Source organism: Varanus komodoensis, unplaced genomic scaffold (assembly GCF_004798865.1).
Source record: "Varanus komodoensis strain SLA01 unplaced genomic scaffold, ASM479886v1 scaffold2, whole genome shotgun sequence".
In the NCBI taxonomy this organism is placed as follows: domain Eukaryota; kingdom Metazoa; phylum Chordata; class Lepidosauria; order Squamata; family Varanidae; genus Varanus; species Varanus komodoensis.
In genome coordinates this window covers 10,491,714-10,606,122 of record NW_025335568.1, presented here as the reverse complement: position 1 = coordinate 10,606,122, position 114,409 = coordinate 10,491,714, and the positions used below count along the sequence as shown (strand labels likewise).

The 114,409-nt window shown below is 44.7% G+C and overlaps 2 protein-coding genes across 2 annotated transcripts; one reads left to right on the top strand and one right to left on the bottom strand.

Moving 5' to 3' along the window:
• The first annotated feature begins 4,835 nt into the window (after positions 1-4,835).
• On the top strand, positions 4,836-62,200 carry PRKG2 (protein kinase cGMP-dependent 2). Its single transcript, XM_044428933.1, has 18 exons — positions 4,836-5,353; positions 17,211-17,377; positions 20,778-20,891; positions 24,194-24,299; positions 25,979-26,042; positions 32,421-32,498; positions 36,973-37,067; positions 39,525-39,593; positions 44,043-44,141; positions 47,456-47,606; positions 48,240-48,376; positions 50,034-50,123; positions 51,793-51,934; positions 53,540-53,703; positions 55,932-56,054; positions 59,306-59,368; positions 60,222-60,288; positions 62,078-62,200. Exons 1-18 carry the CDS (start codon positions 4,836-4,838, stop codon positions 62,171-62,173), a joined length of 2,343 nt encoding a protein of 780 aa, XP_044284868.1. The 3' UTR covers positions 62,174-62,200.
• A 16,643-nt stretch (positions 62,201-78,843) lies between these two features.
• BMP3 (bone morphogenetic protein 3) lies at positions 78,844-92,582 on the bottom strand. The gene is made up of 3 exons (XM_044428486.1): positions 92,537-92,582; positions 86,797-87,761; positions 78,844-79,047 (listed from the first exon to the last, which is right to left on the bottom strand). Exons 1-3 carry the CDS (start codon positions 92,580-92,582, stop codon positions 78,856-78,858), a joined length of 1,203 nt encoding a protein of 400 aa, XP_044284421.1. The 3' UTR covers positions 78,844-78,855.
• Positions 92,583-114,409: the final 21,827 nt, after the last annotated feature.

The window sequence follows — 114,409 nt, the reverse complement described above, 5'->3', positions numbered from 1 at the left end:
GCAGCAGCAGCCGGGCGGCGACGGCAGCGCCCGTCTTGCGCGCATCGTCTGCCGGGCTTCTCTGGGCCCCGCCGCTGCTCCGGGCGAGGGGCCGGCTCCGTCCCTGGCAGGGCGGCGGAAGTGACCGGGGAGGAGGGCTGCAGCCGGCCGCCTGAGCGGGCAGGTGAGTGCAGCGGAGCGGCCGGCGAAGGCTGCCGTGGGAAGGTGGCGATGGAGCGGAGGAGCCGGAGCGGGCGGGAGAGAGCGGTGTGTGCGTGTGTGAGCGGGAGGGAGGGAGAAGGGAGGGAGGGGGATTCAGGACACAGGAGCGTGTCGGCACTTCACGTGTATGAATGTTGGTTGTGTGTGCGCTGCCATCCCCCCCCCCCCACGCTCCACTTGTGGAATTTGCTGGTAGCGAGGGAGGGAGAAATGTCCACCTATTTTGAAGGGCGCATCTGGTGGTCGTGCAATGGAACTCACGTGTAACCACACGCACTTTGAGTTCTGCATTAATTGCTCCGGAATAACTTGGGCTGTTAGCGGGTACTACATTTTACCTGAACCTGGGTTGCTTGGACTGGTGGGGCAGCTGGATGGGGGAGGCGAGAACCCCAGCTTCTAAACAATTTGACCTGATGGAGAGCAGGTCCGCTTCTCCCTTCTTATTATTGCATTGCCGACCCCATTAATGGCTCGAGCAGCAAGGGTGGGGTAACTGTTTAGGGGTAAGTAATCCAGATTACCAGAGTGGCCGAGGTATACTTCTGTATGTGGTGGACTTCAAAGTTGGGCATATGATTATTTGTTGGGAGAGAGATTTCCTTCAGTGAGAGACTTGGAGGTCTGTGAGCTTTTCCAAAGTGCAGGACCTTGAAATCCAAAGTACAGATGGATTTTTGTCAACAATGCAATGGCCTGGCATTTCAGCCATGTTCCACTGAGCTGTAGAAAATCTTTACTATTTTGCCCATTTTTGGAGACATTTGTTCAAGCACCAATGTGAACAGCCATTGCACTGTTATTGTGCACGATTTTGCATGCTTAGATTTCACCCATAAAATGTGAAATTTCCAAGGATGCTCTTTGCAGGAACCTGCATCGCTTTCTCCCTGTCAGTTTACCATGGCATGCAATGAGAAAATCAAGTTTATATAATATGGGAACATTTTGTCTGCGTGCATGTGTGTATACTGTCATATGTGTGTTGCTCCCAAGATGGGCTGTGGAATGGAGCTGTTTGATTGGACTCTGTTCCTTCTGGGATTGGGATGAGAAGGAGAAAGAAAAGATGAGGCTCTGATGTGGCCTGATTGCATACTGGCCCTTGTGCTGCTTAATTAAATAGCATAGCAACAAAGGAAATGGATGGAAGTATTTTCAGAGCAACTGAAGCCCTCTGTGAGCATTATCATTTCTTATTGGAGGGATGTGAGGTACAGATCCTTCTGGAAAACTTCAGGCAGTCAGACACACACAAAAAGTCACATTGCACCATGCCTCTTTTCTTTTTTTTTCATGCCCCTGTTAAAACATGCACACTTCTATTCACACACATCTGCCCCCCTCCCACCCGCCATAGCTGCCTCCTTCCTCAACCCTGGCTCCTACTTTATAAATAGCTTTGACTGTGAGACAGTGTACTGGGTTAAAATCTTAATTCAAACATGCAGCTTGCTGGATTGGTTTGGGACACTCGTTTGCTGTCAGCCTCACCTATGTCACAGGACCCTTGTGAAGGTGAAATGAGGACCTTCATGAATTTCACCCTGAATTTTTTAGTTTTGGCTTTGTGGCAAGTGATGGGTGTGATTGATGTGTGCGCTTCTTGCTGTTTTTTAAGTCTGGAAGCAGCAAGAAGGATCTGATACCAGAAGGTAGAAACCACTTTTTTTATAATATGTTTTAATAAATGTTAAAATGTTTTAATATAATATAAACAAATATAAAATGTTTTAATAAATAAATAAATAAATAAGAACAGCACCCTGAGAAGCCCAGCTTGAAATGATTTTTCACATCCAAGGAAGCCCAGTATTCAAAAAGAACAGAGCAACATGGAGTGTGAACGTAGATAAGGCCATGAGTCAGAGGGCAGGGTGGGAAAGTAAAAGAAAACGGGAGATGTGGAAATGAGAGAGACACAGGATGTGTAAAAAAACCCCAAAAACAATGAAAACATTGCAGGATTTAAAAAGTTTGTTTGGTTATTTATTTATATATGTGTTTGGTAATGGTAAAATGAGAAGCGGGATAAAACAGAATTGAAAAAATTAAATGGAATGCAACAGGAGGACTGCCAACAGGAGGGACCCCTTCTTATGATAAAAGGACATACATAAAAGACGCAGAAAGGTGCTAGTTGGTAAACCCAGTTTTTAAGCTCCGGATTGTTTCCAGGAGATTTGCACTCCAGGTTGGCAGAGAGTGATGGCTCAGCTCCTCTCCCCATTATACTGAAGCAGCGATGTAACTGGCTCACAAAGGACGGAGACAATTGTTTTCTTCCCCTAGCCCAGACATCTGGCCCAGAATAGTTGAAATCTAGAAATAATGGCCTGTATATGATGGCCCTTGAATAACTGACTAACACTGCAGTTACCGACAAAATGGAGCAGGGATCTCATGCTGTGCGTAGGCTTTTGTGGGGTTTTGTACCAGTGCGATGTAAGCAGAACCCTAACTCCATAAAAGCAGAGTAGCAGTACAGCCATCAAGAGAACTCCTACTGCTAGCAACTCCATCGCTACGCTTCTGTCAGGTTCACCCATGGCCATCCCCATGTATACACATGAGGCATGCATGGAAAGCACCAGTCAGTGTTCAGCTATGGCAGAACTGTTTATGCCCCCCCCCCCACACACACACAGCACAAGTGGACTGCAAGGAAGAATCCAGCACTCTTACCATTCCACCTGCAGGCTTCTATTGCTCAGTGGTTTGAAGGACCCTTGCAGTCAAGATTTAAGGGCTACTGTAGATGGTGTGGTTCCTGCACAAGTTTTCCTAGAACTGTGCCCAACAGGTTGGATCCAGGATCAGCCTTCTGAGAGTGGAAGAGACTTTGTGTGAGAGGACAGCTCCACTCACAAAAGGTCCGTCCAATTCTGATTTCCCCTATGTCATTGCTCCCCACCATTCTGCAGGATTGCCTGACTCTGGGTAGCATTTTGAGGCAGCTGGAGGGCTTCCCACAATCCACTTCCATTGGTGAAGTGATCTAGCATAAAGGAAGGAAAAGATGTCCCAGTAACAGTGGAACATTTGGTGGCTGGCTGTGCTGTGGGAAAGCAGGATCCAGCCCTCCTTGAACATTGAGGGCAGCCACATATGGTAAAGCCTACCTTTTGGGGGACCTCTAAACGCTACAGTAATTTAAGTGGGAAAAGGGGAAATGGTGAACTAGAGTCATGCAGCTGCAGGTTTAGAAAGAAGAGCGACTCCAGCCATAATGCAGGTACTTTAGTCCCCCCCAAATCTGACCTCTGCTCCATGCAACCTGGGGTTCTTGGCTATGTAGCCCAGTACCGAGAGCATCAGTTGGCCATGGCCACTCAGTAGTGCCCTTGAGCAAGGCACAGGCGGACGAAGGAGTCCCACTGTCTTTGGAAGGTGTTGCTTGGCCAGCTGGACCTGCATGCTGCACCTGAAGAGTGGCTGGTACCAGCCTTTAAGGGCCAGCGATGGCGGCTTCAGCATCCTCATTTGTCTAACGCCTCGAATCACGAGAGCTGAAGAGCCAGAAGGACAATATTCCACCATGTGCTAAGACAAGACTGTTCCACTCTCGCAGCTGACCTAGCAATGCAGGCTACACTGTGCAACAAGCAGAGAGCACATGAGCCAAGCCACAGGTGAAGTTCATGCATTTTTTTTTACAGTACCCCTTAGAGTGAGGTAGAGGAGCCATCCAGAATATGGAAGGCCCCTGAAATCAGAAGGCAACCTCAATTAATTCCTGGCCTTTCCAAGAGGCAGTTCAGAAAGTCACTCTTTTCTACTGCAGTTGACACAAACTGCCTTCTAGCCAATTTGTGCTGTAAACCAGTACTTATCCAGACTTCACCATCTGCTCACTCATGAAAAATTCGCTGTTGAAAAGTCCTTTAAAATTTGCATTATGCCAAGATGTGTTGACTTTGTAAAAGAATTAGACGATAAACCAGGCTGAAACAGCGAGTTGAAACATCACTTGGGGAACGGAGGGGAATCAGAAGGAAGCGCTGAGAAAAGTTTGATTTTCTGGCCTCTACAAAATTTATTTGTAGTCCCTAGGACTCTCAAATGTTTATTCTGTCCAGGGTAGGTTCATTGGCTCATTCTTTCTTGTTTGCAAGTTGTGTCAAAGAATCTGAAATGATTTTTCAGTTCTGCTAATGTGAATTCAAAGAAAGAGAGAATGAGAGAAAAGAGAGAGTTGTGTAATTTGGAGCCTCAAAAGAAAATACAATTGATTCTTTTCCCCAAACACATCAGCAGCTTCCTTGCAGTAGAAACGAAAAGCTTGATCTCACTTTCACTGTTGCTGTCTTGCTTTATTTTCTGTCAGCCTGGCACCCGAATTTCAGTTCCAATGTGTGAAACACTTAATAAGATTGTCCAACAAGAGCAGCAACTTGGATGAGCTGTTGGCTGGAGCAGTGTAGTGTCACAGGAGCAGACATCCTGCTAGGTGGATTTATAAAGGCGTTTTCAGAAAGGAGAAAAAGAATTGAAGTTCTGTTTCTATCTTTTATAATCGTGTGGGAAGGACACCAGTTGGTCTTCTCGTTCCACATTCACGCAAACCCTCCGCTGGTTTGTTCCCAATATCAGCAAATTTTGATCTGCTTTCTTTGTGTAGGCCACCAGCTCCAATGGGAAATGGTTCAGTGAAACCCAAGTACCTGAAGAGGCCAGATAGCCATGTGGGAAACTGCCCCTTTAGCTGCTCTGGCAGCAGTAAGTTCTTGAAGGACCCGGGCTTGAACATCAGCACAATCACTGGGGCTGCAGATATTCTGAGAAGCAAGATCTGGGAGCTCGAAAGGGAACTGAAGAGGCAGGAGGAAGAGTTGCATGAGAGGAATTACCACATCCTCGAACTCCAGGAACAGCTGGCTAAACAAACCAGGACCATCGCAGACCTCACTGAAGAGCTCAAGTGTAAATGCATCCAGCTGAACAAGCTGCAGGATGTTGTGGACACCCAGGGAGCAAATCCGTTCGTGTTTTCTCCGCTTAAAGAAGTGCCCAAGGCCAGCCAGGCCGCATTCAGCAACCGGAGGAGAGGGGCAAAGGAAGGTGTGTCTGCAGAGCCAACGACCCGGACGTACGACCTGACTGAGCAGCCGAGGTTTTCATTTGAGAAAGCAAGAGTCCGAAAGGCCTCGAGGTGAGCAGATCTCATGTGCGGGGGATGCAGCTGTGTAGCAGTTGGGCGGTCTGTGCACAAGCACACAGCAATGTGCGTTGCTGGCTGCATCTGCCTCCCACTGGCCCTTCATGGTAGAGCGAGGGCCCAGTGCTGTGCCTTGGGATGGCTTCCACCAATCTGAATGGTTGCTGAGTTGGTGTCCTGCAACCACAGGGGATTGGACTCAGTGGCCTTCAGGGCCCCTTCCAACTCAACTATTCCATGATTCTAAAGAAGATGAGGGCAGTAAGCAGAGCCTGTCTCGGGCTTCTGGTCCTGGCGGCCACTTGCTTTCTCTAGCATCAGCTCATGTGCATCTGTTGCTGCAAACCTTGGGTGGGAGGGTGCTGTCCTCTTGTGGGTTTCCTGAGAGTAGCCATGGTGTAAACGGGCTAGGTGGAATTTGGCCTGGGCTAGGTGGATTTTGTCTGCCCCCACTTGGCTCTTCTTGTGTTCTTCTGCATGCTTGCCATGGCTCATGCATTTGGTGCTATTTCAGCGGTGTGTAAGATCACACTGCAGCCTCCCACACTCCCTTTTGGGCTTCCATAGCTGGTGCTTGCACAGTTTTAGGAGTGGCCTTGGAGTAGTTCCCTCTTTGAGGAACCTGCCCTCCGAAGCTGGAAAAGAGGAAAGCCAATTGGGCCAGGCTCATGCTGTCACATGCATGCGGTTGCATTGCTACTTAAGAGTAGACCTCATGAATAGTGGCACTACGTGGAGAAGTGTTGCTCACTGCTGTCCGTTCCCAGCTGCCAATTTAAGCATTTCCAGTGAGGGTTGGTGGCTTGTATTTACATGCATGCTTTAATTTTATTTTGTGCTTTAATTTTGTGCTTTAAAATTTTGTGCTTTAATTTTACTCTCAGGGGAGAGTGTGTCTTTTGCTCTTTGCTGGCGAGAGGTGAAATTGAATTTATGTATATGTTTATAATGTATAATAATAGCATTGCATGTATACAGTAAGAAGTGTTTTTCCAGCTGATGCATACCTCTGAGCAGAAAAATAAAGTATTACCCTAGGCTTATTAATATTTATTGCTCTGTTGCCCATAGCAAGCACGGGTTGCTTTCAAAAAGTGAAGCCATGGATCTTCTGTAATCAGGAATAGTTTATTTTTCACTTCTTTCAGACCCTCATCGTATGACAGGAGACCAGCTTAGGCCAGTTTGAGCAGATAGGGTAGAGAGAATCCCTATGAACTAGCAACTTGCAGACTTACTTTTGAGGTTGAAATTATCATGTACCTCAACATTAAGTTACTTTCTTCTTGCTCTCTTTCCCCTCCTATTATGGTCCTCCCTCCTACTCTTCTGGAAACTTTGCTCTTTCAGGATGTCTTTCCTAGATCAGTGGCAATACCTAGGTTGCAATAATGATAGCTTTTGCAGTCTTTCCTTTCTCTGAATCTTATTAATTTATTTATTTTCAACATGCCTATCTCACCTTTCTTCTGAAGAGCCCAAGGCAGCCAGCATGATCCTAACACCTTTCATTTATTGTCACAACAACCCTATGAGGTAGGCTAGGCTGAAAGACACTTGCTAGCCCAAAGATACTCAGTGAGGGTTGTGGATGACTTGGGATCCGAAGCCTGGCCTCCCAAATCCCAGACCAGCACTCTAACCACTACCCCACATGGCCTGTTTTTGAATCTCCAGAGCTTCTCTCTAAATACAGTGTTGATTCTCTTCCATAGAAGCTGAACAGGGACTCTGTAAGAAGTAACTTTTTAGCAGGAGAGGCAGGGATCAAAGAAGTGCCATTTCACCTTAAACCTTTTTATTTTACTCATGTGCCCAGATAGCTTTGGCTATGGGGTGGTTTAGAAATGAAACAACAACAACAACTTCAAATAGATCACACACTAGTAGAATTGCAAATAGAAGGTCACGATTGCTTTCTAGCTCTGCACCACCCTTTATTTGGCCTGTTGGGTCCATAAAAGGCTGGGATTGTCTGAACGAAGTGTCCCAATTTTGTGATCCTGTCTGTTCAGCATTGCTGGGGAATAACTGCAGGGCTGCTGGTCTTCTGGGTCGCATCAGGGGCATAAGCCCACCATGCTGTGCTGGCTGGGGCATGCTGGGGCATGCTGGAAGTTGTAGGCCTTTTTCCTGTCTAAGCTTGTAGAGGCTTGCGGCTGTACTGATGGGGAGCACTTACAATGGAAACAGGCTATGGCACTTAATGGTCAGTGTGCAATATAATCAGCTCCCCTGGGAGGATGGGATTTCCCAGGGGCCCCATCAGTGAAACCTGCAGCTGGTAGATAGAAAGTCAGATGGTCACAGTAAAGCAAGGAAGGTTTGACAACAGCAGAGGCTGGGGTAGTTTTTCTCCTATTGGGGCTTCCCTCAAGAGCTGCAGAATATACGATAAGACAAAGACAGTATTGTACTCCATCTACACAGTTTTAAATTGCAAAGGGCTATCAGTCAGGTGAGAAATCCGGAGTCAAGCAAGCATTTTTCCAGTCTCCTGACATTGCATCCATGGCATTCCCTTGGTAGGTAAAATATGCAAATTTAAAATATACAAATTTAAGATATACTTTTAAAAAAGGAGTTCAACATGTGAAGAGCCCATTTGGGGCATGTGAAATACCTTAATTCTCATATAAACCCCGAAGTACCTGTTTACCTGTAGTATGTGGCAAGACAGAGAACTGAAATGCATGTGTGGCAAAAAGCTATGATATCAGCAGGTGAATGCAATTTACGAAGATTTAATACATCATTAGGAACTGGTATGATTTGGAATCTAAACTGTGTAACTAAAATACGTTTTTAGACAGTTTTTGTTCCATCCCACCCTGAGGTTAAGGCATATGGCTCCAGGATTATAAGATTCTAGTATCCATTTTCCAAAGCCAGGTTCCTTGAAACCTGAATGCATGAAGAGGCATAGGATTTTATCCCTATCATAGCCAGCCTGAAATCCTTTGACATTGGAGACTTAATGTTTAATAAGGAAACACCTATCCAGGAGAAGGGCAAGGGTCACCCACCCATCTGGGGATGTGGTTACGTATTTCACAATGCTGCAAGAGGCAAGATGGACAAACCGCCCATTCAGATTGAGCAAGTCACAAAAGACATCTCCCATCTGAGCTAGGGCACCTGCCTTCTCCCAGGTAAAGAGACATTAAGGTGACATAGGAGGGCTGGCAGACAGACAGTATACAAAGCAATTCCTGAAAAAGTATGACCAGGGCACACTCAGTGACTTGATTTGCACATGATAGTAACCCATGGTTTATTTCACACATAACACTGATCTGTGATTTATATAACTCATAGTTTACTGTTCTACCCGGGGTTTGTCTGGCAGATGATGGAACAAACAGTGGCTTGCTTTCTCAATTCCTGGGTTGTTTATATATTTAATTTCTATACTGCCTGACAGCTGAAGCTCTCTGGACAGTTTACTTGTTTGCTTGGGTTGTTTGTGCTTCTCCAGTTCCTTCCCTGGATCCCAAATGTCTTTGTGGCACCATAGAGCTGGTACATAGAGTGGCTTTTTCACCATTCTTGCCCAATAGAAATGGGGTTCATCATGAGCAATGGTGTTCTTTGGATGCCACTGAGGGTCTAGTCTATCTCTGTGTCATTCTGGTGAATACCTGTATGCCAGAAATGCCCATGAGTGTCCTTTTTAAAAAATAAAGATGGAAAGTGGATGGATAGGCATGGAGAGAATGTTGAAAACCATCAAATGTCACATGAGAGATTAAGCCATCACTAAAACCAGCAAAATTCCCCAAGGCATTTCTTCCTTTTTCCACTGAAATTGAGATTGATTGACCTCCACATTTAGCATGTTGTGACCTCTCCTGGATAGCATAGCAGGTCCCAATATAAACTTGAGTAATGAATGCTGCTCATAATTTACTCCTGTGTTTAGTTCTGCCTTTGCTTCTCTTCCTGCCTCATTTCAATTCCTTTTCTAGTTCTCTTTCAATGCACAAAGAGGAGTAAGATTTTGAACTTTGTAATTCGTTTTTCCACTTTAATATCATATAATGGAGGTGAATTCTTACTGCGAATGATTCTATGTTTACTAATTATTACCCCGAGAACATATTACGGGGAGGCACAGCAAAATTTGTGATTTTTGTTCTATTAGTTAACATGTATAGGGAAAAGGTAACTGCACCAGATGGGCCTTTAATGGAGTTAATGTTTCTTTATACTTTCGGCAATAAATACAAAACACCAATGCAAATGAAAATTACAAATTGAATAGTTTGCAATGGGGGTGAGAAACTGTTAGGAAAGTAATCGTTTGGGAGAACAGAGTGAAACATTCTGTACATTAGTGCAGGTGATGATGTAGTTGATTGGAACAAGAACTCTTTCTGAGTAGCTGAGACTTTGGGACTAAGCAGAATTCTGTATCCCAGAGGGTTGGCTGACGGGCGTCTCTTTCCCTTCCCCTTGGATACTTCACAAACTCTCATATGAAGCTCTAAAATAGGCATGGAGCTTTATTATGTGGTGTTGGCATCATACTGTCAACCCTGACATGGTGATTTTTATTCATTTTTAATTTATATTTATAGTCCACCTTGTTTGTTTGTTTGCAAGGATCTCAAGGTGGCTTTCATGCTCTCCATTCTATCACAACAACCTTGGCAGGGAGGTTAAGATGAGAGTTGCTCAGTAATTTGTCTGAAAGCCACCCAGCAAGCTGCATGGCTGAGTGAGGACTAGAACCCGGATTTGTTGCGTTCCAGTTAATGCTCTGTAACTATGCTACCTGACTCTCATGGGTTTTCAAAAAAGCATTTTTGGAGATAACATGCAGTGACAAGGAGCTTTTGCTTCAAGGAGCCCCCGAGGAAGAAAGATCTCTCTAAAATGTTGGGCAAGTGGTCAAAAAAATAGGCAAAACGAACAGACACTTTCTGATCCTGTGTCACTTTCATTGTTTGGCTATTTTGGGAGCTTTGTTGCTGGTGCCTGCATTCTGTCCTTTATTTGCAGATCCTGCAGATGCTGTCGATGTGAAGGTATCTTCTGCCACTCAGTTATGGCCATTTCCGCCCTTGATACTCTCTCTATGTATGCCATATATATTGACTTTTCCCAACCTGGTACCTACCATATATGTTGGACCAAACGTTTCTCACAGCCCTGTTGTCTGAGGGTGGTGAAATCTATAGTCCAACACAGCTGCAGGCACCAGGTTGGGGAAAGTTGTTACCTTTGTATCTTGTCTTCACTTAAACCAGAATGCTTTACAGCAGTGACGCAAATCTGAAAGTTAATCTTTGTAAAAGATAATGGCCTGAACAGAAGGTTTGATATATGGCTGATGAAACACCAGCCTGAAGTCTGGAAGATGAATGGTTGTGTTAATCGTGTGGCTTAAAACGCAGGCATGTGTCACTACATAAAAACAAAAATCCCTGGGAAAGAGGTGGCATATTATGCTTCTCTGTTGAAATCTCAGACGATTGCATCTGAGCTGGCCCTGTGCCCCGTTCATGAGGCAGTCTTCTTAATGCAACACAGGAACATAAGAAACTACATTATACTGGATCAGACCATTGGCTCTTGTAGCCCAGTACTGTTAACTCTGACTGGCAGCAGGCTGCTGGCTGCAGCGTCCACGCAGAAGTATTTCCATTCCGGGTTTTAGTCTGAACTGGCAAGCCCATGGCTCTCCACTATCATCAAAATAGGCTCGGGACAGCTCCTTAGAAGAGACGCTGCCCCGGCCCCTGCCGGCAAATGCCAAGAAATGGATCTGGACTCTGCTGCAGGAAAAGCCGGGGTTCTGTCATCCTGAGCTGAGGTCCTCCTCCAGGCCATACCTCTGTGGGAGCACAGGAACTTGCTGGATACTGAGCAAGGCTCTTGGTTCATCTAGGCCAATGTACCTGACACTGACTTGCAGCAGTGGCTCTCCAGAGGTTCAGGCAGGAGTTTTTCCATCTCTCCTCGGAGCTGCTGAGGGCTGAACCTGGGCCAGGTTGCATGCAAAGCAGGTATTCTGCCACAGAGTTCAAGAAAGGGTCTTAAGGCCTCCTCTCACTCGAGCTTCCCTGTGTGAGGATTGTTGCAGTTGGCTCCTCCAAGTACAGCAAAGGTAACAGGAGAGGAGCCCGGGCAGGGCCTCTCTTCCTCACTGCAGCAACATGAGGGCCAGTGCCTTTCAGGGCATCAGGCACCAGCTTAGGCGATGGGGAAGGGCAGCCAATGTAGCCGCAGATCCTGGGCCCTGCAGATGATCTAAGGCACTCCCAGTTTTGTGTGGCTTTTGGACGGGATTCTTCATGTGACAGTCTTAGGAAATGCAGCGCCTTTGAGAAGCTGGCCTTCCCTAGGAGGTTTGTTTTCCTCCCTCTGTCCCTCTCTCTTGAGTTTTGTTTATGTTACATGTTGTTTTTAATATAGGAACAAACCATACAGAAAGAAATGGAGAGGGAGAAATGAAGCCATGCAAACTGCGTAACTGGGAAAAACAAAATTCTTCTTAAATCCTCTGGGGCCATTTTCAAATAGATGCCTTCCCAATTTGAAAGTAAAGCTGCCTGAATGGATCCCATAGTGATCGTATCCAGTGTATTGGCCAAAACCTGTAGAAATGTTTAATATTTGGCATTCTTTAGAAATAACCTTTATGTGGGTTTCAGCTGTGCTTAAGAAATTTGTTTTCGATGGAGCATTGTGATCAGTTTGTATGTCGCTTGCTGGAGAGGATATGCATGCGTTAGCTTTCCTTTCTGGTGTGCAAACATGAGTGTTACAATGCCTCTCTTCCTCTTTTTCTAGCCTTTTATCATTGCCATCCTTTATTTTTTGTCATGCTGTGCAGGCAATAAAGGTAATCAATCAAGCAGGACAAAGGGAAGTGATCATTCACTTTTTGGGATGTTCATCAGAGATCTTCCTGTGGAGCCTGGTTCTCTGGGAATCTTTGCTTCATTGGAGAGATCAGCTCTCTGGCAATAAGGACCACATGCAGTTCCAGGGGCAAAAGCTGGTAATGGATTCTGAGATGCTCATCAGCAAAGAAGTGAAGAAGATGGTTTCATGCAGCCTTCTCCAACCTTGTGCCTTTCAGACACGTTTGGACTGCAACATCCAGAAATCCTAGTCAATTGCCCTGCTGGATGGGAATTCTGGGAGTTGTGGTCCAAATGGCACTGAAGGCCACCCACTTGGGAAGGCTGGTTTAATGTTCCCATCGAAAGGTATCACAGGTTGTGTGCTTCATAGGGCATCGAGGGCTGCAACTGAAGCAGGCAGAAGGAATTCGTTGCAGGGCAATGAAAATGATCTAGCAAGTTTTCCTTTCAAGGAAAGGCTACACTGGGAAAATGATGGCTAAAAGGGACGTGCTGGGTTTATGAAATCATGCATGGTGTGAAGAAAAAGTCGAGAAGCTACTTTTCTTCATCTCTCATAATGAATGTGTTTTTGTTGGGTCCCCACCCTCCCAATCCCTACTCCTTTGGTGCCTTGTCTTTTAGAATGTATATCTGGGGATGGAGACTGCCTTCTTTTTAAGCCCTGCTGGAAGCCTTTTTTATCTGAGAAGCAGGGGGAATACTGTGAATAATAGCAGAGCTCAGCATTATCCGGTGATACAGAGCAGGAGATGATCCAGGAAACAGGAAGGAGGAGCTGCTTTTTCATGGCATCGCCTGCTCTGGGAATGTGCTGCCGCGGGAGTGAGTGGCCACTGATAGATGGCTGCAGAACAGATTAGATGATGATGATGATGATGATTAGAACATTTCTATGCTGCCCCTTGCCGAAGCCTCGATGGGTTCGGGCAGAAGGGCCTTGAAGACTGGGAGCAGCCAACCCTTGGTGTTCGGTGCCCCTGACTCCCAGCTGTCGGGATTGACAACACACTTGTAGCTGTGCCTCAGTTGTGGGTTTTTCGGAGGCATCTCATGGGTTGTTGTGGGAAACAGGACTGAAGCTGAACCTTTTGTCTGATCTCCACTGGGGGGTTCTGAGGTTTTTTGAGAGCACAGGAGCTGGTTTGCTCCGCAAAGCTTAAAAGAGTGAAAGAATACAGAAGCATTGTGGCTTTGGCATGGATGAAAACATGGCCAGAGCAATGTACTGCTAATTTGGTTAAAGCATCGGCAATGTCTGTGAATCTGCCATCAGGTTTAGAACTTTATTGCATTCTGATGGAACAGTGCCTCTTGACCCAAATCCTGCCGTTCGCAAATTGCAGCCTCAGCAGCTGTCCTGCCTGAATTCTCTTCCAGGCACCCCATGACGGAGGCACTAAAATGCAATTTTCTGATGGTCCCTTAAAATCGCAGTAACAACAGTTTATCTTTAATTTCCATCATTTTCTGTTATGCGCCTTCTGGTATTCCTGGATTCGTCTTCAAACACACGGTCCTCCTTTTCTGTCCCACCCCATGCCCCATTCTGGAATTGCCTTTGCTTCCTAGCTCTGGGCGTCTGTCATAATGAGAAGGGCAGCCCCCAGTTTAAGTGGTTAGTCTGCTGGCATCTGAGATGCTGTCTCCAGGGAGCAATTTGAATGATGGCTGCCTTGGGGAGCAGCTTCCCTTCTTGCACACTGCACTTCGACCCTGAATGTGCATACCTGTTTCTCTGCCCCCCTTTTGAGAGACCCTTGGGGTGCAACATTATGCATGTTTGTTTATTTGTTAGGATAGCCTGAAAAAAGCCCTGCAGCTCCCAGCGTGGCTGTCTGAGGACTGCTTAGGGATGTAGGGCTCTTTGCTGCCTAAATAGCTGTGCCCTGAGTTACTTTGGGGTAGGGCTGGGCAGCAGGTAGATGGGGAACTAGTGGTGGAGTTCTGGGTGATTTACAGTAGATCTGACTTTTTCTTTAACCATAGTTGCACTCTCCCTTTAGCCCCTGTGCCAAAATCAGGCTGCTTAAGGGGGTTGCAGGACTAGGAATGGATTTCTTGTATGGAAAATCAGTTCCTGAGCTGTGAGGCTCCTGAACGTATAGCCCGTTCCTTAGTTCAGCTACGGCACCATGATTTCCACTTATTTCCTATGTTAAAGCCCTCCAAACTTGGACCAGATTCCTTCCAAGTATGTGTTTTCCATGAATAATTCCCATAAAATAGCACACATTCATGCTTATGAAAGGAGTATCTACAGTATAAACTGAATTTTTACCCTTCCATTCACAAGGGAGATTCCACCTAGGCTGTTTTTCTGTAGATGTACTATAAGCATATTTTATGTTCTAAGAATTATAATGAGTGAATTCCTTTGCTTCTTTAGTGATTTGGATATATTATTATGCATGTTCCTTTTTTGTTGCTCTTGTTTTGTTAATGCTATTTTGAAATTAAATGGTATGATTAAAAATAGGTATGTCTTCTGAGGTGTTGACTGTTTTTGCCCTCTGCAAATCAGTCATCCCTCATTCCTCATTGCATGTAGGAAAGAAAGCTGGCCAGTTGAAAGACTATCAGGGAAGGACAAAAGCCACCGCCCACCAAAGAATTCCAAGGCAAAAGTCTTTTGAAGGGCTGGATTTATGCCCTCTTCCAACAGATGATTGGTTTTGGGGTTTTCTGGCAGGGGCATTTTGTTCCCTATTCAGATTAATTTATGCACAAGGTAGTGGGAAGTCATGCCAATGTTTTTGTGATTTGCACCCTCTCAGCAGCTAATTTGTGGTGGTTCCCAGCATACGGTTTCACAGCTTAAAATCTGCTTATAGGCCCCAAAAGACTGGGGATAGGATAGGCATCTCTGATAGGCAAATGTTCCTTGTGCAAATGATCACAGAATTTGTGTCTGTGAAGCAGGTGATGCACCATATTGAATAAATATGTCGCTGATGTGGAACATGTTTCTCTCTTGGTGAAATATGCCATATGTCGAATTTATCAGGCAGTTCTAAATTTCCACCCTTGCTTAATAAAATCATGAGTGGGGCTTGGGAGTACAGCAAGGTTTGTAGGGCTATAGAAAGACGCTATGCTGTAGGTCAGACTGTCAGGCCATCTAATCCGGCATGTGTTTGCACTAGTCCTCTTCCACTGGGTACCCTCTGGATGTGTTGGACTGCAGCTCATCATTCCCAGAAAGTGGGCATGATCACCACACTATGGCTGGGTTCACAAACATGACAAGCAGGCCAGCTTGGTTACCACAGTTCATGGGGAGATTTCACCGTAACCTAAATGGCAGACAATCAAGTGGTTTTTGTGTTACTGTGGTTTCCATTCTCCCTGCTCTTTCTCCTACTGTTGGCATGCATCCCATCAGCCACTGCACCTAAAAGCCAATCCCAGAGCAGCTGCTGCAGTTGACGTTCTTTCCCGGAACACCATGGTAGTTGCCTAGTATGCTTGGCTCAATCAACATGACAAGCCATGGTGGTATGGAAAAACCATAGAACAAACCACTGTTTCTTATCCTAGTTTCTAAAGATCAAACTTACCATGATGAAATAACATGACTGGGCTTGGATGGACCAACAATGGTTAAAAAAAAAACATACACTGTGGCTTGTCATGTTGCTGAAACTCAGCCAATAATTCGGTCAGAGGTTGAGTGTGGGTATGGGTTGCCATTGAACTGTGCTTTGTTGTTGTATTGTGGGTTATTGTCTGAACCCAGCCAAAATAGCAAACCATGGTGAGCAACCCATGGTTCTCAACTCAACCACAAACCATGGATTCTCTTCACAGGTTGTTCATGGCCATGGCTTGCTGGTGCAGCTCGGTTTTCACAACACTGCAACTGGTGTTTCAATTGTAATCGATGATTCAGCAACAACACACTCTCGGCCCTTGTGGCAGTGTGGAACTTGGGCAGGAGAGTACTCTTGCACTCATATCTTGCCGATAGGATCCCATGGGCAGCTAGTTTTCCACTGGGTGAACAGAATACTGGACTAGATGGCCCCTTGGTCTGAACCAGCATGTCTTTTCCATGTTCTTGTATTCTCTGGACCAAACTTGTGGCAGATGAGATTCCCTGCCAATCATTCTTGGCTCTTCCCTGCTCTTGGGGGATGCTGTCTTAGTGGGGCACTCCTGAGCCCAGCCGAGTGACAGGAGGTACAAAAGCCTGGCCAGGGACATACACAGACTGGGAACACCCTTCAGGAAGCAGGAATTCCTTGGGAGTCAAGCCAGTTCAAAAAGGGTTCTGTGAAACAGGCATGCTTAAAAACTAAAGGCTGCACACACGTATTAAATGGAAAAATAGAGTGGTGGAAATGATTTATGGAAGTTGTCTCACTCCATATTGCCGGGTTCAATCCATGGAGCATCTTTAAAGGAAAGAGTGGTTAGAGGGGTGGGCTGGAGACTTGGAAAGTCTGGGTCCTGGTCCCACCTGAGCCATGAAGCTCTCTGGATGATGGGGCCAGTCACGAGCCATCTAACCTCACAGGTTTATAGTTGTGTGGATAACACGGAGTGGAAGATTATGGGGTTCCTCGGAAGAGCGAAAAAGGCAAGCTGTAAATGCAATGCATTAATAGTAATGTTGTTGCTAGCTGCTGTCAAGCTGTCTCTGACTTACGAACAAAAGCCCTCGAAATGTCCTGTCTATGACAGGTCCGTTCAGCTCTTCCAAGATAATGGGTGAGGGAGCTGGCAAAGCCGAATGAGTTTGTGATGAGCTGCTGCTTGTCAGAGTGGACAGCGGCAGGCTAGGTGGACGGACATGGCAGCTTTCTGTGTGCCGAGCACTTGAGGTCCCTTGCTTCATGAACACTTGACCATGAATATACCATGATGGAGCAATCCATTGTGAATAATGCAAGTCTTTTATGTGCTGCAAATGAACCTGACTTTGCCTTTCTTGCTTTTCTCTCCCTCTCTCTCTCTGATCTGCTGAATGCTAGTGAGAAAAAGCTTATCACAGATGCTCTGAGCAGAAACCAATTTCTAAAAAGGCTGGACCCGCAGCAGATCAGAGATATGGTCGAATGTATGTATGGAAGGACGTACCAGCAGGGGAGCTACATAATCAAGCAGGGGGAGCCTGGCAACCACATATTTGTGCTGGCAGGTGAGTAGCCTTTGAAGTCACACCTTTAAATACCCATCGCTCCGAAGACTTAGTGTTCATGCAGGCTGCCCTGACCTGGTGCTTTGTAAATACTTTGGAGTGTGGCCACGAGCAGTGTTGGCTGGGGCGGGTGGACATTGGTAGTCCAAAGTGTCCGGAGAGAAAAGCAGTTTGGAAAAGGCTGTATTAACATAAGACCAGCCCTGCTGGGATCAGACCAAGACCCATCTGTTCCAGAAAGAAGTTTCCAAAGGAGCCAGCTGGATGGCTCCTGGGTATTCCCATTCTCCTTCCCACCACCAGCAACTGTATGATATTCCTGAACATGGAGGTTCTGCTTAAAAATCACAGCTAATTATTTCTGCCTGTTTGTTTGTATCGTTTATATACTGCTAAATATTTTAAACCCTTAAGCCATTTTTGCATCTGTTACTGACAACTGTATGTAAAATTATTTCATACTCATAGTAATAATTTATAGTGTTTTAATTACATATTGCTTCATTCATCTGGTGGCTTCAAGATGTTTTGGACTGCAACTCCTATCATTCCTAGGCCATTTCCCCCTCCCCTTCCAGAATTGTTCACAAGTATGATGGATGCAGCTTTTCTTGTTCCCAACATAGGCCTTTTTTGCTTTTTTTGTCCCAACACAGGACATCTTTGTCCATCAAGCTTTGACTGAATAGCTTGCTGGACCTGTTACATGGCTGGCCAGATGGTCCTTTGATCCAGTAAGATAGTTCTTACGTTCTCAGCCTCTGGGTGGGCTGCACAGACCTTTGGCAACCAATAATCCATATCTTCCTCAGCTCAAATTGGGAGGTTTTGAAGGTCCCGCTGAAAACCCACCTTCATCTCTTTTCTCCCTCACTGGTCACTGCCAGGAGCTGTTTCTGCAGGCTTCTGCAGAAGGAAATGTGGGAAGGAGGACCCTTTCACACAGTCCACTGAAATACCACATAGGGTACAAAACATTGGGGAAGCCCGGAAGCCTCCAAACCTAGAGAATTATGAGCACCCTACACAGGGCGGGAGGAGAGCCTGGGGGTTAGCTTGAAGACTGCGGCTTGGGCAAGGAGGAAAGGATGCCAGGTTCCTGGCAGCCCCGGTCTCTTCGCATCCCTGCCCTCCACTCTCTTCTCAACTCTGAGGTCGCTTGATGACCTTGGAGATGCAGCCAGCATGGTTCTTCCTGTGCCAGCCACGGAGCTGGAAAAGGCACCCTGGAATGTAGAGGCCCAGCTCTGAGATTGGAGTTGTTTTCTGACCTCAGAGCTCAAAATCCCATAGTCCTTTCGATGCTGTTTGGGGCCGATAGGATTGCTCTGCTACCATGTGCGATGCAAGGCATGTGGTTAAAATAGTACAACTGCCGGCGTCATGTGTCATTTGACCTCCAGTGTACTTAAACACCTATTGTTCTAGTGAAGTCAATATCTGAATCGACTTACTCCTAATTAAGCCTCTGAAATCAATACTTGGGAGGAAATGGCTCATGGGAAAGTGGCATTCGGAGCAAACCTGCCCCTTCCTCTCTGATTTGCACTGACACCATCCAACACTGCAACAATAATCCTGTGTTTAGCCCCCACCCCAACCTCACCCTCCCAGAGCTGTTTTGTGGACTGTGTGCTGTGACATTGTCAAAGGCTTTACCTTGGGCAGAGCAATTACAACACAAAATGAACCGCTTTGTTCAAGAGCTCTCTGGCCCATGAAATTTCACCTTTCACTGTTGCAAGAAATAAAATTTGGACTCCAGAAAGGAAGTCAAGTACTACTAAGACTAATGAAATCCATTTTTAACAGCAATAAGAACATGGTAAAGAAACTGCCCCAAGCAGAATTTTCGCAAAGAGGTTGTAATTGATCTTGCAGCATCTGTTGGAAATCTGAGTTTAAAGTTCATAGAGGCGCTTGGACCCCTTGGATCCCTGCGCTGTATAATCTATTAGCCATTATTCTTTCTCTCCTGCTCTGAATTGTCAGGGCTCATCCATAAGTTCATTCCTTTTCATTTCATTGATCACATTTCTCTGCTGCCCAACAGCTGAAGCTCTATAGTGGATTCCGATGATTTAAATGTATCTTTAAAATGATTAAAAACGGTTAAGAAAATTACAAAAATTTTATAAAAACTAGAGGCACACACACACATAAACATACAACACAGAGACACACACGTGTTTTTAGCAACAATTTTAAACATACAACAACAGCATCAAATTAAAAACCACCCCCTGTGCTGCCAAATGCCAGAGAGAAGATCGTAATCTGGCACCGAAAGGATTACAGTATTGGAACCAGGTGGGTCTTGTTGGGAGGCTTATTCCATAAGTGGGAGCCACCACTGAGGAGGCCCTTGGAACTGCCTTCTGAGCCTTCCTGGAGAAGGCCCCTCAGCGAGGGCCTTGGATGATGGACATGGTGTGCGGGTGTGTTCATACTGGGAGAGATGCTCCATCAGGTTTTGTGGTCCCAAGCTGTGTGAGGGTTTATAGCCCCTTGACTCAGGCTTGGGAATGTGCAGGCAGCCAGGGCAGGTGGGCCAGAATTGGTGTTCAGGCCCCCGTTATCATTCTGTCTGCTGCACTTCGCACAGGCTGCAGCTTCCAAACTATTCAGCGGTAGCCCCACATAGAAGCCCAAAGATGCAAAAGTGCTGGATAAGCTATTAGATTGCCCGACTCTCTTGTTCAGTGGCATCTATTGTGGAAACGGCCCTCTCCTGCCATTGCACAGACATGGTGCATTCTCCAGTCGAATTGGTGGGGAGGGTCAGTCTTGCTGGACGTGCGCCAGAGAAGGGCCATTTCCTGGTGTAGCACCAAGGCTTTCAAGGGATGCCCGTAAATGTGTGCCCTGATTAGCATTTGGAAGTTGGGCAAAGTGCCTGTGTTCTGCCAGGGATCTGGAGGCTGCATATCAAACCGAGTGTTCACGCTCAGTTCAAGCCTCCAGCTTTGATTTTGCATCCCTCATTGTAGTGAGTGGACATCGCTGCTGCTCAGGGGTCACACACATGGCCTGAGTGCAAGACATTCCAGACTCAGACCCTCACTATCTCCAGGCAGGTCTGCAGATCACAGGGTGGCTTTGTGTTGGTCATTATCTTGTAACATAACTTACCTCGCAGGGTTGTTGTGAGGAGAAGATGAAAAGAAGGGGGACCTTGTAAGCTTCCTTGGGTCCTTTGCAAGGGGAAGAAAGGTGAGGTATAAATGTAATAATGTCTCATAAACAAACCCGCAGCAACTGTAATAAAAGTATGGTTCTTTTACAGAGTGATGGAGGTTTTTAACAAGAGTCTTGCTGAGGCAAGGAATAAACTTATCTGGGTCTGTGAATATCTGTATTATAACTAAACAACCTTTTTGGATATTTTCTCTCTCCACAGAAGGCAGACTGGAGGTCTTCCAGCAGAACAAGCTTCTCTCATCGATTCCGGTGTGGACAGCATTTGGGGAGTTGGCCATTTTATACAACTGCACGAGAACAGCCTCAGTGAAAGGTACGCGCTCCTACTGCTGCAAATATCGCAAAAGCAGCCAAGCAATTAAAAGGCTGTTCCTTACAGACCGAAAAGGAGATTTTTAGGACAAGGCAAAAGGGTAGAACCCAACAATAACGTGCATGAGCTTATTCTGGCACTTGTGAATAAAACCTACTTTGCACGGTTCGTGGAGGCTGCAGAGAGTGCAGTGCTGTGGCATGTCCTCCGTCCCTTCTTACCACATGTAGCCGAGGTTGCCAGTGGTAGCTAAAGCAGTGGGCAAAGAAAATCCCAAAATCAGAAGTAGCCATCTATGTAGAGAGGGAGAAGCTAAGTGGACCAGTGCAGGCACAGAAGGCAAACATCATTCCGGTCGCATCCATCCATGTATCATCTCTAAACCATGGGACATGATGGTTCCACTCTGCTCTGTGCTGGCCAGGTGGCACCTTGAACGCTGTGCCCAGTTTGGACATCACACTTAAGGGTTCAGATAAAGAGGAGCAAATTCTGGGAAGGGCAACAAAGGTGATCAGGACACCAGAAACTAAGTCCTGTGAAGCAGACTGAAGGGACTGGGTATGTTTAGCCTCCAGCAGAGAAAACTGAGAAGGGTTAGGACAGCATTTTGCATCTAAGGAGTTGTGGCTCAGAAGAGGGTTGCAGACTTGTTCTGAATCGTGCAGGCTGCAGTTGCAAGGTGGCAGATTTTGGCTGAACATCTGTCCATTCACAGCGGTTAGAGCCATGAGAAAACGCAGCCAACTACCTGGCGAGGTGGTTGCTGGAGGAGTTTGAGCAGAGTCAGGGATGCTTTGGCGCGGGTCCTGTGCTCAGTAGGTGGTGGCCCAAGTGGCCCCTCCCAGCTCCGTGAATCTGTGGCACCTGGGGGGATTGGGGGGCTGTTCTGATAAGTCCCTCAGAACACCCAGAAATGCTCTGATGAGCACCCTGTGATCGCCCGGCTTTCCAGTTTCCCGATGCTGACAGCATCCGCATGCCAATCAGATGCAGTCCGTGTTCAGAAAAGCAGCACAGAATGTTTCCTGCTAATTTCATCCAAGAGGCAGTGCCGTGCAGATGAGCTTATCTGCTGCAAACCTCTCCTTTTCTCTTCCTTTTCATGGAGTGCTCCTGGTTGTCAGCCAGGTGCAGCTGCGAGGTAGCTTTGAGCAGTTCTCGGTGCATATTAATGTGCGGTGTTGTCAGCATGACCGCTCTTACATCCTAAGCACAACGCCAGTGCTGTAAAGTCCTGGCAAGTTCAAGGGCATCCATAGGGCATACCTGTGAGTAATTCTTGCACAGGCTTGCAGTCTTCCTGTGCTTATAGGAGGCCTTGCGGATGGGGCTTCCATCATGTAACCACTCTGCTCCTTCGTGGACTTTTATGGGGCATCCTGGCAATGGAATCTTCCATTTGGAACCCTCCTGTGTTTTGCTACCTCTTTTAATGTCTTTTTTCTAACCTGGAAAAAAAACTGGTTAAGGAGGGAAAGATGGAATATCACCCCACCATGCCTTTAGATGAACGGAGAGGACCCTTTGTCTGGAAGTATCCTTTCTCTGACTTTTTCTGTCTTTCTCTGACTTTATATGGTGCTCCTAGAGTTACCCACTAAAAGACATTCCATCTTTTCCTCCTGAAGAGGGTGTTTTTTAGGCCGTAAGAAATGCTGGGGAAATAGGGCACAGTTACAGGTGGAAGTTGACAACATCTGGGTCCCCGTAACCATTCCATGAATGAGAAGGGCAATTGCATAATGAAAGGCTCTCTTGGAATCCTCCTAGAGGCAAGGAGGTTTTGTATGGCATCATGATGCGATGTGTCTGTCTTTTTGCTCACCATGCTTCAGGAAATGCATGGCAGGGTGATGGTATTAGAATAGAATGGATAAGAAAGTAGGAACGGGAAGATATGGAGCTCCTTCCGTCTGGCTTGCATAAAGCCTTGCTCCCTTGGAAATGCTTCTGTATATTGTCACTTTGGGAAATGGAACTTGTGACTTAGACCCAAGGAGAGGGGTTTTTACTCCAGATTTTTCAGCAGTGCTAGGGATGAAGATTAAGGCTCACTAAAGTCATCCATAATAGTAGGGATTAAAGGACAAGGCAATGGGGCGTAGTGGTCAGGGTGCAGGTGTGAGACTCAGAAGATGGGTGTTCAAGTCCCCACTCGGCTGCAAAGATCACTGGGTGATTCTGGCCCAGTCACTGACTTGCAGCTTAACCAGCCTCAGAAGGTTTTTGTGAAGATAAAGGGAAGAGAAAGGGGAGGAGGTTCATGCAAGCTGCCTTGGGTCTCTAGCAAAAGGAAAACGGGGGACTATAGATAAAATTTCTACAGGATGGCGTGGACATGGAACAAATAATAATATTCATTTATTTATTCATTCATTCAGACCGCTTCAGCAGTTAGCACGCCAGCAGTAACAAACTATGGTTGATTGGCAACACTCATTAAATCTCTTAAAAAGCAGTTTAATTCTTCTGCATTGATTTTTCTAAACACACCATGCCTACTGAGGTCATTTTTTCCACAGTGATAAAAGGCGGCAAAACATGTAATAAAGAAACAGTATTACAAAAAAGGATTTTTATTTGTATTTGGTTCTTTTCCAGAAAAGTTCAGGGCAACATACCAAGGGATTATCCAATTCTGCATCCCCAACCCCAGCAACTGAGACTGAGGGATATTAATTGGCCAGAGGTGGCTTACTCAACAGTCATGATGGAGGGGAAAACTCGGATTAAGGCATGCTGGGAGCTGTAGTCCACAACTGGGGAAGGCTGCTCCAACCAGTGCAGTATGCTACTAATTATCTTGGATACCAGCTGGTTCTGTTGAGATTGAAGAGGCTTCCGCATGCCCTCGTGTCACTGGAGGAGGGCAATATTTGAAGTGAGGCACTTTCCTCCACTACGTCATGGAATAGAAAGTGGAAAGTGCTGAGCTGCTGTTGCGCCTTCTCTCCAAAATGCTGTTGGTAATTGCATTGATTTATTGACAGCATTTATCAGCTGCCTTCCAATAAAAATTGCCAAGGGCAGGAAACAAAATAAAAGGCAGCCAGTTTCCCTGTGAAGCCAGCTTCTCACACCAGTGAGGTGTGAAACTGGTAGCAACACTCCATTGGTAATTCCTGCTGTTAAAAGGTGGAATAAAAATAGTACTGTCAGTGTGACACACACTCTCAGTTTCATGGAGAACATCAGAGAAAGTGATGCCTTCAGGGTATTTGGTGTCGATGGGCAACAGTTTTGATGCTGTAGAAATGCTCGTCCTTTCCGTGTTGTTTTTCTCCCCCTTGTCCCTAAAGCTGTCACCAGCGTGAAAACATGGGCGTTAGACAGAGAGGTCTTCCAGAACATCATGCGGCGGACGGCACAAGCACGACATGAGCAGTACAGAAATTTCCTCAGAAGGTAAATGCAGCATAAGCTTAAGTATTCCTTGAAGAGAAGCGCAATACATGTGGCCTTCAAGGCGGCGCTTGGGCAGGCGCATCATTTTTCTCATGGGGAGCAGAAGCTCAAGACGGTCACTGAATCAGTCGCCAAGTCAAGGGCCTTGCATTCTGAATGGGCGATTGAATTAATATGTGCTACCTCTTGCCCAAGCACATGGGCCTTTGTGGGCCCAGGAGCACATTTGGAATTTCGAGGGCTCTCACAGAAAGGCTGCCATAGAGTGGGAGGTTGCCCCTTCATACAAGGGTGGTCGTGGTGAGTATGGACAGACAAACTGGAAGGCAAACTGGTGAGGCTAGAAAATAGTAATTGGTCCGAGAACCTAGGTCTAAGGCAGAGCTTTGGTCTAGCTGTCAAATGCAAAGCCACCTTTCTGAACCCAAATGAAGACGCTGCTGGAGTTTACCCCTCTGCTTTTGAGTGTGCCAGTTTCCTAGTCAAAAATCTTTTTAAAATATCAACATAGTTCTTTGGAATAAAATTAGAAATCAGGAGAGTTGGGGAATCTGGTGGGCACCAAGAGGCAGGCTGGGTCATTGCGCATCGCACTGGACACCTGAGCTTTATAAAGTCCCCACCTGATTGATCGCTGATCGCTGGTGATGCTGCATGAGTAGGCCAACTACAGATATTACACAATCATAACACTAATGCTTAAACTGCAGAAGAAAGTGCGGCAAACCAATTGGGGGAGAGAAAGCTTTCTTAAATACCATGTAACTTATGGTGGTTCTCGTGTTCCACTACTAATCCTTACATCAGGGGTGCTTTCACAGGTACCCCACCAAGCTGTTGCTCAGTGGCCCGCCAGATCCCAGTACACACGCCCCTGTTTTGGCACCTCCATTCCTCACTCATTTGAGTTTCCCAGCAATCTCTTTTAGAGACTGCAGATTAGCAGGGCAAGATACTCAAGCAGTATTTTGTATTTATTTGTTTGTGTAATTTCTGTACTGCTGAACATTATGAAACATTCCTAAGTGGTTTCCATGTAAATATTAAAATCATAATTAAGCATTTAAAACACAATTTTAAAAAATGTTGCAATCACAATAATAATAGCATAGAATGCAGAGCAGTGCAGAAGTGGTAACACAGAACAGCACAGCTGATTTAATTATGGGCCAGGGAAACCCTGGGTGAGCAGGTGTGTTTTCGAGAGGCGTTTGAAAGATGCCAAATTTTCTCTCTCCTGAAAACACATCGAAAGAGCAGAGACAGGGCCGGCGTCATTGGGGATGCTGTTGGCCTCCTTGCTTTCCTGGAAACAGCCCAGATCACTGCTTTGGTGTTGTACAATGCGCTATCAAGGCAGCAGACTGAGATGTTTCTCTTCAGCATGTGATCCTCGGTTCACCGCAGCCCATGTACAGCTTCAGGCAAAAGCACCTGTGGCACCTGGGGCCAAAAAGGTTGCACACCCCTGCCTAACACGCCTGGCCCCTTTCATTTATGCATGGAGGAAATGCCAAGGATTGTGCTTGATATTTCTTATGCTTCATACCTTTAGCATCAGGATGTGTCACAGTGATTGAAGAATCCGGTTCTGCTAAAGCACTATTTTATCAAAAGAAAGAGGACACTCTGTGTACATACTGATTTAAATGTATGTGTTTTCTTTCATTTTTTTAAAGTGTGTCTTTGTTGAAAAATTTACCTGAAGATAAGCTGACAAAGATCATAGACTGCTTGGAAGTGGTAAGCACATGGGCCTCCAAAGAGTTTTCTTCTATTTTAAATTGTTAGCAAAATTATTGCAGAACAAAACCCTTTTTTTTCAAAGCTATTGGTTAGCTTGTTCATTATTCATTGCAGTGACTGGGTTCACACATTGCAAGCAACTGTGTGTGCTTTCTATGGTGCATGGTTTTTTGCCTGGATGTGCCTGACAGACGATCAGGTGGTTTCTACACACGTGTGGTTTCCATCCTTCTTGTTCAGTCCTGCTGCTGTTGGCACATATCCCATCAGCTGCCATGCCTGAAATTCAGTCCCACAGTGGATGGCTAGAACAGTTTCCTCATCAGCTGCCGCTCTTTCCCGGGGACTCTGTAGCAGCTGAATGCCAGGGCCATGGAAACCATAATGATGGGTTCGAACAATTAAAAAATGTATGCTCAAGTGAAGACAGCATGGAGCAGACTGTTTCTTATCATGGTTTCTAAAACCCAAAGGTACCATGCTGAAGTACCATGACTGAGTTCAGACATGACAGCACATCCAGCGCAAGAAACCACCATGGCTTGTTGCATTATGTGAACCCACCAGTGTGTTCTCATTAATCACAGAGCCTTAGTGTGTGTTATTATCAGGGAATGTCATACAGGATAGACAGGATAGACCCTTCCTTTCCTGTCCTAGGCCCCAAAACCCCAGACAGTCCTTTGCAATGCAGATCCTTACTAGCACTTCACAAGTGACAAGACAAGGCAACTCAAACCCTCCTCTAGCAACCTGAATGATAGCCTCTGCTCATGTAAAGAGAGTTGAGCCCAGACTGGGAACTTCTCCCCAGCATCTTCCCTTGGCGCTGCAGGCTGCATCCTCAGCGTGGTCCTGCTGGTGAAGACCAAGGTGGCAAGACCTGTGCAAGCCCTCTAAGGGGGCAACTCATCTCTCCCAGTGCCTGATCATGGGGTCAGGCACCAGGCAAGGCAACAGCATCCCCCCCGCCCATCTCTTCCGAAACAGGTCTGCCCCCACCGCCAGGCTGGACACCTGCAGGCAGCACCCTTGATGGCGCTTCAGAGGCTCCCCCCGCCCCCCGATCCTCATGTCCTCCCATTGCCTCTTCCTTCGTGTCCTCTTCAGAATCCGATGAGACAGGCCCTGAGAAAATCAGTGAAGACTGAATGCCTGGCCTACTTACTACAAGGATTTCTATCCACTTTAAGCTAGAGCAAGACTCAGCACAACAGATTCACGGTGCGATCAGCTGGGATTTGTCGGCTATGTTGAAACTGCCCGGAAAGATTTCCTGAACTGCATTATTGACTCCCTTTGTTACCACGTGAGCTTCAGTACCATCCAGTATTTCGTAGCTCCTCTCACCCCCTCTGCACACACATAGCCATGTTTTTTTCTGTCAAAATGTACATGCACAAAATGTACACATTAAATGTACTCTTAACGTGCTGATCGCCCACATACGGGGAAACAGGTCCCCCTCCCCTATTTATGTTAGGAACATTCAGATGTGCCAGTTCCCATCTGCGGACAATGTAGGGAATCTCTGAAGAAATGTGAAGAGATGGTGGGCTTTGTTTCTCAAACAGTTGTACCCCACATCATATTGCCTATTAAGGAGCGATTTCCACTGTTCCGAAAACTCTGTATACAGGCCCTTACGAGCACCTGAACTTGTGCTCTGAATTATGGCACTGATCTGTAAAATATTTGTTGTGAAGCTTACGAAAACCAACCAAGCTCCTACTTCTGCAAAATAATAAGACTGAATATATCAGTGAGAGCGACTGATAAAAACATCCACCTATCAACTTTATTGTGCATAGCCTGGGGCCTTTGCAATGTACAGAATCTTAAAACCAACCTTTTTTCGCCCTCTGCTGTGAGGATTCACCATCAACTTTTTAAAATTTAGAGCACATTGTGATTCTTAATATAACAAGATCACCGCCTCTTGGCTGCCTATGCAAATTGAGCTACCAAATACATGATAAAAATTGCATATCAGCCAAAACGCCTATTTTCAATTCCTGAGGCATTTGATCTGAGTACAGCTGATAGAAACTTTTGTCTAGGCTCTGCATACAGAGAACAGCATGGTAAAAAAGAGAGACAGATTTTCATTTTGGCTGCAACCAAATATGCATTTACACTTTGTTGCTGGAATTCTCTGCTATTTCCCATCAAGATACATAGAAAGTCTCTGCTGGAACCTACATTTAGGAAAGGCCATGTAAAGCTGCAAGAAAGTCAGTGATTCCATGTGGCATGGCCTAGCATGATTGACCTTACTGATAAAAACATTAGCGCATGGCTTTCAAAAATAAACGTCAGAATTCTCTGCCTGGCACAGTCTCCCTTCTTCATTTATATTTTCAACAGAACTAATTATTTGAAACCCAAGCAATTAGCACTAGTTGTTTTTCTTTTTTCTTTATTTATGTATTTCTTGGTGTAAATGAACAGATGGCTTTATATGTAAAGGGCTGATTGGAATTGCTGTGGGCATATTGGTTTATTATGCAGACTCTTATGTAAGCATCTCACTTTATGCTTCAGTAGAACAAATGCTACAAAAAAGGAACTCGTTGAGCTTTCTTCATCACCAACCCTGAACACTGTTTACTTGGAAGTAAATGCGCCATTTAATTCAGTGGAATTTATTTCTGCACAAGAGCTTTGCATTGTGACTTGGTGATGAAGAAATGTAATTTGAGATCTATTAAACGTGTTTTTTTGTGAGAGACCGTGCTCAGCATTTGTCTGTTGATTCTTATCTGCTCCCCTCCTTTCTTTTTGCTAGCAAAGCTAATTCCTAGTGTGAGTGACCTGAATTTCTTCCAAGCTAGCGCTTTGCAACACGTGCCTTCCATTTGGCAGGGAAATCTAACGAGACTACTGCCTATCTTCAAAGGATACAGCTACAATGATAGAGAGCCACCACTGAAACAATCATCTAGTGCACAGATTGTTTGAAGAGGTGGCCCTGACTGCGTGAGCAGCAACTCAGGCAGCTGGATGGGCCTGAAATGTTTCTAGAAGCACCAGCGCGGTGCTTCCCTGGACAGAGACAGGCTAGTGGTCCTTCTAGCTCAGTGCTGTCTGTGCTCACTGGCATGGATCCTCTGGCATTTCAGGTAGGATGGTTCCCCAGCCCCACCTGGATGTTCCAGGGGTTGAAGCTGGGACCTTTAGCAGAGCCAGGGAAGCTTTAGCATGCAAGTAGGGGCTGTACCACTGAGCCATGAGCACGGTGTTTCCCACAGGCCTTGCAAGTCCACCATTAGCTGGTGAGCTCATTTGGCCAGTCCAGTAGGAATTCCTCCAAGGATGTGGGTTTGAAGCCTGGGAGAGGCAGCCTGTCTTTGTCCCTTTGAGAGGAGGAGATTATAAGTGGGCATCTCTGGGTAGGTTTGGGAAAGTGCCCTCTGTGAAAACCTGGAGAGTCACCGCCAGTTCATGTAGACCAGGCATGCAGAACCTCTCTCAGCCCAGGGCCAAATTCCATTGTGGAGAATCTCGCAGTGGCTGCTTTCCAGTGGTGGGTGCTGCCAAGGGAGGAGACAGCAAGCAAAAATACCAGCATGTTTTAATGCAAGCCTCTTCTGCTAGCCAGTTTCCACCTGCTAGGATAGGGGAAAAACTGCTGGGAAACAATGTAATGACTGGGGGAAAGGTGGTGGAGCCCAGGCAGTGGCCATGTGGCCTTCTGGGGAATCCCAGAGAGCTGGATTCAGTCCTTGGGCTTGAACGTCTTCACAGCAGTACTGCCAGTACTGTAGAAGGCAACTTTGTGCGTTCCTGTGTGCACCTTCATCTCGTCTTGCGTTCGTGTCAGCTTCTTTACCATTTGCAAGGACCCTTGGATACGGTCTGAAGGGGTCCGTGCTAGAGGGGAGACTGCCCAGAGGCTTGGAGCAGGTTCTGAGGGCATTTCCACCCTACAGCATCATCCAGTTTAGATGCTTCCCTCTACACTGGAAATGATGCTCTGTGCAGAGCAGGGAGGAGCAGGCTACTCCTCAGGCTTCTTCCCGTGGAGCTATGATGGCTCACCTAGCGAGGAAGCCACCCCTTCGGCCAGGCCGGAGATGCTTAAAAGAAGGGTGGGGGCTTTGTTTTTTGCACCGGTGGCGGTGCTTGCAGACTCCCCACCCCCCACCCCCGGCAGCTGTTCGTAGGACATGTGCAGGCAGTCGGTATGAACTCTTGGCAATGGTGTGCTTGTCCTCACAAGGAAATAGCCGACGTGCCAATTATAAGGAGATAATGGGAAAAGTTACCTTCTCAGAGAAGTGACTTCCTGAACCGTTTGGAAGACAGAATAAATATCGCACCGTTTCCTGAGTCTGCTGAGACGAATGCACTTGGGACGAAGCCAAAACACGCTCCTGCTATCCACCCACACACTGCTATTATATTTCTCTTATGTCTCCATCTCATGGGAAAGCACTCGGGGATGGCTGACTGCTAAAGACAACGTAATGTAGATATTAAAGATAGAAAAGATGATTGGGGAGTCTGTGGTCCCCCAGATGTGGCTGGACTGCAGTTCCCATGATCCTGGATCACTGGCCATTCTGGCTGGGGCTGATGGGAGCTGTAGTCTGACATCTGGAGAGCCACCGGTTCCCTGTTCCTAGCATAGAAGAAGATTGATTGATGGATTGCATTTATACACCACCCCAATAGCCCAGAGGGCTCTCTGGGTGGTTTACAAACATTAAAACCCCAAATACAATACCCAGTCCTAAACAAATAGATTGGCTACACCGCGACTGAAGATGGAGGGATAATGCTGATATCAGGTGCCTTTTGCAGACTCAGAATTTAAAAATGTGTACTATTAGGTATGTGAATTGGAAGCCTGATCGTATTCGTGTTATTTTGGCGATTGTTACCTTTTGATTAAGTAAACATGCATTGAAGACTGTTCAGAAGCTGAACGTGTCTCCTTCAGTTTATTGGCTTGGATCCATATTTAATCACCCCCAGAGAGGACCCAAGGGGACTTAGGTGAGGCAGTGGGTTAAGGCATGACAGAGTATGGGAATTCTGCTGGTTCTGGGTAGGGTCCTTGAGCAGCACTCCCTCAAGGGCCTCCCTCTCTCCGTGACTCTGCCTCTCATGGACACGGTCACCAGCTTCTAATGCTCCTCCTCCTCCTCATCAGTGCTGCCACTTGCTTGCTTGTCAGGCAGGGAGCCAGAGAGCCAGTCAACAGAGGGACCCTTCTTTTCACCCTCACCTGTTGTCTGGGCCACAGTGAGAGGCAGGTCAATAAGCAGGTTGCTGGGGCGGGGGGGAGCAAGCCAAGGCTCTTCTGCTGGGGTGTAACCCCCTGTTAGGCACCCAGCCATGCCTGCCCTGAACTGAACCATCCCATAACCTTACGAAGCCAAGTTCTGTGGAAGTCCTGCATAAGGCAGCAACCTTTACTTGATTAATTTATTAGTTAATCAAAAAATCCTTTCAGTCAACTAAAAATCATGCTTAATTGGAGAGTGCATTGTACAATTTATTTAGTATTTTAATCCATTTTACTTATTCACATATGAAGTATCTTCCATCTATAGCCTTTATCCTAAAAGAGGAATTTCAGCTTCCATCACACACCAAAGACAATGTCTCCCAAAGAACTGCTGCAACATGTACATCTATTATCCTTTTCCCCCTTTATGGTATACCGATTTATGCTAAATTAATGTCTTTCTTGGCTAAGTAATTCAGTACCGTGAATTTGATCAATCTTCTAAGCATTTCTTTAATCAGATGACAGCCAGAGTTTTGGCTTTACCAAATCTAGTCTGATTTAAACTTGGATGCTTAAGTAGAACCCCAGACAAGTATAATTTTCCTTACATAGTAAACACACCGATATAAGTGACCCCCATATCACCCAGTTCATACTTAACATCTGTCTGTTTTGCTTTTCTCACCTGTAAGCTGTAGTCATTCAGCAGCATGCGGGCCAACAGGTCTTTGCAGTTTGCTGCAAAGAAAATGCAGGCAAGGGGGCAAGATGTATTGCCCTTGTCTCCTCTCTCCTTCCAATTGCAGCTTCAACTTTTTCAGCCCTGGCTTCCTAGAGTGTGTATTGTTTTTCCTATTTCACCACACACTGCTTTCCTGATGCAGAAACTCTGCAAACAAGGCAGTAGTTAGATAACACAGAGATGATAGCTCGGAGGTGTAGGCTCCAATCTACTGTTTTTAAGCACAATATTTATCTAAGCCTGAGCTGTGGGCTTGGTGTGAATTTGAATAATTGTCTGTATTAAAATCAACAATGTGCTATGAAATGCTGATTTTTTTTAACTTTAGGCACCTGGAAAGAATCTAAATCACTTCCTACATCCTCATATAATCTCCATTCTTTCTGCTTCATAGGAATACTATGACAAAGGTGATTATGTTATCCGGGAGGGAGAAGAAGGAAACACCTTCTTTGTTATAGCCAAAGGGAAGGTAAGACACCAAGTAAGACGAATGACCATATTTGCCAAAGGCTCTGCATGTGAAGCTGTGTTTGTTAGTTTGTAAAGTAGATACTACCATCAAAATAGATGTCTGATGTGTCTCCTCTAGCAAGTAGTCAGTGTGACAATGACACCCACAGGTAAATGTGAAAATATTAGGAATTAGCCAAGGCAATTCAAAGGTACCAGTCTATACAGAAATGGACTGGCAGAAATAAGACAGAACTCTTCTCCGTCTTGGGCTTAAGCAAGTTCTTCTTAGGTCTCATATGTTTTTCTAAAGTTAATCCCGCAAAGATCAGTAGGCATTTAAACTTGGCCTTTCAATCCTTTGACATAGAAGGCTTGTAACCAAGCTCAACAGCCATTTCAATTATTTCAGTAACCACAACAGTAAGCAATAATCATAACGGTTTGTTAGGCATCAGGGCCCAAACCAAGGACTCTGGCTGCAGCACCCAAATGGGAAAACCCTATGCAACCCTATGCTTATTTGGACAGGAAAACATGGCCTGTAAGACCCAGCATGACTGGCCACTCTGGAAAAGCTTCCTGGGAAAGCTGACAGTACAGAAGGCCTTCTAGCTGGATTAGATGGCACAAGCTCAGCTACAGTTCCCCCTCACCCACCCCATTGATTGCAGGAAATAAACCGCATCCCTTAAGCCCAGAAGGAAACCCCTGATAAGAACATTTCCCCCCTTTCTTGCTACAAAACCTAACCATCAACCTGTCTCTGCTCACAGCATCCATTTCTGGCCCTTTGAATCCTAGCTGGTCTTCTTGGAGTTTGACTGTTTTGGCTTGTTCATACCACATTATTTGTTCCTGGGCGTACTGTACAAAGAGGCATTAAAGCTAATAATAAAAGGTCCTTTGTGAGCCTCCCAGAGACATTTTAGTAATGGGGCTATAAATAAATAATAAAGAAATAAAAATCAATAAAAGGAGGAAACAGCAACAACACAGTGCTGGCATCTCTGGCCAAAGAATTCCAGTTCTGATCTCCGTGCAAGGAACACGGCAATGTCCAACAGCCTTTGAATCTGAGAAATACAAAATAGATAGGAATCCAGCAGGTTATTAAGTCTGAACCTTTCCTTTAGGTGAAGTTGCTCAGTACCTAAAGATTGGGTTTCCAGGTGTGCTCTAGGAAACTCTGGGATTCAGTGGAAGCTTTCCATTGACTGTCAATTGTGAAAGATGAGGTTTCATGAAAAATTCGTCTGCCTCTGGTTGTCCATTGCAATGTATAGCCACAGGGCTGCGCAAACTCATAGACTTAGGTACATGCCAGGTAATTTTGTGAACTGCATGAAAGATGAAATGGTTTCTTGGCAGACAAATGGATATGTTCCTTAGAAGTAAGGCAGTGAAAAACCCTCAACAAAGGTCTCAGAGAGGAAAGTTCGAAGGTTTATCTGGCCAGGGCAACTTCTTTTATATTGTTATTTATTTTATATTGTTAATTTTATATTGTTATTTTTGTATTTTATTGTATTTTATTGTGTTGTAAGCCGCCCCGAGGCTTCGGCAAGGGGCGGCATAGAAATGTTTTAATAAAATAAATAAATAAAATAAATAACCCCGAGTTTTTACACATTCTGGATCATGGTGAGCCAACATGCTAGATCATTTGGCTTTCTTGCTCCTACCTGGCTTCTCTTACCAGTGGGAGGAATTAAATGAGCCAGGAGCATCCATTCTCAGCTTGGTTAGCATCACACTTGAACCAGGAAATCTGGCATATTTTGTCTACAACAAGCCAGAGTTGTAATCCATACAAAAACACAGGATTACAGCTTTGACTTCAGATGAGCCAAGGCAGAATTCTGGGTTTGGATGTAATGCTAATCAAGGACAGGGTGTTCAGATTGCACGAACCAGTAAGATGGTTCATTTACAGTAACCCAGGAATTAAATACAAACAAACAAGAGTTACCATTGTATACAATTTGTGCCACACTTTTTAAACCTATTTCTTTGAATATCCTTGAGATAATTCTTTCTACCTGATGAACCAGTGCTAAATGCCTAAAACTCAATATGGCATACAACTCTATCAGAAAATAGCCTTCCCCAGCCTTCTGGTAGTGGTGTGTGAGGAATCCAGTCTGGGACTGGGGATTGGTCAGATTTTCTCAGCTTGGTATCCTGGACTCCGGCTCTGTTTTTTCTCTGTCTTAAGTCCAACTTGTGCCAAGCATTTGTGTGGGTGTCCAGCTGGAAGTGAGCACAACCATCAGGTATTATATAAACTAGGGAGGCCTGCTTGTACACACGCTGCCTGGCACCTGCGTATCTGCTGTGCAAGCAGAGGCTTGCTTCCACGCACATGACTTGTGGGTTTTGCATCCTTAGCAGCAGCATAATTCACTGCAAAGAAGGGGCCTGCTAGCCTTCCCAAGTGTTCATGGACTTGATCTTGGCTTGGCTTGCTTCCTAGGCCAGGGCCTAGTGTGGGAAGGAAGTCTGGCAAGCACAAAAGATCGGATTCTGAGCGGATCTTTGCATCATTACCCTCCAGATGTTTTGGACTTCAGCTCTCAACAGCTTCAGCCAACATGGCCAGTGGTCAGAAGTTCTTGGAGCTGTAGTCTAAGACAGGCAGAGACTACCAAGTTGGGGGAAACTATTGTAAAGTTTTCAATCAGATCATGCGTCCAAGTTTCAGAAGTAGTTTGTGATGTGGCATGGCGGTGGAGGATAGGTGTTTAAAGGTCAAAGGTCATAATCCCAATGGATGCTCACAGGCCTTCAAGCCTGCCCAAAATAACTCTCTGGATCTCAGCCACAGTCTTCCAAAGCTGCCTCATTATTTCTTTAACACCCAAAAGAAATATTTCCTCCCTCTTCTGCAGAGGGTGAAGAGACTTAATCAAAAAAACATTTATGTGCTAACGAATGGAGAACAAACAGATCAGCAATTGTGCGGGGATACAGACAGATGGTGCATTACCAATTGGCAAGCTCCAGAAATAAACACTTATGCAGTGTGCTTACAGGAGACACGCAAACTTGCCCCCCCCCCACCCCCAGCACTGAGTGCTGCTCAGGAAGTTCACCTACTGAATCTGGGAACTGACAAGTCTGGTCCCAGAGAAAATCAACCGGGCTTTTGCAAGACATTTTAAACGAGTGGCAAGGCAGAGATTCCAAATCTTGCTGCAATTGATGCATGTTTTAAAACGTACAAGGAGCTTTGCTGGTTCAGAGCAGACGCCAGTCTAGCCCAGTAGCTTTTCCAGAGTGGCCAGTCATGCTAGGTCTTGCAGGCCATGTTTTCCTGTCTGAATAAGCTTAGGGTTGCAGTGTTGCTAATTGAATGGACTTGCCAATGGTGCAAAAGATAAGTCTTCCTACTTTTGCTTCTTTCCTGTTTGGAAAAAGTAGTTTCAGGAAGTAAAACTTGGAGTGACGAACTGGTGAGCTGGGAAGAGGCAAACCACATCTGTGCCATCTCATGGTGCCCTCTTCTGAAGCTACATTCCTTCCTGAAACAAGCAAGCAAGCAGAAATCACTGGAGTTTTGTTACAGGGGTTATATTTAAGGTATACATTTAGCACAATATTAGTTTAAAAATAAATAAAATAAATAGTTAGGATCATTTAAAAACGAACCCTCATGAAAGTCAAAAGCAAGAACTATTGGGCTAGAACACTTCTCCTTGGGGTGTGAATTTTCTGCTTGTAGGAGGGTATTCTGAAATCCAGTCTAAAATGGTTCAGTCCATTGTACCATCTCCAGACTCCACCATCTGCCACCTGTTACATTGTTCATTAGGTACTTTGGAATATTTGGATAAAGTCTACCACCACATTTTTCCTTTGCCACTTTTTAGACCCCCTGCTCAGAGCAGCAAAATGCATAAATTTGCACACCAAAAGGAACTGAAAAGAAAGGGTATTGGAGTCTGCCAGCTTGAAATGAGCAGACTGATGGGCAGAATGCCTGTGTTCCCAGTGTTTCTGCTCCACCTGCAGGACCCAGTGCCAGTGCGAAGCTAGCACAGAAAATCTATTTTCCAGAATGGGACAGGTCATCTGAGATCATTTCTGCAAGCTGTACTGGCCTGTCCCATTCTGGAAACTAGCATTTTTCACTCAACCCTTCTGGATACTTGGTTTCAGTTGTGCCAGTTGTGAGCTCTGCTGATATGTGGGCAGAATGAGATGCTGTCCAACATCTGGAAGGCTGCACACTTCTGGGTAAACACAGATGCTTCCTTCCAGTTTTTTAAAATGTGGGTCTGGTTTCAAGAGGTAGCAACAAAAGTGTTGTTTTTGTTACATTCCTTGATTCAACCCCACCTGATAAAGATCTGCAGTTTGCTACCTCTTGCTTAAAAGACTTTACTGCTTATTTTGGCTTGGGGAACTATGACAATGAATTCCATGAGTGATGGATCAAAGGAAACTAGAGGTTTTGTGCAATTTGTGACCTGTAGCTTTCCATTTTCTAGGTTAAGGTTACCCAGACCACAGATGGGCAGGCACAGCCCCAGCTGATTAAAACATTGCAGAAAGGAGATTACTTTGGGGAGAAGGCTCTGATCAGGTTAGCTCAAACTTACTTTTGACTCACAAACATTCATGTTTGCTTTCAAAAATCTGTTGTTTTTTTTTCAAAGTGGAAAACACCAGGAATTCATGAGTGGAGCAGAGACTAAGAATATAAGGTGTGGACTTAGTTCAGGAGAAATGACCTGTGATGCAATCCCGTTGGCATACCCAGAGCCCTCCAATGTGGAGGATTGCAGGCGTCCTGCAGAACATGGAACGAGCAGGGGTCTCCCATTGCAAAGCACTTCGATGGCCAGTTGTGGCCGTTTCCGTCAGAGTTTCAGACGGGGAGGGCAGAAGGCTGAGGTGTCACCAGAATACATCCTGTCTTGGCTGCACCAGGCTCTTCCCATTCCTGCCTCCTAGAATGCCAAAGGATCCTAAAAGCTCTTCTCTGAACTGGCTAGTGTGGTCTTGGAGAGGCAGCCAGTGCAGGTCTTTGCACGCCAGCTATGAGGTTGGAGTGATTTCTCAGCCTTATAGCTGGGAGTCCAAACAGTCCTGTGGCCTTCTAGCAGCTGTCTGGTGACCATGTCATCTGGAGCCCCAATTAACTTCCATGAATGAGGCAGGATGATAACTCCATAGAGTGTGGCCTAGTGGTTAAGAACGCAGGGCTGGGGCTCAGGAGATCTGGGTTCTAGCCCCCGCTCAGCCATGGAGCCAACTGGGTGACTTTGGGCCAGTCACAGACTCTCAGCCCAGCCTACCTCACAGGGTTGTTGTTCTGGAGGTGGGATTTAGAGCAGCAGCAGCAGAACAATATAAGCCACTTTGAGTTTTAAAAAAGTGGGATATAAATCTAATAAATAAATCCATAAAATGCCTTGTCTGGAAGTAAGTCAACTTTCTTGCTGTTATACCTGAAAGGATGGATATTCATACTACCAGTTTCCTCTCGTTTGCTGTCTTTAGTGTCAGCGCATGAAGCATTTTCTCTGTGTTAAATTCTTTCGGATTTGGCAACCTGGAGATAGTCCACTTTCTAGTAGATTTTATGGAACTGAAATGGCCAACCTCAGTTCAACATGCCTGCATATCATAAAAGTGCAGCCTCTTGTAAAACTTACTCAGTATGTTGCAATTCGTCCTTGGGCTCGTGCAAGAGTTAACATGAAGTGAAACAAATGCCACATCAGTGGGTTGCTTTAAAGCCACCCAAATCATACAGATTCAACACTTAATGACAACACAGAGGTGAAAAGCCTGGGGAGATGAAGAAATGGTGATTAGGTCTAATTACTGTTCTTAGTGCAGGCTTTCACTTCAAGCAGAAGGTAGTGTTACAGATATTCAAAGCATGAAGTGGAATTTAGCAAAGAAAAGAACAAAAATGCAGGAAGTTCATTTTCCCCTTCTGCCTTCATTGGATTTTCAGTTATTTGGCCTGTTCCATTGCTGTAAGATCTTGATTGCAAAGATTTAGAGGTTCGTTCCAAACAAAGTTTTCTGTACTGAATTTTACGTATCCAGTCAACAGCTTAATTAACAACACTGTGATCGTCTACAACTGGAGTACAGAAGCTCAGGGCTGCAGTTCCACCCTGGCCTCTTGAGTTTCCCTAGAAGGCTTCATCTCTTTCTTGCCATCCATCTAAGGATTGGTGATTTCTTGGCTTCTGTGAGATTTCCCTCTATTCTAAGATCTTGCAATGCCTCTATTTCTTAGTTACTGGCAGTAAGAGCTTTAGGAAGCAATCCTGTAGCCCTGTGACATCATCTGGTGACTCATAAGGTACTTTAGAAGACAGATCTGAGGTGGGAAACGGAGCTCCAACCTCAGAGCTGGGAATCCATGCTCTGACCTGTCTCCCCTTTTCACAGCTGGTGCCAAAAAAACCCCCCAAAAAGCTGTTCCAGGTGACTTGACCTTGGGGAGGAGGAATGTTATCTGGAGGTGGGAAGTACAAGAGATTAACTATCCTGTGCCTTCTGCAGCTTCCTCCTCTCCCCCTCCAAATTTCTCCAGCTAGATCAGTTTTAAGCTGCCTAGCAAAAATGCGGAGCAGGAGGAGTTGACCAAAAAGCATCGCTGGCACTCCTCCGATTCTGCATAGGTTACCCATGGTATTCTGAATTTTGAGGTTCAGCGGCATCCTGATTGGACTACAGCCTAGTATTTTGATCCCACTGAAATACAGCTCCTGAATGCAACTCCCAAATGGAATTCATTCCTTGGACTAATAAAGGTTCTGCACCCTTGCTGTCAACGCTTGAAGACATCTGTGTCCCACAATCCCCTGTAGGACGTGCTCCCAGATAAATGTGAATAGGATTGTAGCCTGCTATATACTGTTTTCATTGGTACGCAAGCATTCTTACTGGGTGAAGAGATTATTAGTTTAGAAATGTTTCACTGACAGGAATCAACAAATTTGATGCATAGTGCCTTAGTCTTTCTATGGCAAATCAGTTCTGCAGGTGCAGTACTTTGATCTGTTTTCATTTACAGTGATGATGTTAGGTCTGCTAATATAATTGCTGATGAAAATGATGTGGAATGCCTTGTCATTGACCGAGAGTAAGTAATCTTTTCCTTTGTTTCCTTCTTCCCTTTAATTTATCAAATGCTTCCATGCTATATATCAACAATAAAAACCTTCTACTTTTCCCTAATCTCTATTTCTCTTCCTAATGATTGTTGATTGTATTTATTGATTTTATATCTGTGCCAAGATGTTTCCAGATTTTTAAGGTAATTGTATGATTGTTTATTTGTTTTGGAAGCCACCCTGAGGCTTTTTGTGAATGGGGCGGCATATAAATGTTCCAAATAAATAAATAAGTAAATAAATGTAAGGATCTTGTTTCAGTCTGTAAGTTTATAGTATATTCATTTTTACTATTAAGAGGCATCTTTTTCTATCATAATCCCATGGCGATGATTGTTGTCAAACTAACAAAGTTGTGGGGAAGTCTCCAATGAACCTTGACATTATAAGCCCAGACGTTTGTGGAGTGGGGGAGAATTGTGACCTCCTTTCCTATAAATTCCCATGAGATGAATGCAAAATATAACCTTTGAGTAGGAAAAAATATACATTCCATGAATCTACCTTTAGTGAAAGATTCTTAAATATTTTTACAATATTACCAAAATTGTGGTAGTTGCTAAATATGTCTCCTGTTCAATATTGTATTATAGTATATTTAAAAAGAAGAACAAAACCTACAGGCAAAAATGTCCCATGGATTGCACTAGGAGAGATTGAAATGAATGGAGCTTAGAAATGTTAATTGGTTGGATGAGGGTCTAAACAAAAAGTATACACTAAGTCTGAGTAAGTTTGAAACATTTAATAGAATGTTTTAATAAAATAAATAAATTTAACTTCATTTATCAGTGAGGGAGTCAGAAATTTGCAATGTAAATATTCTACAGTATTTTTTTCATGCTGAGTTCATTTCTAGTCTAGCAAGATCTCAAAGTCTAAGCAGACTTGGTGGAAACCATGAGATTGGGAGTTGTGGGGACACTAGATAGTCGAATAAGGACTGAACATAGTGGTGACAGAATCCAGCCTGTCGACCTGACTGTTGAGACGAAAAACGGAGAGAGGGACTGGAATGAAAAGATTGTGTTTTTTCATCTTTTAAGGCACTATCCTATGCATGGTTAGGCAGAACCGAACATGACAGACTAGGGTATGCTTCAATATATATGACTTTTTGTGGGTTCAGCTTGCATGGAAATACACCTATAGCATTCCAGAATGGTGTTTGCTTTAGCCTGCAGCTGCAAACAAGCATAGTGCAGTCACGCCATAGAAAACAGCTATGAGTGAACTGGGAGAAAGGCAGTTTATGTGATTAAGCTGATGACTAATTATGATACCATGTTCAACTCCATAAATATACTTTTGGGACACCTGGAGGATTTTGTAAGAAAAGAACATCGAGTTCTCATGTGGACCTTGTTTGCAGCAATGAAGATTTTTATTGCCTCTAAATGACAAACTCAGACTCTTCCAGCCATTGCAGAGTGTTTACAAGAAACGCGGAGGAATCTCTGAGAAGGTGAACATTACTGAAATGGGTCTGATAGGAAGCAGGAAAAGTAAATTTCTTTTTTGAAAGGCTTCAGTTTGGTTTTGGATGGTTTGGTACAGTAGGGGCAGTCTTCCTCAGTCTTATGCCCCTCAGGTATTTGGTATTTCAAGCCACATCAGCCCTAGCCAGCACATCCTGTGGTGGGGAATACTAGGGGTTGTTGAAGGGGCCTAATGGAGGGACTTTCTAGTACCATTCTCATATTGTAATGCCGATCCTAACGCTTTCCTTCCTTGCACTGACTTTTCTTAGCTTCATTTCTTGTACCTTGAATGTATTGTTCAGATACTTAGTGATATGCCCATGCTGTAAGAACTAGCTGTTTCATTGAAGCATGAGCTTTTATAGGCAGTAGATGGCTCCTTCAGATGTATGGAAAGGACTGAGATGGCAACAGATTTATGTAGGTCATTGAAATTCTTAATTTAGTGTATTTTTATTCACAAATAAAATGTGAATGCAAAAATTGCATACAAGTTTTCTTGCTGGAACACAGCAAATCCACCTAAGAAGTCTAATGAATATTCACCAGATATCTCTGGAAGATCACAAGGGAAATGTAAAGGTCGTGGCCTTATATTATTTATTTGAGAAACTGATAGCCAGGGGAATTCTGCCTCTGCACAGTAAGGTCCAGTTTACTTACTGAGTGATCCTATGGCCCTTAGACAGCATCTAGAGAGCCACAGCTTTTTCCAGATTTCCAGCTCTGGGGTTGGAAAGCAGTTCTACATTTGGAGTGCCCTCTTCGCCTTGCAGCTGGTGCAGAATAGCCATGCCAGCTGCTTCTCCGAGGTTGGAAGAGCAACCTCAGCGGAGTGTAGGGGTGCTTCTCTGGGTGAGCAGTGGAGAAGACAGGCACCACCAAGATTAAATGTATCATTCCTGACAGCTCTGAAGCACCACATTTAGCCAGCTGACATCCAACTTCCAAGTGGGAAAGAACACGCTGGGCCCATTTGTTGGCCAAATACCCACCAACAGCTATTCAAGCAAAACACCCCCAAAGGCGAGCAGCCTAGCTGAAGGTGCATTCCACTTGCATTGCCCCAACTTCTTCCTGCCTTGACAACCTGACTTCCTAGCTCTTCCTTTTCTCTCCAGTCCCTTCAAATGTGTGTCTTGTCATCCTAGTTTTGTAAGACTGTCTCTGCTTTTCTGTTCATTTGTTTCCTGTAAGCCACTTGGAAAGGCAATAATTGTCTTAAAAGCAGAGTGAAAATGTAAATATGCCGCATAGGCCAGAAGCAGATACACAGTACTGATCGGGTCATGGAGGACCTCACATATTTATTTAGGCTATTTTTATTCCGCCCTATACCATTTGTCTCTGAAAGGCTTACAGTGTGATAAACAAACAATAAATACAGCAATCAATAACACAATAACAGCAATCATAGTGGATGAATGGAAGGAGTTCATCATGCAAGCATTGCTTGACATTGATGCTAACCAGAATTGGTGTCACAGTGTTGGGGGCAGGTTCTGGGAATGTTGCAATGTTGATGGAAAACATTTTGAGTACCTAAGAGACTAAACACAACCCAGTCGGTGCGGTATGCCTACTTTTGGCCCACCCTGCGCAGCAAATCAATTAGAGGAAGATATGGGCAGTCACCCAACTTCAGACCTTCCTCTTTGACCCAGGGACCGAGTATGCAGGGATGGGGTAGGGGCTTGCATGTCCACCTTGGCCCCTGCATGAACAGGTGGAGGAAGGCTAGAGATCTGGAGCATGTAAAAGTGAATGCCATTATTACTGAGATATAGAGATGGATGGATGTTGGACGTACCATTTGATTTTGTAGCACAAACGTGTTACATGACTTTTAACCTACCAGCCTGAACACAACCTCCCACTGTTGTGGGTGGAATGCCTTCTCTAAGGAAGCTCGTCTTGCTCTCTTATCCATGCAAGCTGAAAATTTCCTAAGGATTTGCTCAAGTGTTTTTGAATTGCATCACTACTCTTTGTGTCATGGCACTGTGTGGCCAGATTGCATTGGTTTTATTAATGTTGCCATTTCTCTGGGTCGTCTCAAACCTTAACCATCCACCTGTGGAACAGAAACTGCTAGGAGAATGGTTTTCCGTTCCCCTTTGTGCCTCTGGAGTAGATGTCGGAGCACCTGGCAGGCTGTAGTGGGGAGGAGAGCAAGGAAAGGTCTCATCATATGTACACACAGGTGATTGAATTGAAAGCAGTGCTTTTACCTTTACTTGCGTTTCTGTGTTCCTCATTGTAACTTTATTATTGATCAAACACTGCCCTGTGGATTTTATACTGAAGGGTGGCCTAGAAATTATCTAAAATAGATGGGTTCTGGCCTGACGGTTGCTGACGGAGCCCTCTTGTATTTGCATTTCCAGGCAGACAGCAAAAATGGGAGATTAATCACACTGCAGGACAGCCACGCTATATGGTTGCTCCGAGTTCGGTTTGGTGGATCACAAGTTGTATCTGCCTGTCATAGAGTGATAATTGCCTGCAATCCTGTTCAAACTTGGAAAGATGCGGTCAGATTTTCCAGTGAATTAGTGTACTGCAGTCTGGTGGAATGATTGCCCATGAAAGCTTTTCTGTTCAAGCACAGCGTCCTGAAGGTCAACTACTGCAGTGTCCTGAATTGCCCTCTGGGTCGTTTTCTTTTTTCATTACCATATCTATAGCTCTATGCTGCTGCTGCTGCATTTATTAGTATTATTACTGTGGCATCCTTATAATAATGTACATTTTCTACTGGGCAGCTTAGCACAGTAAGTACAAATGGGAATGTAAAAATAGAACCATAAAAGCAGGCTCATTTTGGCATTTTCTACGGTATCTGTCATTTGAAAAACAAACTAAGGACCATTGGAGGCTGTGCATTTGTTGCTCGCAGTCATTTTCCCTGTTGGTCTGTTCCTTCTGTGTCTGCAGAACCTTCAATCAAACAGTTGGGACATTCGAAGAACTCCAGGCCTACCTTGTGGGTTACGTGGCAAATCTGGCTCGAGATGACGAGAAAAGGCAGGCCCAGTAAGTCTTCCAGCTGATTCTTGGAGTGTCACGGAAAGTAACCTCGCCAGTATTATATGAGGATAAGCAGATAAGAGGTGTCACTGCTACATTGCTAACAGCACGTTATTTAAAAATAGATACCGATGGCAGCAAAAATTATTTTGTTTTTGCATGAGTAACCAAATTTGCTATCACTTAAAGAACTTTTCAGCCAGTTCTTGCAAACTTTTGCACCATCTCGAGTTTGGTTAACATTTAAAAAGCCACAGAGGTTAAAAATTGAGTTCTTTTGTTTAATGGGCTTGTTGTTGTTGTTAATTCCATATCATGTTCATGAAAATAGCCAAAGCTCTCTTCATAGTTTACAAAGGATTAAGTATATAAAAATAAAAAATACAATATAAGATATAAACTATTTATACTCAAAATAATGTAAAACGATCAACAATTTAAAAAAAATCCCAGGGGTAGTTAAAACCTTGTCAGTTGTCTGGGAGTAGAGAAAAGAATGCAGAGAAGCCTTAACATGGTGCTCAAAGGATGGCAGTGTCAGCATCTCACTGGGGAGGGTGTTCCATAACTGGAGTGCCACCACCAAAAAGCCCATCTCCTTCGTTGCCATCTTCTGAAGCTCTCTTAGAGGGACCACCTAGAGGAGGACCTCAGATGAAGGCAATAGCGTGCAGCAGATTAATACCAGAAGAGGCACTTCATCTACAGTTACAGTTCAGCTTATGCTGTAGTATTTCAGCCATGTTGCCATAATGTATAGCATCCCTGTGAGAATCATTAATAAAAAATAATTAATGAAATTAATAAGGCCACAATGCTTTGTATGTTTAAATAGGAGAAGGCTGACAACTTGTAGGACTTTTTTCCTATTGAAAAGGGCATCATATTCCACCCTAAGGAGTTTACCACGGTACTGCTTCAATAAAAGATCTCGGTTCCTACTAGCATTACATGACCGCACTTGCTGCGAGCTTTGTTTTTCTTTTCCTTTCGAATTTGATTGATCATCCAAATGCCCAGTAAAGCAGAACAAGAATCAATGCTTGGACTGAGGGATATTGGCAGTATGATGAAAAATTCCTCAACCCCCATTTCATTACTATAAACTCACAATAGGCCACACCAAGAGATACAGGAAAGCCAGATGGCTCTTCGGTCAAACAGATTACCATTTCAGACTGTGGTATCCAAACAGAGACAATGCAATCAATATTTGATGTCTCACAAAATGCTGTCATTAAAAGAAGGCTTTAAATAGATCTGTAGTGGGAATCACAGCTCATCTGCATAAAGATCTGGGCATCTGGGGAGGAGGGGGAACCTCTAAACTTCCTTGGGAAAGGATCGGTCTGTTTCCATCACAATTTCCTAAATTTAAGCTTTTGAATCTCCTTTTCCTGTTACTGGCGTTAGGGTCTATGCATTCATTTTCCCCTATTAGAAGACAGCAATTCTCTAGGCACATTCTAACCGCTTGCTGTAACATGCTGGGAACCTCCAAGGGCACTGAAAACACTGCAGAGTAATCCAGGCAGCTGTATTCTGCTAAGATGCATCAGCTATAGCATCAAGGTTGTTTTGATGATTCCTCCATGACCGACAATACAGAAATTCTGTCTCCCCACACAGAAGAAGCCCTCCTTGCCACCCCTCCCTATTATATAAAAGTTGGTGCAAGTTTGCTCTGGGCAGTGTCATTTCTGTGGTGTGAATAGAAGCTTTGCAAACACAAGTCCGTGCACACAGCAGTTTCTGCAAAAGCAATAACTCTGCCTTTTGCATTGCTTGCTGCAGGAGAAGCTGACTGTCGCATGTGTAAATACATGCAGGCTGAGATGCCCAGCCTTGATCAGTGGGAGAGCTCTGTGTGCAGTTTTCAGCAGCCCTCTGCCCCCGTGTCGGAGGTGGCATCCCCATCTTGTTTGCCAGACGCATGAACCGCTCCATGCTCTGGGCAGTGAGCAGTAAACACTAAACTAGTACCCTGGAAACAACATTAGTAGAACCATGGCTAGGAAGTCTTCCTGGAATGCGAGAGTTTTCAGGAAGCACCAAAAATGACAGGGTGTTGGCACCTGCTCGACCTCCAGAGGCAAGAAGCTTTAGAGAAATGGAGCATCCTCTAGCAGGAAAGAGGGCTGCACTGTGGGCCCCAGTTCTGACAGGGGCTACAGGGAATGAACGCTTCCCAAACACCAGCTGAAGATCCTAAAAAACGTCCCAGAAGGTGATGACACTGCAGGATCCAAAGCTCCTGGCAGGAACCTCCTCTCACTGTCAGGGCAGAGGTGTGGAGGAGATCACAGCTGGATGCCAAAGCCTGACACCAGAGACGTGGTACCTGCTTGGCAGCTCCAGGCCTCCCCTCCTTAGTCCTGCTTGGGAGGAGGCAAGCACTGATGCAGAAGTGCTTTCCTGAGCACCAGATTCCATTTCAGATGGGATTTTCTCCCAGAGGCCACATTCCAGGGGTGGGCCAGCCCGAAGACGAAGCGGCATCATCAGAATGCCAGTGCATTTCATCTTGCATCACTTAAAGCCTTAGGGGAGGTGTTTCAGCCTTTTGGAATGGGGGGAAATCTGCCCAAAATAGGCCAACCAGCCACGCAAGGGCCAGGGGCTAAGGGCAGAAGAGGGGCATTGCTTTCCGGGGAGCTTGGAGGGACAGAGGGGGCCCATGCCTAAAGTTCTGCACCTTGTGCTAGTCCTTGTTCTGGATGTGGGTCCTGCTGAGCTTCAACGAGAGGCAAAGTAGCCTGGTTTGCTACAGGACCTCTTCATCTGGCTGCCAGAAGTTGCCCAGTGTGGAAACTCCTTGCAGAGCTTTGCTATGCTGGCTCTGGATTCTACTGGACAGCTCCCCTCCTGGTCCAGGCTGCTGGCCCAGCTACCTGACTACCTTTGTCCTGCGCAGAGTCAGGTGAACAGACCGTCCCTGGGGAGCTGCATTGGCTCTGTGGATCCTTCTAGAAACTTCTGGAGTGTTTTCTAGGATCTTTGGCTGGCCAGGACACACACACGCATGCGAGTACAGGCACGCATCTGTTCCGTCTCTGTAAAACACATTTCAGGCTGGGACGTGCTCTTTTAAAGCTTCTCCCAGAGATCCTGAGCATTGTTCAGCAGAGCAGTGGGAAGAGTAGTCAGGATATCTCAGAGCCAGCCGCTCATACACAGAGTAGTATTGCATGTTTATCGCATGTTTATATGTGGGCTGGGAGAAGATGCTTTCTGGAAAGTCTGTCAGACTGCTCTGGTCAGGCTCCATCGCTTGTTTGGTGAGACTGAACTGAAGAAGATATTTTATTATTTTAATGCAGAGTTTCTGCGTTGGAGCGACTCCCCAGTGATGTCTCTTTGGAGATGATACAGCTGAAAGAAAAAGTAACCCAGTTTCCTTCCACATGCCCATTTCAGAACCTGGAAATCGTTGCTACTCTGGGTGTTGGTGGATTTGGAAGAGTCGAGCTTGTAAGGATTTGCCTTCTAAACATTCAGCGATCACTTTTGATGTGAATATTTTGACAGAGCTATGTCAGCACAAGTATTATTACATTTTCTAAGGCTTCAGCACTTTTAAGTACGTTCTTGAGTATATAAATGATTTTGCCAACAGTAAATAGTGAGGGTGGTTTCTTATTCCCCTCCCTAATCACCATCGGCTTTCTACCTTGGTGAAGTAGCTGGCGCCAGATACGGTTTGGATGACAGGTGGATGCTAGTGATACCCCTTCAAAGAAATAATCTATGTATTACAAAACATGCCACATCTAATTCTTTTCCATTGTAGTTTAGGTGTGTTTCAAGCCGTGGGTGATTTTTGTGTGACAAACTAGTTATTCAAGCAGAGTCCTCACAGTGGCTAACCCCTAACAACTAAATAAAGCTCAGCACATTGCAAGAGCCTTTCCCTCAAATTCTTGATAATTACGGAGTATAAATTATATGGCCGCGAACCTTTCCCAAAGCCTTTCTTCCACTGCAAACCATGTTTGTAATTCTACTCTGTTTACTCTGAGCAAATTTGAGGAAGCTTGGAATGGGAAGGAGTTTATTTCTGTGCGTCTCTTTTGACATGTTCTGTGTGTATGTATGTGAGCTCAGGTGAAAGTTAAGAACGAGAACGTAACCTTTGCCATGAAGTGCATTAAGAAAAAGCACATAGTGGACACCAAGCAACAGGAGCACATCCATTCTGAGAAGAAAATCCTAGAAGAGGCCTGCTCTCCATTCATTGTCAAGTAATCTTTTTTCATTTTATATGTTGCTTTTAACAAAACAATGATGAAGTCCAGGTGTGGGTTGATCATTTTCCAGCTTGCCCTCTGTACCACGACCCCAGTTTCCACCCCAGTCCTGCAATGGACAGCTGTGCTTTGTGATCACTTCTTGTCTGCATGAATACATTTTCAGAGCATCTTCTCGGAATCATCCCATTGAAGCTCTTCAGATTACAGGGCAGTATCACAATGGTGTCCTTTCAGACGCCCAGATATGCCAGCAATGCTCTGTGGAACCCTTTTGTGGTGCAAGCAGCTGCCCTTCATGGCGGTGTAACAGGAAGCACAACCGGCTGTGCAACCATACCTTTTGTTAGATGCACCCCTTGCACGTAGTTTGGAATCCGGGTTCCACTAGTACGATGCCAGTGGGGCAAACAGAATGGCACAGCTGGCTGATGCCCAGTATTTCTTCTCAGCCCAGTCATTTTATAAGATGTCTGGGCTACTAGACCCTGAAAACTATCAGTCAAGGTATTGAAATAGGCAGAGTGGCAACAGCCCTTGTGGTAAGTCTTTGCCGCACATGGAGCACCACAGTCATCATTTTCCACGCCCTCCGATCCAGCACTGGTGAAGGTACCAGTGGGAGAAGCTGCAGCTAGCCGTTGGAACCCCTCTCTCGCTGACTTCTGCCACGAGATTAAGACTTTCCTCTTCTCAAAAACAGTCATTTGGCGGATGGTTGTCTTAATTCCAAGAAATATACACCCTGCTTTTGTCCTCCAAAAACAGACTTTGTCACAAAATACAGCATGAAATTACTCAATATTCATTTTTAAGTGTGGTACTGGGAGCTGGATGGCTTCTGTTTACATATTTAAATATACTTGCTATTATTTTTACTACCACTACTACATCTACTACTAATTCTTCTATATCACCCCACAGCCAGAGCTCTGTGGGTGGTTTGCAACAATTGCATTTTACCTGTAGTTGCTTTGCATTGTCTTCACTGTTTTTGATTTTTCTAAGCTATTTTGGGAATGGTGGGGCATAAGTGCTTCAAATAAATAGGCAAAAATGAATAAAGGTTGCTTTCTGCCCCCAGGAAGTGAGCTTCCACCAGCGCTGTACCACTGTTACTCTCTCCTCTGTTGTCAACTCAGCTGGCTGACTGGCTTTGCGAGCCCTGGGCCTAGAGGTAGAATTTTGAAAATGACTTTTAGGTCCTGATGGAGCTTAATCTATCAGTGAAGATGTACTTCCTCTTGAAAAGACACAGCTTTGCATCTTGAATGTGCCATTCTGGATTCCTACCAGGTGCAACAGCAAAGGGTTATTTGGAAAGTAGCAGGTGCAGGTGCAGGTAGGTGTTCTTGCAGTGGCTGAAGAGACTGTGCCATGAATCTGGAAATCCTGGAGTCAGATATCATCTCCACCAAGGACTCATTAGGTGACTGCAGGAAAGCCACTTCTCTCAGCCTCCGCATCCTTGCCTCCACCTCCACCACATGGGGAATAATAATACTGACTCATCTTACGATTCTGTTGTAAGGATTAGATCGGCCTAATGCATGTGAAGCATTTTCAACACTGAAGTAGATGCTAAATCGATTTCATTACAAACTGAAATGGTTTGGATTGTGCTTTCCATTCTTCTTTCGCTTTGCTTCAGCTTGTACCGCACCTTCAAAGACAACAAATACGTTTACATGCTCTTGGAAGCCTGTCTTGGAGGTGAGCTATGGAGTCTTCTCAGGGACAGGTAATATTATTAACTTTCCAGTCCCTCTTCAGTCCCCCTCTTCCTGTTCTTGGTGAAGAATAAAAAGAATGAAGGGATGTTCAGAAACTTACAGGGCAGGGCAATAATGCCAATGTCACCTGTGAGGACAGACTTCTTTGGAAGTGCTTCCGAACCAAGCAGGAACTGTGTAATGAGTCTAATGGCTGCACCAGGCTTGTCCTAGACTCCGCTCTGATCAGATACGAAGTGTGGGGACAAAGGGCGCCGTTTCGGTTCGCAAGAGGCACATGTGTGAATGGAACTGAGATCTCTCCATATCTGCTATGGAACCCCCTTTGAATTTCACCGAATAAGGCCCACTTACTGGGTAGTGAATCGCAGCATGGAATATCAACAGACTTTTTGGGATAGGATTGGTCATTTTTCTTCTCATTGGTGAAATGGCCTCAGTGGTTGAATGTAGAGCGCATAGGGAGAATGCAAAAAGAGATAGATATCCCAAGGAGACTGGGAGGAATCTAGTCTAGAAAGATACTGCCGTTTGTACCTGTTATATTTTATGAGGTCATGACCTGTTTACTGTGGGCTAAAGAAGCCACAGTGGCTTGTTTAAACCACAGTGCACCATTCGCATAATTGCCTGCTTCAGACTTGTGTTGTCTGAAGCCAAGCAGCATGGCTTGTTGCGAGTGAGGGGACTACCTTCAAATAAGTCAGCAATGGCCTTAGGGGTATTTGAGCATTGTTACCCCTTCCACCACCCATGCTGCCTGGCTCCAGGTAAGAGAAGCTGCACCAACCCAAAATGGCACCCAGTGCATGCCCTGTGTAACCCATGGGGATTGTGTGAACTGGTCCAGTGTTTGTATAAGTCAGATGATTAGAGAAGCAAAGCTGAGGGCAGAGACAATAGAAAAGAAACTCCTTCATTTAATTAACTGCTGGGATAAGAAATGTGATTTCCTTCATAATATATAGTGTACTTCTAAGCATAAAAAGGAAAAATATTTTAAATGTCACAGGCAGACTTCTCTCCCTCCTTCCAAGCAAATCAAGAAAAAGGCTTCTAACTAAAGGTCTTTATGATATTAAAGCTGACCAGTTGGACTGTCTTGGTAGTACAAAAGAAGAGTCTTGCTGAAAGCAGTTACAAAGGAAACGAGCACATTTAGAATTTTGGCCGTTAGGGAAATGCAGCTTAATGATATGGCACTGATTCCAAACTGAATATCCTTCCTGCCTTCCACACTGAAAAGAGCTGACTTCATCTTCAGGGTGGATCATGCTGCTTGACACGATCTGACACATCTGAACTGCCCTTCTCTCTTAACCTGAGGTTGTGTTTTCAGATTAGCTCCCTCCCATATCAGGGCGCTCACTAGACTTCCCTACAAACTTGAAATTCTCTGATTCTCAGTGACTGCCTGGCTCATCTCTGGTCTCTTCTCCTCCTCTGAATCATTATCCAATCATTATCCCCAATCATTAAAATTACCCATTATCCAATCATTTTCCACTTTGAAGGCCTTATTATAGGACGATAAAGCCATTCTCTACATCAGACAATGTTTTAAACATTAACTGACTTTGGTATTGCTAATTATGCATTATCTTCTGCTTCCTTAAACTTTTTAGAGATAGGTAATATAAATCAAATAAATAATAAAGCATGGTTATTTTCTTTCAGAGGTAGTTTTGATGAAACCACAACAAAGTTCTGTGTCGGGTGTGTGACAGAAGCTATTGAGTATTTGCATTGCATCAATGTGATTTACAGGGACCTGAAGCCAGAAAATTTAATTTTGGATGCTCAAGGATATATAAAGTTGGTAAGAGTTGTGTTGTTTTTAAATAGTCCTGAGTTTGCAAGAGCTGGGCAGGGCTGTGAAGAGCAGGGCATTTCGAAGAGCATTCATTCATTGGGTTTTTATGAGTCGGAGATAACTTGATGGTGCATAACAGCAATGGCAACAAAACCATGTTTCAGAGAGAAGAAATTTTTCATCCCATGCTGTGCCCATCATTTAACCTTTAATACACTGAAGACAAGCTTACTTTTCTTTGTTGATTAGGAAGAGGCAATGGCAATGATGAATTTATCAACTGCCCAACAGCCAGACTCTCTGGGTGGTTCCAGCGGCCCAACGGAAGGATCTGTCTTCTTTCCTTCCACAGGGCGGCTTATTTTATATTGTTATTTTTGTATTTTTAATTTTACTATTTATGTTTTTAATTTAATGTTATTTATTTTTAACATTGTTGTAAGCCGCCCCGAGGCTTCGGCAAATGGGGCGGCATAAAAATGTTGTAATAAATAAATAAAATAAATATTGATTTTTCTATCTCATGATACACAAAAATGTTCCTGCAAATTGTGTAGATGTGCTGTGGAGAAGAGCTACATTGGCAGCCGCCTAAGGAGTCCTTTTTGCCAATTCGGAGGCACAAGGAATGGAAGGAATAGTAACTGTAGGAAACAAACTTTCCCATAGTTCACATTAGGCAGAATGAGGATGTAACCCTGATTGCCACCTTCAGTCCACTCATCACAAAGATTCTCCCATAGTTAGTGGCATTCTTAAACATGGCAGAACAAAGGCAGGAACTGCCAGGGTTGAGAAAGAATAAGGAGAAGAGTTACAGCTTACTGGGAAAGCACACCTTTCTCATGCAGAAGAATCTGTGTTCAATCTCTGGTATCTTCACCTAGTCTGGAGAAGACCTTTCTCTGTAATCCTGGAGAGCCACCAGCATTCATTGAAGGCAGTACTGGGATGGATAGATCAATGAACTGACTTGGTATAAGCCGTCTTCTTCTGTTGATGTACCTGAGTCCTGTTTTATGCCAAGAACTAGGATGATAAACGAGAAGGCGATTCAGAAAATGACATGAAAGTGACATCATGGAAGGCGTAGGTTCACGGCTGGGAGCTCCCCTGAAAGAAAATGACACTAAGGAGAAGAAGGGCAAGCTGGCCTTGCCTCTGAAAAACATTTATTTGCAGTGTGCAGTACTTCATTCATTAGCTAGATAGAATTTGGCTGAGGTATTTATCAGATTTTATGTCGTTTGCTGCTCTGTTCAGGTCTATTCTTCCAGTCTCTAGAGCCCAGTGATGTGTTAATAATGAAGTTTGGATGTTTTATTGCATTTTAAGCTTGGACACTGCCTTGTGAATTTTACTTTTCAAGTTTGAAAGGTAGGATATAAAAATCCTAAATAATGAAATGAAAGGAATAAAGCTCAGCTGGGGTTCATTTTTCAGGTTTATATATTTCTAGTATGACTCCTGTAATCAAGGCAAGGACTTCATGAATCCAGAGAAGATGAAGCACAGTAATCTCCATGTAAACGTTGTTAATGGTTGCTGGAATGAAGGATAACTATTTTTATATTTCAGTATCTGATAGCAGTCTTTTCTCTTTCCCACAAGGTTGATTTTGGGTTTGCTAAGAAGATTGGAGCAGGGCAAAAGACCTGGACGTTCTGTGGGACTCCGGAATATGTTGCTCCTGAAGTCATTCTTAACAAAGGCCATGATTTCAGTGTGGACTTCTGGTCTCTTGGAATCCTTGTGTATGAACTACTTACAGGAAAGTACGTGTCTTTCTACTTTTGCCATGTTTATATCTTATTTCACAGAGTTATTTATATGTCTGCGTGGTTTTCAGTGATGGTTCATTACTGAGAAAAGACCATAACTCAGTGGCAGACCTCGGGTGCTCTCATTTGCAGAGGACAGTCCTCTCTTTGAAGAGCTGCCAAAGGACACAGCTGTATTTGTAAATGTCCTGTATTTGAAAGGCTACCCAGTCCAGTGCGGAAACTATAGCCTTGAAGTGCCTATCAAGAGTGAACAACTGGGCAGCAGACTGAGTGGACAATGCTGAATCACCTGATCAATCCATGATCAATCAGCTGATCATTCTTCCTTATTGCATTTTCTATTTAAGTTATGGTTATTATATCTGAATTTGCATCTATATTACTATTATTACTACTACTGCTATTACATTTTTATACTGCCCATAGCCAAAGCTCTCTGGGCAGTTTACAACAATGATCATAGAATCATACACTCAAGTCACCCATCCCAATTCTGACCAGGCCTGAACTTGCTTAGCTTCCAAGATTAGGCAGGAAATGTTATGCCAAGCATGGACAGCTGGCAGCCTTCTGGATATTTTAGCCTACAGCTTCCATCAAACATGTCCAGCGTACCCAATGGTGAAACATGAGAGGAGGTGTAGGCCAAAACATCTAGAGGACTGCAAGCTGTCCACCCTGTGTTATGCAGATTGATGTCCTCATCGTTAGCCCTCTTTTTGATGATGAATTTCCTCTTTTATGGAGGTATGTAAGTAGCCACGTTATGTAGAACCCACCATGTGGAGCCACTCTTGCTCTCCATACTGTCCTTCTCAAAATAGTGTCTCCTTCCACTTCGTGTATGCATGAGGCAGAGAAGGCACGGAGTGACAGACAGAGCAAGTGAGAGAGACCTGTCTAAAGCTGCAAACTGCCCCAGCCATCAGCTGCAACCCCTGATCGACTTTTCCCCTGGAGCAGTGGCCCTTCCTAGGAAAAAGCTTCCCCACCCTGCTTTCTAGGAAGAGTCCACATTCAATTAAACCAGACTCTCCAGTCAGAAGGCTCAGAGGTAGCCAAGCTAAGAAAAAAGCCATTGTCTGAGCTACAAGCCTGCTGTGACAGATCGTCCTGGGCTAGAAAAGACCAGTTGTCTGATTCATTATACCATAATTTCATATACAAAACCACTCCTGTTTCATACTCAGTTCAGTCCAGGAATGGAACCCCAGGTTTTTCAGCCTACCTTTCTCATCTTCCCTCCCTGGTGAGGGTTAGAGGAGTTGTAGGTCAAAACATACGGAGGATCACAAGTTCTCAGTTTCCAGCATAGTCAGACAATGAAGACTAAGCCTCTTTAGTTTAATCACATTTTCACAAGTGTTCTATTGGAAGTGGCTGAGTTAATGGCTGGCATGCAGAAGCTCTTGGGTTCCGTCCTTGGCCTCTCCAGTTACAGTGAAACGCCCTTCCTCTATCCAAGACCCTGGAGAGACACTGCCAGTCGGTGTAGAAAATTCTGCCTTGATAAACAAATACGTTTGGCCTGGTACAGGTTACTTTGTGTTTATTTATGTTTTTATTTATTTCATTTTTACACCACCCAATAGCCAAAGGCTCTCTGGGCAGTTAACAGAAGGGAAACAGCATATGAAACAAAAAAACAGTAAAATCACAGCAATTGCAATCAAATCAGTGTGGCGGTATAGCAGCAGTACAAATAAAATGCAGTATAAAAACTAAGATTTAAAAACTTACCTTTACATTTTGGGAGAATAAAAAGGGTTTCACCTGGCACCATAAGGAATAGAGAACAGGTGCCAGACATGCCTCTTTGGGCGGCTCAATCAATTGCCAGGGTACCAGGCCCTTCTCCTGGTAGCCACCCTCTTTACTTCCTTTGGAGGGGGCTCCCAGAGAAGGACCCCAGAAGATGACCTTAGGGTCTGGGTAGGTAGGTAAGGCATTCTTTCAGATAACCTAGTCCCAGACCATTTAGGCCTTTAAATGTTAATACTGACACTTTGAATCAGTCCCAGACTTCAGCTAGGAGCCAGTGCAACTGAAAGAAGACTGGCATAATAAGTTCTCATCAGCCAGTGCTTTGTATGGGCTTTGCCTATGGCCAGAATAGAATGTCTGCTTTGATGTTACCAAACCTTTCCCCTGTTAACTGTTTCTTCTTTTCTCTCTCTCTCTTTGTGCCACATGTCTTAAAATTGTGACATCCACTCTAGCCCTCCATTTTCCGGGGTTGATCAAATGATGACCTACAATTTGATTCTAAAAGGTGTTGAAAGGCTGGATTTTCCCCGAGTAATAACCAAGCGGCCAGAAGATTTGATTCGGCGGCTCTGCAGGTGAGAAGGGCAATCATGTTTCAGAGACATGGGAAGAATACGTCAGCAGAGTTACATTCTGTAAGGCATTCCAAATCAAAGCTGCTAAGTTGCAGTCAAATCCGTTGTTATGTTTTGAAGCAAAGTGCTTCTGCAAGATCCTTCCAGTTTGAACTGGTTCTTTTCATAGTTATTACTTATTGTGAACTAAATACTATTAGTTACCCTGGTGGTGGTGGTGGTAATTCAGTGCCATCTCATGCGTGTTTACTCAGAAGTAGACCCCACTGCATTCTGTGGGACTTAACCTTAGAGAAGTATCTGGAGCATCTGCCAAGTGTTTTTACGATGCATCGTTATTGCACTGTGATTGCTTTGCCCCACTTTGGGCCTTTTATGGCAAGCAGGTTTGCGCATTAAAATAAAATATCCAGGCTCCTTTGTCATGCTGTGGGAACTTTCACCCTCTGTATGGATTCTGTGGGTTGCAAAAGCCTCTGCCACACTGCTTTCTATCAGAATCGCCTCTTTTGTGGCTTTTAAACCTTTGGTGCAAGTTGCTAGGCAACTATGTTAAAACTGAGCACTTAGCAATGAAGGAGAATATAAACTGTTTTTAGGCCAAGTCCTGCAAATGTGAATAATAGGCTTGGATGGTCATTGGTGTTCACTGCCTGTGAATTGAAAACGGACGTGCTGAGCCTGTTATCCTCGCTAAAGGGTTGTTCCTAACACACCCCACTCCTGCACGCTGCATGTGGCTGTTGTGCACCAGGGTCTGGGGACACACAGTGCAACAGCCTTGCTGATGCTGTACACTGTCTACACACTCTCTAAAGCTATGCACTCTGCACCTGGGTGGAAGACCTTTAAGGAATCCTGCCTCGAACTCTGCCAGAAAGGACAGGGACCCGATACTGGGAAAACTGCAAAGCCAAATGTAGCTCATGCCTCCCAGCAGAAGGGTGCATGGAATATAACACAATACCACATTTCTTAATGTTCTGTTTCCCACACTTCAGACGCATTGGATCTATTGAATCAGCACCTTGGTGCCCTGAACGGACCTTATACTTAATTAAAAACTTGCAGCAATTTTAATATTCCATGTGGACCATCAAAGCCTAGCACCACGCCTCTGCAGTCAGGATGGGACCCCTTAGGCCTTCCCCGTTTGTTCTCTGGGTCATGTGAAGGGTTGTAGAGTTGGGCCCCAGCCCGTGGGTGCTCATGCACCATCTGATTCTTGGTGCTTCAGCTGGGGAATGCACACATTTTCCCACAGAAGTAAGCAAAAAGAACGTGATTAAAAATCTGTCCTGTGATTTGTGCATATTGTTTTAATAATATACATTTTAAGCATAGTTAATTAACTGTACCTTATTAAGTATATACTTAATATACTTAAAATAACCTTAATGTTTGCCGCATTTTGCTGTCACCCTTTCAACTCAGTTCTTATTTTAATTCTTTTATTAAAAAAAAAATTAAAAGCAATATTAAACCCAGTTTATGCCACCAATGCACTTTTACAAATACATCCCCACTCTCCAAAACACCTCAAAATCTATTTTATAATTATAGCAAGCATGGCTAAGCGGGTGGGATAGCAATCCAATAAATAAATAAACAAACAAACAAATCTGCATAAATGCAAGAAAAGAAACCGTAGACAAAGACGGGGGCTGGGTTTGCACCACACGGCAAACCATCACTTGGCCCAGTCGATTGCTGTGTCCTCTGAACCTAAACTGCTTCCTGCAGGTTGGCTCACCACCCTGACAACCCATGGCTTGTTCTAGGGTTGTTGAACCCGTGATGGTTTGCCATGCTGTCTGAACCCAGGAGACCAACCCTATCATGGGGCGCGGGGAGCCACAAATGGATCACTTGGGAAGAGCAGCAAAGCCCTGTTGCTGTCCTTGGTAAGCTTGCCTATGGCACCCCCAGTGAGACTGCTCCACGGATGGTCATTCAGCATATTGGAGCAACTGGGGGAGGCTATTGCCTTCCTGCGATGCCGTGGTAAATTTTGAAGAGCAGTCATCATGACACGTCCTGCAGCCACCCACCAAGGCGAATCCCAAAAGGCAGGTAGTTGTGTTGGTCCTATTCCCAACAATATGTGTAGGGGCAACCCCTTCTGTCTCCTCCAACCCCAGCCATGGTGAGGATTGTGCCTAAACTCAGAGATAACAGGGACGTATGGCCTGGATGTGTAGAAGACAGGTGACAATATTCTCTGGGCTAAGCAAGCCATCCTTCCACTTCGAACCTGGCTCCACTGTTAGCCTTGTCTCCCACTTACGCGATTGCCGTGGCCCCTGTCCAAACCACAAGTTTACCATCTCAGTGCAAGGGTCTACTTCAGGTCCCCAACAGCCTTACTTTCTGAATGACTGCACAGTAGGCTAACAGGCAGAGCTTGGTATCGGTAGGCTTACACACGAGGAGGTGCTTCCTGTCCTAGACTGTGTTGGCTCACGACATGGTGGGCATGTTGTGAGCAGAGCCGGCTGGAGCCGGGGGTCAGACTAGATGGCCTGGGAGACCCCTTCTGACTCGCTCTGTTTCTATGTTTCTATGTAACATCCAACCCCTTGAATTACATCAGGTAGCTAATAGCTAGCAGTGATCATATTATTTATTTGTTTGTTTATTTATTTAAAGTTTTTATATGCCGTCCCCATTGCTACACAACCTTGGCTCACAACACAAATAAATAAAACAAACATAATTACAAATTACAATTAAAACTTGGAAACACACTGGCTGCATAATTAAAACTATAAATATTAAAGATTATTAAAATACTGTTTGAATAAAAAGGTCTTGGCCTGGAGCCAAAAAACAAATAACGACGGCACCAGGCCGACCTCTCTGGGGAGTGCATTCCACAGATGGGGTGCCACTGCAGAGAAGGCCCTCCTCCGGGTACTTTGCTTCCTGATATCTTTTACGGAATGCTCCTGGAGGACAGCCCCTGCTGCCGATCTCAAGGGGCGGAAGGGCAAATGTGGCCGCAGGCGTTCCTTCAAATATCCGGGTCCCAAGCCATTAAGGGCTTTATAAGTAATTACCAACACCTTGAATTGAGCCCAGACTTCGATGGGAAGCCAGTGAAGCTGGTAGAGGACTGGGGTTATATGAGAATAACTCCCAGTCCTCGTCAGCAACCTGGCTAAAGATCAAGCATCCGCATGATGAAATGCTTATTGTTGGTTTATTTTGATTTTACTTTTGCTGTGTGTGTGTGGTTTCTTCTTTTTCAGACAAAACCCTACTGAAAGATTAGGAAACCTAAAGAATGGAATCCATGATATTAAGAGGCATAGGTAAGGAAAAAGCAAGAAGGAGTGATTAACATGGAATTTCCTATAGAGAAAGATCTCCCTTTAACACTCTGCCTTGGTGTTTAATGCTCAACACGTGGGCAGCCCTGGGAACATAGCCTACTTTTATGAGGCCTGCCGCTTCATTTCTAAAACATGCAAGTGGTCAATTCCCTTGAGCAAGAGGGGAGTCTCCCACTCTCTGCAGCTTGATGGGTAGAGAGAATATGGTGGTGGGGGGAGCAAAAAGGATGGCAGTGAGGGGGGAGAATTGGGGTAGCCCCACCACCATTGGCTTCAGCCAAGTCCACCACTGGTGAGACAAAGTGTTGTCCCACCCCGGTTCTAAGAGCTAAAAACTGAAGGGGGCTGATGGAATCCAGTTCCCTTCCACACAGGTGTATATTTTCTCTAGGGTTCTAGCTAGGTATGAGCAAACCGTTCCGAATGCCCAGTAGTGTCCAAACATTATCTCAGTGTACACCTTGTTCATGATTCCAATTTGTGTTTATGACCATGGATTGCTCTATGCAAGCAATAAATTCATGTGAATCCAGCATCCATCAAACGGGAGTTTTGCACAGATTTCCCTACCTTTATACCACTTACTCTCATGGACTGAGGTAGAGCTGATTCAGTCAATTGAGGAAAATTTTGCAAATTATGCAATTTGCACAAGTTGAACTGGCATTCAGGAATGAAATGGTTGTGAGCCTGGGCTTGAGAATTCATGACTATTTTCAGTAGATTAGAGCTGCTGTTTGGAGCTTTAAATATTGGAGCTTGGCATGTTTTATGGATAAAAATGGAATTTTCATACATTCCTAATGATGCCTTTCTTAAAATTCCTTTTTAGATGGCTGAATGGTTTTAACTGGGAGGGACTCAAGGCAAGGAAGCTAACATCTCCTTTGAAACGAGAGGTAATGAATGAGCCATTATAGAACACTGCATGTTCCGTTGATGAAGAGTTTGCACTGAATCTGCATTGTTAGTCACTGAGTTGTGTTTTAAAATTTAGGTTATCAGAATAGTTGCACTGGGCTTCAGGGCTAGCTTAACTGTAAATTTAAGTGATCAAAGAGGGCAGAGACAATGAAGGGAATTGGCTTGGAAGGGAAGAGGGAGAAAAACGACCCATGGAAGGAGACACTGCTGGGTGGCATTTCTATTTTGTGGCTGATACTCGGAGGGCCAGGGTGGCGTGGCAGTTAGAGGTTAGGCTGGGCCTTGGGTGATCCAGTTTCTAGTCCCCACTGGACCATGAAGCTCACTGGGCGACTTTGGGTCTGTCAATCACTTTCAGCCAAACCTACCTCACAGGGTTGCTGTGAGGATGAAACTGAGAGGTAGAGGAGGATCAGTATTATTATTATTATTATTATTATTATTATTATTATTATTATTAGAACATTTCTATGCCGCCCCTTGCCGAAGCCTCGGGGCGGCTTACAACACAATAAAATACAATACAATACAAAAATAACAATATAAAATTAAAATTAATAATATAAAATAAATAAAAAATATAAACGATATAAAAGGAGTTAGAAAAGTTATAAAAGAAAAGAAAAGAAGTTGCCCCGGCCAGATAAATAAGTAAATATTGTTAACAATTAAAATGACGTTTAAATAAAAAGGTCTTCACCTGGCGCCGAAAAACAACGACGGCGCCAGGCGGACCTCTCTGGGGAGCATATTCCATAGATTGGGCGCCACCGCAAAGAAAGCCTTCCTCCGAGTACATACCCTCCTAATTTCTTTCACGGAGGGTTCCCGGAGAAGGGCCTCTCCCGATCATGCAAGCTGCCTTGAGTTCTGTGCGGAACGAAAGGGGGGGGGCAGTGATGATATTGCTGTCATGTGCCACCTTTGCCTAGAGCATAGCCAGCGGCACCCTATTCCTTTGATAAATTATTTGGGAAGGCACCCTATTTTATGAATGGAGCAGTCAGCAGTGGCCAGGCCCTGGGCGGACAACAGAAGTTGCTGGACTGCAAATGAATGAATAAATACAGACAGACATAAATTAAACTCAGGTCCTCTCAGGGCATGCTTGCCTGGGCTGATGAGTGTTGGAGTCTCCACAGTAGCTGCAAGGAACAGGTCTCCCTCCATTGCTTTGGTCCATGGAAGGGGCTTTTCAAAGGAGGCTCTGAGAAGACCCTTCTGGGCCAGGCTGTGTGTCTGTCTGGCTCAGCATCTCAGAGCCCAACAGCACAAGCAGCACCAACGAAAAGGCAGATCCGTGTCCTACAGAGTTTGCAGTCTCTATCTATGTTGGTAGTGCAGTTGGAAGACAGAGAAGAGCGAGAGGCAGAAGCACAGCAGGAGTTGGTAGGACAAGTGGCACTGGCAATGGAGGGGGTCAGGACACCCCCACAGGACCTGCGGGCCTGGCAAATGCATGGAGGTAAACCGCCCTTCCCATAGTGCACTGCTGGCAGCTTCTAAGGCAAACCCCAGACCACACCATGAGAAGCCCATGGGCAGGTGTGGTTGAGCAGTGGCTCTGGCGGAAGGTGTCAGGCTTTCATAGATTCATGGAATAGCGGGGTGGAAAGGGGCCCGGAAAGCCGTCAGGTCCAGCCCCTGTAGTGCAGGCCTCCAGTTTACACCGTCCCGCTCAGATGACTGCCCAGCACTGCTCTACCCACAGTGCCTCTTCTAAGATTGTCCTATAAGCTTGCTTCTCCCTTAATTCTGTTTTAGCTTGCCGGTCCAATGGATTACAGCTACTTTGACAGATACCCACCTGAACAGGGGGTCCCACCCGATGAGCTTTCAGGCTGGGATAAAGATTTCTAAGAAGAAGAGAGACTCGTCGTTATAAATATCTCCTCTGCACCAATCATTATGTACATGTTAAGAGCGCAACGCAGCTGCTTTCAAATCAGCAGGACCTTTGCATCTCAAAGCCAGTCGGATGTGGGCTTCAGTCCAGTTTGCTTCATAGCCACATGCCCTCCGGAGGACAGAGCAGGGGGCCCAGCGACTGGAGGTGTCAGTCCCCACTCATCTTTGACCTGAATGCTTCATCCGTCTCTTATAGAGGTGTGTGAGACATTCATTGTGTGAACGCCTGAGCCGTGGTGTGCTTTGCACACTGCTGTGAGCAACCTGGGACTGTAGAAATGAGAAGCAAAGGGGTGTGAGCAACATATTGGAAGCATTTTCTGCGGGTAGCTGTTGGCCCTGGTTTCGCACATAGCACTGACCTATGTAACACATGGGTTGTTGAATTCTGAGTATTTGTAATGTGCGCACATAGCTGCACTAATGTTCACCATGAACATTGAATCATGAGAGAGAACCCCTGGTTTGTTGTTGGGTTCTGAACTCTGGGTTGTCATTACATGTGAACCCAGAGCCTTGGGTTTCTCATGGATTGCATCTCTAGGCTACAGAAGCCTTTCTCCATGAGCCTTAAAGGCATTTGAAAGACAGAAAGGGAGCAGACAAGGAAGGGAATCCCACAACACAGGGATCGGGAAAACAAACTGCAGTTATTTTCATCATGTGTAGGACAAACTCTGGCTAGAACAACAAACCATAAGTTAAACATGGGTTTAAATAAACCATGGATTAGTATTATGTGCCAACCAGGTCTTACCGTCCTTATTTTTGACATCATAGTAGGTAATACTCCTGAAATTTTTAAAGACTCCCCTACATCCTTTAGCATGTTTTAAATGCTAAGAAATATATTCTTATAAAAGAATTCTGTCAATAGAATTCAGAGAGGAAGCAAGCTGATTGTGTAAGATATTATAAGATGACCAATTAAACTTTCCACAAGAAATTCAATTGTAACAGACCAATTATTTCCACTTGGATAGCCTTTATTCCAAATATTCCAAAATGTATCTTTGTAAAGATTCAACCCTCGATCGGCCAAAACTAATTACTTTCTGTACATATGATCTCATTACCCATTTAGAAAAAACACGAAGTATGAATGTGTTTTGAAAAATGCATGTATAATAAGGTATCTTGACAGGGCTGGCTACGGATCCATGCTGAGTGTACGCTCTATGGGAAACTTGTAGGCTGAAATCCTGCGCAAGTTTAGAGAGAAGGAAAGGCTGCACTCCCAGCATGCCCCAGCCAGGATTGTGCCTTCAACTGCCCTTTAGCTCTTTTAGCGACTAGTTTTTGCATTGGACTGAGTCCTTTGTCCACATGAAAGTCCCTCTTCCACAGCTGGATTTGCCAAGAACGTCGAACTAAGCCCGGCTTTGCTTAGCGGCGGAAAGCACTGTGACCTACTTAGTGGGTGAATTCTTTGCCCTTGCATCGCATTCTTTCTTTCCTGGGCGACTTGCATTCGCTTTTTCAAGTAATAGATATAGGATTTTATTGTTCAGAATTTAAGCACACCCACCACGTTTTAACAAAGGAATGGCTTTTCAAAGGCTTAGATCCTGGCTTTATGCAGGCAGTCCCCAGGTTATGAATGTGTTCCGTTCCTGAGAAAATAGAAATGTTGTCTTTAAGTTGAATTTGTATGTAAGTTGGATCACCTATAGTCAGGCTTCCACATTTGTGGGGGCAAGGACACAGGACTCCTGTGAAAGTGGAAAAACCGTTCATATTTCTAGCCTTTCCTGCCCCACCCACTCCCCAAATTTACCAGGGCCTCCGTTTCTCAGGCAGGAAATGCTGGAGAGATTTCCCTCTCTGGATGGGAGGGGCAGGAAGGCCTGCTTTGGAGGCCTCCCTCTGTCCTCTTTCGCTTCCTCTCTTTCTCTCTCTCTCTCTCTCTCTCTCTGGTGATGACGATTTTCCCCAGTAATTTTAAAAAATCAGTAAGCTTTATGGCAGTTCATTTGTCCGTACGGGCTGTTTGTAACTCGGACATTCGTAACTCAGGGACTGCCTGTTCTGTAAGCAAAACTGCTTTGTCTTCCAGTTGAAGAACTTTGAATGAGTTGATCAGAGTGAGTAATCAAAGGGGCTTGTTTTCTGGAGCAGTGGCTTCAATGCAGCACTACAGATAAGAATGCATGAAGCTGCCTTTAGTAGTTAGAGCCCTGGTCCAAGCTTAGTATTGCCAGGGAACGGCTGTTTTGGGCAGGGGTCTTTTGGAGGTCTGCCAGGAGAGGTCAGTAATGGAAACCACGATCTTCTGTGTGCAGTCCTTGTCCTCTGTCACTGATCTGTGGCCCTTCCAAAATATAATTTCAGTGGCCACAAGGTAATGATAGAGATCTCTGGTGGGCCAGTCTGGAGATGTATAGGATTGGAATTCCCAAGCTGATTCCCAGCCAGGAAAAGGAGGTGGGGCTTTCACATGGTGGACTATCCCTGGAAGTCCAGCCACAGGATGAAACCAGGGATCCTCCAGTGAGAGTTAAGTCACACTAGATGGCATGCGCATTAGCATTGCCTAGTGACTTGACTTGGGCACAAGAGAATTATCTTTGCATTGTAAACTGCTAGCATAGTCCTTGAGGATCCAGTGATTTGTAGCTGTTAGCCACACAAAACAGATCAATGCCATATAGGATGTAACAAGATCCTTGCTAGAGCAGACATAGGCTTATTAATTCCAGAATCCTGCTTCCCAAGATGCCTCTGAGAATTCCAGAAGTAGAACATGAGAAGTTCAGTAGCTCTCGCTCATGTTGTTCTTCAGCACTTGCGTTTCTGAAGGATGCGAATAAACAGTAGCCACCTAATCAGTGTGCAAAGTATGTAATTGGATTGCAACATTTCCTGGTATTCCAAGTCAAAAGATTATTTCGTGGCAGGGCTGCTAAAGACCTGTGTGACTTTGACATCCCTGCTAGTCAAAGCTGACATGAATGACCTTGATCCAGCATGAGAAAGCTTCAGAAGATGTTCATCTAAAGCAGGGGTCTCAAACTCGCGGCCCGCGGGCCAATTGCCGGGACAGGCGGGGCACGGGGGGGGCTGCGGCCTTCAAAGCACCGGCGGCGCCTGGCCGGCCTCCGGGAGCGACGCGGGATGAGCGGCCCACCACCACCGCGGTGGTGGAAGACTTGATGCGGCCCAGCCTCACCCAGACTCTACTTCCAGTGGCCCCCCGGTAAGTTGAGTTTGAGACCCCTGATCTAAAGCAAAGGTGGAGAACCTCACATCCTCCAAGTGTAGAACTACAAGTCCCATCACCCCTGACTATTGGCCGTGCTACCTTGGGCTGATGAGAATGTGAGGGACATGGGTTCCCCACCCCTGTTCTAAGGAACCCCAACCCCAAATGCTGACAAGTACCAGTAATACCAAAGATTGTGTGTTGTCTGCAGAAGCTATTTCTTCTTGGTGCCCATCTTCCATATTTCGTGCTCTGTTTTTAGGACTTATCCAAATGTAAACGATGTAAAACCTTTTTTAAAACCAAGGTGATATTTTCCAATTTATTTGTATATATGAGCAATTTTCATATATGACTATTTTTTAAATGAGAGCATATGCAAGATGGTGGAGTTTATTGCGCAGAGAGCTGCTGATGTGTACCAAGAGAGAGAAATGCCTTTGTCCTTTTAAAATCAGCTGTAAAATGCATTGACTTCTTTGTGTGCACAAATAAATCTATTATTCAGCACCCTCCACATCAACAGTTTGTATTTTCCAGTGTCCCCAAATAAGGCAGGCCAGATTCTGGTGGAAACATCAGTGAATCCCCAGCTGCTTCAAAATGGGAATTGCTTAGGGATTTTATTGAGTGGTAAACTATATTTAGATTCATTGTCATTGGTGAGTTCCTTTGGGCACAATCCTCTGGCTCCCGTCATTGTCATGGGGAGAGACATGAGATTATCTGGAATCCCAGCTCTGCTGACATGCAGTCTTCATGCTAGGACTGTACCACGCTTTCAGTTGGCCTTGGACGAATGCACTGGCTGCTTCTCTGAGGTGGTAAATTGGCCTGGTGGTGGAAGAAATGGGGTGAGGGGAGCGCACCAGGGGGTCTGGTCAGGAAGGAGGCTGGGGCCAGCAGCTCGCACCATAATCCAGCAGCAGTCCAGCCGTTCCCTCCCCCTCTGCAGTACTTCCTCTAGAAGAACACAGTGGACTGCAGAGTGCGAGCTTGGTGGAGATCTCTCCTGCTCTCCAGAGCCAAGCACCTGATGCGCGTAATTATGCCTCCAAGTTCAAAGATGTGTGTGCATTGCAGGTGGGGGGACAGGACGGCTCCTCTCCCATTAAAATGTGCTCTAGGCCTCACTGATCACCAGATCAGTGAGGAAATCAGGTAATAATCTGTAACCTTTCCTTTATTATCAATTATAATTCATGTTTGTAATTGTAGAACTGGATTTCATGGGAGAATTCAGAATAGCCAATACGCTCAGCATCACGGCACCTGGATGCACAACATATCCGTTCAACAACTTGCTCTAACAACGAAATAGCAATGGACGTCAAAGAGGAGAACTTTGTTGGCCCAGAGAGGCATTCCTTTTGGGGAAGCTTTGAGGGGGCAACATTTAAATTGCTTCAGATTCTCCCTGCCCTCTTCTGTTTTTCTCTCATATCCTCTCTCGCCTCACCCCCATTTCTTCCCCCTTCACTTCCCAGCTGCCTCCCATCCTCTGCCCCATGAATCCACATTTGGGCTTTTAAAAGAAGCTTCCAGTAGCACTAGCAGAAGCCCCCTTTTAACTGCAGAGTGAATTGGGAGGGCCAGTAGCACGGAGCGGTTGGCCCTTCCCTGTCCAGCAGCCCCCCACCAACACCCGGTGTGCCAAGTAGCTTTCCGAGCCCTGCTGCACCCTGGAAGCCACTCCTTTCGGGGGCCCCCTCTGTCTCCACAGGCTCCTGAGCAAAGTGGGAAGGCGAGCAGGGCTGCTGTGCTCCAAATCTCCCATCGCCACCTGGCCTTTGGGCAGGGAGAGAGGCCAGGTGGCTGCAGAGCCCGTCTATGTTGCTCAGCTGCAGCCAGTGTTACACTTCAGTGTCTTGCAACGCCAAGCAATGGCTGCCAGCAATGGCGCAATTTGAAGACCAGCCTCCGCTCGGCGGCCGTAAAGTTGCACCAACACCAGGCCTGTGTCAAGAGGGAAGGGGCCATGGGTGGGGTCCAGAGAGTTCCTGCAACTCCTCTCCCATTTTCACGCCTTGTACAATCGCAGCTTGGTTACCAAAACTTTAATTCCTCCTCTCTTTCCCTCCTAGTGGCACCTCGGTGCTTCACTGAGTCAGAGGGAGGCTGGAGCATGTTGGCCCCTTCGGGAGCAACCTCATACTCATGTCTGCTCATTGCAATCGTGAAGCCCTTCCAAGGTGGCTTACCAGCAACAGCAAAACATGTTCATAAAATTCCAGTACACGATGTTAACGACTTATGTAATGTGCACCCTGCTTTTCCACCAAACAAGTAGGAAGTAAAGCATTTAAACAATCGTAGGAGGTAAAGCATTGTAGAAAAGAAAACGAAAAAACTGATTAAAACTGTAACCTAGCAAAAACATAACCGCTCCGCTGAAATGACAACAGAATAAAGCTTCTGTGAGGGCAGTTGGTGGGAGATGGGCTTTTGGAGTAGAGAAATGGAGCAGGAAAGAACCTGAACGGAGCAGGCCGTGAGCCCTTCTTCACCTGCCTTCCCTTACGAGTTGCAGGACTGGAGCCTGGAAAGAACTAAGCAGCTCTGCAGGACTGCAGCACTAAGCGCAGCAGTGAGAATATGAACCAGACAGGGAAGCCCTGCTACTCCCGGTCTCCTCTCCTCTCCTGCACAGAAAGCTCTCTCTTGCCTTCCCTTCGCTTAGAAGCCACAGAGCTGCAGCCTGACAAGATACGGAACCGCGGCACCGAGACTCCAGCGAAGGCAAGAGCAGCTTTATAGAAATCCGACACAATGCCATGAAACAGGCTCTGGCCCTGGTGCCTCCCGCTGGCCTTCCATGCTGCCATGCAGAGAACGCGTCCTCGCTGCTGGATTTCCACTTGCTGTTTTGGTGCAACTTTTCCGAGGCCGATGGCATTTTCTTGCTGCAGCATTGATACAGCGCAGGCTGCCCAACCTTCCTTCTCTTGAAGCATTTTAATAGCAATCAAGTCACTAAGGACTGCTTTAGGATGCGTTCACTTTTCAGCGGAAATCCATTTCCCATCTTCCCTTCATGCCTCTGTTAATCTAGCAGTTTGTAAAGCGCTCGTCTCCCTCTTTTCTATGCTCCTGTTTATCCGAATATCTTGACTGCTTCTTGATATGTGTGAAGGCTGCTGCCGTGGAACGCTTGGTTCTGGAAGAAACACAGGGAATTTGGGATGCAAGGCTAAGTGCATTTACTGGGGCCCTTCTCTAAGTAACACAGAACAGCTGATTTCTGAGTAAGCAAGGATGAGGTTGTGCAATTCAGATAGCAACAACACCTGGTTATCACTTCCTGGCAGGTTCTTACAGTAGAGCTCAGCCTCCCTTTGAAGTGGGGTCAGCCACTTCAATCCAGGGGAAGCACAAGATGCCAACTCTCACCTGGTGGTGGGGAAGATCCAGGAAAGGCAAAGGTGTAACCTTCTCTCTCACTAGTCCTCTGTGAGAAAATTTATTTGGTTACATAATCGGCTGGCGGATGGTCCAGTTAACAGAAAAATTACTACAAACACCAGAATTTAAGTAACTGGCATAAAAAAGGATGTTATGGGTACAGTGAACAAAAGGGATACCAAAAGATTTAAGGCAAACAAAATAGCTTATGCCATAATGAAGTTAAAAGCTAGTGTAGAGGTTGTTTTCCCAAAAAAAAAAAAAAATCAAGTTTAGTCTTCTACACGCCAACAAGGACAACCAAGTTTAGGAGCAGAGCAAGGGAGTTGTGCAACACTGGAAAATCATTTAGGGAGAGCGCTGCTGAGAAAAAGATGCATAACTTTCTTGCTGAAGTCAATGAACTTGATCCCGTAACTTTGTGAAACATTTACTGCATAACAGGTTTTCTTTTGTAAACATATAAAAATGCTCCTTGAGGGTCTCTGCTTCTCATCTTCTTCCTGACCTTTAGATTTTCCTATCTGTTGGACAATTAGGGGGAAACTTTTAAAGTGTTTGCTATAGAACAGGCTAACTAGGCAATTGGACATAAATCCTGGAAAGCAATCTGCAGCTGCTGCTGCTGATGAAGATTTTTTAAAAATTGGTTCCTGGGTTGGTTTTTATGCCCAGAAACCCTGAAAGGCCTCATGCTGAGCGGCGCACATTGGGAAAATTAGAAATGAGTTACTTGCTATGTGGCTGACCAATCAGCCAAATATAGTGTGTCCAGAAAAGTTTCTGTTCCTCTAGGGCTGCCTTCATTCTTTGCCATCAATTACTTAAGACAAAGAAGGAAAATATAGCTGTGACAATCAGCATAGTGAGTGCTTTTAAACAGTTCAGGAAAGATGAAAAGTTAAGGTAGACATTTTTTCAGATCACTTTAATCTATCTCTTCATTTCACTCTTTCATGGTCAGCACCCAGTCCTGCTATGTTATTACAAGCCTTCAAGCCACATCCAACCTATGGCAACCCCATAGGCGTGTTCGCAGACCCTTGACAGTTATTGTAAACCCAAGGCTATGGCTTCCTTTTATGGAACAGATCAGTCTTGCATTTGGTCGTCCTCTTCTCCTGCCTTCGACTTTCTCTAGCATTATCGTCTTCTCCAGGGAATCTTCCCTTCACATGATGTGTGAGAAGAACAGTTTCAGTTTCATCATTTTTGCTTCCAGTTCTGCTCCACTCATCACATTAACTACAGAATAAACAAACTCTTCGCACTGCAGGCAAACAATCCTTTATTGCTGGCTGGGTAGAGAACCCAACTGAAACCGAAAAGCAAAGGAAAGAAAGTCCAAGGGGCAGAGTCTAACTCTAATCCATATTGCAAAGTTATAACAACGAATTCTTCAAGGGTAATGTTATTAAATGCACAGCTTTTTCAGTAATTATACCGGGACTGTTATGAAAAAAAATCCTCTCTGTTGGGTGAACAGACTCTGGGGGGGATCTTCCAGATGAATGAGTTTTTGCTGTGCACTTGCTGTACCTTATTCATGGAGTTTTTCGGAGGGCCCTATCCTTAAATTGCTCCTGTTCTTAAAAGAAGCTGTAGTTCCTTAAATGCTGTCACTGAGTCTCATCATGTCACAAATTGAAAATATTATTTTCTGAAAAAAGAAATATCTGGGCAAGAAGGCAAAGCACTTCTCTAAGGGGGGAGGTTTACTCATCCCCCCTCCCCATGGAAATGCATGCAATGAAGAAAATGCAGGTTCTCAGCTCAGGGTATATGGTGTAACAGCAGGAGAAATGTACACAAAAAGAAGGGAGTGTAATTCTCCCCCACCCCTACTTACCAGTGCTCCCCAGTAAATGCTGAGCAGTGACTGGAAGAGTGGAATTGGTGGTGGTGAGAAGACAACGGGTCTTAGGAAGGATTCACAAGTGGAGAAGATAGAGGAAACTCCCACAAATTTTCCCTTACAGATGTCCTCTGTGTGCATTGCCTCTGCAAGTAAGGGCCTGGGACCACACACTTACCTAGGCGTGGTATGGCTCTGTCCTTAGTAGACCTGGTCATTCATCCATTGGCTGGTGAAAAGATTAAAGCACGGTGGTGAAGTGGAACCAAGGTAGAGGCAACTTGTGCATCCATCGCAGCCGTGTCTTTGCCTGCCAGATGGAAGTAGATGGAGTACCATGGCCCAGTAATTCTTCAGTAGCCCAGTGAAGTCAGTGGGGGTCAGAATTATTTATTGCATTTGATTATACTCTGGAGAAAGTGACAGAGCATAAGCATGGAACCTTCTGGGAACTGAGTTTCTGCTTCTCAGACAGCTTCAGTGAATCAGCCAAGTCCAAGAAACTTTACCACCACTTTCCTGCACTCACTATGCAACAAGCCACTTGTGGGGTGAATCATAAATATGTCACTTGGAGTTCCAGCTCCTGCATCTTTGCCTGGTCCTGCATGCCTCGAGTTCTTTGGGCTTGCTAGTCCTAATGACCATTCTCTCCACATTCTCTGACAATCCGCCTTCACTAGATTCTCCCTTGGGTTTCCTCTCAACCTGCAACCCAGCCTCTTATCCAGTACAGCCTTCAGAGCACTTGGTGGCTTCCTCAGCAAGTGATGAACGTAGCTGAACAATTTATTTACATGTTTAGTTTGCATTTTGCTTTCACCTGCTCGTTCTCTATATTCCTTCAGTGCTTCGAGTTGGTGGATTCTGACTATTGCACAGAATGGCTATTAATGGACATTCTCGTCATTGGCAAACAACGCAATGCAAGAATTGCTCAAGTGAGCAGGACCACTGCAAGTTCTCCTCCTGCCCCACAGCATGGCGCCTGTCCGCCTCCCTGCTGTGCCGCCCTTCATCTCCCACCTAATTCCCCATCACCAGTTTTGCTTTGGCTTATCAGTGGCTATTGGAGGCCATGTGCTACCAGCTTTACCTCAGCAGTGGCTGGGGAGCTTGGCGCAGGGGGTCTTGCACACATCCTGCTTGAGCAATTCGGTGGGCAGCTGGTTGGCCACCATGTGTATGGAGAGCTGGACTAGCTGGACCTTTGGTTTTAGTTTTCCATCTAGGTTTTCTTACGTTCTCTGAAGAGCTGCATTGCCCCTAAAAAGCACCCAGCAGGCCCTGAAGTGGCATGGCCAGGCTCCGGGGGGTGGGGTTGCTTCAGGGCATCTCTGGGGGCAAGCCCTGCTGCAAGGCCTGGCTCTGAGGAAGCCCTTCTCCCAGCCAAGCATGTGGTTCCGTCCAAGCTGCATCAGCCCCTCTTGACAGAGGATACAACTCGGCAAGGAAACACCCGAGAAGATCCTTCTCGGTGAAGAAGCCAGAGGGCAAGTGGATGCTCCAGAAAGCCCTGCTCATTGCTCTCTCCTATTGGCTTTTCTGGCAGCAGAAAGCAGAGCCATTGGCCTGTTTGGATCAGCCACCCGCCCACCCGCCCATTCATGGGATGGGAGGAAGCCTCCTGGAGGTGAGTCGGAGCTCTTAATTTGCCTCTCCTCTCACTCCAACACCTGAAGCAAGGGCTTCATCCCAGTTCATGGGAGGCTGCCCTTGCATCAAAGAAAAAGAAAAGGTAGCAGAGTGAAGATAAATGCAGATACATTCATTCCACTATTGGCATCATTCCATGATGGGGGAGATTTTGCTTGCACCCTTCCTTCCTTCCAAGCGGAGCCAGTCCTCTATTGCAGGTTGCCCCTGATCCCAGCAATGCTTTCTGCAGCAGTTCATCATTTCCCACAAGATATTCTATGAACAAGTCCAGAATTGCTCGTGTAATTTTTTTAAGGATGACCAACGGACTAATTAGTAATTGGGTGGTCTTCTATTCCCCTGCCAAATGGTGTGTCATCTAAAAGACAAGTGACCTGGTCAGTACAATTTCTCGTCCGGCTAAGTTATGTCAACTACTATTCTGGTGTCACATACTGGCTAAGACTGTTTCCAGGCTGCATTGATCCTGGCTCAGCACAAACCTATTCAGCCTTAATATTCTATCTGCTCTACTGGGATAATACTGGCCTACCTCACTCAATTATTTCAAGGATTACCATTTGCATAGTCTTTTCTATGATAACAAGATGGAAGCTGTAAGAGGGATGTAAGGAATAATAACTATTTTGGATGCTGCAGCTTTTTCACTAAAATTCTACAGGGTTTCACGGCAATTCCAGTGAAAGAAGGGTTACTCCCATGCAAAATATTAGGGATTGAGGATGGAGGACAGTTACTTTGGGAAACAATTATTCTAGTTGTGTGACAACCAGCCCATTTTCTTTACTTGAAATAATTTGCACACAGGGGTTTCCTCTTGGCTGAGAAGAACAAAAGAGATGATAGCTTGGGTTCTATAACACTGTTCTTTATGATCCAAAAGTAACACCTAGTATTGCATCTGGAAGTGAACCGAAAACCACAGTCAGCTCTGTATGGAGTGCAGGTGTAATTTCCCAGTGGTAAAAACACCCTGCAGATGGAGAGTAATGTTATGCAGGAAATTTGAGGGTAATTCAGACATTAGTTTTGATGTGAAGGGTTGTTCACTTTGCCAATAGAATGAAGGCAGTAAATGCAACCCACCAGTATAAATCCGGTCCATCTTCCGTGGCCAGACTGAGAAACCTGCACATCCAGAATCAGCGGAGAAACCCCAAAGGCCTTATCCTAGCTTATATTCTTTTACAGGGTGACAAAATGCAATCCTTCCCTTGAAAGGCCAGGCAGCTGCTCCATGTTTCTCTCCCGCTAAACCACTTTTTTTACACATGCAGCTTCAGATAGAAACCAGCGTCAACGTCTGGATTTCTCGTTGCAAGAAGGAGCTGGCAAGGGTTGAGAAGATGGGTTGCATTCCTCATCCCCTTTGCAAAGAATAATCCAAGGGGGATTTTATTCGCAGGGTTGGTGACATCCGATGGCACATCCAGGGCCCACCTCAGCATTTTTTTCCTGGCACATCACAGTGCTGGCCCAAGATATTTTCTGGCTGGAATGAAGCACCTGCCTCCCAATCTCAACACTAGAACCAGTACCTGAAAATGCTTTGCTGCCCGTCTTTGTCCACTGTCCATTTTTGTCTGCCTACTCGTTTTGTGGCACCTCTGGAACAGTTCCTTAGCCCACCGCATGGCAGCACTGGTCCTGGTCATTTTGGTGCACTACGAAAAATTTAAGTAGTGATGCCAGCACCGAGAACCAGTGGTCTAGCAGCCATGAATGGGTGCTGAGTTCCTTGGAAGGGAAAACCAGGTGGGATATAAATAGAATGAATGAATGAATGAATGAATGAATGAATGAATGAATGAATGTGGCTGAGCCATTTGTGATGCTAGGTAAGCACACCAGGGACACCAGCCTGGCACTCTTTGCTGAACCTGAACTGGGTGTCATCATTATTATCCCCTCTTTAAGAGCTCTGGTGAACTACTGTACGAGATGACCTTCCGCCCTAGTGCAACAGGGCAAGTCTCATACTCTTGCACCACGCTGGATTTAAGCAAATCTGTCAGTTCTTTAAGAATGCAAGTCTTGCCGCATCTTTAGAGTGATAGCAATTTAACCTGTACTTTGCTACAGGAGAAATGGATCCATGTACATAAATGCCATCTCCACTTTTCACCTGAATTGCCTGTTTTCAACATAATGCTTTTTCTTGTTTTGGTCTTTGAAGTTTCTCTTAGCTGTTACCTTATGGTTTGGGGAAATCTGCAATGTACATTGAAGGATGTCAAAGAAAAGAGAACTTTGATCTCTGGAAATCTTATATAAAAGATGCCTTCTGCCCTTTCCTCCACCACATGGGGATTTTTCAAAAGCTGTTTTATGAAGAAGTTACATTCTTTACCATCTCATCATTCCCTTTGATGGTGTAAGAGACTGCAAAGAATCCCCTTCTCATAAACCAGTCCTTTCGGATAAACTTCCATTGAAATTTGCTGAATAATTTCTTAACAGAGGAAGAGAAGGCTGTATCCAGTTTAAGATCCTAACATACCTTAGTCCACTAATCAGTGTCTTATTTCTTCTGTTCTCCAGATGTGTTTTCCATCCACACTGTTACAGGCACCATACATTTGTACAGGGCAAAAATGAAGCTTCACTCTACTCCAAGGGGAGAGAACCACTTTTCACTTGAACCAAAGGAACTGCTGGCCCACAGCAAGCATGATATCCTGGTACAATTCCACCCATGTTCCCTTTCCTTAAGTGGACCAAATTTTGAGCAAAACCCTCAGCCCCTGAAAGCACTGTGCTACAAACTCATATGTGTTTTACACCAGTTAATTATCAAGTTTCCCCCAAAGAATGCTGGGGAGTGTAGTCTGAAAAGACTGCTCTTGCACTTTACAAAACTTGAATTCCCTGGCAGAGGCAAAGCAGTGGAATTCTCTAGTGTTGATGCACCGATTCCACAGCATCATTTGAGTCCAATCCTGTTTTGACCTGCACCAGCTGAGCTCAATGAAATCCAAAAGTGGTTTCTCCCCAGATCCTTTTAGCAACTTCTAAGCCAGACCAAGCAAATATTAATACCCCCACCACTGTGCAGGAATCAACCTTTAGAGCACTGCCTATTGGATGATTCCTTGAGGCAGCGGGATAATAGCTGTGTGTGTTTCCAGCGCTGTGTTCTGGATGTATAGTAGGAATGCAAAAGGAAAGGATTGGGTGAAATTGATTGGTTTGGAGAAGATGCTACTTTTGAATTGTAATTGTAATTGTTTTTTTTTTTTGCATTGTGATGGTTTTGGAGTTGGTCTGAATGGCCTTTTGCAGTCTAAAGTCTATGACTGCGAGAAGAATCACAATTCTTCCCAAAATGCAAACCTCGATTCTATTATTTAAGGAAAATGAGCTATCAATGTGAGTGCCTTGGGGCAATGGCACGGTTCAGACAACCCAATGACTCCCACTTAAGGGTTTGGTTTGATTTGAGGGAGATGTGTCATTGAGCCATCATTGGTTGTTGAACTGTGGATTGCTGCATTGTCCGAACCCAGCTGTGCTAACAAGCCATGGCTTGTTAACCACAAACAACACAGTGGGCTGTTCACCACAGTTTGTTATCTCGGCTGGGCTCAGACAACATAGGAACTCACAGCTCAGCAACTCCACACCCAACCCATACCTGTAACTGTGGGCCAAAGTGTTTTCTGATCCCAGTCAGTATCTCTTGAGATCTGACCAAGGACCATTCATATCTGGTTACGTTCTGATTCTTCATTTCAGTGGCACTTCAAATGGGCCTAGAAGGCACAGGTGATGCAGGGAGATGACTCACCTTTCTTCCCCCCTCCCAACTCAAAAATGGGCAAGGTTAAATTGAGTCTGTGGTCTGTGCTGAGACCTGATCTGAAATGGAGGTAGAGATATATTTTTTTCTCTGAAAGAAACCCTCTGACACTGGGGGTTTCCCCCAAAAATCTGATGGGGAACAGAATGTTTTTTGGAGCAGATCCTAGTATTTTTTGAGTGAGAGGGAGAGTCTCAAGGCAAAAGACCTCCAATGAGCTGCCTGGACTGACAAAATAGGGGCAGCAGCAAAGGTTATAAAAAAAGGAACACCCAGAATCCTCTGAGGACAGTTGCCATTTTGTCAGAAGCTCAGCCATCTCCTCTGCCTGGTTATCTTTCCATAATGATCTTGTATCACAAAAATGTTTGAGGGAGTTTTTAATTACTCACCCCACACTGTGTGATCCATACGCTTGGAGTCAATGAAGAGACCCAAGTCCTTTGCCCCTCACAGGCACCCCCTCGAAATGTGATCTGCGTTCTGTTTTTACTTTCTGGCGACTAGTATTCAACCACTAGCTGATCAATATTTTGTCTATTTCAGAGCTGCCCAACCTTGATCCAACAAGGTATATACAATGGCAAAGGTGTGGCATTTTTCTTCTAAGGTTGTTTTATTTTGTTGTTCACCTGGAATTATAAGAGGCACTTTTATGTGTGTGGAGGGGAGACAGGATTAGCTAAGCCGTGCTGGCTGTCAGCTTCATTTGTTTGTCCTGTTTTCAAAAATAGCTTCCTTATGTTCCGTTGTTCAAAACCGTTTGCGATACTTTGGAAAACAAGGAGTGGTGTTCCTACAGTTGTGCTGAATAATGTTTTGCAGTTATTAAACATCAAAGGACAAATGAAGAACCCTATTTAAAAACATGCAACATAAATGTACATAGTTGTTTGCAATAAAAAAAATATTATTACTGAAGGAGAGAAACAAATACAAGTCAGGCAAGCTTACACATCAGTAGTGAAAAGTACCCTTCTCAGTGTGTCTGTAACATGCTCATTTGGTTCTGAAGACATATATATATAATTTGTAAAAATTAATGTAAAAACTGGTGTGTGTATTTAAAAGTATTAAAAGTGGAAATTAATTAATATACAGGAAGGCAACAGAAATAAAATAAATTAAAGGCATTAATAAAGCTTCTTTCCATATACAAATATCCTTTGGCTTTTTTTTAACTTTGCTGATGCCAACTGTACAAGCTTTAGATCCTAAGCAAAAAAAGTACAAAAAGTCTTATTTTATTATTATTTTACATGGAGAAGGAGATAGCTTAATAACGAATGCATCAGTTCCTCAGTAAGAGACGATTCAACCCTTTGAAGCTGCAATGGATCACTTCCGAGCTGCAAATTAAAGCTTGCAACCTCATTCCCTGACCCAGAACTTTGCTGGAATGCAAGAGAGCTGCCCAGTGCTTTTGACGGAGAGAAGGCACTTAACATCGTCTGTGAGATGCGTGGCAATGGCAAGTGAGAATCCACCCTAAACCCTGCCCTTTCCAGCTACAAATGGGAAAGGGAATCACCCGTTCGTGGTGGGGGTGATATGCCGCAGCATCCTCTGCATAACGGAGCTGGCCGCCATTTTCATTTGGAAAGGGTAGCCCAGTGCAAGAGCAAGCAACTTTCAACCTGTGGCCATGCAGTCTGCTAATCCCATGAGCTAGCCATACCAGGTTGCAGGTACAACGCCAGCTGGGGAAAAGAACGTGTGTTCATGGCTCCACCTCTTCGTAATGCTTGCTTTCACTCGGTCAAGACTGCCACAGGTAAGGCTGCAATGCGGCAGAACTGACTTCTGAACAGATGTGTGTATCATTGCACTGCTAACTTGTCTCGGCTGGTCTACCCATTCATTACAAAAAGGCTTAGTACAAAACATGGTGATGGTAACCTGGTAAACCAGACCCTGCTCTGCCCTCTGCCATCCCCGTTTTCACTGCTTTCCGGCTGCCATCTTCCCACGGCAGAGAATAAGGGTTTAGGGATTCATGCCGCTTATGGGTGGCATGCACCGAACCTTTAGTAGATGTACAAAAAGAAGTATGCTTTCTTGCAAATTAAAGATTCTCATGATTCAGTGAAAGAAAGCCCTTGTTTGTGTACATGACACATGCACCGAGCCCTACTGACGTACCATGTCAAGAAAATAAACATCTTACGTTGGATTTTCTTAGGCTCCTAGGCTGTCAGAACTAATTACGTCATTTAGCACTTTGGGGAGAATTCCAGACACCTAAGGCAGAAAGCTTAGCTTCGAACGCATAATCTTACATCTCCTTCTCCATTCATTTCTGGAAGAATGGACCACAACAGCAGTGGCTTGCTTAACTGCTTTCAAAGTTTTGTACAGAAATGTACCAAAGGGTCTTCTTGCCCATCTTCAAATCATCTTGATGATTTCTTTCCAGACTTTTAGAGGTTTTCTTTTAATAGCTTGCCACAAAGAGTTTGTTACTGGTGCTGAGCTTTGTAATTTCTCTGTCGTATCCTCACAGTAAGAAAGTTTCAGTTCGGTCCTTCCATATTCTGGAAATCTATGGTGCATTCCTTCTCAGCTCCTGCTAATGTATTCATTCATACATATATTTAATACATCTGTGGAGAATGAAATGCGTTGGCAGTGCAAAATGGCTGTAGGGGGGAACTGTTAAGCAACTAAGTCAATGCAGGGAGAGGGGAATTTAGGAAAGCCTCAGAGGAAGGGAAGTGTTATCTGCAGGCGCAGGATTCCACTGTCATGTTTGGGTAGACTTTGAGTACCACATTCTTATTTTCATCAAAGAATAAGATACTGAGGGATGACATCTTGTCTGGGACACAGCAAGGCTCAGGAATCCCCGAGACAACGCCGACAGCTCGCACTATGCTCTGAATGGTGGCATGGTTTGACGGCTTCAGGGCCTGCAGAAGACAAGAAGGATAATAACAAGCTGGGAATACAGTGGACTAGGAACATGCCGTGTTTAACTGGTCTGTTAGAGCAGCGTACCAGTAGGCGAATATGCACTGCAAACCTGGGCTGTTTGATTGCTAGCTGTTGCAATTTCAAGGAACCCTGGAAAAAACCCTGGAGGGCGGGGAATTCTCTGCTGGACATGCCTGCTGCATACCCATGACAGTAATTCCCACGGTTTCCTGTGAGATGTCTGTTTAAACCAATCTTTAGCTGCAGAAATGCCCACTTTTAGAACAATTTGGGATTGAAAAGCTATACAAAGATTCTGCTCCAAGAGCCTATGTCAGGACCCAGCTAATGAATTTCACAAATGTCCCATGATTTCTGAAAGTAATGGCAGCACACAAGATTGGAACGTAGCAGTCATGTTACACAGACAGGTGTATGCTCTTTCCATACTGTGGCAGAATTGGTGGCACAAAAGGCAAGCCCTGGGTGTCCAGAGATGCACTGACCCTTTGCTTACCTTCCCACCAGATGATACTTTTATGCAACCCAGCAAAATACTATTATGCAAACCAGTGAAATGTAGATGAATGTGCTGTCACACTGAGCATCAGTGCAGTGTTATTCCACAGCGTCAGCGTGTGTGTTTAAGCTGGATATAAATCTCTTTATAGAGCCAGCATTTCAAGAGAGAAGCACTTGAGAAATGGCTCCATACATTGCAGAATTCTGTAGATAGCAGCGTTTCTATTTTTGCTTTATTATACTCAAAGATTTATAGCCCCCAACTCCAACAAACTCAAGGCATTTACCAGCCAAGAATACACACAGTAACAAAGCAAAACATTCCTGAAAGCCAGTGTGGTGTGGTGGTTAAGCACACCAGACTGGGACTCAGGCAACCTGGGTTCTAGTCCCCACTCAGCCATGGAGCCAACTGGGTGACTTTGGGCCAGTCACAGACTCTCAGCCCAACCTGCCTCACAGGGTTGTTGTTGTGAATATAAGACTGAGAAGAGGAGGAGACTTTGGTAAGCCACTTTGAATTCTTTGCAAGAAAAAAAGCGGGATATACATCTAATAAAATAAAACAGAAATGATAGCAATTAACTACAACAGAAATATTCAGCAGAGATCGAAGTAAAGTGTGAGAAGAACCAATGGAATGCTGCATAAGAAAAGCCAATATTTTAATGCTGAGCACATAAGAAGTAAGTGGGGAAGTAATATACATCATGGAGTGGGGAGCTACAGATAATTGAGAAAGAAGGTAGGGTTACTGTATTTACTATTTTCCCAATTTGCATTAATATTATGTCCAGCTGATTAGAAAAATAGGCCCTGAATGTCTGCAACTCACTTCTAGGCACATTTACTCCTGCTGAGTTTAATTGGTTTTATTTCCTGGTAAGCGTGTTTGCAGCTGCATCACAGCCTGAATGGACGTTAATATTATCTAGTACTTACATATTTGTGCAGGAGAAATTAGAAATGAAGATTTCTTAGTTGACTTGGCCTCATTCCTAACTGAACTAAAGGTTAGTTCTGTTGAAGCACCTTTAGTGTTGAAATAAGACACAACATTTGTCATCCTTTGTTATATGATATGAAATAAGTTATGACCCATTCCATTCCATTTTCCCTGTAAGAAGCTCGTGGTGAAATATATGAAGTGCGCCTATTTTACCCAAGGAATGCAAAATGCTTGATTTTGCAACAATAGTGTTTCATAGGAACAGAGAGCTCTTTCACAGTAATCTTGAAGAATTCATTGCAACCTAGAGATGCTAAAAGCAACAGGACAGTCCGTCCTTGTGCAGCGACGGCCTTCCTTGCTGCATGTAGAGTCATGTGTGCAAACAGGGCTGTGCGTGATCCCCCAGCAGGCTCCAGACACCAAGACTGCACCTGTGTAAGCCACAAAGCCGGAAGCTTCAGGGCAAAAGGGGCTGGATTTAGCACCCTTTCCCCTTCCTCGCTGGACAGCTGATCAGGATTCTAGCTCTCTCTATCACACTCTGTGTGCCCAGTTCTGGCTGACACCCGTGCACTGCACTCGACTGGAGGTAACTTCTGGTTGGCTCTGGTCAGTCTTTTACTTCAAGAGCAGGCCAATCTCTGTTTTTGATTTCCATGCAAGTTGCAAACCCCTGCCCCTAAACCATCTTTAAATTCCTCTCTAAAATACAACATAACTCAAGCAGACCCTCTTTTCCCTTGCTGAAGTGGAAGATACAACATGTGCCTCCGTTTTTACTGAGCCCTTCTCTTACCTCTATAAATAGCCCAGAATAAAGAAAGGAGCTCTCCCAAGATGCTGTTCCGTGAACTGGTCAATCTTATGCAAAAAGGGCTTAAATATATTGTTCTGTCTTTCTCCTATTCTTCTTTCAAGGAACTCCAGTACCTTCCAACTATTACAACTATTACAAGAACCTTCCAACTCTCCTCACCATGTCAGCTTCACAAACTATCTGGTGAGCTAGGTTAGTGCAAGAGATGTTGACTAGCCCGTGGTCACCCAGGTAAGCATTATGGCCCTGTTGGGATGTGAACCAGGGTTTTCTCAGCCCTTGTCCAGCATTCTAACCCAGACTCTGTCAACTGGATGCCCTCCAGGTGTTTTGGAGCCCAACTCCCAGCCTCTGCCTTCTCCCCACTAAAGAGGTGACCGGGATTCGCCAATCATGTGTTTGAGGAAAATGGAGAGGAAGAGACCCTCCCGCACAGGCTTTATCTTTTGAACCAACAGGCCCAAACACGCGACCAATTTTGGCCCGCTTGCTTTGGCGACCCGAACGCTTCAATGCAAAGCGCTGGTTTTAACTTGCACAGTTCCACATGGCTTCAGACTGCAGTACCTGTCCGAGGATCTTTCCCAGTCACGGTCTGCTTAGGCGCAATGCTGGCACTCTGAGGTCTTCCTCCGAAGGAGGCTGGGAGAGTGTTGACAAGGGGCAGGGCTTTCTCTGGGTTGGCCCCTCACCGATGCAACAGCATCTATGCGGCCCACTTGGCACCAGACCTGCCATCTTTTAGCTCCAGATTAAGATGGCCTTTAATGCCAAAACATTTAAAAATCCGCTTGGCACCCCAGGGGCTTCAGGTGACAACCCAGCCCAGAGCCCTCCTTCGTTGCTAGTTTTAGCTGTTTGAAACTTTTTAATGTTTCTCTGATTTATGGTATCTGTATTGCATTTTCTTGTCTTGTTTTACTGATTGCTGTAAACTGCCCAGAAAGCTTCAGCTATGGGATGGCATAGAGCTGTAAGAATAAGAATATCTGCTGAATAAGAATATCTGCTCAATAAATAGATTATTTTATTCCAGATTATTTACAATTATATAAATTATTGACTGGATGAAACACCCAGCCTGAACATGGGAAGGATACTGAATGCCAGCAGGGGCTAAAATGGTTTGGTTTTTCTTAGTAGGAATAGCCCACGCTGTGTGCAGGTGATAATTTCTTCTTGTAGGATGAGTACACCTGTGCTTACCTCTGCCTACCCCTTCATGGTGTTCAGGTACAGGGATCTGAGCTGCCGTCTGCCTGCATCCCTGAGCTCTCCAGTGTGCTAATGGTTCATCTGAGATCTATGCAGATGAAGCACATTTATTTATTAAATTTATAACCAGCCCCATTAGCCATGCGGCTCCCTGGGCGGGTTACATAAGGGCAGCTGTGCGGAGGTGGCCAATGGATGGGATCCTGACTCAGCCACTAATAGGAAATGCATGTATTTGCATGTATACATACATATATTACACTGATATCCCACCGTTTCACCTCCAAGGAACCAGTGTGGCTTCCGTCCTCCTCCTTTCCATTTTATTCTCACAACAACCCTGTGAGGATGATCAAGCTGAGCATCGATGGAAGTTCCAAAGTCAACTGAATGGCCAAGAGGAGATTAGAACCTGGATCTCCCAAGTCCCAGTCCAACACTGACCACTCACCATACTGAGTTCCCCACTGGCCCTCCGTTTTGGAATCCAAGGAGGCATGAGGGAATCCCAGTATGTTTCCCAGCCAGGCATTCGGTGGGGATAAAATTTAGTTTCATTTTGATTAGAATTTACACAAGCTGCCAGTTCTCCATATTCAGGACAAAAAGAACTTGCAATGAAAAATTTCAAATTTAGAAGGAATTAAAACTGCCCAATATGTCCATGAAGGTTCAGGGATTTGTATGCTTAGCTCCCAAAAGTCCAGGTTTGAATCCCCATGTATTCAACCATCTTACTACTGAATTAAGGTTGCAATTAAGGTTGCAACTTCTTCCACAGCTACATGGCAAGCAGGTATATCGTAGTTATATCTAAGCTAGAAATAGCTGCATTTTTTATATTTGTCAGTACAGGGGACAGAGAAATTCACAGAATCACAGAAGAGTAAAGTTGGAAGGGGCCAAGAAGGCCACAGGGTTCAACCCCCTGCTGTTGCAGGAGACCATCCCACTCAGATGACTCTCCAGTTTGTTTTGATAAGAATTTACCAGCTTTTGCAAAGCTCTTCATATTTGGGGGAGAAAAAGGATTGACAGTTTAACCATTCGAATGTGGAAGGAATAGAAAGCAATATATCCATGCACTGATCAGGTCTCGATATGCTTAGCTTCAAAGAGGAAGGGCATCATGTACCTTTCCTTTGAGCTTTTGCTGAGACACCTATCAGAACCGAAAGCTTTTAGGAAAGATTATAAAACATTCAAAAAAAAAAAAAAATCAGAGATCTTTACTCTCTGTAAGACGATTTAACCTGCCTTTTACTGGATACTGTTTTAGTTTTATAACTGTATCGTGCTTTATGCAGTATTCTTGCAGCATGTGGTGGTTTTCTAAAAAATAAGTGTAAATAGCCTTGAGGGCCTTATGAAAGGTCAAATGCAGAATATAAATAGTCAGAAATACAGTACATAAAAATAGCCTGTTGCCACAGAAAAATGCAAGCTGAGGAAAACTCCTTTTGAAATTAAAGATAGGCAACTATCAGGTGCTGAGCAAAGTTCATCCACGTTGTGTTTGCAAAAGAAATGTTCAATTGCTTTCCAATCAACCGGAATTTAATTTATGATATAGTACTAGCTTTTTGTATAGCTAGTCTTGCTCTGGTATTTCAGCGTCAGCTGAACAGACCTGAGATTAGCAAATGAAGCTTTTCTTGGCTTAGAAATAAAGGGGATGAGAAAAGCTTCACCTGCTTAATTTCTGTGTATCCTGCGAAAACTACAGGAGCTCCTTCTGAGAATACTTAGTAGTACTAAGCTCCTAAAGACCCAGGGAGGAGATAAAGAAATGTGTAAAGGCATTCCTTTGGTGCTGAAAAGTTTTGTCTCTATAGGCACAACACTTAAAAGGGATCCCTTGAGGATCCACTTCTTTTCCCTTGGTTTTGGCAGAACTACTCTTAAGAAGAATTATGTCATTCATTCAATTATAAAGAAGTCTTACACAGTTTTATTCAGACATTAGTTTAAAATTGCTGTTTCAGAATATCACCTGGCTGGTTGTCTTGTTTATGACATTATGTATATCTAGGTACAGATTTCATATGCATCTACTGTGATTTATTTAATACATGTAAGAAGACAATTTAGCTATTTTTCTGTTTAAGGCTTTGCTGAAGTTCAAAATAATATATGCCTAAAGGAAAGCCTTAGACCAGAGTGTGGTCTGAAGGCACATGAGACATCTGCCATGTTGAAGCTAAGCAAGTCTGAGACTGGCCTGAGCTTGGAGGGGAGACCGCCTGGGAACTGCACACAACCACCCTGCACCCCGCAATGGGAGAAAGGTGGTAAATAAACACAATAATAATTAAATAAACTCCTCCAGTGGTGCCTTGTCTTGGGCTCCATTCATGCAAACAGCTGTTGCTATCAATGGGACCGTGTGAATCCACATTCTGTCATCATGGCCATTTCCATCAAGTACCTCAACTCCCCTTCCCCTCATTATTTTCTTTCCCGTCTCCAGACACAAACACGGGTTTCTTTTTTCATTTTGCCAGTCAGGGGGAGGGATAAGAACTCTTATCCTGCATCAAAAAAAGGCTACACCAAGACAGAGGAAGCTTTTAAACTCTGGGCCAGCAAGGGCATCGATGCGAGAAGGGAAGCAGCCATACGGTATCAAGCAGACATGATCAGAGACAGTGAAGCTCTACCAGCATCAGCTTATGGATGCACAGAGCGGCCGCTCGGGGTTCCACTTCAGCTGCTCACCACATCACTCTTGCTCGTGAGCAGGCTGGGCCTTATCAGGTTCTCTTGCTTGAGGCCTGTGGTTCCCAGGAGAGTTCTTACACCCGGGAAGAACACACCTGATAATGCCCTCAGCTTTAAGTGGAGTGGCGAATTGAGCAAAACAAGGGTGTCTTCGTCAGGTAATGTAAAATGTCCTTGAAGAACCCTGCTTGCCATCTCACAGGAGTTCTGGCCTGGAGCGTGAGGTGCGAAGCGCCTACCTCACCGCAATGCCAAGCAAGACCAGTGGGGGCAACCCAGAAGGGGCGAGGGGACAATTGCTCCCTAGACAGACTGCTGCTTGGTGTCCACAGGTGTGGCTATGCCACTGCTGTCCTGGAGCCACGCATTCTGTCTTGTGCTGAGAGCACGGGGGAGTTCTGTGCCTCTCCAAATGGAGGGAAAGGGACTGGGCCGACCCTGGGAGAAGCACATGCTGCTCAAGTCACCCAGGGCATATCGTCCCCATATGGGGCAGCAGGCCCCACAACAAAGCCTGTTAGCCAAGGATGAGAAGTACAGCTTCATCCAGTGCTAGGCAATCTCAGCTCGGAGGTTTCTCCAGGCACCAGGGCTTGGACACCATGGTCAGCACCCCTGAAGAACCCAGCTTCTGAATCTGAACTCTCATGGACCAGAAGTGCCACATCCTCAGACTCACCCACTGTTATACTTTAGGCCATAGGCCGGGCTGAAGACAGTATTGGTGACTGCTAATTTTAGGGTGAGTTGAACTTTGCAATGCCAGCATGAACCTGAATGGCTTTTCTTAACCAGTTAATTGCACTATGCCAACATTTCACGTTTTTCTACTGTGAATGTTTGCTTCTTTTGGAATGTAACTAGGAGAACTATTAATAGGGTCCTAACACCTTGCCTAGATTTTGTACTGGAGATAAACAATACTGAACTTCCCAAGCCCCAGTTCTTGGAAGAAGTGCCGGGGCAGGTGGGATATTTGTAACCGATCATCATCTAAAGCCTTCTGCATTGTCATTTCTCTGGAGCCCAAGTGGAATGTTACGGCTTGCGACTTCCTACACCTCATTTAAAGCACTTATTTTCCGGTACAGGAAATTTTGGGAATGGACTGCAACTTTTATAAAGCACTAAACACTGTTGTGTTTTTGGAAATGGGCATGCAGGGGATAGTAGTGAACATTATTATGTAGGCAGTCATGAGATGGTGATGATGACCATGAAGCATAAGCACTTCACAGCCTATAGGAAGTCTGCTGTGATTCCCTCCTGGAACAATACCTTTACATCTGTGTGTGAACCAGCTTTGAATTTGTACTGAACCGTTTTAGCAATGGCCCATAAGGGGGGGGGGGACATTTTTAAAATGGCCTGTTTCCTCCACACTATTCTTGAATAACAACCCGATCTGAATGTTATTAATGCTTTTAACATGCAGGTAAGAGGATGCAAATGCATTTCCCTGCACTGTGCATACAGATAAAGGAAGAACAGTAGAGCATTAAGAAAAGATGAAAGTACCTTTGGAATAGGGAATTGGCACTCGCCCGAGCAATAATAGGCGTCAAAAGATTTGGGGGAAATAATCCATTCACTCCAACCAATATCGGCAAAATCCACTTTGAGGTACCGGCGGGCACAGTATCTGGGCTCATTCCACTGCTTCTTCCTTGCTTTTTTAAGGGTCTGCTCATCAAACTGGAGCGTCTGGCTTTTGGGATGGTTGTTTTTCCTCTGCTTTTTCTTGTTCTTTGTCCTCGCTGCCAGTCGCGGCTGGAGCGTTTTGTAGTGTTTCCTCTCCTCCCATCCTTCGTCCTCATTGTATTGATACTCAGCACCAGGAAGCTCGTTGTTCTGCAAAGGCAGCAGGACACTGGCGGAGCGTTTTTGCCGCCGGTCACCCAGGCTGTTTTTCGAATGGATGTCTAATTTTGGAAAACTCCCGGGGAGGGGACTACGGTGCCCTTGCAGGCTAGAAACAACACTCTCGGGTTCCGAAATGGCAGAGTCGTTCGCGTAAACAAGGATGTATGGTTCGTAGCTGGGATGCGTGGTCTTCCAGGAAAGGTGGCCCACCAAGGCCATTTTGACTCCAATAAGCAGGTCATTGTCTTGCTTAGCCTTACTCAAGACATGAGTAATGTTCTTCCACCGCCAAGAACGGGCATCCCAAGAAGCAGTGGAGATGTTGATTGAATAATCTCCCAGGGTCCGAGTGTGGTTTCCCGAGGAAGGGAAACTCAAGAGCGAGAGGTTAATTTGCACGTCAGGTTTGCTGTGCCCGTGCTGCGAACAGCCCTTAAGCTGCGGACAATCTGTGCTACTGTTCTGGAGCTCTCCAACGTGGTAATGCAGCAAAGCCGACAGGATGTTTTCTGACTTGGTGAGGGAGGTCATATTGAAAACATGCACTTCCTTCTTGCCAGGGATCCCTAGGAGGACAAAAATATTTACATGAGGAGTCAGGTCAGACCTGCAACTTTCCCCTTAATTACAACAGATGTTCACACATTGCCTTTAATGGATTTTAATTCGTCTATCAATAAAACAGAGCTAGAGCCGTTTAATGGGTAAGGATACATTTTCATCAGTGAGGCCGAGACTGATTTCGTTGGATTTTGCTCTCCTGTATTCTTGGAATGAAAAGGAAAATATGGAAAAGGGCCCCTCTTTCTAACAGGGAGTCCCTGCTTTAGTTTTTTGAATGCACGTTTTCACATGTCTTTCAATATGCTGAAAAAACACCTGATATTTAGAATTTGTTAACATATACATTTGTTTCCTCCAATGAATGACTTAATTGATTAAAAACCAGTTAATCTTTACTTAACGGGCAGTCTTATTATTGAGGCTTCACTCGTAAACAGAAGTAGAGCGTAAACACTGGCACCATCTTTGTCAACCCTGGTTTCTGCAGAATGGAAGCAACACAGAAGTATCTTACAAGATTCTTCTAGGTAAAAACAACAACAACAACAGGCAAAGGATTGCAAACTATGCTTCTTCTTCTTTAAACACATTTAATTTATTTATTTGGGTATTTTTACCCCCTCCAATACTTTGCGGGTCTCTGGATGGCTTACAAGTCAAGTACAATAAATACATACATATATCCAAATAATACAAAATAATCCACAAACTGAGCATAAAACATAGTTAAAATATTAAACATTAAAAGCAAGAAGAACATTTGGTTGCAGATTTGCAGAAGGGATGTGCCAGAATTTGTTTTTAAATGAAAGTTTATTCCACATATTTCGGTTCCAAAATGGAAGTGCTCAAGGCATTTCCCTCCCCAATGGCTGCAACAACCTGACTCTAAGGCCAAGTTCAGACAAGAGAGTTTTCTCCAGTAATTGCTTTGCAGTGGATTGGCTGGCAGCCTTTCTCCTGATCCGGTTTCTCTCCCCTGCGCTCTGCCTCTGTCCACTCACATGCCCACACGCAAATGCAGACTGTGGCCTGACAGGGACCAGAAATGAATATCTTTCCCATTCCCATAACAACCACTTACTTCATGAAATTTGGAACTTAACAGAGGTTTGGAATCCATTTCAGTACTTTGGAGAATTCTGCCTGGAAAATTGGAAGCTGTCCACTTTGATTCAGGTACCACGCCCCATTGAAAGTAAGAAATCCAAGGATTCATGCCTCCCATTGACTATCATGTGGAAATCAATATTTTAGTTATTTTCAAGGACTACCATTTATTTCCTTACTTTATTGGAAGAATTAGGTGTAATCTGTGGGGATAATGGCCTTTTCTTGGGGTTCAACCTTATCTAGATTCAGGGAGTTATGCAAGAGCAGACTCTACATTTTGAGGGTATCCAAAAAATCTCTTTACCCTATATTCCCTGTGGACCATTCTTTGGAAGATGATAAACCATAGCATTGCAAAAGGACAGGTGCAGTGGCTTATGGGGAAAACAGTCCTCAAATCTGAGGCAATTTTGCATCTCTTTGCCTCCATCTGCATTTTGGAACAATTTGTATAAAAATGGAGCACATTACAGAGATGCCCCCAATAAAGAAACCCAAAAGTTGCAAAAGGATAGGTGCAGGGAGTAGAGAATTATGGTGACTGAAAACACCACAATTCTTCAGTTGGCTGCTCCTTCCCATAGGGAGGCATGACAGCATTGGAACAGTATCCACCTCATGGCCCCAAACCTGCCCCCCTCCTAAGCACAAGGATGGGAGAGCTCTTGGTAAAATCTACCCCATGATTAGAAGGTTGACTCAACCTCCTTCCTCTCCTCAGCAGCATTTAGGCAGGGGTGGGGAATTTGTGGCCCACCAGATCTTTGGACTATGAATCCCATCAGCCCCGGCCAGCATAGCCAATCATATAGTCTTTCCTGTATGTTGTCTGTATTCTTTCTAGGGAGCAATCCGCTGGCTTCCGGGGCTCATTTGCAGGGCAGTGGGAGTGCCATGGGGTTATTCGGAGTCCCAGCTCTGAGATCCTGTGATCTCGGAACTGGGGCTCCCAAAGACTGAGACCCTGTTCTTGCAGCAGGTGCAGAAAGAACTGCAAACAGTCTCCCCCAAGATCTCAAATGCACCTCAGATGGAAGCGGAGGCAGGGCTGGGTGTGGGGGAGGGGGGACTGGGGCAGATGACTTATGCGATTCCTATCAGTGTCCCAGCTCCCTTCCCTCCCTCTCTGCAGTTTATCTAGATGGCTAAAACTGGCTGTTGGGATAAAACCCGGGTGCAAGGTATGGCCAGGACTGCACTGAAGCTCGTTCAGGGCAGACGATGAAGAGCGCCCCCCAAGTCAGGTGCATCGGGGTGGGGGTAGGGGAAAACGATTGTGTGTTCACTGTAATTTAAACCTTTCTACGCTGCTAGGTTTTACTGTTGCCTTCATTTCTATTTTACACTGAACTTTAAACCTTTGACACTGTATTTACACTATAGTTTATGGTTTTAATAGCCGTGCACTGCCCAAACAGCTCTGGCTATTGGGCAGCATAGAAGCGTAATGCATCCATAAAATAAAGGACACATGACAGTCTTGGTCACAGGCTGTCCACCCTTCTGAAGACAAATTACGACTGAGATGTCATGCAGGACCCAGCATTGTTATTGGTCATGTAGGACAGAAGTCCACCTCACCTCGAGAAGAACCAGAACTGGTCCAAAGGGGATCGATTTAGCTCCTGTTCAGCAGCTAGTGCAAATTTTAGTATTCAACAAAAAAACAACAACAAACAAACAAACAAAAACGGAAGACTGTTCTGCTGGCGATATGATTTCAGACAGTAATGGGTGGTCAGTGCAGGGTATAAATATTGTTGCACATGAAATGTTCTCAGGAGTGGCCTGTTAGTTCAGAAGAACTCAAAACAGTGTCTTCAGAGGAGAGTTTGCTTGTTTGTTATATCCTGCCTTTTCTCCTACAAAAGCCCCAAGGTTCATACTCTCTTCTTCCTGCTCCTCTCAAATTTATCCTTGCAACAACAAGCCTGCAAGATTGCTTAAATGGAGAGTCCATGGCCAGCCCAAGGTCATCCAGAGATTTCCAAGGTCAAATGGGGACCAGAGCTTGGATCTCCAGTCCAACACCCAAACCTCTACACTACATTGTCTCTCTGCACCCAAAATCCAAAAGAGCGCTGCAATTACTTCAGAATGCTCATGAAGAAAGATGTGTTTTTTGAACAGTAGTACGACTGTTGCTTCAACACCGGGCTTCACTCTTTTCTAGAAACTAAACAGAAACAAAGAAAAAAACAAAAACCTGACAGGATAACTCGCAAGTAGTCGAGTAGCTCTTTTGATCCTGGCCTTTAAAAGCAGAGATGGCTGAAGCATTCTGCCTTGGGTCCATGTCAGTTTTAGAGCCAAGTCCATCCTGTCCCATTCCTGCATTAATCTGCCATTTTAAAACTTTGCATGGGTTTTAAACTCTGCATCATTCATGTTTAAATAAATGCATAGTTTTGAACACAGTCTGAATTCAAGATATGAATTTCTAAAAGTATTTTCTCTCAAAAATATCCTTCTCTAAATGTATGTTGCATGCATTTTAGTATGTTATTTTAGCCCTGAAATGCTAAAATTGAGAACAATTCTCAACAAGTCGAGGTGTGAAATCTGAAGTACAGCTGTGCTCCAATCCACATCTGTGTCCAGGAGCTGCAAATCAGGATGGTTTGCTTCCAGATTTGGACTGAATGTAATTCTGACTATCTCTTTTGAAAAGGGCACTTGAAATTCTTCCACAAAGTGTCTAGTAGGTGGCTTTAAGGCAATAGTATATTTAAGCCAACACTGATTTTACAATCACATTACAGAAAGTGGATGTACTAAAAGGACCATCTGAGTACATGTTTATCCAGACCTATAATTCCATATCCATCTACTTCCACTCAGAGCTAAACATTAATATCTGGATTAAATGCTTGCAAATACAAGACAAATACAAGTCAGATGGAGGGCTGCTCTGCAGAATTCTAGGACCAGCTTTATCTCCTTGTTGCAGAATGTGTAAAACAGTCTTATGTGTGTAAACACACCCAAAATGCTAGCATAGGGTGTCACTTCACTGGTTTCTTCTTGGTTGGAGAGATCCTGGAATGTCAACTCCTGTCCCTTACTGTGCAGTTAGGGAAGGTAGTAAGATGACACCTAAGGGCAGGCAGTGGAAATACACGTACGTCCTCATCATTTCTTTGCCTTAAAGAAAATTATATTTTCAGCTAGCTTTTCGCAGATTTTCACAGGGGGACCTTCAGACCACGAAAGGAAAAGTCAGCATAAAATTGTAGCAGTAACAACAGTATAGCAAACCATTCAGCAATTCTCTTGCAAATCCAAACTAAGAAACTGTAGTCCAATGCCCGATTGACTAGCCTTCTTCTTATAAGAGAATCATATTCACTTCATTTTATCATATTTATATATCACACGTAAATATCCAATCCAGTTCCGAAATACACATAGCATTCAGGTAGTCCTCCAACAATCCAGCACTATGCGAAACTGCTGAGCTCTTCACTAAAATGATAAAAACAACAATAAGCATAATAAAATTGAAAAAGCCACAAGACCTTCCAGGCACGGAACACGCGTGCGTGTGCGTTCACACGGGCAATGGGTGCCTGGGTGGTGCAGTGTACAGTCAGTGGCACAACCACTTCCTTGCTGAGTTGTATTTGAGATAAAGAGGCACTCTTTTTTTTTTAAGAGCTTGTATTTGGGACTTGCACCAAAGCCAGAGCTCACACCTGGCTGAGTCTTCCATCCCTACGGATCAGGTGCTGACCAGAAACACCCCCTGCCCCCAGGAAGAACATCTCGGCAAGGCAAAGTTTAGTCTTTCCCTGCCCATAGTGCAGCGCCTGTCAGAAAAAACGCACGGCTCCCACCTCCAGTTGCTGGAAGGGAAGCATGCGTTGACCCTACCCCTCTGCCCGAGAGCAAAGCCCAGCATGGGCTTTTCGTGTGGGCTTTTCATCAGCTGCCCTGAGCATCATTCAACTGCAAGGCAGGGTCGAAATCCTCAAAATACATACATACCTACTTCATGGTTTGGAGCAGAAGTGGGAGGAGAGAAAGGGGAAAGGCTTCCGTCCCCTTCCAGAGACCAGTCTTCAAACCAACCAGCACCATGCTCCTTGCGTGCAGCATTAGTCCCTCTCTGGAAGGACAGCTTGGGGCATTCAAAGGCACGATAGTTCAGGCACGCATAGTGCATGCAGCTGCGCATGTACAGCAGTGTGTGTGCATGCATGCACGGACCTCATGCAGCCCTATGCGTGCTCACCTAAGCAAATCCCATTGAGCTCATTGGAAGTTTTGCCCATGCACAGGATTGTAGCCTCTGCCACTCATGAAGTTCTTAAAATAGTATTTATGTATTCTTTAGGATATGTCAAAACTACCCAACGCTAAAAGGTATCTGGGATGATTGGTAAAAATATACTAAACCAATTTTTCATACAACCACAACATATTTTTTTAAAAAAACCAAACCAACAAAAACAGTATAAAATTGACTGTCTGACTAAAAATGCCCAGGCACACAGAACAATTTTGACCTGCCATCTAAAAGAATATTTATTTATTTAGTTTTTTTGTATAGACCGTCCCTTTATTGGCATCTCAGGATGGTTTACAACAAGCACAAATAAAATAAATGGCACAGCATCCAGTGATTAAATATTAAAACCACAATTAAAACCAATTAACATTAAATGAAAATAATGGGAAAATAAAAAGGGTTTTGCCTGGCACCAAAAAGAAAAAAAATGTTGGTACTGCGCAAACCTCTCTAGGCAGCATATTCCACAGATGGGGGGCCACCGCAGAGAAGGCCATCCCCCAGGTGACCACCTTCCTAATCTCTTTCAGGGAGGGATCCCGGAGCAGGGCCTCCACCTCAGATCTTAAGGGGTGCGAGGGCATATTGAGGCTTGTTGCAAAGGACAGGATAAAAATGTTTTAAATAAAATAAAATAAAATAAATAGGGAAGAAGGTGCTCCTTCAGGTATCCAGGACCCAAGCCGTTCGGGGCTTTATCGCATCACCAGCACCTTAAATTGGGCCTGGACTTCAACTGGCAGCCAGTGTAAGTGATAGAGGACTGGCATTATATGTGAGCACCTGCCAGTCCCTGTTAATATCCTGGCAGCTCTATTCTGAACCAACGGAAGTATCCAGACCATCTTTAAGGACAGCTCCACATAGAGCACGTTGCAATAAGAACATAAGAGAAGCCAGGCTGGGTCAGAGCAAAGGTCCATCTAGCCCAGCACTTCAAACACACATGGCCCACCAGCTGCCCACAGGATCCCTCGAGCAGGATGGATCTGTCCTCACGGATCTGTCCAATCCCCTTTTAAAACAATCCAGATTGGTGGATTCCCATGGCAGCAAATTCCATAGTTTAGCTATACGTTATGTGAAGAAGCACTTCCTTTGATCTGTCCTAAACATCCCACCAATCAGCCTCATGGGATGACTCCGGGTTCGAGTGTTATGGGAGAGGGCGAGAAACCTCCACGTTCTTCACACTCGGCATTACTTTAAACACCTCCATCGTGTCTCCCCTTCCTCGCCTTTTCTAAGCTGAACGGTCCCAGTCGTTGAGGCTGCTTCTCACAGGGCCTCTGCTCCAGCCCCCGAACATCTTGGCTGCCCTTCCCTATACTTTTCACTAATGACCCTTTTCAGGGAAGGCGACTGGAACTGAACACCATATCCCAAGTGCAGCTGCACCCAAGTTTTGCGGCAGGGAAGTAAAATGTTGGCAATTCTATTTCCTATTCTATTCCTAATGATGCCCAGCTTGGAGTTCGCCTTTTTCACAGCAGCTGAGCGCTGGGCTGACATTTTCACTGAGCTCCCTGCTACAATCCCACTATCCCAAGCTCCCTTTCTTGCTCAGTCCCTGCTACCTCAAACCCATCAGTGTTACCTGAAGTTGGGAGTTTTCTTTGCCCCACCATGCATTTGGTGGCCCCAAAATTGCAAGGTTATGTCAGGTGCACTTCTGCAGAAATGCTTCATAAGCAGAGTACCATAAAGGGAGCTCCCTCCCCCCCCCCCAGTTGCCAAATAATGAGTAGATGGAACTTTGAGATACTCCTTTCCCCCTTGCCAAGACGGTATAGGAAGAGCCACTCCTTCAAGTATTAGGGTCCCTGGCACCCTTATGGTTTTCAACTAGAGCAAACACCAGGACTCTGAATTGGGTCCAGAACCAAATAAGTCATCTGTTTGCCTCATCAGGATCTGGGGAATATAATTCCATCTGGTTGTACCCATGTACCTTCTAGCAGCCAGATTCAGCATTAGTCAAAACTTCTAGATCACCTGCCATGGTGTTGCAGTGGTCCAACTTTTTGGAAGTTGCAAAGTGTGGACCAGCATTGTTAAGGTATTTCCACACCATATGGAAAACTGGACACCTGGCTTGCTAATAAAATAAAATAAAATCCCAAAACAGAGCAGTTTTCACATCTGTCTTCTTTTCTTTTCTTGTCCATTAACTACAGCAGCTGGGAATGTTCTGCATTGATTTGCTGTTTGCAGGCTGTATTGATTTGTATAAACATAAAATGATTGTCAGCAAGAAACTTTTCATCTAGCCAGATGTACACTGAATCCAAGCAGATTCACGGATTATTCACATCTTCATTTTGGCTCACCCCAACTCCAGTTGTATACAAGTAATCAAGAGCCAGTGCCCTTGAATGGAGCTACAATTCCTCCTTTGCATCAAAAACACACTCAGAAAACCATTGTGACACAGCATTACTAATTTATTTATTTATTATAGCATGTCATCCTCCTTCAATCAAATTCCTAGGGTTGGTTTGGAAGAAAGAATGAAACAGTATATCAATATAAACAAACTGCATTAAAATGGTTAGCAAGATTAAAATGGTGTAGCTATAAAACTTTGATTAGTAGAAAGTTCTTTCTCAGACTCCTTTTCCCCAACTCCCTGCAAACCATACCATCAGTAAATCCACCTGTACCAGCTCCTGCCCCAGTGCTTCATGGCTTCTGAAAATAAAGTTCTGGTCACTCACAGATCTATGAGATTTTGAGAAAGTTTCCATGCAAGAGACAAAGAACTTACAACACTTAGCACTAACAACTGCTTTCTTCAACGCTGTTTTGGTCAGTTGCAGAACGAAGCATCCCAGTACCACAATTTAAGAAACCATTATGACAAGCATTTGATGGTTCAGTGTGTTGAGTGTCTAACCCAACTGCTGGTCACTGGAAGCCTTTCTGCTATTCTTATTTCTGCTAATCCAGAGCAGAAATCGAATCAGTGCAGGTGACAATGTCAGAATCAAAGTCTAAAGAAACTCTCCTTCGGGAGCTGGTAACCTCCCAGTTTCCAGTTCAGGGTATTACGCCATGAATTATCTGTGAACAGAGTCCTACATGGAAACAGCCTTAGAGCTTTGCAATTGAAAATAGTGATCTAATAATTATTAATATACAGGTTATAATGGTTGTTATCAACCCTCAAGTCCTTGCAGACAACCAAAGTAGCCCTGAGTCAGCTCCTTCTCCCCTGGCTACCTGTATTATCTTTCCAAGTGACCTGATTCTATGATATTAGTACCTTCGTAATTTTGGTGCATAGCAAAATAGTGCTCTTTCCTCACTGGAATCCTTTGCTTCATTATAGTTTCTCCATTTCATACTGAACTTAAACCAGTGAGGTATTATATATCTTTCTTCTTTTTACAGAAAATTGTGAAAAGCCTACAAGGTGACAGACAAACAGGAGACACACTGCAGTTTTAGAGCCATTCTTCCACTTCCCAGAGATTTTAAAAAAAATGTTGATATTTTAAAGCTTGCTAGTCTTTATCAATAGATGTCACTGTTTTCCCACATTTTCAGCTTGCCGTGTTCCTATCAGCTGGTTATTAAATGTTGTCACCATGTGCTCTGATGTATATTAGCTTTGATTTAGAAAAAGCAAAAAGGAATGCATTCTTGCAAGTCTGGAAGAGAAGAGGGGGAAATAATTTTTCATGGAACGAATATACTGTTTTCTAATCAACTTTAAATCACGGACAGCAGCCCATATAGAAAACATGACCTAGAAGCCAAACCACAAGACTGGGGGCCGCTCTCCTAAGTGATGCTTAAATTGTTGGGTGAGTTCCCCCCTCTTTTTTTTTACATTTCCTGTGTCTACAATTCTAATGTTGTGCCAACATTGGCTGGAATGCAAATGGGATTTTAAAATAGCCCTCTTCTGCTTTCATTCCTGCATTAAAAACACTCACACAAATGACAAGCACCAGACCAGGATGGCAGCTAACTCAACGGGCCTTTTTTTCCTAAGTAAAATGTGTTAAAGCCAGAATGAAAATAAACTCCTAGATTTCACAGCATGACCTCTTAAAAATTTATATCTGTATCTACAGATATGAGAGGGGAGGATTAAGAAGTAGATTAAGGATTTTTTGTTACGGTAGCAGCTAGGCCAAATTGAGCTAAATAATGGAGCTGTTCTGGTGTATCATTGAGCAACAGTGCAACCCAGTGAGGAAACATTCTCAGATCGCTGGACACAAGTGTGGATTGTTGCATGAAATCATTTCCCACCACCATCATCAGGAAAATTCATCTCACCAAAATGATTTCCAATGCACTCAGTTTGCTAAGACACAGGAGTCGCCGGACAAAACGGGTGGGTTAGAGTCTTGCTCAGCCTCTCCCCTGCCTGCCAACGCTCTTGCAAATGTCCTTTCTGGAGGACATTTGCACTCCCATCAGCTAAGCTTCCAATTTGGGTGTCTGGAGAGGGCAAAATGATGAAATACCGCCTGAGTGAGTAGAGGCTGATGGGAGAAAAGGGTAAGAATATGTTGTTGTTCTTAGTCGCAAAGTCACTGCGACAACATTCCTCCAGGCTCTCCTGTCCTCCACCATCCCATGAAGTCCCCCCAGGCCCACTCCCACTGGCCCAGTGACTCCGTCTAGCCACCTCATCCTTCTCCTTTTGCTATCAATCATCCCCAGCATCAGGGTCTTCTCCAGTGAGTCCTTCCTTCTCATTAGGTGGCCAAAGTATTGAGTTTCATCTTCAGTATGTGGCCTGCTAAGGAGCAGTCAGGGTTGATCTTAAAAGATTGACTGGTTTGATCTCCTTGCAGTCCAAGGGACTCTCTAGCACCATAGTCCAAAGGCCTCAATTTTTTGACACTCAGCCTTCTGTATGGTCCATCTTTCACAGCCATACATTGCAACTGGGAAAACCATAGCCTTGACCTCTGTCCATGGGGTTTTTATGGCAAGGGTACTGGAGTGTGTTGCCATTTCCTTCTCCAGTGCATCACCTTTTGTCAGAGCTCTCTGCTATGACCTGACCCTCTGGGTGCCCCTGCACGGCATAGCTCATGGATTCATTGTGCTACACAAACCCCTTCACCACAGCAAGGCAGTGATCCATGGAGGGGAAGGATATACTCTCAGAGGAAGAAGCAAGCAAACCACCAGAGTTCCAGAAACCTCGCGTCTGTTTTGCTCCAGCGCAAATATTATTTAGGGATGGTACAGGGGGAACATTAAGCCACTTAACTAACTTGCATTGTTTTATATTTTTAATAGGATTGACTGATTTTCAAGAGAATTTTCACATCACACACACATACAAGCAAATACACTCAGCTCTGGATAAGCCTGGAAGGGCTCTGGGTTTGCCACAAGAAAAGTTGTGTAGCCCTCAGAGCTGGAGGCTCTGTGCCACCGGTGCAGGCACTGCAAGGCATGGTCCTGCCATGGGTCCCGCCATCGCTTGAAGGGGAGTGCCCACCTCTTGCTCCCAAGGAGGGGAGGTGCCCTATCACACAGGGAATGGACGACGTTTAATTTTGCCCTTAGGTGTGCACCATCTTGGCTGCAGGGAAGTCTACCAGCAAGCGACTGGATATGGTACTACAAGATTCAGGCACATGGGCATATTTAATTAGTGCATTTAAAAAATTGAAACAACCATGTGGGACATACCTTTAGAGTCCCCTGGGTATGCATGCCAAGTTCCAGCTTTCTTACATACAGGGCCTTGGATCTATGGCCCTACAGACAGACACACGTTTATTATTATAGGAAATTTACAGAGATACGGGCCTTAAAGATGTAGCAGATAATAAATTCAAGATTATTAGGCAGTTAGAGAGCCCTATGGAGGGTTCCAGGATGGTATCTGAATATGGTGCTTATAGGATATAAGATTTATAGGATACAGGACCCTTACTTGCAGGCAGGGTTAAATCTAAGTAACCTGTTCCGAGCGTCTCCTCTTTCTTTCTTTTCTCTCTCCTTACTGCCAGTTACCCCTGCCATTTGGGGAAATTCCACATGGTCAAAATTGTCTCCATATTGGCACAAGCAATATAGTGTCAAGGTGATGATTGAGTGATGGATGAGTGGATGCAGCCAGACTTCCAGAGAAAGATCGCCTATACCCTTCACCCACCACACGCTGATTACTATTTTCACATGTGCCTGACATATGGCTTGCGAATACACATGGAATATATCCAGCTCTGAGCTATGACACAACGAGGGCAGTTCTGGTTGTGGGGGAAAGAACTTTGTGTGGACAAAGTAACACTTTAGGGAGAGCAAACTGACTGCTGCACCATGCAGCTGTTTCCAAATCATGACATAAAAGCCATACTCAGACGCACGGCGCTGGTTTCCATAAATGCAGATGGATCAGAAAGCAAGATTAGGAAGCACCAGGAAAAACGGAAATGGGTGTGTGCTACCTTTGCTTGCCTCGTGGACATTCCCCTTTCAAGCAAGGATCCAAAACATCACTCTGTACTGACAGACTGGACCCAGGAGAGCTCCTTAGGAGCATTAAAAGAGAACATGAGCATCCCTGGGCACTGTCTGAACCTTCCTAGGAAGGCACATGTGGAAAAGATCTTCAAAGGTAGCTTCAGTTTCTGTGTGCAGTGGAACACACAGTATCACTTCAGCTGGGTGTGGGCAAGAGTGCATGTGGAAATGGTGCCCCATTAAGAATAAGGGATTCCAGGCAGGCAGAAGCCTTGGCACATTTGCCTTCCACACCGAGGGGACTTGCTTGTTTGTGGTGTACAGCGTGCGTTCGGCCCCTGAATGTGGTTCCAGAAGAGCCATGTTATCAGATTTTGTAGGATGTCCTCTGAGAACTAAGCTATGCATACTGTGTAATTAGTCCTTTTAGTGGCATGGTAGGATAAAAATACTTACAATAAATTGCAACGATAGCTAAAGAGCCCATATACATTCGTGACCTTTTCTGTTTCCATTGTCTTTTGAAAAAGAGCTATTTCAATCTAGATTTAATATGTGCCTTCATCATTGCATTCAAAATGAGAAGTAGCACTGGAGTCTGTGAAATGAAGGCCCCAAAGGTGAAATGCACAGGTGCTTCACCTTGTTTCCAGAAGGATCCTAGTTTGTAGAAACTGTGCTTATCACTTAAAGAGGACCATTATCTCCAGGAGAAAGGGAAGCCGAGAAAAAGGGGCACAAGATATCGCTGCTTAGGAAATGCAGGTTTGCAGCTGGGGAAATGGTGTCACTGAAGGACTTTGAAGATGGCAGAGGGTGGATGACCCGTCCTTGCAGATGGGCTTGCTGTCATTGCTGCTTGACCAGCCACACCGGTATGTGAGCACACCTGGGCAAAGCAAGGTTACTCCAACTGCAGGAGAAGCCTCTGATCTGGAGGGGCCACAAACACACTGACAAAAAAGAGGACACCACTTTGTAAAGAATTTGCATATGCTGATTGGTATGCATACATGCACATTTAAAAATAATGTCTGTAATTTAAACAGAAATACAATACCATTTATTTATTTAGTTTCTATACCACCCAAGAGCCAAAGCTCTCAGCAGCAGAACCATCACTGGTTTAGGATAGACAGCATCCGACTGGCAGAAAGCAGCAATGTCTTCAAACAAATCCTGATAAAAGTGAAAGAAGACAGCACAAAAGCAGGACTGCAGCTAGATAATAAGGAAACGACAATCATGACCACAGAAGAATGACAAAACTTTACTGTTATTGATTCATTTAAAGCTTTTATAGACTGTCCCATTACCAGAGTCTCAGGACAGTTTGCAACAAGCACAGATAAAAATTGCACAGCATCAGCAATTCACAATAAAATCACAATTAAAACCAGATAAACATTAAAATAATGGAAGAATAAAAGGTTTTCACCTGGCGCCAAAAAGAAAAAAGCGTCAGCACCAGGCAAACCTCTCTGGGGAGTGTATTCCACAATTGCAGTGCCACCGCAGAGAAGGCCCTCCTCTGGGTAGTCACCCTCCTGATCTCTCTCAAGGGGAGCTCCCAAAGAAGGACCTCCACCTCAGATCTCAAGGGCCAGGATGGCATATAGGGAAAAAGGTGCTCCTGCAGGTATCTAGGACCCAAAGCTGTTAATAATGAAGAAATTGACATTGTGAAAGATTTCACCTCCGCTCAGTCAAAGGAAGACTACAGCCAAGAAATTCTAAGAAGACTGAGACTTGGAAGGGCAGCAGTGAAGGAACTAGAGAAGAACAGCAAGTGTAAGGATGTTTTCCTGGATGCCAAAATCAAGATAATCCAATTACAATATATGGGGTGAAAGCTGGACAGTGAAGAAAACTGACAGGAAGAAGAAAGATGTGTTTGAATCATGGTGCTGGAGGAAAGCTTTGCAAATACCCTGGACTGACAGAAAGATGAACAGGTGGGGTCCTGGATCAAATCAAGCCAGAGCTTTCCCTAGATGCAACAACGACAAAAGTGAGGCTGCCCTACTTTGGGCACATCATAAGAAGACAAGACTCACTCAAGAAGACAATCGTGCTAGGGAAAGTTGAAGGCAGAAGAGGAAAGAAAGACTGAATATAAGATGGTTTGACTCCATAAAGGAAGCCCCAGCCTTGAACCTGGAAGAGCTGAATGGAACCGTCATTTGGGTCAGACTAGATGGCCCGGGGTTCTTAGGAGGCAAAACAGTCCCAGTCTTGAAATACAGGCTATTGTCCAATAGAGGACAGTTCCTCTGTAAAGAAGAAGCCTACCCTGGCAGGATAGGACCTGGTCAATCATTTCTCCTTCCATGGTGCAAGACCCATGGCTCCCCAAGAAGGGCACCATATAAATATTTATGAGATGATAACTGATATGATTAATATTCACACTACTGTGAAGTGAATTCCATTTCTCAAATGATGGGCAACTTCCCTTAAAGCAGCTACATCAGTTGCTGGGTCCTACCACTGCCAGAAAATGTCACTTATGAGAAGACGGACAGTCTCAGATGGTGCTCGCTAATGCAACACGTACTTCTTGCTCACTTGAAATATGCCTTGTAGTTTTTTTCCTCTGTGCAGGAAAAAGAAGAACAAGGGAAGGAGAGAAAAAGAAAGTTCCAAATGTAAAGGGAAGCAGGGGAAGAATCATTTGAGCTAACAGGGAATCTTTGGATGGTGGAGGAGCTGAGAACCTGCAGACATAGATATACTAACATTCTCAGTTCAGACAACATGATAACCCAGACTCAAGGATTAAGTGTGGGTTGTTGTTGAAACATGGATTATTGTGTTGTCTGAACTCAGCTGCACTGAGAAACCATGTTTTTTAACCACAAAAAACCCATGAAGAAAACCCATGATTTGATGTTGGTTGTGAACTTCAGGTTGTTCATGGCTACTAAACCATGGATAGTTATTGTGGCTGGGTTCAGATAACACAATAATCCACATTTCAAAACCTTGAGTGTGGGTTATCTTGCTGACTAAACCCAGATAAGGAAGGGATATAAGTGACTTGGTTGTACCACTGCAAGTAAAGGCTTACATGGTTGAAGGCTCATTTCATATTATACTGTATTCATCCATCCATCCATCCATCCAGTGTGGCGTAGTGGTTCAGAGTGCGGGACTGGGACTCAGGCAATATGGGTTCTAGTCTCTACTCAGCCATGGAGCCAACGGGGTGACTTTGGGCCAATCACAGGCTCTCAGCCCAGCCCACCTCACAAGGGTGTTGTTGCAGTGATAAGACTGAGAATAGGAGGAGGAGAATTATGTAAGCCATTCTGAATTCACTGTAAAAAAGTGAGATATAAATCTAATAAATAAATTAATAAATAAATCTCTCCATCCATTTTTCCTCCCATGCACATAAAGCTAACACGTCAGGGTGGCTCTCAACATAGCACACAGTTATCTATATGTTTTCCATCCTCCAGTGTTCAGTATAGAGGATTATTCTATTTCATGGTCCTCCACCTGTGGTCTGAAGTGCAATACGCCAGCCACGTGCTTCTCACCAGAGCAATGACTAGGCCAGAGAAAATGTGGCAACCCCGGCAAGACCAGCACAAATAAAAATGCATGTTCCAAGGGGTATTCCAGTGCATCAATACGTTGGAACAAGTCCATTAGCATGTGGTGTGTTTACCTTTATTGAGCATATACTGACATTTTTATGGACTGCCAAATCTATCCCACAGGTGAAAGAGGATGCAATAATGAGGGCTATTTAGTTATATAGTCATCATTAGCCTTACCTTAAATTAGATATTAAAGCAGCACGCTTGCCCCAGTGTACTAAAGAATGCACCAGCATTTCCATTATATATTCCTCCTTCCATGGTTTTGTAATGCAGTCCTGAATCTGCGAATGCCGGTTTCCCTTCTCTCTTCAAGCTCTTCCTTTTAACTCCTTCCTGCTCTCACAAATGGTTTGGTTTGCCCCCTCCCCAAAACTTCCTATGTAACAGTTACAAGGACTGATTTTACAGCCTTAAGGGTGACGTTTGTTCAGTATGCAAGTGTGCTATTCAAAAACTAGATTAACTTTGTAAAAATGTAAACATGGTTTCTTGGAGGAGTGGAACCCTGAAGAAAATATACCCATTTTCTTTGGCAGGTAGTGTGGGAAATTGGTAAATAGGCATGGAAAGGGATTGATTTTCCTTAATAAGTATTACTCAATTCTTGCAAGGAACAGACAATTATCCATGTTTAGAATAAAATTATAATTATTTCGCAAACATGTATAGATACACTGATAAACAAGCAATTGCAAATCATTTCAAACAGAAGCCAATGTTTTGGCAGAAACCAAAGCATGCAAATAAAAAAAAAGTTTAATCCTTTTGAACAGCAGAACAAAATTCATGAAAAATTGCCAACATTTTAAAAAATGTTTCAATTGCTGCTTCCTATGTAGCACAGGGTCTCAAGCATAAACTGGATATTTATTTTCTTTATTTATTAGATTTATATCCTGCCTTTTTCTTTTTTAAAGACCTCAAAGTGGCTCACATCATCTCTTCTTCTTACTCCTAATCTTATCTCCACAACAACAGCACTGTGAGGTAGGTTGGACTGAGAGTTGCCTCCATGGCTGAGCGGGGACTAGAACCCATATTGCCCGAGTCCCAGTCCCATGCTCTTAACCACTACACCACACTGCCTCTCTTTATTTAGCCATCTTTATTCCATGAGCAGGTTTTTCATGCTGGATGGGATAAGGGAGGCCTGGATTAAAGGAAAGGAAAACTGGTTAGATCATCTTTCACTAGTTACATCTGAAGAACATCTGTCGATCAACACAATTACTCTGCTATCTGAACAAACTACTTTCATTTTTCTCCTTTCCTTATCCACAGATAGTATTTTGTGCTTCCTTAGGTTCACTATGCATTATTTCATGAGCTGTACATATGCTTCAAATTGAACTAAGAATAGATATATACATATATTTAAAGTAAGAATCTGCACAGTTGCAAAACCACGAGAATTGGCTCAAGGGCAGGTGTAAACATTGAAGTCTTCTTTTCATTAAGGGTGAATTTAAATAAACGGTGCTCATTTAACAGAGTTAGTCACTCTGCAGCATGAAACACTGGTGCGTGGAAATCAATGCACACAGTGTAACATATGGGAATCTCTGGATTGGGAAGATTTCAGGTACATTCCTGCTCCATTAAGGTACCATTCCTGTACACTATAAATCTAGCACATCCCGAGTTTAGTATTGCCTCACCAAAAGTTCAGTTTCGCCTACTTCCCCCTACACTAGTTCACTACCATGCAAGGAGCTTCTTATGCACTGAAGCTTTTTTAAATATCGGCATTTCCCTAGCTGGAAAGGGAATGGCACAACATTCTCCCACCTCCATTTCCTTCTGCATATTGTATAGAGCAGCTGTTAGATAAGCATAAGCAGGATAAGAAGAAGCAATTGAGTGGTGTATCTTCATACTGACCTGGATTGCAGTAGCATTAACCCATGGTTTATTCAACCCATGGGCCCTTGGATTCTGAATTATTGTGAAGTGTGAACCCAGCTACATTACCAAACCACAGTTTGTTAACCAAGAGCAACACAGAAAAAGAATCCATGTTTTGTTGTTGGGTTGTGAACGCTGCGTTGCTTAAATCATGCGCTGATGCTACATGTTAATCCAGATGTGTGGCTTGTTTGTGGGTTGCTTTTACAGAGGCATTAAAGCCAGCTATTCTGCATGCAAGTGCAGCACTGCCTCAAGGCATTTGTGGTGCAAGGAGGGGAAGGGAAAAGGAGGAGGGAAACAAACCAGGGATGGAAAAAACAAACCACAGTTTGTTCAGTTTGTCAGAGAAACCATTGGTAGCACATAACCATGGGTTAAATAAACTACAGGTTACCATTGCATTAAAATCAGGTTGTTATATTCATTGGATTTCATCAAGTAAACCCTGATAAATTTATTTTGCCAACAAAAGAAAGCAAGTGACAACGGGTGTCATCCACATGCCACTCAATGGCATGTCAAATTTCCTACTGGTTATAATACTAACGTTTTTGAGATTTTCGCAAGCTGAAGAAGCAAACAGTGAAAACAGAGACAAGCACAACTTTCTGTGCAAATAATATCCAGTGAACTGTGGATACATTTCAATACAAAACATACTTGCAAAAGGAAACAAAATATCCAATCTCCATTCCATGTTAAGCCAAATACTGGATGGGGGGAGATAAGATCCACTCCCCAACAATATATGATCTCAGGTTTCATAGAAAATGCACTTTTCTGCCATTAATAACCTTACAAATGAGCTGTCACATCCTAAGGGACAGGAAAGATAACACCTAACTGGTTAAATATTTTGCATAAATACTTATAAAACTGTCAAAAGACTTATAGCCACTTCAAATTTATTTCTTTGGCACTTGAATTGCAAAGGGACCGAGGGGAGGAGGAAAGGGTGAGTGAACCGTGTGTTTATAGGACTTTTGCCACCCACAGTCAAGTAACAGAGTAAACACGAGCCGAAAGACCGCAGAGATGGGCTCCTATCCAAAGACATTTTAGGTTTAGAACAATAAATACCTTTTAATCAGGTATCCTGAAAGGAGCCAAGATAGTTTCCCTTGAGCAGTACCCATGCACTTTTTGACGAGTAGCACTGCAGTCAAGAAAATGCTTTGAAACACTGGATTCTTTCCCTCTGATACATTTTTAGAAGGTGCCAAGGCTTTCCCTCTAGATGAAGATTATCCAGATTTGCTAACCGACATTAAAGCAGAGTTCTGGTGAAGATCTTATGGGGAACACAACCTGAATGCGAGCCAGGATGTCCACGCCAAAGCCAGGGCACAATGGAAAGAGAAGGAATAAGGAAGGAAGGCATGGCCATAGTGCATATCCAAAGCTCCAGCAACCATGGCTTGAAACCATGCACAAAGATCTCAGAGCAGCTTACAGGTGGCCTTCCAGTGTGAACGCCCAAAATACATAGGCCCAAAGTTACAGCAACATAGTCAAAAGCTGGTGTGCAATATTCTGTCGCACTCAAGAATCAGAACTCAAGCTGGACTACCCCAATTGCAAGCCTACTTCTTGACGTGAGATGCCCCCAGGAGAAAGACGAAAGCTTCACCTCCACCTCAGTGGCCTCCACACGATCACTTCGTTGCTTCTCCTTTGCATTCACTTCTTTGGGGAAATGTGCTGTACTCAGGGACACCGCTTGGGTTGGTCCAAAAGTCACCCTAAACTCGCTTACTGGCTGGTTTGCATTCCGTACAGAGGTGTGGCGTGTGCGATGCACAGAGATGCGCTGCATACAGCAAGGGTCGCGGCAATAGGCACGCCCTCCTTCTGCACATGCACACGCGCACACACCCCTAACACGCCTTGTCACTGTGACACGCATTCTGCTAATGCTGTAAACAACCCTGTATTCTCTTCGGATTGTTATCACTGATAGCAGCACAGATTGTAGTCTCAGCACTTCCAAACACGTCTCACACACCTTCCTAACCATCTCTGCAAATGCACCGTAATGTCAAGTCTGGCTGGTGTGGGAATTGGTGTGCCACAACACTAAGTGTTTATTTGTCTGTGCAATTATCCTTAGCAGCAAGCCACAGCAATGCTATGGGCACCCAGCAGTGCAGAAGTACTGCTCAGTCATCTCACAACCCCAGCTAAGCCCTGAGGCTTGGGCCCATCAAGGACCCCCTTGACAAAGCGGGAGAACATAGCTGTCCCACTGAAATTAACGGAGCTTAAATCTTCAGGTATGCATTTAAATCCCACTAACTTCAAAATGAGAACGGATGAAATAAGTTTAATTTTCTTCGGCTTTGCACACAAGGACTTCATTGGCAGAAAGAAACTGCATCAGAGCAGTTGTTATTGTTCTTCTTGTTGTTATATTCTACCTATTCCCAATACTGGGACTCTAAGACGTTTGCAACACTAAAAACCTATGCAATTAAAACATAAATATAAGCATACAAAAGTTTAAAAATACTCAAAATTATTAGACTATTAAAATTATATAGAATACCAAAATGAAAAACACCAAAAATTTATAGACTAAACTAGTTCAGTGTTGTCTCACAGGTCCAGGCTATTCCCAAACACCTGCCAGAACAGGAAGCTTTTTGCCAAAAACAGAAGGGAGCCAACCCAGCCTCCCTGACTGGGAGTTTCGGGGCCACCACCAAGAGTGCTACGTATCTCCCATGTTCCCATGAGTCAGTCACTGAGTCAGCTAATAAGTCATTAAGCCCTGCAATGAGTAAGTTCCATTGAACTTTGTGGGACTTGCTTCTGAATAAATATACACAGAATTAGGTTGCAGGTGCATATATACACTGAACTCTATATGGATCTCTGTTCATTATAAGAACTGAGCTCATCTATAAGTGAAATTCAAGCGAACAGGCAATCTTGGTTGAACCCAACCAGAACCCATATGTCTTCTCTGAAATATGAGGTAGACAAAGAGCTGTTACATATTGCATTTAGAGCTCTTCAGAGCTGTGAGCCTGGCAAAATATTGCACCATTAAACATGAAAACCTAGTTAGACATCTTCTTTTGAGAAGACCAAGGAACTGCTGAAGATAATCTGAGGAAGAGTCAAAACAGTCTGCACTGGCACCACTAGGGTCTTCCTTTGAAACACATCTGGCAGCTTCAGAGAGGAGATTCGTTCGTTCATTCATTCATTCATTCAATTTCTGTACTGCCCATCAGTCAGAATGATTCTGTGGGAAGTTTACATGTTCACAAATAAACAACAAAACAATTCATTAAAGTAAGATAAATGATACATCAACTCAATAACAACACTAAGATGGCTGCAATAAACCCACAACAGTTGCACACAAATTAGACCAAGGTTAAAGTAGCAATAAAACACAATAAAATGTAATATAGACAGGATATTTTTAATTAAAAATATTGTTAAAATATTGGGTGAATCAAAAGTTTTTTACCTGGCACAAGAAAGAATAGAGTGGCTGCCAGGTGCACCATCTTGAGGAAGTTTTGGTGCCACCACTGAAATGGCCCTTCCCTCAGTAGCCACCCTCCTTATTTTCTTCAGAGGTTGCTTGCTCAGAGTCCAGGCAGGTATATATGGGAAGAGGTGTTTAAATAGCCCTGCTTTAAATATCAACATAAAGTTTTGGCTGGGACGAGAACAGGGAAAGAAGGAGTTAAATTCCTCTTCGTCCTCCTCCTCCACCACTTTTCCCTTCTCAGGTCCCAGAGGCTGTCCAGGCTTCCCCACTTTGATTTATGTAGCCCAAAGCATACAAGTTCTCTGCATGCTTGCAAGTTACCACACTTCTAAGTTGACCCATAGTCTTAGCTGATGAATGGATGCAACTGGCAATATGTTGAAGAGCTAGTGAGTGGAGCTTGGAAAGTGGCAATGAAGAGAATTATCTATTGTCCATGCCAACCTGTACTTTTGTAGCTTGTTTGCGGCACATGAACTGCCTCAAAGGGAAATGAGCAGCACCCAGCACCCTAGCCTGGCTGCCCGAACTTGGGGCAATTCTAACTGACCAATGGCTTACTAAAGGCACTAGAACGAAGAGCAACGTTGTTCTGGACAATGCCCAGAATAACAATGTTATTCTGCAAATCAAGGCACTATCCCTACAGTGCACTTCCATTAACACAAGTGGAATCGCTTTGGAATAAAAGCATGATGGACTGGACTAGTTCATGGAGAAGGAGGCTGTCAGTGCTACTGGCTGTGAGGGTTGTATGCTCTACCAGATATCAGAGGCGGTTTGCCTACGTATGCCAATTGCTGGGGAACATGTGCAGGGGGGTCCTGCTGCACTCAGCTCACATCCTCCTTGCGCCTTTCCCATGCACGGCTTGATGACCACTGCGAGAGCTGCAGCTGGATCAGGTGGACTCCGGGTCCAACCCCACATGGCTCTCCTCAAGTCCTCACAACTCATAACCCAGTTCTGCAGTGAAGATACCTTTGAAATGCATGGCGTACATCCATACAGTGGACTGAGCACATAATTTTAGATCCTGGGTTTATTGGCGTTAGGAGCGCCCCGTTAAGTTGGTGATGTGCTCAATTTGAGTTCTGAAGCACACAAATGACCCCTGTCACCTCCAACCACCATGCCACATTGTGAAAGTGTTTTTCAGCAAGCCTGGTGTGTTAGCACATTTGCCAACCCTGAGTAATGACAATACTCTGAGTAATGACAATACTCGGTTTGCTTAAATCATAGCGCCCTCATACTACAGGAATATAATGGAGTTTGCCTCTGCAGGCGTCAGGTTCTGAGTGGTCACCTGCATTGGGCCCCAAGGTCCATCCTCTGCTTCCATGCACGGCAATCTGGGATTAAGGCTGTGACTGCAAAGACAGTGGGAACAATGCAGGAAACGGTCGTTCTGCCTGAGTTCCGATGGAATGGGACTTTGCTGTGACCAACTTAAATCCCATTATTTTCAGTGGGAACTTGCTAGCCAGCAGCCTCTCTAGCTGCCCCACAAACTCGGAAGCCCTCCTAAAGTTCAGCACTTTAACTTGAGAATTTCAGCCATCACGCTGGCGGCCAGGAGTGCGCGAAGGAGGAGGATAAGTCTAAGATTTTGTAGAAGAAACCCAGATGCTCAAGAAAGCTACCAAAAAATTCCAGGGAGTCTATCAGGCAGCTTTGCACTAAAAATCATGAAACGCAATGAGAAAATGACAACATTGAGATTGGCAGGGAGGGAAAGACCGAGAGGGAATAAAAGCACACCCACACACACAACATATTGCCTTGGAAATGGCCTATGTTCCCGCCCCAGCTAGTATGGCTACCCAGCAAGCACAAACACCATCTTTGTACTGTTTTGTTGAAAGTGGTGAAGCTCTCCAGCGCGGACAATTTAAAACTGGTATCTGATCAACACGGCAGACTTTAACTGATTATACTTCTGCAGGTTTTTTCAAGGTTGGGTCATGGCTACGATAGTCCACAACCTACTGAAACCAACAAATCTCTCATAGATTAACTGCCACAACTGCTAAGATTGCTCCAAAATTGCAACAGTCAATACCAGAGAATGAGCCCCATTAGCGTTTCCCTAATTACAGGCTTTCAGTAATGCAGCACCAAACTAACGCAGGGCTAACTCTCAGCAGAACAAGGTAACACAGAATGTCCTATTTCTCCTAACTAGGTTGTGCTCTTATAGAAACAGAAAGGCATCTTATATTCCCCTGAAAGGCACTGATAGGTTTGCAGAGACAATCTAGCAAGGACAAGCTAGCCATTAATTCCTGTCCAGCACTCCACTTTAATATTTGAGTTTTCAGTAACTAAGGGCACAATCCAACACAGGTTTAGAGGGGGGAAAGGTCTACAACTCCCGGTGTGATTATAGGCCCTTTTTCTGTCTAAACATGCATAGAGTTGCAACTAAGTGATATTTAACAGCAGACTGGAAGCACACGGTTAAACAGGCATCTAGGGATTCTCTGAGATTAACTCCTTCAGCAGATATGATTATGCTGAAAATCAAGCTACCCTCCTTTGCAGGACATGGCTAAGAAATAGTTTCTCTTTTTAAAGATTCACTTGTCCTGAAATAGGGTATACTGAACAGTAACAGAATCAGCAACAAAATGCCTTTGCTGATCCATCTACAAGACACCTCAAATATGCCCAAGTTTCAGCTACAGAAAATTATTATATGTAATTATTCCAAACAGAATTATATTTTTAGAGATTCATTGATGACAAGCTGAAAATAACTAACTGGCATTTTCAAAAGGACACTGTAGGTATGTCTTGAGTTAAGTCAGTGCAGTTAGTTAAGCAGGCACTGTGGGTATAAGTAAGATGCAGGGGCAAAAGTCAGAAAATATAGCAGTGCAAGAATCCACAGTATTGTATATTCTTTTCCTCTTGGCAGCTCCAGAATTAAATCGCAATGATTGTCGACGCTGTCTTTCACACGTGCAGTTTTTCCAGTTGTATTCACTGTTAATCCTACCTAGGGAAGCTCTAATTCTTCCTACAGCATCCTAGTCTTATCCACAGCAGACTTGTTCAAACGAGCCAGTGTGCTGGCTTGAGTGTTGAAGTGGGACCTGGAAAATCCAGGTTCTAGTTCCTACTTGCCCATGAAGCTCACCGGGTGACTTTGGGCCAGTCACAGAATCAGAAGAGGGAAAAAGGCAGGATTTAAACACAATGGAATATGAACCTGAATACAAATGGGGCATAGATTAGACTAACTCCGGATTGAACCCTTTGAGTTCCCCAATCTTCAAGGATAAAGAAGGTTTGATAGTTTAGGAAAAATAAAGACAGGGACTGGAAAGACAAGGCAGATTTATAAAATTCTGAGCCACATGGAAAGAGTAAACAGGAAGAGTGTTTTCACTCTTAACATGGAAGAACAGAGAATTACCCAACCGAAAGACTGGCAACTGGTTCAGAAGAAATGTGAGGATGCCACCTCATCATGAGACACATAATTAGCTACAGGCAAGTGCAAAGATGTGTCTACCAATGGGATTAGCCACACACTTCTGACTACCAGGTGCTGAACTCAAACCACAGGAGATGAATATCTCTGTCATTGTGACATTTCTTCCCAGCACCTGGCCAACTACTCTTGGTCAGCATTAAACTGCTAATCTCAGAAGACTTGTTGATTTAGGCTGAAATCTTATGCAAATTTAAACATAAAAATGGTCTACAGCCTCAGTGGACGTATGCTATTTTAGATCATCCTTTATCCTTCCTTTAGTCAAAGACTAACAAGTTCACTTATAGCACCATAATATCGCAGAACTGAACACATTACTTGGAAACAATGTTAACAAAAGCAGTTTCAAGTAATCCCAATGACTGGAAATTATCCAGAGAAAGTAAGACGGGCCTACTCCCTGTTTCAATCACTTGGAGTTATGCTGCCAATTTAGAATAGAATAGAATAGAATAGAATAGAATAATGGTAGAGCTTAGAGGCCCCTGCTCCATTTTTGCATGGTTACCATCTGGCTGCCGCATGTCCCTTTCCAGCTTAGCAAAGACGACTGGACATGCTAGCTTGAGATATAGCTGCACAGGTAGGACATCTGTACCAAGAGGTCTCACCGGACCTTCCATGTAGCTTGTTTATAAGTGAACTTGTGCAGGCAGCAAAACAGAGAGGAAAATACACAAAGAGGTTTCCCCTGGGCCCAGAACTGAGCTAATTTTGTCTGGCTTGTGTCAATTAGATGCAGGTTGCCATTCAAACATCACCCATCCATGTCGCTTTGTCAGTGGACTCAGCTCATATTTATATTGTGGATTTCAGGTATGTGCCCAGCAATAGGCTTTCCAAGGTCTGAGCATGGAGCAGCCTCTGGAAAATCTCTCTGCCGTGGTCTTGGTCCAGCTGTCAAATCATTCACGAAATCCCTACAGAGTTCGCGGCAGCAGAAACAGGACAAATCCCCATTTCCTGATGTCTCAATGAACTTTTATCTTTCTTCGGACATTATCATGTATGAGTTGGCTTTATCCTTAAAAAGACTTTCTAAAAGGGGAGTTCTCTTAGTAACAGAGGAAGGACTAGCGAGTAACAGATCCATTCTCTATCCAGTTTTACACTGAAAAACAGCTTGAATATGATGAATAAGTACTGAGCTGCTGGTGAAGATCCAGATTTTAGAACCAATGCTCAGAACTATCATTTTCTTTTCATAAGGAGACACGCTCAAAGTTACCCAGCGCAGGACAACTATTAGTTTTTACTCAGCTAGGAGGTGTCCAACAGGACAGAGAACAGACTGCCTTGGAAGATCTCAAAACAAGCAGAGAATGAGAGGGAGAAAGAGGGAGAAGCAGAAGGAAACCTCAGACTATCCATGTAAACAAAAAGTTATTTACAGATGGAACTTCTCCACCTTTTGCTTTCAGGCATCCATCCTGCAGGAACACAGCTCCCCAAGTCCACTCTGTGCAGGGTTGCTGCAATGAATTTTGAAGCATGCTGCTTTCCCAAGCAGCATGTATGGGGCACTCTCTGGCTGAAAAGCACCCATTTCACCACCAAAAAAAAAAGTGATGGGTGCCTTCCCCACGTCTCGGAAGAGAGCTGCAAGTCTGCGAGTGAAAGGGTCCTCATACAGGGTGGCATGTCCTGTGGATTTATCAGCCAGCCCATCCTCCAAAACAGCGTTTCTTAAGCGTTCCTCAACATGTATACGTGCCCTGAACGGGACCCTGAAGGGCCACAGGGCTTCCCCACGCTGCCCCGGGAGCCACCATCACCCCGCAGGAAGGGCGCTCTTGCGCGCTCCGCTCATGCAACGGCTGCACACTAGGGCGGAGCGTGGGCTGGGGGCTGCTGGTGCGCGACCACCGCAGCTGCTGGCAAGGCAACCTGGCTTTTCAAAGCAACTTCGAACTGCTATGCGATCCCCAGGCGAGGAGAGAGGCGCTCACCTGCTCAGCCCAGCACATGGCCAGCATCCGGTTCGAGCCAGCCTGCCAGCCAGGTTGCAAGCGCGAGGCTGAACAGGTGAGTTCGTCCTTCTTCGCCCGGTGCCGCCACGGTGGGCGCAACAGTCCCCAGTCCCTGCGAGCGCGATGCGCCCGGCATCCTTGCGCACCGCCCTTTGCCCATACGCGGCTACCCGCCCGCCAGCCCGCGCTGCGCTCCTACCCCGCCATGCGCGCTGCCCAGGCGCAGCCTCCAGGCGCCCGCCCGGCCCTGGCCCAGCCGCGCGGAGACCCCCGGCCGGCGCGCCCCGCTCGCCGCCTGCGCCCCGCCGCCAAGGGCGGGAGCGCGCGAGTGAGCGAGCGAGCGCGCCCTTC

Excerpts from the sequence above, each read along its gene's own strand:
- BMP3 (XM_044428486.1), bottom strand. The coding sequence starts at position 92,582 with ATGTTCTTCCTGGGGGCAGGGGGTGTTTCTGGTCAGCACCTGATCC. Across the intron at positions 87,762-92,536 it reads TTCTGGTCAGCACCTGATCC|GGGAAAGTTGCAGGTCTGAC; the intron begins GTAGGGATGGAA and ends GTTGTAATTAAG. Across the intron at positions 79,048-86,796 it reads GCCAATTCCCTATTCCAAAG|GCCCTGAAGCCGTCAAACCA; the intron begins GTACTTTCATCT and ends TGTCTTCTGCAG.
- PRKG2 (XM_044428933.1), top strand. The coding sequence starts at position 4,836 with ATGGGAAATGGTTCAGTGAAACCCAAGTACCTGAAGAGGCCAGATAGC. Across the intron at positions 20,892-24,193 it reads GAGAACAGCCTCAGTGAAAG|CTGTCACCAGCGTGAAAACA; the intron begins GTACGCGCTCCT and ends TTGTCCCTAAAG. Across the intron at positions 37,068-39,524 it reads GGGGAGAAGGCTCTGATCAG|TGATGATGTTAGGTCTGCTA; the intron begins GTTAGCTCAAAC and ends TTTCATTTACAG.